The sequence below is a fragment of the Cygnus atratus genome, chromosome 4 (assembly GCF_013377495.2).
Source record: "Cygnus atratus isolate AKBS03 ecotype Queensland, Australia chromosome 4, CAtr_DNAZoo_HiC_assembly, whole genome shotgun sequence".
NCBI lineage: Eukaryota > Metazoa > Chordata > Aves > Anseriformes > Anatidae > Cygnus > Cygnus atratus.
The window spans coordinates 26,462,254-26,584,149 of NC_066365.1; the positions used below are offsets into that span (position 1 = coordinate 26,462,254).

At 38.9% G+C, this 121,896-nt stretch overlaps 3 protein-coding genes across 20 annotated transcripts; 2 read left to right on the plus strand and 1 right to left on the minus strand.

Annotated features, from left to right (window-relative positions):
* Nucleotides 1-4,423: 4,423 nt before the first annotated feature.
* LOC118249772 (histone PARylation factor 1) lies at nucleotides 4,424-10,057 on the plus strand. 2 transcript variants are annotated; one of them, XM_035550098.2, is made up of 8 exons: nucleotides 4,424-4,543; nucleotides 5,451-5,613; nucleotides 6,216-6,402; nucleotides 6,915-7,013; nucleotides 7,789-7,939; nucleotides 8,654-8,741; nucleotides 9,318-9,490; nucleotides 9,858-10,057. In XM_035550098.2, exons 1-8 carry the CDS (start codon nucleotides 4,475-4,477, stop codon nucleotides 9,987-9,989), a joined length of 1,062 nt encoding a protein of 353 aa, XP_035405991.1. In that variant the 5' UTR covers nucleotides 4,424-4,474; the 3' UTR covers nucleotides 9,990-10,057. The 2 variants fall into 2 exon arrangements, with proteins under 2 accessions (XP_035405991.1, XP_050566337.1); XM_050710380.1 differs by having other exon boundaries at nucleotides 4,440-4,543; nucleotides 5,454-5,613.
* Nucleotides 10,058-15,970: 5,913 nt separating this feature from the next.
* On the minus strand, nucleotides 15,971-78,263 carry CLCN3 (chloride voltage-gated channel 3). Of its 4 annotated transcripts, XM_035549541.2 has the most exons (14): nucleotides 78,142-78,263; nucleotides 63,927-64,102; nucleotides 39,332-39,489; nucleotides 37,677-37,776; nucleotides 35,286-35,473; nucleotides 34,575-34,697; nucleotides 33,084-33,290; nucleotides 31,645-31,725; nucleotides 29,858-30,403; nucleotides 25,561-25,747; nucleotides 23,984-24,382; nucleotides 23,036-23,252; nucleotides 20,735-20,810; nucleotides 15,971-19,036 (listed from the first exon to the last, which is right to left on the minus strand). In XM_035549541.2, the coding sequence occupies exons 2-14, from the start codon at nucleotides 64,084-64,086 to the stop codon at nucleotides 18,878-18,880; spliced, it is 2,601 nt and encodes an 866-aa protein (XP_035405434.1). In that variant the 5' UTR covers nucleotides 64,087-64,102; nucleotides 78,142-78,263; the 3' UTR covers nucleotides 15,971-18,877. The 4 variants fall into 4 exon arrangements, with proteins under 4 accessions (XP_035405434.1, XP_035405450.1, XP_035405443.1 ...); XM_035549557.2 differs by lacking the exon at nucleotides 20,735-20,810; XM_035549550.2 differs by lacking the exons at nucleotides 63,927-64,102; nucleotides 78,142-78,263 and adding an exon at nucleotides 50,682-50,825.
* A 192-nt stretch (nucleotides 78,264-78,455) lies between these two features.
* NEK1 (NIMA related kinase 1) lies at nucleotides 78,456-121,249 on the plus strand. 14 transcript variants are annotated; one of them, XM_050710308.1, is made up of 36 exons: nucleotides 78,456-78,578; nucleotides 79,249-79,320; nucleotides 81,042-81,190; nucleotides 81,266-81,362; nucleotides 83,125-83,222; nucleotides 84,726-84,809; nucleotides 85,276-85,343; nucleotides 85,459-85,545; nucleotides 86,612-86,666; nucleotides 87,893-88,093; nucleotides 89,074-89,134; nucleotides 90,310-90,467; nucleotides 92,413-92,472; nucleotides 92,705-92,764; nucleotides 92,914-92,961; nucleotides 93,056-93,130; nucleotides 96,246-96,418; nucleotides 96,501-96,632; nucleotides 99,931-100,033; nucleotides 101,612-101,695; nucleotides 102,204-102,287; nucleotides 103,522-103,599; nucleotides 104,682-104,777; nucleotides 105,302-105,475; nucleotides 106,290-106,355; nucleotides 106,446-106,680; nucleotides 107,770-107,922; nucleotides 109,031-109,222; nucleotides 109,771-109,885; nucleotides 110,098-110,180; nucleotides 111,129-111,346; nucleotides 113,857-114,011; nucleotides 115,188-115,399; nucleotides 117,842-117,975; nucleotides 118,256-118,388; nucleotides 119,922-121,249. In XM_050710308.1, exons 3-36 carry the CDS (start codon nucleotides 81,074-81,076, stop codon nucleotides 119,933-119,935), a joined length of 3,903 nt encoding a protein of 1,300 aa, XP_050566265.1. In that variant the 5' UTR covers nucleotides 78,456-78,578; nucleotides 79,249-79,320; nucleotides 81,042-81,073; the 3' UTR covers nucleotides 119,936-121,249. The 14 variants fall into 14 exon arrangements, with proteins under 14 accessions (XP_050566265.1, XP_035403929.1, XP_050566273.1 ...); XM_050710312.1 differs by lacking the exon at nucleotides 101,612-101,695 and having other exon boundaries at nucleotides 78,461-78,578; XM_035548057.2 differs by lacking the exon at nucleotides 79,249-79,320 and having other exon boundaries at nucleotides 78,486-78,578.
* Nucleotides 121,250-121,896: the final 647 nt, after the last annotated feature.

Genomic DNA, 121,896 nt, shown 5'->3' on the forward strand with positions numbered 1-121,896 from the left:
AAACTATTTACAAATAGCATAATGTCACTCTTTGTGCGATGCTGCATTCTATACAACCATACAAAACAGCTGACATAAAAATCCAACATACTTGGTATGTATGCTGGGACTGCTTACAGAAAACTTAAATTAGCTGGAGTTAAGAAGCAGGCTGTCTCCTAAAGGAGCTATACTGAATGGTACACAAGCACATCTGCCCGGCCGATCGTGTATTAAGATACTTTGTCTTGGCTCTTCAAAATTCTGTTTTTTTAATAACAAGAATTTAAATGGCTCCCTCTTGTGGCAAGAGAAATGCAGTATCATGTTCTGCAAAAGCTAGTAGTTGTTGAACAGAAATTAAATGTCTATGTATTTATATTTGTCCTGGTTTCAGTTAGGACAGAGTTAATTTTCCTCCTAGTAGCTGGCAGGGTGCTATGTTTTGGATTAGAATGAGAAGAGCGCTGATAACAGCCGGGCTAAACCACAATATTGCACAGTCTAGTCATCAGTACCTTGCAGTGAATGATGAGGAGACTGCACACACCTATTCCTTACTGCTTAGGTACTCCTGAAATTATCTAAAACCAGTAACTAAGCGTGGCTTGAATGGTTCCCCCTAAATTGTATAAACTTAAGAGTATGGAGAAACAGATGGTGAACTACATGCATCACACCCCATCTAACCTGGTAGAGCAGAGCAGACTTTGTGTCTTGCACAGAACTCTGCCCTTAAGTCTCTGGAACACCTGAGCACAGTCTCTGAACAGAATAGCTTTATTTCTGATATTTCTTTCACAGGAGGGCAAATCTGAACCTTGCAAGGGGTGGGAGGAAAGAAATTAACTCTTAAAGAAAGCTTTGAGCATAAATGAGTCAGTGAATGGCAGGGAAGAAGCATAAACCAGATTTCAACAACTCTGCTGATCTTTCCTTCTTTCTAGAATCTAGTCGCTGATAAAAGCTTTCGCTCAGCCTTTTAACTCTCGAAGGCTTTCTTCACAATAATTAATAGCTATGAAACACTGAAATGAAAAAAGATTTTGTCACAGAATGGGGCATGTTTTGGTAGCTTTGGATATTAAGCAATGACCTTGGGAACATACAGGAAAAATCTTTATAAGACATATGAAGGTCTTGGTGACCTCAAAGGGTAAATTAAATGTATACACAGGAAATATCTACCACACCTTTTAAGTAAGTAGGTCTGAAAAGTTTTTTTTTATCAAGACAACAGAGTGCAGTTTTGTACTCTCTCACAGAAGCTGTTACTGCATATTTATGAATGCTTTAAAAATAAAGAAAAAAGGCTAGGCTCTTTGCATATTAGGACTAATCATGCAGATGGCCTTAGAGCTTGATAAAGCTACTTTGCAGATTGATCTCTGAGATAATCTCTGATAATGCTGATTCAGAAGTCTGATAGCATAGGCACAGGAGACTGTTTACAGGTTTGAAGCAGGGAGCTCTAAAATACTTTATTGTATATTCTGCTTTAGTTGCTCATCCTCTGTAAAAATTCTTCCATGTCACAGCTTTAGAGGTTGTTAACAGAAGGGATGTCAACACAGGTAGCAATACCACATTATAGAAATGCTTTTCAAGTCTATGACTTCAGAGGTGAGAACAAATTGTTTGGAGGTAGATATGCACAGATGGAGCTACTGCTTATTTACAGAGAGAAAAAATACAATAGTGCACTGAATAATCATTTTGTATCTTGCAGTGTTGTTTTTTGTTTTGTTGTGTTTTCAGAGGGGGCCTGCATGGTAAAACTGTGTGGAATCTCACAATCTCTTATTTCTAAAATTCAGAGAGGAGCTGATGAGCATAAAGACTTAACTGAAGAGTAACTGATAGTTTATCAAACCTAAAGCGTGTACTTAAGTTCAGAACTGCTGTCCTGAAAACCACTTCTTAGCTGCCACCTGGGTCTAGATACATCTAACCTCAAAAATGCCCCTTTTATCTATCCAGTCATGCAAAGTTAGCTTTCTGAATGTACCACACCATGGTCTTAACTGAACCAAGCTAACTGCCTCGTAGCTTAAGCCTGATGGGATAGGATCAGGCAAGTAGGCACTTCATCTCTTATTTCTCACAGGATACTCATTCCAAAATTGTTTGTAAGATTTATATGAAAGGACAATGAGTTACACTACACATCTATACGTTCATAAATACATATACATGCATATATATGTATATATATGCAAAATGAGTGCTCATTTTACTTTAAATATGGTCAACCACTATTGCTCTTACCCAATAACCTAGTGGTTGGGGCACCTGCCTGGAAGCATGAGATGATTTACTATCTTTCCTCCTGGATTCTGTGCCTCCTTCTTTCCTGGGGTATCACCAAACCGGAGACTACTCTAGAGGAGAGATGCTTGCTTTCAAGCTTTTATAGCTTCTGTGGAGAAAAAAAAAAAAAAAAAAAAGAAAAACTGATCTTTAAAAACTGAGCTTTATAGCTCACAGGAGTTGTATCTTCAGTGAAGTGGTAATGGCCTTACAGCTTGGGCTTTTGAGGCCTGTCACTATTAACACTATGCCAATGCTGAAGTATTTCTCTAGTTAACTTGCATTTTTCCAGCATAGTTCTGCTTTGTGAGATTTTGGCATATCTACAATGGGTCCATCGTAAGGTCACTTCACACCTCTACTACTTCTCTCTCAATGCTGGAATTCCAAATGTTGTAAGAGGCAAATGTCAAAATGACAAAATGTCAAACTGACAAAGTTTTCAGAGCTTTCCACCTGTGAAAAGGTTCTATGTTCTTCTTGACTCAGTATATAAAAGCCTTCACGATGATTTCATTCACTTGTTACATAGCAGAAGACTAATGTGGCAGGAATACACACTTGAGACTATAGGCTAGGGCATGAGGCATGTTCGAACTATCCTTCTCATGTAGCTCTTGCATTCAGCTTAGTAAAATTCTACTTGTGGAACTGACAGTGATTACTTGAAGTGTTTATTTCAATAAAAACCGGGAAGAGGAGGGCTTGAAAAGTCTCTGCAAACTACGGGTTTGGAGGTGAGGTTAATTAAGGGATTAATTAACTTTCCTTAAGGCTACCTCCTAAAGGAGCTATACTGTACACAAGGTCATCAACCTGGCCGATCCTATATTAAGATACTTTGTCTCGGTTCTTCAAAATTCTTTGCCTTTTTCAATAACTAATTACTCACAGCTAATTCCTTAATTAACCTCACCTTGCAACGGGAAAAAAGCCAATCCTGAAATAGTAAAGGGTGGCAGAACTTAGTACTCATCATTAGATTTAATGCTGAAATGGGAAATATCAGTGCCTCAGGTGTCACTGAACCAATTTGTTGCATGAGGTATGAATTTCAGTAAGCTAAGCTACAGTATATAATGGATACCCTTTTTTTTTTTTTTGGGGGGGTGGGGGTGGGGGGCAGCCTTTATTCTCCTAAGAATTAAGAACCCAAAGTCACCTCCACCAGGCTACTGAGGAAAACGCCATTCCTTCAGGTGCCTTCTCATCACGCTTACACTACAGTTAAGGTCTGGTATGCTGGAAATTATGGAGCGACAGTGAGACTAATATTAGAAGACACATCCCAGAGAAACCTCAGGGCAGTACTCCTCACGCTTCCCACAAGAAAATTAGGTTTGTGGTTTGTTAGCGAGCTTTTGCATCTTGATTCTGCTTAACCTCAGGTTATGAAACATAATCCATCCCTTAAATGAAGTTCCAATTTGGAATTTAATATTCCTTCCGTGTGTGTGCAGGATTTTTGAAAATAATTCAGTACATATGTTGATTTAAACAACAGTTTCCCCAGCTGAAGGAGGAGACTTTGTCCCTGACTGTCCTGTACCTCTATGGTATCAACCCATGTTTTCTGTGAAGTACCTACCTATTTTTTACAGGTAGGAAACATCCTCAGTCAGGATCAAGTTTCCTGTAACATACTTTGCAACTTTTAATAGTGAGTGTTGTAGCCAGACTTAAAATTATCAGGCTTTTGTGTCAGTTGTATCACTAAAACCAATGCTGAACTGTCAATGTTATATAGGGCCAAATTACACTGCAACCTCCCCTGGCACAACTTGAGGCCTCTGGTCCTATCACTAGTTATCCGTGAGAAGACGCCGACCCCCAGCTCCCCACACCTTCCTTTCAGGCAGTTGCAGAGACCAATGAGGTCGCCGCTGAGCCTCCTCTTCCTCAGACTAAACAACCCCAGTTCCCTCAGCCGCTCCTCACAGGACTTCTGAGGCGTGCCACAGGTCTCCCAGCCCTGCCTTTCCGCGCAAAGCCCTTCAGCAGCCCACCACCGCCAACCCGCGTGATCCACCTCAAAGCCCCCCTCCCCTCCACCTCAGCCCCCTCCCGGCCGTTTAAACGGCGGGCGCCCCCTCCCCGGCGGGCGGGGCGTGCGCACGCGCGGGGCCGCGGCGCGCGACCTCGGAAGGGGCGGGGCGCGCTGCGCGGCGATGCGGCCGGCGGGAGCATGACAGGCGGCGGCAAGCGGCGGCCGCGCGCGGGAGCGGCGGCGGCGGCGGAGGCGGGGGGCGAGCAGGTGGCGGTTAGCGGGCGCGCGGCGCGGCCGTTGGCGGCGGTTGGCGGCCGTTGGGTGGCGTTTGGCGGGCGGCCCCCGGGCTGAGGGGGGGGCGCTGCGGGCCGCCGCTGGGAGCCCCTAGGCCCGCGTCGGGGCGGGCGGGGAGCCCTGGTGTGCCGTCCTCAGCAGAGGAATAAACCTGGCCTTTTTATTTATAACTTGTTCGTTAGCGTTTAGTTCCCTACCAATTTTTAGAGCATCACAGGGGAAAAGCACACCTAGGCTTACTGCTGTAGCGGTGTGTGTGCATGGATGGAGCATTTCCACACCCGTTTTGGTTCGCCTTACATCTTTTATTTTATTCTATTTTTTTTTTTACAGCAACTTAAACTTTTGGCTGCATCTAAAATGTTAGGCAGTAAACTGCACCAGCTCAGACTGGGAATAGCAGAGTGGCACAGGTAGTAAAGACTTGGAGGATTTATGTCCTTTAACCAAGCATGACAAAATTGTGTCCCTTCTTCAAAGTGTTTGTATAACGGGAGTTCCTTAGATGCAGGCTGCTGCGTGGTTAGAAACTGCCATTTTAACATAATGCCAAATTTAGATTAAGATTACTTAGTCCTTTACTTAATGAGCTCATAAAGGTGCTTCTTTAGGGGCACATTGACCCACTGATATCAAAGTAGTGCTTTGCTATTTTGTACATATTAAGAACTTGTTGGGGAAAACAAGTTCTAACACTTGTTATAACACTCCTAAGGGACTCTGTGCAAAGTAGATGTTCTAATCTGTATATACGCTGTTTTAAATAACAGGCACGGCTTTATGGTCTTGGTTGTTGCTTTTCCATTAATACAGAGGCTTTGTAAAGTTCTTAAGTGGAACTGACAGGAAGCAATGAGATTAACTTTTCTTTCCCTATCAGCAGTGTGAAAAAAATGGGGATGCCAAGAAGAGAAGGTCAAATCAGGCAGATATACCTGATGTTCTTCGTCAAGAAGCAGAAACGTGCTACCAGCTTAGGCTACCTGAAGACTTCTACCAATTTTGGAAATTTTGTGAAGAACTAGATCCTGAGAAACCAAGTGGTAGGTTTTTGGATTTTACTTATTTTTTGCCTTTTCTAACTTTCATTCTCAAAAAAAACAGTCGGAAGGTAGGCAAACTGGAGGCTGTCAGATGCATTCTCATGCTGCTTCAGTTTGCAGCTCAGATGTCAAGATATTTACATGAGTATAAACAAGAATACGGGAGATAATCACAAAGATGTCAGTCTACTTCAAGCTTTCTGAAATATAATTAAACCGTGGCATGTAAAGGATTAAATGTTACCTAAATCTGCCTTTCTTGTAGGTACATTTAAAATATTAAGTATTGAATTAAAGTTTCCTCGTATCAACTGAGACTTCAACTCCCTAAAATTTATTATATAACAGAATATGAGGTCTCAAGGTGCTCTAGAAATGCCACTTTATTTTCCAATGAAAAGTGTAATAACCTAATTCTCAATAACCTAACTCTTGAATGAAAGCTAATTAAACAAAAGAACATCTCAACTTTACTTGTCTGGTAAACAGTATGTGTGACTGTTTGGATTTATGGACATTTTTGATATGTGAGTGACACAGGAGTGTATTGATTTAGCTGTGCACCAGCCAGAAATTAAAACAGTTCGTGCTCTGCTTTTCAGATGCACTTGTGTCAAGTGTTGGACTTACACTGGTTGGACCATATGACATTCTTGCTGGAAAACACAAAAAAGCAAAATTAACAGATGTGAACTTCAATCTTCATTGGAGATTCTTCTATGATCCCCCGGAATTCCAGACTATACTTGTCGGGGATAGCAAAACACAGTATCATATGGGATATTTCAGGTATTTAATTTAATATATGCTCTTGTTATGATACAGTTGCATGTTACTTTTTCTCCTCCATGTTTTCCATGACACAGGATTTGAGAATGAAATGTAAAAATTAAAATAAACGTCAAATAAATGTCTTTTCTGTATCAGAATATTAACACTTGGGTTGGTATCTTTAATAAAATAAGATCAGAGACGTTGGAGTTGCAGACTAGATTTAAATGTTTATTAAACTCGCCCCTACATCCCTCCAGAGCACCTTCTGGTTAGTTTAATCTCTAGCCATAATACTTCAAAGAAAAAGTCAAGCATTATGAAATAAGGTGAGTATGCATTCTCTGTGTGATTATCGATATGAGCTCCTTTCAAAAGCATACTTTAAGGCTCTACAGTTTTAGACCTAATGTTGCTTTTGTAAGGTCTCTAAAGGAGATGTCAGCATGGCGAGGAGGCAAATTAATTTCACTTTGAAATAGGAGAGATGGACACAGCTTGAATATTTGTATGTACTTTTTCAAAAATAGGGATGTGCCAGATGAGCTTCCAGTGTGGGTTGGTGCAAATGAAGCTAAGAAGAACTGTCTGATTACTCCAGTTGGTGACAATGTATTTGCTGCAGTCAAGTAAGGTTCATATTTACTTTTATTTGTAAAAAGTAGTATAGAAAAGAAACAGTTAACCAGGAGATGTGAGAGGAGATAATGCAGCTACATCTTTCATGCATATGTAAAAATACATTATATATAAAGAGTAACTACAAGAAGCCCCATTTCTGAGCTGGGGCAGGGTAGCATTTATATGAATATATAATTCCGTACGACTCATGAAGCTTTATGTGGTCCTGCATCATGAACGTAAACAACAGAGGTGTGAATACTCCTGTTTCATGGCCTGTCAGTTAAAAATGGAAAGCTCTCTAAGGACAGATGCATGTCAGTAAGTGAGAGCAGACGGAAGAAAAGGTTCCGCAAACAACCTGTGTGAAGTGCAGAGTTAAACGATGACATTTGTTTTGAAAGTCCCACAATGAAACTCATCAATATGTATTTATGTGCGTGACTTGGATGACAAAGAGCGTGTAAGTCACTGAAGCAGTAAACTAAATTCTTCAGATAGACGGATGAACAGCGACTGAGTTCGTGAGAATCTTCAGCACCTGCAGATAGTGCAAACCGTATTGTAATGCAAACACAGATAGAAAAGGCCAGAGTACTCTCTGTGCCAAACTTTGCTTTTTGTGGTGCTTGTTGTTGAGAGGCTTGCATTCCTAAGTCTGTGTATAAATAAACCCTTGACTGCTAATCTTCATTATAAGATTTGGAGGTTTAGTGATTAGAAGGCTATTCATTTGTTTGTTTTCTGTTTAGCTCTTTTAAGACATGTTTCTTCTGTTTACAGATTATTTTTGTCAAAAAAACTTAAGGAAGTGACTGATAAAAAGAAGAGTGCTGTTTTGAAAGAGATAGATGAAAAACTAACAAGAACAGCAAAAGAATTGGGTTATTCTCTGGAACAAAAAACCATGAAGATGAAACAGAGAGATAAGAAAGTATGACTTTCCTGATCCGCTGGAGAGCACTAAGTTCTGTTAAACTGTTATTTACTTACCTGGTTTTTCTTTTTTTTTCTTCTTTTTTCTTCCTTTTTTTTTTTTTTGGAATCCTTCTATTCAGTAAAGAAGCCTCATTTAGGAATATCCAGATCTCTTTCTATAAAACTTCAGGAGAGGGAAGATCAGTACAAGTGTGTTCCAAATAATGGGATTAAATCAAAACACTTTACTCTTCTAAACCATAGCTTGCCAAGTAAGGCATTAAAATAAAGAAAAAAAAAAAAGCAGAAATAGTCTGAAACAAATGGGGAGCATGGAGAAGACTGCCTCATAGTGAAGGTCCATGTGAATGGTTGGGTTGGGTCTATAAGAGTAACATTAAGGATGATTTGTGTTAATAGATTATTTTTTCCATACCTATTAGAAGTAATTACGGCAGCAGGGACGGAGCAAATGTAGTAAAATGCACAAAATATACAAGTGACTACAAGCAGTCCTAGATTTCAGAACTTCGCTGGAGTTTCTGGTTATTTGAAACTTCAGTGCTTAAAAATAATTGCTGTATACTTTAAGTTGGCGTCCTTGAGCCTAGACACTGTATTTGGGTTGGCCACCAGTAGCCAGGTGCTGATGTTGTTTAGTGACGTGAGTGGTTTTATGTCACGGTATTGACTTACGGTACTACGTTTGATTTCCTGGCTCTTTGTTTAGGTGGTGACCAAAACATTTCACGGAGCTGGCCTGGTTGTTCCTGTAGACAAAAATGATGTTGGATACAGAGAACTTCCCGAAACAAATGGTAAAGATCTTGTTCACTATATTCTTCTGCTCTGTTTAAGTAGACAGTCTCCAGTCACATACCTGTTTTGCAAAAGCAAACTGCATTCATGTTTTCTACCTGAAGAATACGAGCAGCTGGGAGTAAAGGGCAGATGTTTTAACTGTCACACTTGAGCAACTAAGTTTGTTTTATTTAAGTAAACCAGATGAGAATCAAAGAAACATACTAATTACAAAATAATAATTCCTATAGTAGTAGTTTATACTACTGCACAGCCATGCAGGAAGTAGATTCAAAGAACTGATGTACATTCAGGGATTTGTGGGTTTATTTCTTGTTCCCCCTTCTCTTCCGGTGTTGTAGTAACCAGAATCAGTTCCTTGATGAAGGTTCAACACATGAATGCCCATCTCTTTGGGAAACTGGGATGGATGGGCATGGGGTAAGAATGAGCTGCAAAGGAAAAGGGGGGAGCTTTTTATCCAGCAGCTCGTACCAAAATGTGACCTGCAGGTATACTTTTGGCAGAAGCTACTTCCATGCAATATATTTCTCAATTTAAACATTGAAGTATTTCTGCTTTTATTTTCGCAGCTAATCTTAAAAAAATATGTAAGGCCATTGTTGAGGCTCCTACTGACGATGAGAGACTGAAAGCGTTTGCCCCCCTCCAAGAAATGCTCACCTTTGTTCAGTTTGCTAATGACGAGTGTGACTACGGGATGGGATACGAGCTGGGTATGGACCTGTTCTGCTATGGGTCGCATGTAAGTACTACAGCAACCGCACTTCACAAAGTTAGGCTTATATGCAATTACAACAGCACTGTTTGCTGTCCTGGCCGGTCTGCCTGGCTGTAGCCCTGGAGAGCCGCGTTCCCGTTCTGACCGGAGCCAAGCTCTTGGTGCTGCGGGGGCCAGCGTAGATGCCCGTGTTGTGCCCGGGCGCCTAGCCCCAGGCTCAGCACGCCTCAAGCTGCCTCCCCTGCAGCAGAGGCGCGGGGCCGCTGTGTGCGGTAGTGAGGGGCGTGCCCAGGGCCAGTCCCTCGGGGGGCGGCAGGCGCGGGGCGGGCGCTGGCGGTGGGGGTGCCCGCGGCGCGGCGCTGACGAAGGCCGTTGTCTCCCTGTCGCGCAGTACTTCCACAAGACGGTGGCGCAGCTGCTGCCGCTGGCCTACGGCCTGCTGCGGAGGGGCCTCTTCGCACGGATCATCGAGGCGCACCTGGCGCAGCGGCGGGACGAGCGCCTGGACCAGCTGGCGCCGTGACGGGCGGGGCGGGGCGGGGCGCGGCGCGGCGCTCTGTCGGGCCGAGTAAAGCTTGCTTGCACACCCAACGCCTCGCTCACACACTGCGCGTGCGCCGGGCCGGCCGCGGGCGCCTCCCACCTGACGCCGCTGCGGTACGGGGGGGTGGGGACCCCGCGTGTAGGGTCGCGGCGGGGGCGGGGGCGGGGACGTCGCCCCACAAGGACGGAGCCGCGCGGTGCGAGCCCGCCGCTGCCTTCGGGCCGCCCTGTTTCCACCTCGTCATTGTCGCTCCTGGCGGCTCGGATGCTGCCCGCCGCCTGCACCAAGCTGGGCCAGAGCAGGCTGCCACTTGGCAGTAAGGACACAGCACCGACTGACACTTCTGGGCCTGGCTGACTTAGCAAGAAATGGGATTTTAAAAAAGCAGCACATAGTATTACAAGAGAAAAAGCACACTGCCTTTCCTGCCTCACAGCTTTGATGCGATTTTCCCATATTTTCACTAATCTGGACTTCTTAATACAAAGTGACCTTTGCAGAAGATGCAAATTAATTATCATCATTGGGCAGGTGCTCTTCTTCCCCTTTATTGCACGGCTTTAGTCTCAGGCTATTGCTTAAAATAACAGTCCAGAAACCAACGGAAACTAACACTTTCTCTTAGTCAACCCGCAAGCCCAGCCATAGTGGAGTGACCGTTCACAGTCGTTTGTTTATCGTTACTGGTGCTGACAGCACTTCTGACAAAAAGCATAGCCCCCTAGCACCATACACTCAAATTTCAACATTGTCTCTTCTTCCAGCAAATGACTGTACTTCCAAAGCTCCCTTCCTGCATAAATGACTATATAATTCATTTTAGTTCAGCAAATAGCAAAAGCCTATCTCAAATTTTAAATCAGAAAGCTATTTTCAGTTCTCAGTCACGCATTACATCTACTTTTCTACTTGCCGAGGCGACCGGCTCCGGGGCAGACGCGTGCTGCAGCGGAGCGCGGGATCGGGACAGGCAGGGCTATTTTTCGGGCATCGAGCCTACGTGAGGGAGCCGCCAGGCACCGGCAGCCCTCGTGAGGGAGGCTGACGAGGCGTAGGCGGAGCCAGCAGCGTCAGCGACAGCTCCTCCCCCCGGCCATTCAAAGGCAGCCCTTAGGCAGCGCGAGCGACCAGGAGCGCGGCGAACAGGGCCGGCAAACAGGGAGTGACGCGGCAGTTAGCAAGGCAGTTAGCGCGGGCAGGAAGGGCGGAGCGCTCACACCCGCCCATAGGGACACCTCCTCTAACGGCACTCTCCCGTCAGCTGGGCTGCAATGGTCTCCACCAGGCACGGTGCTTTCTCTAGGAAGTCAGTGCACACCCAGACCGACTGCCCGTCCAAACATGCGGCGGTTCAGGTCTCCGGGTGCGGGGAGTGTCTGAGCCTCTTGCTGCCATCGGCGGGAGGCAGAGGGACTGCTTGCGTGAGGTGCGAGCAGGTGGACGACCTGGTCCGCATGGTGGCGGAACTCAAGGAGGAGGTGCAGAGGTTGAGGGATATCAGGGAGTGCGAGCGGGAGATAGACTGGTGGAGTGACTCCCTGCAGGACCGGAGGGAGAGGGACCGGGGTGAGACGCCCCAAGGGGGGTGGACCCCCTGCCCTGTTGCCATCGGGCAGAGGGAGGGGACCTGCGAGTTGAGGAGGAATGGAGACGGGTCCCTTCTCGACCTCGCAGGAGATGCCCTCCCCTTCCGGCGCTGCCTTCCCAGGTGCCCTTGAACAATAGGTTTGAGGCCCTGGAGCTTGAGAGACCGGTGGGTGAGGACGAGGTAGGAAGCCTACCCAGGAGGATGCCTGAGGTGAGGAAGTTGACTCCACGCCTCAGGACTGCCTCCACCAAGAAAGAAAGAAGGGTGATTGTTGTGGGCGACTCCCTCCTCAGGGGAACGGAGGGCCCTATTTGTCGGCCTGACCCCATGCATAGGGAAGTCTGCTGCCTCCCTGGGGCCAGGGTCAGAGACGTTACCAGGAAGCTTCCAAACCTGGTTCGCCCCTCTGACTATTACCCGCTTTTGATAGTCCAGGCTGGCAGTGATGATCTTGAAAAGAGAAGCCTGAAGGCTATCAAACAGGACTATAGGGGGCTGGGACGATTGGTGGAGGGAGCGGGAGTGCAGGTGGTGTTTTCGTCTATCCCTACGGGGGAAGGGAGAGGCACGGAGAGGACATGGAAAGCTCACGTGGTTAATAGGTGGCTCAGAGGCTGGTGCCAGCACAGAAATTTTGGGTTTTTTCACCATGGGGAGCTTTACTCGGCACCCGGCCTGATGGCCCCAGACGGGTCCCTATCTCTAAGGGGAAAACGGATCCTAGGCCAGGAGCTGGCGGGGCTCATAGAGAGAGCTTTAAACTAGGCAAGAAGGGGGACGGGGCTCAAACAAGGCTTGTTGGAGCCGTGCCGGGGGAAACAATGGCTAGGCTGGGGAAGAAGGCGATGGCCCAGCTGAAGTGCATCTACACTAATGCACGCAGCATGGGTAACAAACAGGAGGAGCTGGAAGCCATCGTGCAGCAGGAAGGCTATGACTTGGTTGCCATCACGGAGACGTGGTGGGACCGCTCCCACGACTGGAGTGCTGCAATGCCTGGCTATCGGCTCTTCAGGAGGGACAGGCAGCACAGAGGGGGTGGTGGCGTGGCTCTCTACATTAGAGAATCTTTTGATGTTGTGGAACTCCAGGCTGGGAATGATAAGGTTGAATCCCTGTGGGTTAGGATCCGTGGGAAGGCCGGCAAGGCTAGCGTCCTGGTCGGGGTCTGTTATAGACCGCCGAACCAGGATGAGGAGACGGATGAGGAGTTTTATAGGCAACTGACAGAAGTTGCAAAATCGTCGGCGCTTGTCCTCGTGGGGGACTTCAACTTCCCGGATATATCCTGGAAACACAACACGGCATGGAGAAAGCAGTCTAGGAGGTTTCTGGAGAGCGTGGGAGATAGCTTCCTGACGCAGCTGGTCAGTGAACCCACCAGGGGTGGTGCCCCGCTAGACCTTCTCTTCACAAACAGAGAAGGACTGGTGGGAGATGTGGTGGTCGGAAACTGTCTTGGACAGAGTGACCACGAAATGGTAGAGTTCTCTATTCTTGGCGAGGCCAGGAAGGGGACCAGTAAAACTGCTGTATTGGACTTCCGGAGGGCTGACTTTGAGCTGCTCAGGACGCTGGTTGGCCGAGTCCCTTGGGAGGCGGTTCTGAAGGGCAGAGGAGTCCAGGAAGGCTGGGCGCTCCTCAAGAAGGAAATCTTAACGGCACAGGAGCGGTCCGTCCCCACGTGCCCAAAGACGAGCCGGCGTGGAAGAAGACCGGCCTGGCTCAACAGAGAGTTGCGGCTTGTGCTTAGCAGAAAAAAGAGGGTTTATAATCTTTGGAAAAAAGGGCGGGCCGCTGAGGAGGACTACAAGGATGTAGCGAGGCTGTGCAGGGAGAAAATTAGAAAGGCCAAAGCTCATCTGGAGCTCAACCTGGCTACTGCCGTTAAAGACAACAAAAAATCCTTTTACAAATATATCAACGCGAAACGGAGGATTAAGGAGAATCTCCATCCTTTACTGGATGCGAGGGGAAACCTAGTTACTAAGGATGAGGAAAAGGCTGAGGTGCTTAATGCCGCCTTTGCCTCAGTCTTTAGCGGCAATACCGGTTGTTCTCTGGATACCCAGTGCCCTGAGCTGGTGGAAGGGGATGGGGAGCAGGATGTGGCCTTTGCTATTCATGAGGAAATGGTTGGCGACCTGCTAAGGAGCTTGGATGTGCGCAAGTCGATGGGGCCGGATGGGATGCACCCGAGGGTACTGAAAGAACTGGCGGAGGAGCTGGCCGAGCCGCTTTCCATCATTTATCGGCAGTCCTGGCTATCGGGGGAGGTCCCAGTTGACTGGCGGCTAGCCAATGTGACGCCCATCTATAAGAAGGGCCGGAGGGCAGACCCGGGGAACTATAGGCCTGTCAGTTTGACCTCAGTGCCAGGAAAGCTCATGGAGCAGATTATCTTGAGGGTCATCACGCGGCACTTGCAGGGCAAGCAGGCGATCAGGCCCAGTCAGCATGGGTTTATGAAAGGCAGGTCCTGCTTGACGAACCTGATCTCCTTCTATGACAAAGTGACGCGCTTGGTGGATGAGGGAAGGGCTGTGGATGTGATCTACCTTGACCTCAGTAAGGCTTTTGACACCGTTCCCCACAACATTCTCCTCAAGAAACTGGCTGCTCGTGGCTTGGACTGGCGTACGCTTCGCTGGGTTAGAAACTGGCTGGATAGCCGGGCCCAGAGAGTTGTGGTGAATGGAGTCAAATCTGGTTGGAGGCTGGTCACAAGTGGTGTCCCCCAGGGCTCGGTACTGGGGCCGGTCCTCTTTAATATCTTTATCGATGATCTGGATGAGGGCGTCCAGTGCACCCTCAGTAAGTTTGCAGATGACACCAAGCTAAGTGCGTGTGTCGATCTGCTCGAGGGCAGGAGGGCTCTGCAGGAGGATCTGGATAGGCTGGAGCGATGGGCTGACATCAACTGTATGAAGTTCAACAAGGCCAAGTGCCGGGTCCTGCACCTGGGGCGTAACAACCCCAAGCAGCGCTACAGGCTGGGAGATGAGTGGTTGGAAAGCTGCCTGGCCGAGAAGGACCTGGGAGTACTGGTTGATAGTCGGCTGAATATGAGCCAGCAGTGTGCTCAGGTGGCCAAGAAGGCCAACAGCATCCTGGCCTGTATAAGCAGCAGTGTGGCCAGCAGGTCTAGGGAAGTGATTGTCCCCCTGTACTCGGCTCTGGTGAGGCCGCACCTCGAGTACTGTGTTCAGTTTTGGGCCCCTCGCTAGAGGAAGAACATGGACGTGCTCGAGCAAGTCCAGAGAAGGGCGACCAAGCTGGTGAGGGGTCTGGAGAACAAGTCTTACGAGGAGCGGCTGAGGGAGCTGGGCTTGTTCAGCCTGGAGAAGAGGAGGCTCAGGGGCGACCTTATCGCTCTCTACAGTTACCTTAAAGGAGGCTGTAGTGAGGTGGGGGTTGGTCTGTTCTCCCACGTGCCTGGTGACAGGACGAGGGGGAATGGGCGAAAGTTGCGACAGGGGAGTTTTAGGTTGGATGTTAGGAAGTACTTCTTTACCGAAAGGGTTATTAAGCATTGGAACGGGCTGCCCAGGGAGGTGGTGGAGTCGCCATCCCTGGAGGTCTTTAAAAGACGTTTAGATGTAGAGCTTAGCGATATGGTTTAGTGGAGTACTTAGTGTTAGGTCGGAGGTTGGACTCGATGATCTTGAGGTCTCTTCCAACCTAGAAATCTGTGTCTACTTTTGTACACAATTTGATGACACCACCACCCCTCCCTTTCAATCAGCATATAAATGTTGTGTTTATTCCAACAAACATAAGCACACACATACATGAACTTTTTCATGGGCACTCAATTCACTTTTATACACAAAAAGCACCTTCTTAAAAATTCAATCTCTTCCCCTCTCCCTCCTCTTTTCAGGTTCCAAGCAGATTTTCGTATTAACACCCTGTAAATCACACAAGTATTCACCTTTCACATATTTAAGTATCAAGTCTGAAAACAGTGAGGACTTATGGATCTTCCATTTTTATCTGTTCTTCTCAATTAGAGCTTAATAACTAACACCAACCGAAGAAATATTGAAGTGCGGATACATCACGAATATGTCAGCAAGAGATGTCTAACTTAACCCTACTTTAAAAAAAAAAAAAAAAAAAGACTAAAAATGCACTTTGCAGCAACTACATAATTCTGTCTTTTATACAACAAAAGCACCACCCATTTTCAAATTGGGAAACCAGCTACTCTACAATTATATAATTGAGGCAAATCTGAAAAAGTCTGTTTCAGAAAGTTTTAGTTTGTACTAATTTTATATTAAAAATTCCTAACTGTTAATTTTGTTTCAGGGAAATTAAATGCAAAAATCAACATAAATACTGAGAAAACATGACAGTCAAAGTAATAAATGGTCATACAGAAGTTTTTAATGTTTGTTTAAATCATCACAGTAATCAGAATTTTTACTGTAATGATATGCAGCTCTACCACACTATTATAAATAAAAACATTAAGATCAATATTAAATACAGCTCTAGGCAACATCACAGATTAACAAAGTATGCATTCTTCATGAACCAGCAACTGATTGGTTTAAAAATAATAATAATGCTGACACTTTCACCCTCCCATCCACATTTTTTTTCAAATTAGGAACTTGAGTAAGGCGCTGGAAGTTTTACATTAGAAAAATTTTGTTGAACAGCAGAGGCACACATACTTCAGTATCAGAATTTCTAATGCATGTTTACCAGGGACATTTTAAAATGTCAACAGGGAAAGCTTAGCAGCTGAGAACAGTAAATGGATGCACAATTTATATGCAGCACTTGGAATCCATACTGAAATTATAAAACACAGCAGGGGTGTGAACTGTATTTTAATTCAGACAGTACAGTCTGTAGAATCAGGTGCAAATTAATACAGTACATACACAGCAGTGTTTTAGGATGAGGAAAACATCAGAAATGGCAGAGGTTCCAAACTGATTTAAAGCAACTTTTTATACATGTAGTGCATTTATATTCTTCCACTATAGAGAAAAAAAATAGGTAACAGATCAGCATCACTGACAACTTCCAGAGCTGCCTTCTGTATGGGAGCCAAACTCTGCTCTTCGTAAAGTTTCTGCAGGTTCACCCAACGTACCAGAACAAACGCTGAACCCCTGGCATTGGCTTTGCTTGGAAGAATACAGCCTGTTGCTGCAACGCAACAGCCTCAACGCAGCCGGATGCCATTTCAGCTCCACAGCTGCTCTTCGTACAGGGGCTGATCACACTGAGCCCACTGGCACATTACACTTTCTACTGGTTCCAGTTACTGCAGGAGATGAGATAGAGTAGATGGCAGTTTTATACTCCGAAAATAGGCTAAAATCCAGCAGAGCACTTTAAGCGCTGACATTATTTTGGAGCTTGCCAGCGGTACCAGAGTGTTGTTTCGGGATGTTACCATTCTTTAAGACAAAGTCAAGCTGAGTACTTTGCTGAAAAAAGACGTCTGAGGTAACTATGACAAACGCTTTAGAGATGCCCAAGATTTTGGACATTAACCGTCTAAACCTTTGGAGTCCTGTGGGCATAGCTGTTAATAAGGAAATTTTATCTAGCCACATATTGTGAAACATGATTCTGTAAGTTCTGTAAGCCGTATTTCTTAGGGTTTTTCCTCCCTGCTTCACTTATGGCACACTGCCTTTGTGTCCACACGTGTTTGTGACAGTTTGAAAAAATAACTGAAACAAATTAATTGGTGACTGAAAGAAAGAAGTTAGGATGTTAGGAATCGGTCAGTTCACCTGCTGCCGCCCTGTGTGCTGCTGCTCAACTTTGAAGTCCTGCCAAACTTTCAAGTACTGGATTTGATTCTGCCCTGCCGCTCATCTTCAGTGGCTACATACCATTTATAGCTCTATATACTTGGAAAAAGAAGTCAAAAGCAATCTAATACTTATAGTTGCTTTTTATTATTTTTTAAAACCCTGAAGTTTTATTTCTTTTAATAATATTTCTAGTATTACTGTTCCAGTTATCTGCTCAAAAAGTAACGGCAGTGAAAGTTACATTTGAAAATGATCTTATATGCATGTTGGATCATAAAGAAACCATTTTGTTTAAACCCTTCATCTAGTTGTAAACATTTGCTAATCCTCCATTACTCAGAGAGGATTGTGAATTATTCTATAAAATCACATTAAAAAGGTAATTAGTTATGTGAGATATTAACTGATTTGTATTTAATAGATTTTTTAATTCATAAAAATATAAATAAAGAATGGTAAAACTTCAAGAAAAATAATATACATTTAGTGCAAGTTATGAGTTACATTTCTTCCTACCATGTCAGCAGTGGAACATCTTTTGTGGAGAAGAAAAAATAAAAATGAGCAGTCTCAAATTTTACAGGGGGGGGAAAATATCTCCAGTGTTGTAGCATGCAATTTTTACCAGATACACGTATACAGAATTGTTCCAGCTCTTAACTAGTAGATAGCAGTACTTTTCCTTATACTGCACAACATTGGTATATATCCTAGTGTTTTCAATAATACAAAAATTGCATAAGACCAGGTCACATTATTGATATTTTCTGCAGCAAAAACAGTATTTTTCTCTGAAACTCTAGTTTCACGTTTCATTTTTCTCACATCACAGCGCGTGGGCTGAAAGATGTCTCGCATGGTTCTTGCAAGGTATTACCTGTTCCATCTGTTTTTGTCGCAGTGGATCTGTACTGCCCCAAGCATTTCATGATGTACAAACTTACATGTTTAATGGCACAAGAAAAACCTCCCTTCTTGTGATCCAACCTCAGTAACTCACAGTACATCTCAATATGAGAAACAACTGCTTCAAAAGGGCACACCAATTTTAAAGAGGCTTTGTTACGGCTCAGGAGAGAGAGAAATAAAGCTCTTCTGGAATGTAGAAAGGTGACGTGTAATAATTATACATTTCATGAGTTAACACAACAGTTTTCAGTGGTAAAAAGGGCAAGACCTTTCAGTCTCCATAAGATGGCTCAATTCGGAATGATCCCTCCAGAAACAGGGACTAAGAACACATCTCTTCAATGCTGAAGTACCAGGCTGGGGCTGGAGAATTGCGCCACCTCGCACGGCTCTCCCACTGCACTATCATGGCAGACCTGATGCCTCGGGACGCATCCAGTGCAGGACAGCAGCTCTCCCTTCCCACGCTCCCATCAGCCTTCCTCCTCTCCACAGCTTCCCCCAGACCAACTCCTGATTTCCAGCAGCACTGTTACGCAAAAACCCAGCTCTCGTTTCTGATTTTAGAAGTATCTCCCAGACTAAAGTGTTGTGCTATTCAACAAATGAACCTCCTCTTCAGTTTCCTCTCTCTCCTCAGCTATGGGTTTCAGTTGAACATTATTGAGGCGGGGTCTTGGTTTGCCGTCTGGGCCATATGACGGAGGATATCTTTTTTTGTTATAATGCCAAGGAGGCGCCTGAAAAGGACAAATGGAAGACCGCTGTTAATCCAAGCAGGAAAATAAGAAACCAGAACAACATCTGTAGCCAAGTCCTTTTTGTTGACAGGGATAGAGCAAAAGTAAACAGCCTGATTTTCTTATTTAGACAAAAACATTTTATTAATCAAAATACTGAGTAACCACCAGTTTGTTAAAACACAGCAATGCTGAGACACCACATTGGATGGTCTCTGACAGCTGCAGGCCATTTTGATGAAATACAAGTAATACAAGTAGAGACCATGACGATTTTTATTTAACTTTGTTTCCACAAAAAATGAATTTTTGATTAGCATATGCCAACAAAAAAAAAATAAAAAAAGAGGGACAAAGAAAAAAGAGGTATGAAAAAGAAGTGATACTGATCCCATTTCAAAAGGGATGTATGTGCCAGCCTAGCCATCAGAAGTGATGTATCACTTGATGGCCCAAAAATCCTAATAGCAAATTGAACTCCCCTTCCCTCCTTTTTTTAAAATCACAAGAATCTTTGTAGTCTGATGCACTGGCTCAGACTGAATATATGTTCATAGGAGCACACTGTATTTGCCACAAAACTTTTGCAAAATAATCAATGATTAACTAGGTTTTGGAGTTTACAGCTTTAGAAAATAAACAGAAAATAAGTAAGTTTTCATGTTCAAATTTAGATACTGTGCTCTTATGACAGGGTCTTAATTGCTTTTTATATTATAATTTTGTGAAATATCAAAAAGGATGAGACTGTCCGAAAGGGTAATATCACAGGAGAAGCAAAGAGCAGAATAAATGAGCCGCTGCCCTTGTTATTCTGGTTAGTACTTTTTTTTTCTTATTAAAGGACGCATGAAATACTTGTGAAATATTAGCATAAAATAAGAACATAATTAGCATGTTTTGCACATAAGCAGCTAAACTTGGTGGGTAGGTTTAGTAGAAACGCAGCTATTGCAGAGCAACCCATGTCCAAATTAAGAGAAGTCTATCTCATAACTAAGGTTAGATCACAACATTGCGGTTAAAACAGTTTCTAGATTCTGAAGTAAATAGTAAATGTATTAGGCATGCCATTTAGTGGCTTGATTTCACTGGACGTTATAAAAAGGAGTACATTAGTTGCTGTAGGTAACAGCAGCAGAATCACAGGACTTCACATAAAATCGCAGGACTTTACTTGAAAATAAGAGTACTTCTAAAAATCACGGTGATAAATGGGGATTACAGGGAACATCTAATGCTGCAATATATTAAAAACATGCTTGGCTTTGCTTCTCAAAAGATGTGATACTTCGCTATTTAACAGCTATTTAAAGCTGTCAGAATCAGAAAATAGCATATATAATTTTTTTATTTCACATTATGAGGGGAAAAAAGGTATTCCTAGCTGTATGCTTTCCCACCGAGGGAAATCAAAAGATCAGCTCGATGGATCTATATGATCTGAAGAACAAGATATCAAAGTCTATTTTTTACCTTCCTTTAATGTTGTGACTAACAGTACGTCCACAGTTAACAGCCTGATTTCTGCAAAAGAATTTTGCATATTGTTTTCTGTTATGGTTTGTTTAATACAAATTTTTAGTAAAGGAGGATTTCATTGTTCAGCCGATGTCATAAAAGTACTGAACAGTTCACAAGTTTCATGCTTCCTGACTTCTAATGTGTCTAATTATGAGATCTGATATATCTAATCACCAAGGGTTCGACGTGCTGCTTTAGTTGCTCGAGATGCTCTAATATGTTCTTCTTTGTGATGATCCCCAAGACAATCCTGAAACAGATCATGTTATGCTAATAACTGTGTGTGAAATCAAATAAAAAAAAAGTTCTAGTCATAATGAAAAAGGTCTAGAGTAGAGCAAAACTAAAAAAGAAAATGGGTTGCAAGAAAGCTAATGAGATAGTTAAATGAAAAATGATTTGAAAGTCAGCACCCTTTCCCAGACTTTTTTTTTTTTGTCTGTCTTCTAAAATGCTCAATCTTCAACAACCCCAGAGCAATGTTTTTCATATCAGGTACAGGTCAGGGAAGTATATTTCATCCCTTCTCCTCAAATTCACCTTTCTTCAGATTTCAGTGGCACTGAAACTAAAATCTACTTTATCTCCTTTGTTTGTTATTTTCTCCTCACAACTACAGAAAATTATTTATATTTTAACAAGCCACACTAAATAACCAAAGTAATAACTGTCAAGTCAAAGCAATCGAGGTTTGAAGCTGCACTACAGAGCAGCGTTATATGGCATCCCCAGGAACAGACAAATTTCTTATTCACCATGGTATAAATCAATCCACTCCCTGGAATGGATGTTCTGGTCACAGCTAGGAAGAATCAGCTTCGTCTTTACATAAATCTGTATCTGTCCTCAGCAATTTCTGCACAGTTCTTATTTGTAATTGGATCGGAACCAGTAAGTTGGTGTGTGTCTTCATGTCTATTCAATTTGCATGAAATTTGCCAAAATTTCATAGTCCTCCATGTCCACATGACTATGTATCACTCGGAGTACTTTGCTGACCTTGTTGTAATGGATGACACACTCATGGAAGACCACAAGTTTGTAAACTGAACTAGGACAACAAATACAAGTGTCACGAAACAGCAAATTTTTAAAGTCATCCATACTTGTCAATACTTTATCATAAAGTGATTAAGAACTCACAGTACAGCTTGACATAGCTTTACAAGACTCATCTTTCTTTAGAGTCAATTTTGCAATCGATGTCAACGTTTGAGCACTCAACCACAACAGAAGCTATGGAAAAAAACATCGTAATATGTATCACTGAAGTTTTATCAACTCAAATTTCCCTGCACAAAACAGGAATAATTGCATGTCTGCACTGACTTCTAAGTGTCAGATCACAATGCCATTTCTCTGGCATAGGAAGGTTTTTAAAGAGCTACTTATACTTCTGAAAACAGCTATTTGACATTTGATATATTTGATTTCTTATTTTTTAAGAAAAAAATTAAAATACATTTGTTTTAAAATACACCTGAATAAACAAACTTGGAAATCAGTGCAGTGGTTAAATATTTGCCACTTAGAGCAGCAGTCAACAGCAAAACAAGATAAATCCCACCCATATTTCAGGCTTCTTGATTTTGTCCCATGAACAGAGATCCTAAATAATGTGGATTAACAGACAGCGTTTCACTTCTCAGGTGACTTAAAAGACATGCTAGAGAGAAAGCAAGATATTATGGCAGAAGCTGCAATGCTGTGTGTCAAGTGGTTAACACAAGTGATACAGGAAAGCAGAATGTTGAAGTAGAACAGTACTCAGAAAAGGATCTTGTAATAAAAAAAAGAAATATATCAGATAAGAGAATTTTAATGAACATTTCTCTGTCTCCATGCCAAGGGCCAATTTATTTGGTGGTAATCACATGACAACTCCCTACAGTCATATTTACAAACATCCAAATCTTGTAATTACTTTCTTGAAGTATTTCAAAGTGCAGAAGTAAAGGTTGCAGACTGAAGTTTCAGAACGAGTAGCAGTTACTTAGTTTTTAGTATTCCAAATCTAATAGCTTGGTGGTAATTGTCATTACCAAACTCTAGAAGAGGAGGTATTGAACAGACCTTTCTCTCCCTTGCTTCTTATGAACCCAGGTAAGCTCAACAGCTGATGTACTTCATATTGACAGAACACACACAAGCAGGAAATACAGGCCTTAGACTGCATCACACGAGACTAAATTTCTGTAGGACAAATTCTGTCTCCTCCACAAGTCAGTTGCACACACAAAACTGTTGCTGAATGAGAGCTAGTTTTTTTTCAGAGCATCTTCAGACAACATAAACTACTGCCTGCTTACCTGGAATACAAGGGAAGAGTAAGAATTTAAGTGAAGTGCCACTACACAGCACCTTCTTGACATACAGCACCAACTATATGGATCCAAATACCATGAAAGCTTTGATCCTAGAAGTGAAAGTTACTGTGTCTAACAAAATGAACAGCATTGCTGCCACTTTACTCACCCGTTGTGTGTTACAAGGCACTGCCTCAAACCCAGCTTCCGGAAAATATCAACCACTATTTCCATGGGCGTGTGGTCTGTCACGGTGAAAGGGCTCATGTCAAGTATGCTCCTAAGCTTCAAAGGCCGAGGGCTTTCTGCTGGAAGCGATGGGGTATGCTGGGCAAAACAGACCCTGGAACTACCAACAATCCCTTCCTGCTTCTTTCTAGCACTTTCTTTAAGAAAGATGAGGGTTGGGGGGGAGACAGGAGAGGGAGAAAAATGTTACGTTCTTGGAGAAAGATGATTTAGTACAAACAGAAAATTCAATCAACACTACCAGGCTCTGACGTTGTTATTCCCTAGACGTTGATATCCTGATGTTGTGTTTCTATACCCACTGCTTTATCCCCAAGAAGCATTCGTGCAGAAATCACAGCAGCCATCTGCCATGCAGGTTTAGCCATTCTTCAGCTACTACCCTTCTCGCTCCCATAATTAACTTGTATTTACTGTGGAGAGGTGGAAATACTTAAAAACTATCATACAGTAAGCACACAGACAGCTGCTGAAGAACCTGTCACAAAGAAAGCCAGTCTCAATTGATGGCTCCCCCCTATAAAGATGACAAATGCTGTCATTATCATCATCATAGAACAGCTCGGGTTGGAAGGGACCTTAAAGCCCACCCAGTTCCAACCCCCTGCCATGGGCAGGGACACCTCCCACCAGAGGTTGCCCAAAGCCCCATCCAGCCTGGCCTTGAGCACCTCCAGGGATAGGGCATACACAGCTTCTCTGGGCAGCCTGTTCCACCCTCTCAGAGAAGAATTTCCTCCTAACATCTAATCTAAATCTCCCCTCTTTTAGTTTAAAACCAATCCCCCTTGTCCTATCATTCAAGTTTTAAAGCTTTAAAATCATTTCAATTAGAATATATAACAATAAAATATTGGAAGATAATTACCTATTGCGATAGTTAAATCTCTTCTTAAAGCAAAGCCCACCAGTCTCTGTGATTCTTTTGACATAATAACAGGAAAACCGTTATAGCTGGTTTCGTTGATCAAGTTTTCTATGTCTTCAACTGTCATGTTATCCTGTGTCAGAACTGCTAATGGCGGATCACTTCTTCGAGGTCTCATTACATCAGCGGCCAGTGTTGTGTGAGTAAATTCCTCCTTTGCATCCAAGAAGGGATATCCATTCAGTCGGATGTGCGCCTCATAGATGCCTTCCCTACCAAAGGCATCTCCTACCCACTTACTGGTCATGACTGCAGCCATTAGGGGCACAATATATTCCAGCCCTCCTGTTAGCTCAAAGACAATAACTACCAGGGACACAGTCATCCTTGTCACGCCACCTGCAAGAAAAATGGTAGCCATTAACATTCTAGAATCAAGTAATATTGAGTTTAGTTTTCCTGCCTTCCTGTTGAGAACTGCAAACATAACTTTGTGCTGTTGTTTCATGCAAACTATGAATAAAATTATGTCTTTTTTGAAGCCAATCTTAAGTTAAAAATACTGAGACATAAGGAAACCCAGTAAGACAATAATTTGGAAAAAGAACAGTACTAATGCAGGGAAGGAACAGCTAGCAATTCAACAGCTGTATTGTCCAAAGTATTAAGAATTTAATGCTGCTGTTGAATCATAAAACTTCAATAGAACTCCGAGCTGATTCAATCTTTCTTGACAATGGGACAAGACACGGATTATATTTCTCTTTTACTAGTAAGATGTTTGTTCCACAAAGGTTTCTGATACCATATCTTCTTCATTCAGTAAAAACACATGGTCCTTCTTTCAATGCATTCAAAAGCGATTCACATTGTACTATTAAAAAAAACACAACCTCTCCAAGAACTAGATTTGTTCCCCTGGTACATTTGATTGGTCAAATACTCTTCCCTAAGGAAAAAACACTACTTTTGCCAGAGCTACACCAATACCTTTTAAGTTTAACTTCTAAGGTAACTAAATCAGGACAAGACCTTCAGAGATCTTCTAGTTTAGGTGCCCAACTTCAGCCTCTTTGAGTGAAGCTGAATTTCAACACTTTGTAAATCAGACTTCTTAAAAGTATGTCTAACCAGACTCCCCAAATCATTAGACACTTCTGAAAGTTTTATTTACATTATGAATTTAAAGAACATTTGTTACAATTCATGCAGAAGTGGCAGCAGATCACATCAGCTCCTTATAACAATTTCAACAGTACTTGACTCTTTAAGTCCTCTATACATTTCAAGAGTGTTTTCTAGGTGAAGTCGTAGTAACAACTATTGATGCCAAAAAGAGACAAACACTCCTATTTAAATTTTTCTATTTCTCATCATATAATCAATTTAAATTTCATGTTGCTCTTCAGATCGTAAGCATCTGATGGTTTCCTGTAGATAAGCGTAGTCTTCTGAAGAGAGGGAAGTCCACATGAGAAAGTGTTCCAATACTGCCCATGTTTATACCTCCCTTCATTTTTCATTGTTATTTTGGTAACGGAAAAAATCTGCCATCTATTTTGTTGCAATTTAATTACCTAAGCATGCAGCAGCACCAACCATGGCATAAAGACCAGGTGTAATGCAGTCAGCTCCAACTTCACACCATTCTTTGAAAATGAACCAGTCGTGATGGTAGTAAGCCAGCTGCTCCACTGCAATTCCTACAATCCTTCCTGCTATGGCTCCAATTGCCATACTAGGTATGAACAACCCAGATGGAACCTACAACAGAAACAGAAGAACTGCTGTCATGCTTGTGGGAACATATTTGAGGCATATTTTTAGAATTGGTGTGTTGTTGTTTGCTTTCTTTTTCCCTCCAGAAGAAATGCAAATACTGAAACTGTCACGTTAAAAACACGTAAACTGACACTGCAAGGCTAGTAAAACTTAACACAATGCTACTCATACCCCTGACCAACTTAGTTAGCTGAATCCATTTTATGAGCACATTTATTTGTATTTTACTGTATTTAAGAGCGAATCTATTACCTATACAGGACCACAAACTATATTCTCAGTGCTAACAGCACAATTCTGTCCAATGTATGTTTGCCGAATCTGAGCTGTGCTACTAGTACTGAAAACTCTTTGATTTCTCATCTCCCTTATTATACCTCACGCTCCTCTAAACCAACATTCACTTACTAAATAAGCTTTGCACACAAAAGGATTGCCTTCACAAATTGCTTCCCAGCTCCTATAAATCACACGACCAACAAAACAGGTCATTTTAAAAAGAAGCTTCACCTACTGTAACACAATTCTCCAAATGAAGTAGTACATATAGAACACTAAGTACACTAAGAGGCAGGTAAACTGCTGTTAAAAAAAAAGCAGGTAACATTTCTGTTAAAACAAAAAAAAACCAAGCATTTTTCTGCTGTAATTTTAGTTATTTAATCTGTTTTTCTGTTATTAACTAAAACCTGGAAAGGCCACATAGCCTTGTCATAGCCTTGTCATAGCAGAATGGTTTAGTGAAATCTTACTGCAAGCTTATATCAGTAGCAGCAAGAGTGAGAAGTGAGGGTTCATCTGAGAAACCACTGTTGTGCATCTTTTCTCCTCCTTAGGAAGCTAATCTTTCAAAAAAAAAAAAACACACACACGAAAAAACATACTGTATCTAAATGTGTCATTAAACCAGAAAAGCCTGCTGCTTCTCCTCACAGCATCTGTTGGTATCAGAAATACATTCCACTATGGCTGAGGTACAAATCTTAACCACAGGTAGTAAAATTCTTACTTTGCATCTAAACAAACCTAAACTCATCTTGTCAAAATAACTTCATTACAAAATTGCACTACTGGTATAATGGGAAACACCAATTATTTATTTTTTCCACTGCAGAGCTGTGAAATGTAAGTATTATGCAATTCCAAACTACAGATTTTGCCCTGGAATCCAGTAGCTGATGCAAAACTGTATTTCAGAACCTATTCACATTATTATATTATCAATATTTATGGTTGCAAATAATTTCTAACATGCAAACCAAGGACAAATCAATACACCAAAGTCTGTCTGAAAGTCAGCTGCATGAGTTTTGTTGAAAGGTTTAATAATCCTTCATTCCCATTCCTGAATTACCTAATATTTTCAGTGTTGATGGCAGTAGCATTCAGTGCTGTCATTTCAGCATAATATCCCAATCATGCATTTATACCACTACTATTTCCCACAATTGTTTCTAAGCCCCTTTTTAACTGTTAAAATACATTTTTTTCCCCTGAGTAAAATTATTTCTTCGTGAGCACTACTATACCCTGAAAAATTAGCATTTCAGACCTAAAAGTATTTGAATGTATCTTTGAAACTGCCTAGATCCTAGTCTGTCAGGAGTATGCCACAGAAATTCAGGCTCCAAATGGAAATTACATCGAGATTGTTTCTTATTCTTTGTTAACATATATTTTTTGTGCATTTATCTCCTCTTCTTTTCATCACAAGTGGATAATGGTTACAGGTCTATCTGATTACAATTTCACAGTTGCATCCCTTTCCCCAAGCCTCTGAATCACACGTCACAAAGCGGAGAGGAAGTTTCACACAGAAAGAGCAAGGAAAACCAAGTAGGTTCCACCCTGTCTCAGCTATCTTTTCCAGTGCATGCCAGCCTAACTGAAGGTATACTTCAGAGAAAATGGCTTATACTCTGGCACGTGCATCATCTTTGAAACAAGCAAGGAATCAGGATATATGTGCAAATTTCCACTTCTTTAGTAGAGTAGTTGGATACCAGTCCGGGTCTGAGGCCAATCTGCAATCCCATCCCAAACTGTTCATCATCAGCTATTAAACGCAGAACAAGTCCACTGAAAATAAACAGTCCGTTATATACATATATTGTACATGTGTATACAATCTATTTACTCTTGCAGTGTTGTTCCATGTTAGACTGAAAAATAAGTGCTGCCAATCAGCTTTCTGGCGATCCCTATCCATGGCAGTAAAAGCAGTAGGAATCACCAGACCCCACAGGCAGCTGCATCGCTTTGCTCACCTCACAGACCATCAGCTCCCAAGGGGAAGGGGCAGAACTTGTGTGTTTGCACATGGCTACAGCTCCAGGAACAGACCTGGAGAATTCGGAGGATTTTAATCATGATTTAATGATTTCATGACCAACTCTTTTTTTTCCCTTTCACAGAAATAAAGCTCAAAGTATAAATAAATACAATATTCAAGTGACATTCCCTTCTCCAGATACTGCCTGACATTTTAACCTGACATATGCTTCATAGCTTCAGACAAATGTAGATAGCACAATCCCATCAGCAACTGCAGCACAAATCCTTGCTTATTTGTAAAGTGGTAAATATATTATTCTTACAACAGATTGCAAGTGCTAAAGGTATGAGAAAAGGAACCAAAACCAAGTAAAGAGGAAGCTCTACCTTTCTGTAACTGAGTGAATTCTAATACACTAAGTGTGATCCTGTGCTGACAACTCCATGAGAAAGCCAGATGCACATGAACAGAGGAATGCTAAGAGATAGAATCGAAGTTATAATACTTAAATGGTAATAAATGTTGTAATGCTTAAAAGGCACAGCCCTAGATAAGTGAAATTCTATACAACAGAACTGTAAAATGATAGGTGAAATTCTGACTTATGGAAGACTAACATTTCACATATACCCAACAGATTTATCTTACCCATCAAACAACCTATGGAATGTAACTTCAAATAACAGACTGCAACATATTCTCAAATACCAACAGGCGAGAAACACAAGACAATATTGTTTGATCAATCACAGAACGGTTGGGGGTGGAAAGGAGTTCTCCAGATTGTCTAGCCCAATGCCCACTCCCTTTTTAGTCCTGGTTCAAGCAGGGTCAGCTACAGCAGGTTGCCCAGGACTGCATCCAATTAGCTCTTGAGTATCTCCAAGGATGGAGACTCCATAACTTCTCTGCATGACCTGTTCCAGCGTTCAACCACCCCCATAATAAGGTGTTTTCTTATGCATGCAATTATCGAATAGCAATGTACACTGTCAAAAACTGGAGCTAGTTTAAACACAAATCCTGCTTAGCAGATATTCTGCAAGTCGTGTTTGTGTTAAGAAACATTTAACATTGATGTAGCTGAAAAAAGTACACAGGGAGCCTGAAAAGTCACAAAACAGTGAAGGCATGGCAGTTACAACATGCTGCTCAGAAAGCCGACACTGGTTGGAGAATAGCTTGAAGGACTGATAAATGAAGTGTCCAGGAAGGACAAAAAATTAATTGTTTTGTAATGGAAAAGAAATTTCCAGTACAGTCACATGAAAAGAGCCTGCTTTCTAGTCATGACATGCAATACTAGAAATTTCAGGAAAGAAATCATTATCGGCTCCCTTAGCCTGGGGTAATTATATTAATGTGGTAAGTAAGGAGAGGAGATACAAAAGATGCAGCAGTTCAAGAAATACAGCCTTTTTGTTTTTCATGCGACAGTACTGAGGAACCCAAGCGGTCGTGTTTGACCTCAGCTTTACTTGGCTTTTAGAAATTTTAAGATCACCCTCACTGCTGAACCAGGCCCATACAGCCCTCCATCCACACAATTACTGTTGTCTATAAAATTTAGCACCTACTTCTATTCAGCTGAACAAACAAAGGGCTAGTTTGAATTCAATGAACCTTAACATTATTTTCTACAAGACTTGCTTATTAATCAACAGTAAACGGTTTTGTTTTTTTCCCCTTAAGAGACCTAAAACTACACATTAAAAAAAAACAAAACTATAAAGATGCTAGCTTTGAGAGATGGAAAATGAGAAAGGCAGTAATGAAATAATCACAGTAGATGATGCAGCCATGGCATTCACACTTACCTTGATACCAAAGGTGAAGACCGTCATGATTATTTTAAATATGAGTGCTAAACACAACTGCCATATAGCTGAATAAACTCCGGTGCCTGCTGGGCGGTCAGGAATATCATCTACTATTTTGCTTGCGTTCATATCATTTCTGTAGTCACAGAGGGAGGAGGATTCTAACGGCCCACAGTCTGTGAACAGCTCTTTAATAAGCTCACTGGTGTTTAGCCTTGTATATGGATTAGGAAATGCGATGACAGCTGTTATTGCTGCAACAATAATAACCTCCAGGACAGGGTACTTCCCAAATTTCGTAGATTTGCGTCGACGACACCATGCAATGTTTGCTCGAATGAAAAATGCGCCCCAGAGCCCACCAAATACTCCCAGAAGAATAAAAGGAAGCAGTTCAAAAAGGTACCAAGGAGTGTGATATTCCACATAAAAAAGAACTAGGCGGCTATTACCAAAAGGATTGATGGACCTTAAAACAAATGCAGCTACTAAAGCAGCAAAAAATGATCTCCATAAAGTTTTCAGGGGGAAATAATAACTGACCTGCGAAAGGCAATACATGAGAATTGTTAGTGATCCAATTAAAGATACTGGAAAGACTGTTTCATGCATGTATTACAGTTCTGTTGATCACATGCTATATATACTGAGGAAAAAAGTCTTATATTATCAGTACTATTCCTATCGCTTGGAGCACTGGAGCTCCAGCACGTATTACATTTTTATAAAGCTCTAAAACTATACTTAGATCAGTTTCAAGAACTGTACTAAAGCAACACTGAAACCACTGCTGTTGTAAGACGTAAGAAAAAACAGAGAGTAATTTATGCTTAAAACCTTCTCTGTTTATAAGCATCTCTTCCTAGCATTCAACAAACACCAGATCGGGTATTAGCTGTTCTCTCAAATTTCCCGCTAATACTGTTTCATCTCCTTTCAGCCAACAGTGAAAGGTTTCTGGCAGATGTGTGTTTTTATGAAGTACTGTTAAAACAACAACAACAAAAATTAAATACAACATGCAAACTCACACTTAAGCCCCATACAACATGACTGAAATTTTGAGAGAGTCTTCTTCTCAGCCTGTTTGTTTTGCAACAAAATAATTCTTCAAAATCCCTTAATGATATACGGAAATTATACAAGAAAGTATACTTTCCTTCCTTCCCCCTCCCTCCCACTCCATTTGGAGACTTTTAGAAGACCATTAACATGTGGGATTTCTTAAAAAATGCTAATGATCTAAATAACATTGTTTTTGAAACAAAAAATGTCGAAAACTAATTTAATAAGAAACATTTCTTAGTGAAAATAGTTTGATGGCCTCGCTGGTTTTATTATAGTGTATTTGTTTTATTAATAATTAATATATTCACTTGTGTTCAGTGTCTGAAACTTTGAAGAAAATGTTTTAAGAACTGAACTGTCAAAGAGATTTCTAAAGCCTCTTACAAAATGAAAAAAAGTCCCACAATTTTCACTTTTTAGAATGCATTTATAGAGTGAAAGACTGGTGCCTCTCTCTATGTAAACTGTACTTAATGACTCAGCAATTCTCCAGAAAAATATACTTGAAAATAAAGCAAAGTTGACATTCATCCAAAGAAAAGAAAAGAAAAAAAATCTTAAAGAGTTTGCCTATAACAGGACTCATCATTTTGAAATGTGGGTCCTAAAATAACTTCTCTCTTAGGAAAAACTCCACAGCTTAAAGGAATCTGAGGTTTTTCATACCAAAACATATTTTAAAAACATTTTTCCTTTAATGCCATCTCTTGACATACCTCCTCCAGGCTGAAAAGGACTCCACCAATTGGGGCACCAAAGGCTACAGATACTCCTGCTGCTGAGGCAGCTGACAATACCTAGAAAAGACAGTAGTAAAGGGTTTTTCACTCTGTGATATGCTCTAAAAATGAAAAACACAATCTCATTACAGTTATCAGTTTCTTCTATGTTTCTATCTAGGACACAGACTTGATAACAGAAAAGCATCAGGTGAGTGTATCAAAATGCTTATAAGATGTGGCCACTGCCCACAGCAGCTGCTGACAAGGTACCAGCCACAATGAAGCCATGGATGCTCCTCCAAGCATCCTCCCAAAAGAAGCCTGTGGTTCAATATGAAACTACTGATAGCTCTTTTTCAAGAAATTGTAGCAAGCTTTCCCTGTACCAGAACACGTATGTAGTAAAGAAGTCCAGCTACTGCAAATATTACTCATTGCAAAGAAAAAAAAATCAGTGACAGACTATGCAGTTTTTAAATCAGTCCTGTAGATTTGCTCTCAATACTCTTCAAGCAAAAACTTTCAAAAAGGCATAAGGTGAACGAAGATTAAGAGAGAAATTATTAGGAAACAAAGAAGCAGATGGTCCTGCAGCATCATGGATGAATTAAATTCAATGCATGAGGCTGGTTCAAGTGCATGTTAATTGCAACAATATCAGACAGGTTCCTTGCAAGAACAGTGGCCCCTGAAGCACTTACATACCTGTGGAAGAACGCACAGAGAAACTCAAAGAATTATCACACTCGAGATGAACAACAAAACCATGGAAAATAAATGATTTACTTAAGAATACACCGCTTTGAAACTGGAAGTGAATCCAAGTTTCCTATACAGTCTGCAGTCTTCTTCGAGAAGCATGGAAGTTGAGAGTGAGAGTACTACAGCACAGCTGGGACAACACTCTTTCTTATTTTACAATATGGAAATTTTATTAAATTAAAAACAATGTTACATCTTGCTACTCACTATCATTATACTTGTTTTCAATAGTATGGCTCTTACTGCCAACAACAACAAAAAAACAGGTAAAGAGCCAAAAACACTGTTGTCGCCAACCCTTTCCCAGGAGCACTTTGTTCATCAGTTCAGAAATCCTCTGCTGTCCTCACACACAACTGGAGATGATTGGCAAAATATAGAGTCAAGAAGAAGAAAAAGAAAGAATTTAAGGAAAAATCAAATGGTAACTGAGATGGGAAAAATGCAGAAATGCTCTGACATGGAAACATGGAAACAGTTTGCCTTAGAGAATGCTATGGTCATAACACAATGAAGAGCCATAGATAATTCAAGCCTAAACACAATCTGGGAGAACAAATATCTTCTAAACAAATCAGTGTTTGGATTTTTTTCTCTCTTTATTTTTTTTTTTTTAAACCAAAACATATGGAAAATCAATACTTCCTAGAAATGATTTTACAAAAACTTACCTCTCGTTTTTTAGCTTCATTTGTGCTGTACTTTGGAAAGAGGTAGGAAAAAATATTCCCACAGCAGCAGGCAACATGTACCAAGGGACCTTCCTTTCCTAAACTCAAACCCGATGCTACAGCCAAGACTAAAGTGATGGTTTTTATCATCAAAGTCCACTTTCCCAAATAACCTCTGATGATGAAGCCGCTCAAAATAGTTTTTATCTGGAAGAAAAAAAAATGCTACTGTATTCTACTTTCTTCAGTAAATAATTACTTTTATCATTTTAGACATTTAACTTCAAAAACAGCCTTTTCAAAGGGCTAACTCTGTCAGACATTAAAGCATGTATCATTCTGATTACTACACAGAGCCCATTTGGTTGCCAGAGGCTTTTCATTTGCAACTTACTGTACAACAGAGAACAATAATGTACAACAACAACATCAATTACATTTGGTAGAAAACATATCTGCAGTGGTTTCTAGGACTGCATTCGCTGGTTTATTATGTAAATTGTCAAATGAAAGTCAGAAAACTCCCGAAGGAAAAAATAAACCTGCAAACACTATACTATTGCACTACACTAAGACATCTCACCCTTGCATCAATTTCACCCCTTTCTATTTTTCTGTATTTCCTGTTTTTTTCCCCTCTACAGAAAAACATAGCAAAAGATTTGTTGACATGAAGATGGAAAAGATAAGCCTCTTTCACTAGAAAGTGTCTTTCACTTTCCTAGGACTTTACTTTTCCTAACAATGTCACGTTACTGGCCTGCAAATATGCCTGTATATAGAAAATAATACAGTTATCGAATCAAAGAACAACACATCTATAAATACGACATGCAGAAAACACTGGCCAGCTGTGTCTAGAAAGTAAAGGTTATCTATATTTGGAGACCAATTTAGGATGAAATCTTTTCTGGAGTAACACCACAGACTTATACAAAGGCAGGATTTCTCCTTCAATTTCTGCAGTACAAATACATGGAAAATATTTACAGAATGACCGGAGAAGTGTGACTGACCGGAATTTTACTTTGTCGTCCCCCCCATCCCCCACCACACTCTGTGCATAGTTGCAGAGAGCAACTGTAAAAAGATGAGTTTCCAGGGATACTACACAATTTGTTTTGAGAGTTGATAGTCGACCCACATTCTGTCAATGATCCTCTGCTCTCTGATCACTGCAGGGCAAGGTTTGGAGGGGTGCTGGGAAATAACTCTTCAGAAGTTTACTCTCTTAGGCTAAGTTTTTCCACAAAACGTAGTCCGGCCACAAGCATGAAGTGAAAACCTATGCACTCAGTACCCGAAGCTTCACAGCACCTCCTTTTTTCAGCAACAGTTGGCATAATTACATTATTTAAATTTGAATATTCATACTAATGTATTTCAAAGTCACAAGGCCCTTCCTCTTGGTTTCCCCCCGAACCTGTAAAGCAGCAGGAATTTTCACGCCAATATGAAACATCTGTAATGTAATTATTATTTAGACCTCACCTCAGGTATCCCAGAGCCACAGGCATATGGAGCAAATACCTTCACCAGAGAAACTGCTAAGAACGCAAAGCTCAAAGCCCAGAAAATGTACATTATGTAGTTCATTATGTATGAGCCTGGACCCTAAAGAAAAAAAGAAAAACCCCAAAACGTCAGAACACAAATTTGATGTAGGAGCAGTCACTGCTGAAAATAACAGAGAAGTACTGAAAAGCATAGCCCTTTGCACATCAGCAAAGACTGGGTTATACAAGTTAGTGTTCTAAGACTTCACATTAACAAACAAACAAGATAAAAACAAGCATAGTACAGCACCTAATAGCTATAAAAATGCCTAAGATCGACTGAATACTAAGTCTTCTTTATTAAAAAGGTTTTATGGTAGAAAAACTAAAAACAATATTCTTAATTATCCAAGGACAATACAGACTTCTTATCTGTTTAGTTTTTTGTTTAGTATGATCAAGAATAAAAGTTCCCGTTATTAACAGTTCTATACTCTCCTTATAAATTCCTTACACCCGCAATACTCCAAGTCCTCTTGCAGTATATAAAATGCACATTTATTAGAGCGTAACTAATTAATCAATTAAAATGCCGAAAAACTGAGCAATAGTAGAACCCAAAGCCCAATTTAGTACCCTGGCCTTAAGACCATTCTTTTCTTTGCTCAGTAGAGCGAATGACTTCAAAGAAGGGGCATATACTTACCTCTGCTTGCCCAATTATTAGTTCTGCCCATGTTTTCCACTGTGGACATTTATCTCTCTCTTCAAACGTGGTCTCATTTGAACCCCAGCAACACTGTTCATGGTTAAACCACAAAGCACTAAGGCAAATGCCTTCCTTTAAGTCAGTCATCCAGTCAGCAGCAATATCGATTAATCCTGCCAGTGCCCCTGTTGTAGAAACAGTTCTGCGTTAACGTTCTAGGAAGTGGAAACAATAAAAGCAGCTAAAATGAAGTGGGATGGCATTAACTTATATAAACTGAAGTTACAGAAAGCCTAAAGAAAATGACATTTCAAACATTACTGATTTCGAGGAATATATTATATTTCCAGTATAGTAAGATATTTGCTGAAGAATCTGGTACCTTTTGTTATTTCCCAAGTTGGATCCCAGAATCACTCAAAATCCCAGCATGGCTGAGGTTGGCAGAGACCTCTGGAGGTCCTCTGGTCCAATCCCCTGCTCCCAGAGCAGGCTGCCCAGGACCATGTCCAGGAGGCTTCAGAAGATCTCCAAGGAGAGAGACCACAGCCTCTGTACAGCAACCTATTACCAGTGCTCCATCAGCTGCACAGCACAGAAGTGCCTCCTGATGTCTAGATGGAACCTCTTGTTCCATCAAGTTTCTGCCCACTCCCTCCTGTCCTGGCTCTGGGCACCACTGAAAAGAGCCTGCCTACATCTTCTTTGCACCCTCCTTTAGGTGTTTATAGACATTGATGTTATCTCCCCCCAGGCCTTCTGTTCCCCAGGCTGCACAGGCCCAGCTCTTTTGGCCACTACTCACAGGAGAGGTGCTGCAGACCCTCCGCTGGACTTTCTGCAGTATGTCTAACTGTCTCATACCGGAGGGCCCAGAAAGATGTATTTTTTTGTTTTAATCCCTACGCCATACTTCTCCAACAGTCCACTGATACTACAGAGTTAAGAGTCAAAAGATGACTGTAATATTTTTCTGACAAAAGAGACAACACACTTTCTGACACAATATCTTACCGTGCCTCAAAGAACTCATGAACTATTTTAGTATATTTTGTAAATGTATATTTTTTAAAAAAATAATTCTTACCTTGCCAACAAGGGTTTTAGAACATCATAAATAGAAGACCACACAAACCCTGATGACATTCTTGTAATAGATACACAAAATGGCCTAATATCATAACATGGTGAGCATGTAAACCTCCTACTACAGGTAACAAGCAGCACAGATGCTAAGCACTTCTCCAACTCAAAGCTTTTTTTGTTTTTTTAAATCATTTAAAAATATTTACAAAAAACAAATACATTTTTCATGGTACCAGTGTACTGCAAAACTGCATCTGAAGTCAGTATTTTTGAGAATGTATACAACTGTTAATTAGTTATAATTTCCTATTTTTAAGGTATTAATCACTACCAGAGAAATTTGTCTAGAGACAGCCCCTGGGCTTACTTGTATGAACTGGCAGTAGACAACTAACGCCGGTTCACATTTACTTATCTCCATACACCATCAGTTTAAGATTCTGGGCCAAACAAGGTCTAAGTCAGTATTTCAGTAGAACAGAATTTAAACTACATTAATTGAAATACATAAACTAAGACCTTTTCCTGACAGAAATCAAGGTTGTACCACTTGAGATTCACTGGACAGATACGACATAAAACAACTGAAACTGTAAAACCTGGGCAATGTTCATGGCCAGAATTTGCTAGCTTTGGTGCTCTGAAGCACAGTAAAGCTATTTTAATATACATTGCAGCTTTGGAGGGGGAGAAAAAAAACACACAAGAAAACAACACTGCACTTTCCCACTCAAATTAACGTAAGCAATTTCCAGCAATTATACACTCCCACTTTGTATATTCAGAGGTATATAAACATGCTACACATTTTGCATATATACTAATTTATATGTGATTTGTGAGTGATTATGTATATATTTAAGTAGTAATTATACACTTCCCATGCCTTTTAACAGACATTTCTATATTCTGCAACTAATCAAATCCTCCTAGGACTTAAATCTAATATTTCTGTTTAAAATATTTCTTTGGAAAAACTGAGAAAACATTTGCAACCTCTTGCTTCTGCATATTTTGGTCACTTGAAACTGTGCCAGTAGAAAGTAGCACTGCATCACAGTGCGGCCACAAACTATCAAACAATTTCAGCTATAAAAATTCATCCTAAAATAAACCAAGTGGTAAAGGGTTTTGTTTCCCTTAGTAAATCCTTTCCCCCAAAACACTAAGGTCTGTATATCAAGATAGTGACTCTTTTCCTCCCTTAATGAAATTACAACACTAGCCTGAACTAGCTCTTATCCAAGTTGGTGAATAACACACAAATGAAATGTAAAGAAATACTCTCTTTTTTTAAATTACCTGATGCCAAGCCAGTTAGTGTGACTACGAGCCATCCTGACCATGCATCATACAAGCTTTTTGTCATCTCCCATGCTGATTCTTTCTTCTTGCTGTTAATCTGCAAAGAGAAATCATTATGAATAGTTGCACGTGTTTTTTTAATAACAGGAGAAAAAAGCATGTATAAGTAACTGTGTGATGCATGACGTATAAGTAACTGTGTGATGCAAACTGCAGGCAAATATACCCACTCTTTAAGCTACAAGCATTCTCCCAGTATTACTGCATAAAATAAACTTAATTATTCAGATATCTAGTAACTGACAGAGGAAGGTAAATTTAATTTAAAGAACTAAAACCCCAAAATTGCACATTAGGAAAAATGAATACTTTCCGCAACGTCTAGAACATGTAATTGTAAAATTATTTCTCTCCTGTAAAATTATTTCTCTTCAATGATTTACACTGAACCGGAAATACTGTATTTCTTTTAGTATATTACTAATAAGCTATTCCATATAACTCAGATTAATTAGCTCAGATTAATTACTAAGCTTCTAGTCCAAATATAAACATTTTTCTTTTATGTTTAAACCAAATACCACACCAAAAAAGAACAGAAAAAAATGAAAAACCTAGACAACTACCTGACCCTTCTAAACAACTATAACCAATGACATCTAATGGTACTATACAGAAAAAAAAATCATTTTAGCTTTATTTACTTTACTTTGTGCATGTAGTCAAAATTTGTCCTCAACGTGTTTTATTATGTAACTGTCTTAATTTTTTTTCATACTATAAAAGGAGGGAGATAGCATCTAAAACAAACAAGGTGCATGGGCGGGGGGGGAATAAATCAAGAAAGCACAATACTAGGCAAGGAAATCTCTAAATCTGCTTTATTTTTAAAGTAAATTAATGTAAGGATTCCAAAAGTTTGGCAATAAGGCTCCAAATAGCGTACTTCCTCCTAAAAGGCTACTAAACAGATTTATTACAAGACTGATGATAACTTGTACAACAGTAATACAACCAGAGTCCAGTTCATGAAAGAACCTGTAGCAGAGCACGCTGATACAGGTGAACAGGCTGAACTTTGAAGATCTTCTCAAGAAATGAATAAAGAAGAGGAGAAAAGAAAGTTTTGTGATGGAAGAGTGGAGAGGACATTTCCTATGCTTACTGGGACTACTTTTTTTGTTAAATAGTTAGACGCTAATATTTTAGATATGAGAATTTCACTGTTCACAGTCAAAACAACCAGAGCACTGCATAGCAGTAGCAGACATACACTTATACCAGTACATGTACCACCACAAGCACTGCCATACTGCTGCAAATTCATCTACACTGGAATATAGCTTTAAATACACAACCATTGCAATAAACGCAGTACTATAAAAATGTCAAGGGGGCGTGACACACCTGTTCCCACTCTGTTAAGTTACTGCTTTCTTTTAAAGTTATAATACTGTTGCACAACTGCAGGTACCAATGACACTGTTTTTTTTTGTTTGGTTGGTTTTTAATAGCATTAGAGTAGTCCTACCTGATGTTAAATACTTACAAATTTAAAAGTCTGCACGTATTTATATGTATTACTAGACCAGATCTCAACACCAATACCCAAGCCAAAATAAATTCCAAGTACTGCTATTTATCTCATGTACCCGTCTATGCCTTTCTCTGTCTTTGCACTTCTCTCGAACCCAGTCAATGGTATGGAAGTCATCGTACGTTCCTACTCCAGGAATTGGTTCATCCAGAAGATCCAGTAAATGCGTTGAACTGTTGATGCTTCCTCCATTTGTCATTGTATAATGAGTTCCTGTGACAGAGAACAGACAGAAATTAATAAATTCTGTAATAAACTAAGTATTCTAATGATCATGACATTGCATATAAAGCTTCTGTGCAAGTAATTAAGACACTTCCCATAGTATGTGTATGTTACGTCATTTAGATCTCTCAACGTTGCATGTTAATTGTTTTTCTGTCGTTTATCTGTACGTTAAATTCGCACAACAGCAACTTCATATTTCATGTTGGTTAAATATAAATTAATGTACTAGTCAAATTACTGTTCCATTTTGTGTGCAGACTCCTGAGAAATTTCAACAGAACAAAGTGGGGGGAAAAAAATGAGTGTTTCCGACACATATTTAACTTGAAATTTGCTTTTGTTTATGAACTACTAGAGGAAAAATTGACTGTAAGAAAACAAAATCAGCTAATACACGAAGCTCACAGGACCCTCCATAAGTTGCCAGTTATTTCTAAATATTCCAGTCTTTGTTTACCGCTCTCTCCTGCATGTCTGAATCAAACCTAAAAAGTATTATCAACAGATAATAAATGCAGCTTAAAAAAAATGAAGCAAGTACTCACAAGACAGCCCTCAGTCACAAAGTTGGAAATACTGTAAAAAGAAAATGTCTTCTACTGATTTATCATCACTAGCTAACTCCTGCACAGCCAGCTTACACAGCAGCACCCCCCAGCAGTATTTCTTTCAGTAATCAGAATAAAAAGAATGAGATGAATATGGAATGCAGGAAAGCTTTGTCTTTTTAAGCTTCCATATGTCAGCAATTCAGCAATATATTGGGTTTTTTTGAGTTCCTGTGGTATGTTTACAGACCCTAGGCAAAATTTCCTTCTGAATGGCTGCCTAAATATAGCACGACCACCATTCCCCCACGCCCTCAGTGCTTCTACAGCAGTAATTGGTATAAAGGGAACATTTATATTGAGGTTAATATAGACAATAATGATTTAAAGAGTGGTTACTCTCACTTGTTTGACTAAAAATAAAGTAATTTGGCCAACGGCACATGGTATACCACAATAACCTCTATTCTTAAAGATGTAGGCCCAATTTGGCCAACACTACTATCAGTTCAGGCGGGCCTAAGATTTTTATTTTTATTTTTTGGAATTGTGGGTTCAGCTTCTTGGTGCTGTCAGCAGTTTACAATGTATAAAAAATAAACAAAAGATCTTTTATGTAACACAATGCTTATTTGGACATTTTCTTGGTGGTGAAGGACAAGACAAGAAAATTATAACAAAAAATGTATTAAGACCAAATGCAATCTGAAACTTTCAAGATACACAAAACTATTTGTTTTAGTACTCAGCACCCCTGCTTTGCTGTTTACATGCAGACAAGCTGAAAAGCGTACAAAAAGATTAGTTTGTTAATTTACTTATTTGTTTCACATTTAAAGTGAAAGGGAAGAATGCAAATGCAGAAAATGCCTCAACAGTGCCAACACCTTTCTCTCAAAGCTGCTGCTGGTCTCTCTTAGGACAGATGCTTCCATTGTTAGCCAAAAAGGCTAACAACAACAGAAGCTTGGGTCAGATTTGCAAGTGGAGGCAAATGTAAAAATCTTGATCTAGGATAAGGGATTCAACTCTCTTGCCATTTCCAATTCTGGTAACGAGAAAGGAAGTCTAACATACATGTCTGGCTAGCTGAAAGGACAAGTGCATCTAGTGGATGAGACAGTAACCAAAAGTGATACTGCTCTCAAAATTTAAAGGGGGAAAAAAAAAACAACAGAAGACGAAATGAAAATGCCTTTTTTTTATGCGACATTATCCTTCTTCACAAAGGGGACATAAATTACAGTTCAGCCTCAGCTTAATTATTCATCTCCTACAACGTTTCAGTTACATCAAGAAGTTTCCTGAACCTGAGTGACCACAATAGAACAAAAGCTTGCCTTTGCCCCAGAGCGTGGCTTTATGCCCTGCTATATACGAACCATTATATATGAACCAAAAACATTAAGCTATAAGGAGCACGCAGCTTTATGCCACATGAGGCAAAGGACAGTTGAGAGCTGGAAAAGCATCACAAACAGTAAGAGCTGATTTTAAGCATATATCACAAAGTGCTGAACTGGATTCTTTCCACAGAAACCATCAGGGACAGCACCACAAACTACACCAGGCCCTGAGCAGAGCTTGGAGTAGACTAATGAAGAACGGTCCTTGCCTGGGCACGGTAAAAATCCCACTGAGATCACGTCAAGCTCCTGCTTTACCAGCATCTGCTAAGTCACAGGATGGGAAACACGTGGCACACCAAACACTGAAATGATTATTGTATGGTGGGGAGAGATACAGAACGAGATGTGAAGCTGAAGAGGTGATTTCCTTGAATACAGAGCTGTCATGGATGCCTTATGCAGACGATCAGCTGTTACATTATACCAAGAGAAACCACGTATATATATATATATATGGTATACCATTACACCTGAGAAACAGGCTGGAGTGAGCGTGGTGTAAAGGCCACCCTGAAGAGGACCACGGAGAGAACAGCTGTGTAAGATGTGATGCTCAGCGTCTAAGATACAGTCTGACAGCAGTGACATCGGACATTCTCCAGCTAATATCATCATCTATAGTGCCTTTAACTATTCCAAAGCAGCATTTAGAGAAATATACCTTTACCAGTACTCGACACTTTTCTGAGCTTTCACTTCCCAGTCTTCCCTTCCTTCTCTAACACGCCACACCACAAGGCACTCCTTCCAGCCATGCCAATGATGATTCTCATCAGCATAAACACATGCGAAGTCTCATCATGTCATGCCAGTTTCATCAAAGCGTTTTAAATTTATTTTCAATTCAATGGATTGTGCTAAAATCTTTGCCATTCATATGTATTTTTCAACACAACACTCTAATCTCCAAGCAGGAAATTATTAATTATCACACAAAGTATATATACACAGCCTCTAGCTACGGAACACCTCCATTTTCTGCATGTACACACCTGAGCTATTCTGCAGCTGCAAAGAAAGTAAAGTCTTCTTTTTCTTATGTATGGCTTTGCTTAAGGCTTTATTAGACTGGGAAGCAGATGGTAAAAAAACGACAGGCAGAACTTTTATTATCATAATTATTCCAAACTAACCCATGTTACCACAGAGAGGTAAAATAACAACACACTGGTCCTCTCAGAGGCTCTATATAACTCCTCTCAGAGGCTCCATATAACATACAGGAAACCTTACGAAGCAAATTCAACACAATCCTTCTATACTTGGCAAAACTTTAGGACCTGAGGTAGCTGGCATCCCTTAATTAGCAAAATTGTCCAACAGCGTCTTCACCGATCTTGTGTTCTCTACACGTAGCTAGCGAGCTGCTGCAATCACAGACTGCTTGCAGACAGTAAACTTCCAGACAATAAAAGTAACATGTTTCTTCAGAGCAAGGAGGTTGTGTTTTCTCGGTGATCCAATTGCTGTTGGCCTTGCCTGAGCTATTTTCTAGGAAGGTAACTGACTTTCGTTATCCTTCCACGCATGTAATTCCAAGCCTTCAGCACAACCCTCTCTCAGCAATCAGATCTGAGTGCTGAAGTACTGTTTCAAGTGAAGTTGATTAAAACAGGGGAAAAAAACAGACGTAAAACATCGATTACTTAATTTAATCTTTACTTACAATGTTAAACACAGAAACCATCTTTTTAACTGCCTGTACACTCCCAACAACCTCTGCATATTAATGACATCATGATGCTGAGCAGTGCTGCATACAGACTACTGAAGGAATGTTTTGTAGCATCCTCACCTCACCAAAAACAAAACACACCAAAATAAATAAATAAATAAAAACACACAACAAGCCATGGATATGAAATGTTGGGACTCAGTTGGATTCCTAGTTCCCAATTCCAATAGTTTTAAGAAAGTAGCTTGCATTGTACTGAAAGAAAAAAAAAAATATTAAAAAAAAACTGTCGTAAGCATTAAGGTTCACAGTAGAACGCTGCACCCTGGGAGGCCTGATCAGAATGAGGTACAGCAAAACCAAGTAATAGTGCTGCATGGCCAAAACCGGAATAAGGGAAGCCGATTCCAATGGCATAAAAGAGCTCTCTTCTCTGAATAAGTTTTTTTTGGTTGGTTGGCTTTGGTGTTTTTTGTTTTTAATTTCTGTTTGTTTATTTTTAAATGAGACTGAAAAAATACAATCCAAAATAGCTTGAGTGGACACTATCCCTTGATGGAGAAAGCAGTCCTTGCAGGACCTGGTACATGCTTTTCTTAATTTCCTTCTGAGCATGAACCGATACTAAACAGCTGTTAGTTCCAAACACTGATCCAATTTCCAGCTTTATTTGGCTGGTCCCTCCTGATATAAGGCAGGAAACCAAGAAATTACTAAACTAATATTTTGCTAGAATCACTCAGGCTGTTTTATACATTACAGCTTCCTCCTTGCCTTCTGTCCCCTTGAGGCAAGGAATACCTCTTCTTTTGTACTCTCTACATATGCCTCACACAAGCAGTCTCCAATCTTGATTGACATTGACACTATGATAAACATGACAAAAAGCTGACTTTGTAGATTACAAAACATTTGTCATGTGCCATGCAGAGCATTTTCAAAGGCTGCCTCACCTCCTCCAGTAGTGATCTTTCATCCTTTTGTCACTCAGTAGATTCCTTTCAGGAGGTTTGAAAGCAACCCTGTGCAACACACAGCTGATGAAAAGTCATGGGGTATGATTGTTTGCTTGTTTGTAAGGATACCTGCTAAGTTTCTAGCTAATCCATTTAAAAAGATAACGTCAGCAAGGACTAACACCTTTAAAACATATGAGCAGATCATTACTGACTCACTCACTATGGTACAGTTTAAAAATGTTCCAGCTAAAGCATTTTAAAATACTAACAAATCTAAACTTGAGTTGCTGACAGTCATATGCAGCTGCATTTGTCCACTGAAGGAACTCAGGAGATTAAAAAGATCTTTAGGGTCCTCCTTTCCTGGTCCCTGGATATGGAGAACTGAAGAGCCTCCAGACCTGGCTTCTCACTTCTTGTTGGGGTTCTCTCCTCCACGGAGGAACGGGACTCGTTTCTACATGTTGCGATTTAAAAATCCCATTGAAAGTACATTTAACATCTTTGAGTTCAAGAATTGAGGGGTCACATGCTTCACAGTTATGTAAGTACAGTTTCACACAAGAAACATGTTTTACAACATATTTGATGCTCTCAATTCCCACGTAACTGTACAATGATCCTTCCTGAGTCCTTCCTTTTGTGTGGTATTCCTTCTTGTTGCATAAAAATGATAAGAAAATCAGTATTTAAAACAAATACCACATCCTTGGTAATCAAACAGTGCATGACAGATTTTCAGGAGGTTCTACAGAGCATGATTATCCGCACAATTACCCAATATTATGTAGAGAACAAATCCACACATGTATAGCTTACAGAGAACAAGCTACAGAACTAGGACATGAACAGGCTCAAGAGGGTGGCTGGTGGAATAAACAAGACCAGAACTTTATGATGAAGTCTAAGACCACTTCTATATGCCATACAGCATATGATACACGTCTTCTGAATGCACATGACAACATACCCCGTCTCAGCATGCACCAGCTTAGTCCGTTTCATGAATGAAACATCTCTTAGGACATAACTACACAGTAAGGCTGAGCTGTACTCAGCGCTCCCAAATATGAGACGTTGCTCTCCCCATTTCTCCGTCCCACTCTTGGTCTTACAACTCCCTTGGATCAGCTCTGTCACATCATCCATCTGCTCAGTAAACCAATCAAATATGCTAATCCAATTAAGCAGACAAAAGGAACAAAAAGAAAAAAAACTGACATTATACAGAACCATGGTTAAGGTACCGTGCTGACAGACAAGAAATAGTCAGTGCAAGAGGAGGAGAGGGAGGGCAAGCAAGCTCACCCCCTTCCACAGCAACGAACTGTCAGACTAGTTACATTGAAATATATAAATGGGCCCTTGGAGTCTTGTTAAATTTTAATTATGCCTTTCTGCTGGAAAGGATTCAGAACTTCTACATCAATATTAATATCCTGCCAGTATACAGTAATACCTATTTCACAGAGCTCAAAACCCCCAGACGCCTGTTTAAAAAAGATTTTAGAGTTGTGAATGCAATGGGTAAATGATATCAATGGCAGAGCAAGCACAGCACCCATTTCTCCAAGCATTACATAGATTGTCAAGAAACACCTGTTTCAGCAAGAATACTCTATCTTGCTGCTGCTCACACACCCCTTTTTCTAGATGATGCACAACTGAGCCGATTCTGCTCAGCTGCCATCCTTCCCGCTGACAGCGGCGCAGGACATTTCATTTGGCTTACTTTAAGCAGCGTGAAAGGAGGAAAAAACAAAACGCACCCCTGCGAGTGAAAATGGAGCTAATCAGTTTACAGCAAAGGCTGGAATAAGCCCTCCCCGACATGACCATCCAAACCTGCTGAGTGCTAAAATCAGCCGGGGCTGTATCTTTCCAGAGACCAGACACTAATCCAAGGCTTTGCTTCACCCATGTGTCCTTGGGTATTAGGTGCCAAGGGGAATGGAGGCGGGGAAGGGCCCAGCACAGTGCACACGGTAAGGATCATTTACACTCGTTACAAAGAAGATTTGTATACACGAGGTACGTCTTAGTGCCTAAGCTTCTTTCTATAGCCATCTTCAGACCTCAAAACACAAGGCTTTCCATAAAAGAAAGAAAGAAAAAGAAAAAAGACAAGAAACAGTTGGCAGTTTATTTAAATTTGTCTGTAACCACTCAGAAAAAGCCATTAAGCACTATTGTCTTTTCCTGGCTAGAAATAATTTTTAAATTCCAGAATCAGAAGCACAGCACGCCGCACCAGAATGCACCATTCACCACTGCTGGTGATCAATGATTTTTAAAGTCTTTGTAATCAAGTAATACTTCTCCCTTTGTGTGCAGCTATGAATTCACAGCCTCTTTAGTTGGCTTTCTTAAACTGCATCACATCATAAGGGTCACAAGCTACAAATTGCTCTCTGCATTACAACCAAATTCATACAAAATGACAAAACTATATATGCAGCAACTGCAAAAAAAAATCACCTGGCAAATATACTAGGAAACTGGAAGACTCAGAACAAGATTTGAAAAACAGGGAAAATTATCAAAATGCCTGACAGAAGCACTGAGTAGTAAATAATCCCTTCCCCTCCATTACTTCTGGCAAAAAAAAAAAAAAATCAATCTGGGTTAAAAAAAAAAAGCCTTTAAAAAAGCAAGAGTTAAGTGCAAGCTGAATAGTAGCACCTCTGAGTGAAAACAAAGACTTTTGAGAACCTGTATCCACTGCAAACACACAGGAATCTGAGAAAAGGGCAAAGAACAGGTGAAATATCGCTCAATGCATATAGCACATTAAAAAATGCATAATTATCTTTGTCTTTTGACTTTAGGTGGAAGAATCACTTCTCTTTCTGTTTTTGATGCAGGAGGAAGAAAAACGTGTTATTACAGACTCATTTTCTTGTCTTAAAGTACATGGAGAATGGTCTATACTATTTCTTTAGTTATGGCCCAAACAAATAGTGACTTCAGATATGCAAGTGAAGAGTTACGGGGGTCCTCAATCTATTAAATTTACAACTTAAAAATATGGACCGTGCAAGAAAGAGATGAGAAAAACAAAAAGGTATAAAGAGATGTAACGTTACGTAAAGCAAACCTTACAAAAGGAAGTAATCTAGCATCTAACAACAGCCAAGGCGATAGCCAGGACAAGAGAAACTTAGATAATCACATTTCTAAACACTGCTGCTGCATGTACTTAACAACTACTTAGATACTCTTTTGAAGGGCAAAGACAGGATGCAACAAGAAGAAAAATTCTGCCAATATGATTATCCCAAATCAGGCCATGTTCAGGCCCATGAAAGGCCTAATATTGATTTGCTCATTAGCTTTCTAATACCTCAGATACTAGCACATCTCAAAGACTTCCCCACTGCTCATAGCATGTTGTAAGCTGCAGGTTATTGTAACTACCTTCATGTAATGGTGGGTGGCCCGCCAGTGCACAGTAAGTTACATTTACTACAACTATGTAAACTGGTATGCCCTTAATGCACATATTTCTCACATCTCCTGGCTACCAACTCAATTGCAAATTATTAATGGAAGAGCATTTCATTAATTTTGATTAAGGACTTTCAAAATCTAAAATGCATTTATGTTTATACGGGTGGGTTAACAACCCCCATGCTTCTTGAGGCTCAAGTTTTGCAACTGACAGTTTGACTGCTACATATGTATTGCTATTGCTTATATTTCAAACTTTTAAAGAATGGCAAAATCCTTGCCTATTTGGGGGGGAGAGGGGGGTAAAAAGGCGGGAGTGGAAATCACGGAGTGTGAACATGTCCATGAACAGCTGGAAGACAAACGAGATGCTGATAATTAGGAACTATCATATGGGTCCAGCTAAAAAGAATGATGCAAAAATAAATCCAAGGGCAAACAAATGAGTAACACAAAGAACAACTTATTTATACAATATATATTACACTATGTGGCTTATTATATATAATAAATTCTTCTGAGAAAGTGTATATGTCAGTTACTTGTTATATATGCAGTCCTGAATCAGGACTTAAAAATGCTCTCTAAAGGAGAGAAGTAGTATTTTTAACTCATTTTATTACCACAGAGAAGACTAGAAGTGAACTCTGTTCCTGCAGTTATATTTCAGTATACCTGGGAGGGTAAGGAGGTCTGGAATGATGTGTTTAGTACCACATAAAGAGAAGTATTGGGACAGAGGAGGTTAAAGGAAGGCCAGATAACAAAAACAGATATTATTGGACACTACTTGTTCCCCCCCCAATAAAATGACAAGTAGTAAATATATATTAATTGTTTATCTTGTCATACGTTAAGAATATTTCCGTTTGATGTTTCACAGCATATTCCCACTAAGAAAACTAAAATATCTTCCTAATGCAAGCCAATGGGTCAAATGTAATAATAATAAGTACAATATTTTGCATTTCATCTCATCCAATGTTAGTAAAGCCTGTTAATTAAACCTCAAAGACCCCTAATGTGTTAAACAGTCATTTCATCATTGCTGAGGTTCAGTCACTTCAGGCGAGCCACTGCAGTCAATTAGTACAAGAAATGCTTTGCTGTTACAAAGCAGTTTTGCAAGACGTGAACATTACGCTGCAGGACCGAGCTGTCACTATGTGAATAAAGAAAGAAATTCCACAGGCCTTAACAACTATGTTTCTTTTCTCAAAGTATCTTTATCTATTTTCTCCTAACTTCTTATTATAATGCTCTGAAATCTACATGAGGGAGAAACATCTTGGTAGTATCTTTGTCCAGATTTGTAGCTAATGTAATAAGTATAAAGAATTCACTTTTAAGTTTAAGCCTTTGTTCCCATTTTTAAGACTTATTTTGATAGCTAATGACAGTAACAAGGATTACGGTGGTATTACAGATCAGCAGGAAAAATACACAAATTTTAATGAAATCTGTGGCACAAACTATGGTCTGGAGAAGCAATTTTCATATGAGTCATATGCACTTGACAAATTAAGATTTGCAGGAGATTATGGCAGCAATCAAAATCGTGGGGTTTTGCTTGGCTGTTTTAATCAGAGCTCACAGTAGCAAACTGAATAAGCACTGGGTTTGAATACTATTTCAGAACACTGGAAGCAACAGAATTCAATGAAACAACTGCAAAACTCAACCAGTCACAACAGGGAATTCTCCCGCTGGTGCCTTGTGATATCACCGAGATGCAAACACTCAGTCCAGCCCCGACTGTTTTCATTACAGTGTTTGTAGATCGTATGCTTAAAAGCTAAACTCTAACGTGCCAGACACCATTTTGCACTGCAATTCTCTACTTTTTGTATTGCAAAATCAACTAAAATCTGCTAGTTTCCAGGCATATAATAAAACTGATCAGGTTTCAATGTCCAACTATAATCTGCAGAGCTTGGAAGTGTAATTAACAGGGATGTTTTAGGAATCTACTTGTTGTTTCAATGTTTCAGGGATCTACAGTCTACCATTTCAGGTAATCAGCATGTACAGCCAACTCATTTTCACACCTATCTGAAAAAAGACAGCAATCTAAAGAGATCTACTTCACACCTCGCAGATGTATTAGAAAAGTACCATCCTCAATTTCTCATAAGGGATTCTAAAATTTGACATAGAAAACTATCCAGCTACCTGCTATACAATTATGATCTGCGCAGAGAATACTGTGGTCAAAAAGTAGCAGCAAAAGGTTAAAAATTTCCTTGTCTTAAAATACCCTAAGCCATGTTAGAACTTGTTGATATTCTTAACATATGCTGGTAAACACCTTAAGAATCAGAAAAAGACAACAATAACCTTTTGTGTAAAGCATTAAAACAGATGAAGACGCCAGATGAAAACAAAAGAAAGTATGACCTAATTTATTTAAACAAGTAAGAGATGATGAGGAAAGACACAACAGACTAAAATAGAGGGAAAAAAAAATCTTATGTAAATGATCCTTATTCTCAGCGTACCTCCTCTTTAATGCCACCGCCAGCAGCCATAAATGTTGATAAGCTTCTAATTTTAGATTAGCCGATTTAAACGAAACTGAAGTGAGCAATTATCGCGTTTACTGTTCTTAAACACCAAGGTTTAAGCAGCTAACCCAGTGAAATGGGAGACGTCCTCAGAATTTCGAGGCGTCACTCATTCATTCCTACTCGAACTTGTCTCACTTTTTTGAGATAGCGCATCTTTACAGCGGCCGTTCTGCTCTGAGTTGGGGGTAAGAAGCAAAGGGCAGGCTCAGAAGAGGCTTTTTCTGGCAACGCTGCCTTGTTTTCGACCTGCCCCCTCGCAAGCCGCGGCGCAGAGGGGAGCGCTCCCCGCCGCTCTCCTCAGCCGTAGCTCCGGGGGCGCGCCGCCCTCCCGCGGCTCCCGCTCCCCCTTCACGCAGCCGCCGGCGGGCCCGGCCCCGGGGCAGGCAGGGGAGGTTCCGGGCCCCCCGGGAGGGCGACGGCTGTGCCGGTGGGGCAGGGCGGGCGGCCCCGCGGAGCCTGCCCGCTCGGGCCTGCCCAGCCCCGGGCCGCCTCGCCTGGGTGCGCGGGAGGGGCGGCGGCCGGAGCCCGGCGGGGGCGCTGTGGCGGCGGGCGGGTGCCCGCGGCGGTACCTCGCTTGTGCAGCTCGCGGAGCGGAATGCCGTCTCCTCCCCCGTCGTAGGGCAGGTAGGGATCGGCAGGGGCGTCCATGGCCGCGGCGCCAGCAGCCGGGCCGCCGGCGCGGGGGGGCGGCGGCCGCTGTCAGCCCAGGGCCGGGGCCGGGGCCATGCCGCGCCGGGACCCCCAGCGGAGCCGGAGCGGGACCGACACCGGAGCCGGACGCGGAGCCGGAGGCGGCCGGGGCGCAGGAGCGGGCCCCGCCCCGTGCCGTCACGGGGAGGCGCCGCCAGGGCCCGCCGGCGGCTGCGTCACGGGGCCGGGCACGGGGCCGCCCGGGCGGGCGCTGACGCGAGCCGGGGCCGGGCCGACTGAGGCGGGCTCCCGGCCCCCTCAGGGGCTGCGCGGTCACCAGCCCCGCCGCCGCCCGGGGGACGTGGGAGAGCCCACGGCGCTGGTGGGGCCACGGCTTTCCCAGCGGGAGATGGCGAGCGCTGAGGAAGAGCTGCCCCACTGCGGGGGCTAACCTCCCCCCGCAGCAGCCAGCTGCAGGGGTAACGTCGAGCAGCAAGGGCGGCATGACAGCGCGTAGCTGGCTGCACTGTGCCCGTCTCTCCCCGTGCTTCGGGGTGATTATTCTGGTACTATAACAGCACAACATCCATATTCTATTAAAAAGCTCAGAGGGAAGAGAAATGAGAAAAAAAAACACAGTGTAGTAAACACAAGTCCCTACTCGGGCTTTCAGTGCACTACACAGTGGCCAAATGCTCCGAGTCCCATAAGAAGCACAGGCACTGACGTGGCAGCAACGCCGAGCGCTAACCCAGGCATCTGGGGAACACCCGATAAAACAGCTACTGACACAGCTTGGGCAAAACCCAAGCACTTCAGTAATGAATATCTGAAGACATAACGGCTAAACTCACTTCAAATGCACAAAAACAGCACTCAGTTTGCCCATGTATTTCCATGTATATAAATATACTGCTTCCTGCTACCTTGGTATTAAAAGCAAATATGTAAGCATTTGCTTTCAAAGGCATGTGACACAAGAACTAGAATTGCATTAGCGCTGATTGGTTGATAACAGAATGGTTTTCTTAAATAATTTATTTTCAGTCTGAATACTGCTAAGAAAAAAATAATGGAATGGTATTTTTGATGAAGCATGTGCACATGCCGATACACAGGCATGTGCAGCAGGAGTGCTTGCATTGAACCTGATGTTTCTATAAACTTATATACAGATACGATGTATGTTTGCTGTTCAACCTTGTACTGTTCCTATCTGGCAATTTGTGATACAAAACTTGTTTCACATGAGATCTTTTACACACAGACTGTGCAGAGAACAGTGCCCATCTGCAGCATCAAGGCCTTGCTTCAGTTTCATGCACACAGAACAGAAGGAAAGGGATTCATTTTACTATGCTTGCCTTTTCACCTCTGTACTATGACTGATAGCCAACTATGTTAGTTTTCAAATGCACTGGTTTCTTAAACAGTTTTCCAAATGGGTCCTTAAGGGAGTTGTTTGTTTTATAAGCCATTGCCAATGTTACAAGCCACATACTGTAAGCGATCTTGCTGAGCACAGAGTAGGATAAAGAAACACTGTACTTGCTTCACAGACCTGTAATATATCAAATCTTAAAAATATGGCTCCAGTACAAGTGTTGAGAAAACGCTGGTATCTAGAGATTTGAAAATAGAAAAGTGTGAGAATAAAAGAAAAAATGCGTGTGAGCCCTGTAGCAAACTAAAGTTAAAGAAAAAAAAAAAAAACCTATCTTGTCTCTAAGACAGAGGTAACCCTGGAGATAGCTCAGTTCTAAAATATTGGTGTCTTCTGAGTTGGAGACATCTCCATTTGCTGTCATCTATACAAAGAATTGCTTTCTGAAGGGTGGCCTCCTACAATCACCTTTTCAACAAGAACTACTCAATCCTCAAGTTTGTGAGCATCCATAAATGACTTTCAGACCCTATATGCATTAATTTATTTTTGTACCTGGAAAAAAAAATGTAAAACCTAGAGGATTTAATATCCACCCAAAAATTAACATGTAAAACCCTTAAATAAGATGCATCTTAAACAATGAAAAAGTCAGGAGAAAGACAGACGATGACTTTTGTGACTATGGATACACAGTCACAAAAGTGCTATCCTACTGTGGTATCACTGAAAAAAACACGCCCTGGCACCACAGAAGACGCCCAAAATTTTCAGCATAAAACCACCTCTGAACTCTAAATTATCCATAGGACTTTAACTTAAAAGGAAGTGCAGTAGAAACTCTTGCACATTCTCAATTCCATACCTAGAAAGAATCTTCTATTACATGTAAAGAAAAAGTCATTGTGGCAGAAAGATTACCAATTTTGGTAATCTGAAGAAAGAATTACTAGAGAATGAACTGTTAGTGCATTTATTATATGTTGATTACAGAAGACAACACTATAAACTCAACTCCACACTGGAGAAAAAAATATGGAATAGAGGTTATAAAGAACTTGTATAACACGGGCTGGAAGATCACAACTAGTTTCAGATATTGTTACTGAAGGCCTTTGAACTGACAATAAAAATTTGTTAGAGCAGAGAAACGGCTAACCTGGTAACCTAAACCTGTTCACTGGATTAAGGCCCATGCAAAGTTTCTACAGAAGTCTAAAATCCAGACCGGACTGGAAAGGATAAAGGATAACTAGCTAGAGGACTTACCTGATAAGACCTTTGCTATGACAGAAAATGAAGTCTGCAATGTAAAACAGATACAACTTTGTATTTGCTACATAAATCTTTAAGAGCCTATCTAATATTAAATTGCAATAGCTTTTCCAAGGTCACCACTCGTAGACAGGCTGCCAAACACAGTTCTTTGTATCATCCTAAAAAGCAGAACAGTCATCTTCCCTTCTCAGTTACCAGCAGCTTGTGTTCTCATTGTTCATAACCACTGCCACCGCATGTATTACCTTCCCTACACGCTGGTCTTGTTTATTTTAAGCAGCAAAAACAAAAAGAGAAAAAGACACTGCATGCTAACCTGACCAAAGTAAGACAGTCATTTTATCCATCTCTAAAAGTCTATACAATTTAATGTTTCCAAAGTATTCCTTTTCTAACTCATTTGAAGAAGTGTCTGCCTTTAACTGTCTGATAACTGTATATTCAAGAGCATGTCAGCTATTTCTATTGTGAAGTCCTGCAAAACCCAAAATTGTAGCTAGTGAAATGGTGTCTGTAGTTAAGGAGGTATTTTGGGTATTACGGAGCATATAACGTTATGAACACTGGTACAGCCTAAATTTAGTTTTACAATAGCTTTATTTTCAGTGACTGAGAACCCCTTAAAAACAGCCAATTTAGTGCATAAGAAAGCTCATATGTAAACAGCAGGTTTATAGAGTAGCTTGCTTTCAAAGAGATTTCATCACAATAATTATACTCTAAGGCCTCAATCCCAGAAATCCTCCATGCCCAAACAGCTTCATGCATCTGAGTGTTTCCATTGTTCTCAACAGGCACGTACTGTTCTTAAACATCATTTAGATGCATCTATCTTTGCAGAAAAGGGCTTTAAGTCCATTGTTCTGGAAATACCACAATGTATTTGGGTGACACACCTTTAAAACAGGCTGATAATGAAAAAAGTTACCTTAATCCTCCTCCATACCGTATCTTTTTTCTTTTAGGAGGAGGGAGAAGAAATATTATCTATAAATTATCTGAACATACCAGAATAAGTTAGAGGTTAGACAAATCAGGATAACCAAGGGAAAGGTGTTTTGAGGTGACACAACAAAGCCAATGAAATGTAGGGGAGCATCACTGAGGTATGCCAGCCTCCTTAGCCAGGGCTGAGGAGACGACCTTAATTCTGAAGCACTATTCTACCATATCAAATTAAGAAGTAAGCTGAGTTTAAATAATACAGCTGAACACCTTACTACATACAAGCCAAACATTTTCTCAATTCCCTCAATTATTTGGCTCATTCTGATCACAGACTATATAATTTCATTGCACCAGGTAATGAAAATAAAAATCAGGTCTTTTATGAAATTCCAAATGTAAGACTGACAATGCTGAATGATCTCAAATAACAAGAGATGACAAAAACATGTCAGATAATTACAAACGTTACTGTGACCAATACAAAAGATTTTAGTGACTCTTCACGGTCATTTCCTTTCCTATTATTCAAAATGAAAGCTTCTCCCTCAGCAGAGCTAAAAGATAGTGTTCCCTTGAAAACGCAACATAAGAGAGCTCTCTCTCAAAACAGCTACCATCTCCAACCATTTTGAAAGGACTTGAACCCATGTGTTCCCTCCATTGATGGCTACATATGGAAGCATCCACGTACAACAGGGTATGCAAAGAACACACAAAATCTCTCAAAATCTACCCTTTCCCATTCCTTTCATTTCCATTCCTTTTCCTTCCTGCTTTATTCTCCTGCCTTTTTCCTAATTTCCTTTCATTCATCCTTTTCTCAATCCACGTGGCTAAACTAAGCCCAGACCCAATCATTCCACCGTCTTGCCTTCTCCTTTTGCTTCCTTTGTCTCAGTTTACTAACCTTGCAGCCCCTTCAGTCTGACTTGGTTCTTCCTGTACAAAATCATGCAACTTTCTCATCTGGGTCACACAGCAGGGCCGGCAAAAGGAAAACTAAGGACAATGCAAGAAAGACAAACACACACCTCCCAGTTCCATCGCACCGTCCAGGATGAGATAACTTAAAGGTGCCATCACAGGAGAGAAAGAAAAAAAACAGTCATACAAGTCATACATACCTTTAGATTAGACACAGTAAAAATGATATATATATTTTTTTGATATCTTAACATTACAGAGACCTGAACTTCCTTCACTCATTAGCATTACATAAAATCATGTGCTTGATCACAACAGTGTTGGCAAAAGGCTTCCCAGCTCTGTATCAAGCCACAGACAGACTCCGTTAAACTGTTTCCATTGCTACCTCATCAAAAGCCTCAATGAGACAGACTATAACATGGAAAATTTAAGACAAAATATATCGCAAAAGCAAACAAATTTATAACATATGCTGCTGAGTACTTAAAGGCAGATGGGTCTTAAACAAAATGGGAAGAAAGCCCAGAGGAATGTGCTTAACAGTAATACACTCTGAGCTTTATTATATTTTCATTTTCTTATAAAGGAAAAAAAATAGTTTGTTTTCATAATTACAGGTGCTTTTTCTCCCCCACAATTGTTTGTTTCCCCCAAACCTGTTACTTAATTTTGCTCACAATCATTTCATCCAGCAGAGAACACTTTATTCTACGATCTAGCCTAATAAGCTTGCTTCTTCATTGGCCAACCACAGGTTCTTGAATTTTACAGTGTTGTATAACTTCCAGTGGTGCTAGTACTCACTGGCCAGGCAAGGAAGATAATTGAAGTCAAACCCAACTAGCAAACAATGCAGTAGAACAGGTCACAGAGCCACAAACACATTGTGTAATGAATTCTGAGACTGACTTCCCCCTTAGGATAGCTGAACCTTCACTGCACATCAGTGAAATATGAGTAAAGGCTCCCCATCACCAGGCAAAGGTTCAGGGCAGAAGAAGAAATAGAAAGAGAAAATAATGAAAACATGGTACAATGTTAATACATAAGACCAAAAATAAAATATAAAAAAAATAAGCCTTTGGCCCTAAAGACTACTTTGATCACTTAGCCTGAAAAAAAAATGAAGACAAGCCTATTTCCTTCAGGTTTCTTTTCACTTCTTTTTTTTTCTGGGGTTGTCCACCACACTGTTCTTGACATCCACCCCATCGGTGATGGAAGAAAACCCTTATGATAAATGGACTATGCAGAGTTATCAGCCAGGAGAAGTGCTTTCCCCGCCTCCCCTTTTTTTTTTTTTTTATTTGGTCAGCTTTACTTAAAATATCTGTTGTTACTGTACTAATCAGGCAGGGAAGATTGTGAAAGAAACGCAGCCTATTTTCTGCATGCATGAGATCACGTTGCTTTCTCTTATTCTCTAAGAGCCTCTTAGCTACTTCCTATCTTTTTTTTTTTTTTTTTTTTTTTAAAGAAACAGGTTTTAGCTGTTAGATTGCCCTTTTCCTGCTTTGGGGTTGTTTAGTTTTGGCCAGTATTTCCCACCTGCTGTTCAAGCTGTATGTGCAAGGGATAAAAATCATAACACCAACAGGTACACGTCTCACTAGACATGCCATCTATATTAAGCTTACTTCTTATCTTCAAGAATATTAAATCTTCTCCATACATAAACTGTATGAACACAGATGTCGTGTCATCAGCAATTTTGTTAATACTACACTATGCCAGGCATATTTGAATTCTGTGGAACTGTGAGCTCAATACTCAGTAGTGGTCAGAATAAAATTGAAGGTTGCTACTCTGTTTCCACGACATGCCTATCTTCCCAATACTGCATGAAGATCTCATCCCTCCCTTAAGTTACAGATACTAGAAAAAGTTCAGAAGGAGGCAGTAAAAATGATCCAAAGCATGGGACAGCTGCAAGGTCCAACTAAGTAAACCAGAAATCCTTAACCTGGAAAAGAAGCAACTGATAAGCGAAGGAAATAAGTAGCAATGGAAATCAGTATTTATTTTTCAACCATCTGTTCTAATAAAAGAGCTCTTAGAGTTACTATTTTAGACGATCAAGTGCACTACAAAGAAAAGGCAAGGACAAATTTTTGCTCAGTAGCATACATTGCATAGAGGTATAGCAAAACATAAGCTGCAAATGATTTGATATCTCATACTGGTGATTAATACACCACTCACTGATTTGCTGTAATCAAATCATTGCTCTGATGCAGTTCTTCTCCTGGGAGACTTGGGATTTTAATTGACAATTCTTTCCTCTCTACCCCCTTAAAAGGGGTCACTGCCACCTCTCACAGTGACAGCACTATGCCATCCATCTACATGCTAATCCCAGTCAGTTTCTACGTGCGTAGTCAATGCACGATATCAGAGTACCTGTATTTGGCAAGACAGTCAAGCCATCCCAGTTTCAGGTCACTCTGTCCTAGTTTCATATCAAACCTTTTTGTATCAACAGCAGTCTCACTTCAATAAGCTTGATAACACCCCCTACAAACCCGATGTCTCAGCAGAAAGACTTTCCACAGCTGCAACTATCAAGAAAAAGAAGAGCTTAAGCATTTAGGCTTTACAAGGGCGAGTGATGAAGTAGTCTCTGTGTCAGTCCATGCTAATGCATCGGCAAGTGTTAACCTAGTCAAGACTGTGGCAGTTATACATGCTCTCAGTAGTATTTATACCTGGATTTTGGTTCAAAATAAAAATTAAAAAAAAGGTAATGATTCTTCAAATAAAATGCAACTAAGCTGTTGCAGCTTGCCAAAGGATGGTGAGGGTGCTAAACAACTTCACAAAGGAAGTCTGTGGAAGAAAAGATCCACTGATATGAACTAAAAACCTGGAAGCCACCACTAGGTTTAGAAAGACTCTCAGCCATATACAAAACTGCTGGCGCAACATCTGAGTTAAAGAAAAGCACCATCATGGTGAACAGGTAAGATAAAAAAGACATTTCAAACACCTGCAACTCACTCATCTAACAACTAAGAAAAAGAAACATTATTTCCCTTAACCCAAGAGCCTTCCAGACAACTTTTCTGTTACTGTTTTCTGCCAAGGATTTTGAAATCCTGGAAAGAAGAACCTTATTAATTAGACAGTTATCTATGCAAATATAGTGCATAGCAACTATGTTCCAGATAGATGAGCAAAATTAACTTAATTCATTACTAATGGAAAAAAGATAAAAGAAAACATGGTTCTATATTGTCGGATACCTTGTTTTCAGGCACGTTAGTACTATGGAGCACAGGCAAAATGTCTGCAGCTCTAACAACAGTTAAATAGGAAAAAAAGAGGTCTGTAAGCAGTAACTGACAGTTTAACTATGTCACACAAACTAGCTGTGTTTTATGCTTGCCCTTGTGATCAGGACAAGTTATCTCATGCTTCCTTTTGTTCAGAATCATTCAAGACCAAATATATTCCCTACCTAAAAAGAACATCAAGCCCTTCAATGGAAATATTTCTAAGTTATATACAACCTATTTTCCAAGTTAGTACAGACATGTCAAACTGTTCAGTCCAGTCAGTTTTGTACCACGTATAGAAAACAAACCACACCGATAGTACGACATGACTTTCAAGACCCTTTCTCACGTCATCTATGGATAACAGGAAGATTCTGTTAATGAAACTTTCCCGCACAAATAATGAAACAGGAACTTAAGTTCTTCATGCAGGAAAAGTTCCTTTCCTTTATATCTTTGTATTCTTTATTTTCTTTATCACTGTGATAGCTAAGTAGAAAAAAGCACACGAGAGGATATTCATGTGTTGTTGGAAAAGGTAGTATCTAGATTCTTCTTGAACAATTAACCTCTTAGGTGATCGGAATTTATTTGTTATGAAGAACCACCTGCAATTGCTGATAATTACCTTCTGTTCCTCAAATAATGCTGTATTAGTTGACTATGCCATATTTTTTTAATGTTACCATTTAGTGCCCCTTCAGGGCACTAAAAATGGACTGCTTTGGTCTTTCACCGTACTTTAGACAAAGGTCTCCAACCCATAGGTAAGGCCAGTATAGGATAACCACAGTATTTTACACCATTACCTGCTGGCATATTCTTTTTTTCAGTGGCACTGCTATTGCTGCAAGTAGGTACTGGTGGCTATAGCAGCAGCTTTTGAATTTCCAGTTTACAGGTTGTCATATTAAGGTTAACTATTGCCAATTTGACGTTAACACCATATGCCAGACTGTAAACTGTCTCCACATGAAGTCACAACATAAGCAACTAAGCTCCTCCTTCAACTCAAGCAAGAAGCACTGTAGCTATTGAAAAGAATGCCAAGCTCTTACAGGACTCAGACTCCCACAGACAGATCAAAGTACCTAGAGATGTAAACACCAGTGAGATCATTTGTTTGCAAACCATTTTTAATTGCAAATAAGGTTTAATCATCTGATTTCAGTCAGAGCCTTGAAAAATTTGCAGTCTGACATTACGAAAAATCCACCTTGCTCCTGAACTTACCTTACAATTAATTAAATATAAATTGATGCAGTCCTCTCTTACATCATATAAACAAACATCAATTCTGAATAAAATCACAGGGACCTCTCAGTTTCACCTCACTAGTTGTTGAAACCAAAATCATAAAAGGAGAAAAGAAAAAAGAACTAACACACTTGTTAAGAAATTCAGGCCCAGCCACTAGCCAAGGATTGGGTGTCTCAGATTTCAGAGAAAGGCAAAGCAAGCCTATGCTAAGAGAAAAAGCATCGGTTAGACATTTAGTCTTCTCATTCATTTACTAGTTAAAATAGTAATCTGGTAGTACATCTCCATTCATTTCACTTCTGTTTAGAAGGATTCCCCCTGCCTCCCCATTAAAATAATGGAAGACAGCGTACTACTCCAGCCTAACTTTTTTTTTAAACTAAGTACTGTAGATCTCCTCCTATAATATTCAAAAGAGGAATTATTAGTTTATCTGGCTTAAGTATTAAAGAACTGATAGCTTTTTAATGGCAAGTATGAAGTGTTTAAATTGACCTAACAAGAAGCTACCAAAGAGTCTAAAAGTAAAACACACAGATCATCATGGCAATGATCCGCATTTTCTTTCATTAAAAAAATAAAAAGACTGCATACATGGAAATACACAGCACGTATAAGCATTGGTAAGACTTCCTCCCTATAAGAAGTCACGTATTTCTACTATCAGTATAACATCACCATGCTTCTCATTAGACAGCAGTTTAATGAGGTAAAACATTAACTTGACTACTACCAAGATATTCGTTTTGCTGAGCAATAAAAGCAAGTTCTGATCAAAGCTGACAGGCAGTATCCCTTCTAGCCAAGGCTATGGTGTAAGCCATCCAAGCCTCCATGTGCATATCAACTCAACACGTTAAAACGCACTACACTCAACACATTTCATGATGCCTACGTGTTTGCCATAATGCTGCCGCTAAGTCTGAAATTTCTGTAAAGGTAACAGCCACTGGAGAACATAGCAATCTTATGATTAATTATGCATGTAATTATGATAAATGATTACTATACATACTGACATGTACAGTAACACTATATATTGACAGCTTCTGTATTCTTCTCAGATGCACGCTTTCAGATGACATTAGGAGAAACAGGATTGTTGTAAAGCATTAATGGTCAATCTCCCACACGGAACCACAAAAAAAAACATTCAAATTGCAGATGAGAGGTGACACTAAATGAAAGGCACATCTCCATCAACTAAATAGTAAAGGTACCTACACATCTAGGTGTTAAGCCTTTCTGAAGGCTGATTCCAGTTAATGTTCTCTCATTTTGGCCCACGTAACAGAAGGGAATTTCCCACATGAAACAAGTAGGCTATGTCATTAGTGTTATTCCCCAATATCGACCCATTTCCATATGCTTTCAACAGAAGGCATATTCACCATTGAGTATAGCCTCAATGGCTTTGTAAGGCTCAGTTAAGTACTTGAGTATGACTGGTAATGTGAATGGCAGTACTGTGCAGGCTTGAGAGAACCACTGTCCTGACAGCTGAATGACCTACCAAGGCTACTGAAAGGAGCAGACTTACTCCATTAATTTACTGTCCTCTGAATGGGGGACAACGATGACGACAATTGTTTGAGAATTCCATGTTAGCTTTTCCTCTGCATAATATATGTGCAGTTTATGGTTCAATTATCATTAGATGAAAAAGAATTTCTTAATCCATTACTTCCCCTCATTGCACAGATTTGATTTTAAAAAATGTATCATTTTGTATTCTACTACATAAATGGTAAATTTATGATGAACACTATTGTCTACAGTAACTTATCTGGATCGGATAAATTCAGGTCTGTGCTTCAAGCTCATCTGTATTCTAGATTTACTTTCTGTAGCAACGCAGCTATCAATTTAATTACATTACTTCCACAATCATTTTAACTGCAGATACATTATATTGCCACTTTCTACACCTTGTGAAGAAACCAGGCTCACAAATTCTTCCAGACCTACAGACTTAATACACGAAATATACGTCTAAACATGGCTCTGGATTTTGGCAGGGCTCAACAAGCTAAAGCACAGCACTAGACCTAATGTCTGTGCATTCAGACAGCGTCCTGGAGGACTTGCAGAGCTGTGAAGCATGGCATCTTCCAGTTACCAGGACAGTCCGAGCCCTCCTAGGAAGCAGGACAAATCCTATATGGTGAATTCACTTGTACTTACGCTCAACAGAATGAATACATCAAAATGTTAATAAAGAGAAAATTAAAGGACAAGAGTATTTAAAAAATAATAATACAGTTGCTGCTAATTCAGTAACAGAACTATAAAAAAAACAAAAGGGCGCATGCAGGCCATCAAGAAAGTGCTTGTTTGGTCTTCTCCATGAGATTTGCTGAATTAAACACACACGAACCACCTTACACATATAAAAACCTAAGGAATGACTAACACAAATACTCACTTCCTGCCTTTATTTAAAACTTTTTTGGGAGGTATATTCTTACCACCTTGAAAAGAAAATTGACAACAGATTCTGGCTAGGACATGTACTATGATTTACTCTAAGAAAATATTTTCCATGCATAAATCATCATTCATTTCGATAAAGTTATAATGCTTATTACTACTGCAACCTCTTACTGAGGTTATTGGAGTTGTAGCAAGCAGACATGCCATTAGCAAAAATTTCTGTTTGGGGGGTGCGGGAACAACAACATCATTCATGTTTCAGTGCATGTTCTACCACCTCACCATCACAATGCAATAGGAACTGCTGGCATGTGCAACAATTAGCATTGCTTTTGGCGGTACAAACAAAACCACCTCACCTGCCTAGCCCAATTTATGGATATAATTTCACAGCAAGCAAGAGGCAGAATACTGGCTCAAACTATTTATTTTACTGCAAACTGCAATTCTCATTAAAGCTTGAAGTGATGGAGAGGATTTATATAAACAATAACCACAGTAGCTTCAGACTTTTAATATAGGTTACAAGTATTATGTTAGACAAGCAAGGCACTTTTTTTTTTTTTATTAAGCCAGATATTCAGAAGTATAGTGCCCATGAAAGACAATTGTTCATTTAATTTCCTAACTACCAAGTACTGGACTTCCTAATGCTGATGTTCTTCAAGTAATTCTGCAGAAACAATTTTTATGTACATTGAGGGTATCTGGACTTTTAAGTATCAGTATACAAGTTAAATAACTGCACATTCAAGACCTGTCTGATGATATGAAAGGAAGACACATGGGAAGGATGCTTGTAACAATACGACAACTATCAATTATAATGGCAACATCTGAGTGCTAAGTGTGGCAAACAGGAAAGTGCATGAAGGAAGTGCTTGGCAGGAAGACAACTGAATGTTAACGGGAGAGGAAAGGGTGATAAAAAACCAAGAGGCTGAGTTCAATTTTACACAAAACAAGAGGAAATGACAAGAGTATATATTTAACAAAGTTTACTATGTTAATTAGAAATTACTTCCTTTCCTTCCTTTCTGTTCTGCTCTTTGACCATTGTTAAGACAACATTAAAGCTTTCACTCCATTAACTACTTCATTTATGAAAAAAGAGAGGGAGAGCTTCCCAGTTCTTTTTTCTTTGTATTACTTGCATGTTTTTGCCAGTGCTCTTCTCTTTGCAACTTTTCACCTAGTCAAAAATTCAACTCTCGACATTTTGCACTGCTTGTCACCTCTGCTTGTCAGGTTTTTGCCTGTTTTACAGATTTGAAGCCAAATCTAGCAGAAAACAGATTTTTCTCTAGATGTAACAATTAGAGAAGACTGCTGATTTCTGCACAAAGGGAACATTAAAGACCATAAGACTTCAGAAATCCTATTACAACTAAGAAAAAACAGGTAGCTGTAGAATAATCATCTTTCCCCTACTTGACAGCAAGTTTGTCATTTGACAGAAGTTACTATCTGCCTCATATGAGAGGTTATCCCATACAACGCAACTGTGAGGCAAGCACACAGGAAAATTCTCAACCACTTTCAATTCCAAAGCATCCTTCTGGAGGACAGAACAGTTAAAGGGAAATTTTAAGTTGTTATGAAAAAGGACCGTTTTTATTTATTTAAAAAACTAAAACCACATGCAACCCATAGAAATTTTAAAGATAAAATTAACTTACCAATTGATGCATCACCATCCAAGAGATTGTCATCTTCAGACGTCTGAAAGTCCATAATTACACCTGCTCCATCTAAAAGCTCCTCATCGCTGCTTGCACTAGTTATACTGTTGTAACTGTTTCGATAGTAGCCTCTATGAAACAGCTGCTCAGACTCCATTTAGCTGCTTTATAACCTGCATAAAGAAAATGAGTTATTTTATATTTGAAAACACAGAAACAACTGGTAAGTTTACATGAAAAATAAAACAGTATTAAGATCACAGTACTAAAAGTTACAAAAATGTAGCAGTAATACAGAATATTATACACAACATTTTACACAAGTCCTTTGATATTTAATTGGATGATGCTTCGTCATCCCCTTTCTTGGGATCTCCTTATTTTAATGATATCATCATGAAAGTATTTTACTTTCAGTAAATGTGGTTGGAATGCACATACCCAATACATACAAATTTGCACTGCACCATGGAGCTGGTACAAAATCCAGTCAATTTTTAGATTAAGAAGTGAGAATCTTTAGTCTAGGTATTTTTGTAATACGTCTTCTTAGCCTACCACTTGTTTCACTCCGAAGTTCTAGTCCCTTGAACACAATTGTTCACATTCTTTTGCAGAGAAAAGCAAAAATATTCGAGTGGAAAACCTTTCAGAATCTTCTGTCTACGTAAAGCTTTCAAAACCCATACATATATACCTTTGTACATAATCAGGTAAAGGCAGCAGATGGCTTTGCACATTTGGTAGCAAGTTCTGCAGAAGACTGAACACACCAGGCTTTCACAGACCAAGACGTATTCCTCCTTTGCCTTGCAAAGCGAAAACCATAGAAATTACTTCACGATCAGGGTGGGAGGAAGGGGTATGTTGTGACCACACCTTGATTCCATGCTCTTATCTTTCCAAAGAAAGTCTTGTGCTTGTCATTTCTCAAGCATGGTCATACCTTTATTAGCATGCAACAGCCCAACCTCTGAAATGTCATGTAACTATGCAATTGCTTCCTTTACAGTCAGGGTCTTTGCTTCCAAAACAGGCTTCCTTTAAACAAATGCAGAGGACAACTCAACAAGGAACACCACCAAAAACATTCTGACAGTTGTCTTTAGACAACTCAGCTTGTAAGATAAAGCTTTCCCTTCTCCAAATTTCTACACTAAGTCGGATTTGCAACAGTAATGGGGAGGTATGAATGAGGTTCAATCTTCATCCCATACCTTCCTGAGCACAGTATTTTCACTCAGTTGGGTGCTTGAAAAGCATCTATTTCGTTCACCCCATGTAATTAAGAGCTATTAGGCTCCTGCCTTTCCAAAAATCTGCACATTTTCTAGTATTGCTTTCCTAAAAAAGATATAATTGGCAAGGGAGTTTATAATTAAGACCATTTTAGCAATGACTGTATCATTTTTACAAAATATTTTATATTCACATGCAGTACATGACACTAAAGCATCATGTCCCTTTTCAGCAATAAGAAAATTTCATTCCCTCCAAACAAAGGAGATGGCCCTCCATCTCCCTCCAGATCTTTTCCTTATGCACTGTTTCCTCTGCTCATCCTCACATTCTCTAACCATTCACTGTAACTGCTACAAGGCTATATGCACCATAAACATCCAGCCAGCTGGCAGCTCTAAAAATAGATTATAGGACTTCTAATTCCGATCTCTCTCCTCTACCCAGTTGTTGTTGAGCCTTGTGAAGTAGAGCTGAACTGGTTGGCCAATGTCAAAGAGTTATTAGCAGAGGTCAAACAGCTTTCTCCTATTGGCAAACAGCTTAGCCCTCTAAAGAGCAAACAAGTTACTGAAAAGAGGTGAAAAGTGAAGTGACAAAGTTTACAGGGTAGCTGGGGACGGAACTGTCAGCACTGAGCAGCTGGGTGATAACATAAGATAAAACTCTCTACTGATAACCACGAATTGAGTCGATGCAGGTAGGGAGGAGAGGGAGGCAACAGAACCAATCCTAATTTACCCTAGGGATTCTGATGGGACTACTACCATTCCCAAATGAAATGGTACAGTTACAAGAAAGAGCTCAACATGCACCAGCAGTCCCCAAATTAATCAGCTACAAAGTACTATCAGGTACAAGAGAACTTTGTACTGCCAAAAGTCCAAAAGGACTACAGAAGAGCTAAAACAGGTTACAAAAGATCACAATGATGACAGAGTACAAAACAGGTTTCCTTCTACAGGGCAACAAAATGGATCAGGGCTCTTCAGTCTGGAAAGATGTAACGTGGAAGACAACATCAGAGGAAAAGACGAGGAGGAAGAAAAAAAACATGAAAAGCTATCAAAGACAACAGCTCTGGTAGGAATACTGGAGGCCAAGAGACAACTGTGTATGCTTATTCTCAAACTCTTCCCTAGAGATCTACTATTGGTCAAAACAAATCTTTTTGGTTTGACCATTCTCACTCCCTTAAAAAACTGTTCATAATACTTAAAATTTAAAACATGCTTTCTCTTCAAACACATTTCTTTCATCCCTGTGTGAGGATTCTTCTTACCATTTTACAGGCACTGAGAAAAGCTCCTTAACGGACAGCCAAGAAAATTTCACACCATCATATGATGAAGCAGATCCTGATTGAAAATACATCTGCTTACACCTGGAAGCATCTCCATTTTCCCCAAAATATATCAGATTGTGATAATTTATTCAGAAGCTACACTTAGAATGATGCAATAGATACAAGTTGTCACACAGTAATTTTGGTCTTCCCGTACAGTACCTACAAAGAACATGCCAGAAGAGGTCAGATCATAAGCAGTCCAACTATTTTGCTATTATGCTTACAGAAACTTCTGTTAACATCACTCTGCCTGGATCAGCTGGGTACTATCATAAATGGAAGACATACAGCAGAGCTGAACTGAGAACTTTTGGACTTGCTAGATGCGTACGCACTTCCTGCATTGTCACCTATCTCCACAATGAAGGAAGAACATTGTCTCTCTTTCATATATATATTTAAAATAAATATAAAATAATAAAAATATAAAATATAAAAAAATTTCCTTTATATTGAGCTCCACAACTTCAGTTAATCTTACCACAAGCCTGCTATTCATAGTAAGGGACATAACTCTCCTTTTGGAGGTCTGTTTAATAACTTTGCAGAAACGTCAGAGCAGTGCATTACAGGTATTACATCTTCCAATAACCGAGAAAATGCTTTGAACCTGGTCTACAATAGACTAGAACATTCAATCAGTCAGAAACTGACAGACAAAACCAACAGACGTCCCAGAGCCAGACCAAAAATACCATGAGGAGTCCTGCATGCCAACTCCTCTGGCACATACGTGCCTCCAGTTACATGGCATGGCATGATATCACAGACCTTCTCTTGTTTTGAAATACCATGTCTCCTGCTGCAGACATACTGCTGCTGACAGACCTCTTCAACAAGCAGGCAGAAGCTGTGACACCCAAACCATTCCTGCCAAGCACCCTAACCAAGATTAAGAGTTGTACGTTCATTCTCTGCATTCCCTGAGTCAGGTCCTCAACTGCTTCGTATCTGACATGGTGTTACAGATCACTGCCTTCCAGCAGCACGCAGCAAAGGCGGGAAACGAAGGCCATCAGAAAGTCAGAGCTCAATAAGCTTCACACAGGACTGAAGTTTTACTTGTTGAGAGCACGTCAGTCACTGGCTTGCCCACCACCTCCACCTGCAATTAAGAGTGTGGGGATGACAGCTGAGGTCAACACACAACAGATTTTCTTGTGTGCCTTTAAGAGAAGGGCTTGTTCAACAAACCGGGACACGAAGTTAGGGATGCACCACCTCGAGCTGTGTTAAGTGTCAGAGTCAATTTAAAAGCGCGTGCTCATGTGACCTTAAAATACTGTTATAGCATGCAGAAGGTCTGCCCTGCCCAAGGAAGCAGAGGGTGTGGACAGAGCGAGCACGCTCCTCCTCCAAAGCAGACTGCTGAGAACAGCAATAAGAAAGGGAAGGAGGAGCCAGCGGGGAGTTTTTCTGTGGCTACAGCTGCCAGAGGAGAACCAGACTTGTGCCCAAGCCAGGCCAGTGGGGATTATCTTTTGTGGATGCTGGAAGGCGGCATTCACACACAGCAGCCTGCACAAATGCTTACAGAGTTGTAAAGAGGGAGAACAGAGCAGAGGCAATGAACCAGACAGCCTGCTGTTTTATACAGTCAGATTCAGCCCGCAGATTCTCTGCCCTATCCAAATGGGCACTAAAAGGCAAGTGGGGGAAAGATGGGGTTACTGAAGAGAAACTTCAAGCAGGGAAACAAGGTATCATCTGAATGCCAGTGAAGCCCAATACCCTGAAAAACTAAATAAAATAAACCATGCCTGATTTCCAGCAACTACTAGTTGCCGTAAGTATTTAATAAAACTTTTTTTTCCAGCCTAGATTACTGTAACAATGCAAGATAGAGGGTTTATGAGAACACTAAAGGTATTACACTCCACATTTTTATGAAGCATCATAGTTTTCATGCATAGGATGGTTCAGACAGAAAGCAGACTCAAAAATCTTTCAGACTCTTTGAAAAAAAATAAAAGAGAAATAATGCACTGTAAGAATAAAGAAAGAAAATCTAAGCAACAATCAGGGAGCTCTTGAAACAAAGAATTCAATCCCACACATATACCCAAGTCTTCTGCGAAAAGACTGTAACAGGAAAAAGGTGCAACTACTCAGCCATACTAACATACTTCCAGGATGTCCTGATCCATCAAAACTCTTCTACAAAGCAAGCTAACAGAGAAGCCTCTGACACTGAAACAATTAAAAAACAAATGAGAAAAAATAAATAAATCATTAACCAAAAAAATAGAACAGTGTATCTCACCTGCTACAACTAAGGAGAGGGAAGAGAGCAACGAGCATCCAGGTATGGCAAATTGTGCAAGATGTAATTAAGTACAGCACAGACAGGAACTACACTGGTAAAGGGGAACAGCACAGAAACAGCTACATGTATAGTCGACAAAGCATATAAAGCTATTAGTTTTCCATACAGTTCAGTACCTCAGGCATTTTTCTTGTCCTCAAACACCAGACATCCTGATTATCTTTCAAGCCCTACAAAGGAAAGGTCAAGCAGAGAAGCGAGTCAGCTGAGGGAATCACTTGCAGTGCACCAAAGTGTCTCTGGAGAAGATGGACTAGGACAGTAAGAAATTTGATTTACAGGACATTTGTTGTCAGGCAATTTGCATAATCTGTAAATCTCTGGTATGTGCTCCGTTGCCCCATCAATACATAAGAACACTTTTCTGTATCTCAAAGGGCAGGAAACAAAAGACATTTTAACTTTTTACTGTCCTGGGACGTGTAGAGGGGGGTGGGTGAGAACTCAAAGCTAGATTCCAAACCTGCTTTAAATATCTGAAAGAAAAAGCTGCTGCCTTTTTTTTTTTTTTTTTTATAAGAATCAACAATAAAACACCATACAGTGTTGAAAAATAATCTTAACAGAAGAGCTCTTTCCCAAACTCGGAAAAATCCTGATAACCCCCAACTCATTGTAATAATCATTTTTTCTGTTCAGTACAAACAGCTAAGAGCTGAACAGAAGTCAGTCACATGACCGAACTCATGCATAAATTCCTCCAAAACTGACATGAGGACAGTACCCAGTGAGAAGCGCTATGCAGACATAAAACAAAAGCAGATAAAATAAAAACTTAGAATGCAATCTCTCTTTGCATATAAGAACATGATCTAGAGTAGGTGAAATGCAGTGGTACCAATAGGAATCATTTGCTGAAAGTTTTTGGAAGAAAAATAGGATTTAATAGGTTTTACCTGGTAAAAGTGTTCAGAAGTGGTATTTAATATGAAGTAGTCAGGAATTTTATACACATCCTCTTAAATATACAAAGAAATTGAGATATAAAGAAATCCCATATACTTTAAGAGCAGGTAAAGAGTAATATGACAGGCGCCCACACTTAAAGCATGTGTGTGTGTGTATGCATATATATATATATATACACACATATATGTATATGTACATATCAAAACAACTGCCTAAAAGGTTGAAGCGGTCGAGAACATCTTGGAATATTGCATTCTAAACCTTTCATATTGCATTTATTAAAAATACTGTACTGTCTGCATTTTTGCTGTTGTTTTTTAAATAAGTGCACCCTTCAGAAAAAAATGAGTTCAGAAATAAACCTTTTACAACAGTTTTAAAACAAAGGCTAAGCTGGGCTCATACTTTTATCCTTAGCCTCATCAGCATCAAGATTACATTCCCATTTCCACTGCAGATCCAGCATACATAGCCTCCATTTACTTACGTTGCCTGTCGTGTAAAAAGAGGTGAACAAAGTAAGAGCATCATTCAGCTTCCAAACTTTAGTTTTGGAAAAGGGTGAATGAATTGTGAGGAATTTTGCACTGTATTTTATATATATATATATATATATATATATATATAACTATATATAGTTATATAGTTATATATATATATATATATAACTATATATATATATATATAACTATATATATATATAGTTATATATATATAACTATATATATATAACTAGCAAACTATTCCTTTATACACAAACAGGAAGGCTCAGAAGTCATACACTTCAAACCCAAAATGGAAGGGAGGACAAGAGAAACAGCAGTTTTCCTGAATTTCCTCAAGTTAGCAGAGAAAAAGGTCCTCACAGATACTCAAGAAGCCAAATTGTTAAAAATTAGGGAATGCACATGGTAACTTTACAAAAGCAAATACACAGATGATTGCTTTCCACAGTGGCATTCAGAAAAAAAAAAAGTGGAACTAATTTAAAAAGTCTCAGGATCGGGACAGCTCCTCTTGCAGCCATGCAGTGAGAAAGGATCTCTCAAATTTTTGGTCATACTTAAAAAAAAAAAAAAAGTCAAAGGAGTACAGTCAGTTAACTGAGGTTACTTGAGTTAAAAAAAATACAGAGTTATTAAAAAGCATCTAACTCAATTTATATAGCAGGTACTCTTGGAATAGAAGAGAAAAAGTAAATTTCCAAAAATATACATATAGAGAGCTTGTTGCAGTTTTATCCACAGCTATTTCTAGAATAAAAGTCATGTTGATGGCAGAAGACACAAACTCAAGTGTTCTTTAAACAAGAAAGCAAGGACAAGCACAGGAACATGGCGACAAAACAATATGAAAAAGATAGTACTTGTAAAGCAGGAATATAGTACCTTTTTTTTTTTTTAAACTGTAACTAGAAAACATTGAGACCCGATTTCTAGATTCTACTAAATCTTGGTACGCTTTACAAACACTTTAGTTATGAAAGCTTAATATAACAAGTCTAAAAAGTTTTTCCACTTTATTGATACATACCAACACAGAGTATCACCACTGGATCTGATCTTCCCAAAAGCATTATCAATAATAAATACTCATTTTATAGCACCTTTTATCTTCTCAGCTTAAAAACACTGAGAACTGCCAGCTTGTTTACTGGCTGCATACTGAAGTCATGCTTCCAGTCATATGATTCCAAACATTAAGTGTATTGACTTGGGTTTGCACAAAGAATTCAGAGCTACTTCATCGCCACTCTAAAATGTCAACCCCTAAGGCTGCAGCTACCCAGAGATGGGACAGCTGAGGAGTTTTACCACCCGGCACAAAGACTTCAAGCCTGCTTGATGGAAGGGACTGCTTCTTTCACAATCAAATTACTGATGTGTATACTCTTCAATTGCTTTCAAATAAAAATAGCTGAATTAACTGAAAACTCAGATTTACACTTACTCACCTCATCTCATTTACTGGTGCATTAGAAAAATCTCCACTAGCAGAACCAAAGAGTAATCTCCCACACACAGTAATAAGCAGCTAAATGAGGTCTTCTCTTTTTTTAAATAAAAACAAACATTAAAGAAAAAAGCAATCTAAACATGAAACTAAATATAAAAGCAAATATAACTCAAAAGTTTAAGCTTCACAGGCAAGTACTGATCCTTAGCCAAGTTGTGGAAAAAAAAAAAAAAAAACACAACCAAACCACTGTGTTCTTAGCTGCCACTTTGGTGCAAGCCTAAAATACGTGTAAGGTCATAGAAGAGCTTGGGTTGGAAGGGACCTTAAAGATCATCTAGCTCCAAACCCCTGCCATGGCATTACTTTTTAAACTAATGGTTCAGTACCTACGGCTGAAAATATTCTCCCTAGGAAAGAAAAGTTGGAGAGACCTCTTAGAAGAAAAAAATCATCACTCGTGTTCTTCTTGTGACCACATTCAGATGAGAGCAACACTAAAATTCATTAGGACGACTGAAGAGTAAAACCCGTACTTCATTTTTCAAGTGCAGGAACTCTGACTGTGGTTTCCGTTGCAGACAACATACCATTTGTCTGGTGAGTCCTTGGCCATGATATTTGTTATCTGTTTGATGAAAATGGACAGCAACAGTGTGCAATCTTCTCTGTACCTCTTTATAGGATTTTGTTCATTCTGAATGTGAACTTGGGTTGCAATTATCTGAGGGGTCCAGAGACAGAGCAGAGTTTTTACACAACACCAGTACTACCAGAAGCCCTGGTATTTATACCACTTTCATCTTTTAAGAGAAATGCACCAGACAGTCCTTAGCTGCGTGCAGAGATTCCTAAGTTCAGGGTCACACCTGAGTTAGGTGCTTTTCAGATAATTTTGCTTTTGTATCCGAATGATCTGAAAGTACTCAAGGAAGTAAAAGAAACTCTAACAGAAAGGAAATTAGATGCCATCACAGAAGAAAAAGGCTATGTGAGCCAAGACAAAGAGTGTATCAGAGCACTGACTCCAGGAGAATGAGAAGCGTATGAGAAGTATTCATTCTTGAGAGGCAAAATTACACTTCAGGATTGTCAAATTAGAATCTGAAAAAGCACCGCTATTCCCAGTTCAGCTGAGCACCTTGACAATAGCCGCTACCACAGATTTGTAGGTCTTTGTACGGAATTCCAACTTCTTCATAAACACACTTAACCACCTGAGATCAAGGCAAAACTGTACAGTCTTCCAAAATACAGCACAGGCATACAACCACTGCTTATGTGAAAGCATGTGGGGACCCCTGGTGGTTCCTGTGTACTTACTTCCTGTGGATCCCTGTCTTTCCCTAGTACTGATTTTCAAACTTGAAACAGGTGAAGAAACACCAGCTGCTGAGGTGTACAATGGTAAGAAATGATGTCTTCAGCCACCAAAAAAGAGAAGAAACATGGGAAGTAGGGTTACTTTCTTCTTGTAACATCCAGCAGACAGGTTCATACTTCAAGGCGAGGAGCCCTGACAATAAGCTTGCTCTTTCTTGCTCTGCATTCTCTTAAGCAGCGGTGTTAGGAAGGACTGAAGGGATCTGCAGCCACCACCTGCGTCTAGCTGACGGCTGCCCTTCCTGGCTCTAACTACACAAAAATCAGGTGACTTCTGTCAGTACAGTATTTCTGCCAGTTACTAATTACCATTCTGGTCTTCTTCAAAGGATGGGGTAAAAAATGGTCAAAAGACCCTTGAACCTCTGACATTAATAAGAATATTAACTGTTTGTTTCTGTTTTTTAATAATAATACACAGACTAGCCACAGGAGATTCATCCACCCTAAAAAAAAAAAAAAAAAAAAGCTGTGAAACCCCAGCAGCACAGACACCACCAGAAGTCAAGTATTCACTACACCAAATGTGTTAACAGCTCCGAACACACAGTAGGAAAACAAAGTAGGAACACAAAGTTCCTCTGTCCCGGTGTGAAGCTTAGCTGGCAGGTACAGCTAATTCTAAAATTATGCTGACTTCGGCAGGGTCTACAAATGGAAGACAGGTTTTTGGCAGGAGAGTCTAAATGGAAGTTCTTACTGTTAAACAGTGGTAGCAAGTTAAAAGCAAGAATCAAAGTGGCTATTTTAGGAGGGGAGAAAGAAATTGTCTTCTTCAGAGATTTTTAATTTTGCAAAGTTACAGGAAAATAAAAGATTCAGCAACACTTTACTGCAACACTTCTCGTTAATGGAGTACACCAGGTCAGTTATCTTCAACGTGCATTACACAACCACAAAGATGAGCTCAGTTCACCGGGTTCACAGATTAAGTTTATTAAAATATATATATATAGATTTAATTTGTTAGGGAGGAATAAACATTGAGATTTTTGTACCCGTGGTAATAACATGAATACTTAGTGTACCGGTCATTAGGTCTCTTTAAGTGTTCTGCAGATTTATGGACCTTGTTGGGTAATTTAAGAGAACACTCGTATCTTAGCATAAAACAGAAGGAAACTGCTAAGTCTGTAATACCGATAATAATTTTAATCATTTCCTTGTCCTTGTTATGTTCAATATGAGAAGTTTTACACAAAACTAGCAGCTAAAAGTCAACTAGTGATTGAAAAACACCTCTTTTTTTTTTCCTTCTCCTAATACTACCCCTTTCAAAATCTGTAGATTCACTTTTCAGAGTTAGCGTTTGGAAGTATACAGGGAACTGCGTTTTTTTCCCCAACGGGTACATAGGAAACACATTAATAACAGAAACCTCATGGGAAAAGCTGCAGTAGATCAAGTACTACAGATAAAACATCAAAACCCAACAAATCTGGCAGAGAGCACTAACTTGGAGATAAGAGGGGAAGGAACTCAAACAATATTATTGTTCAGGAAAAGGAGTACTTGAATTTTAACTGGCAGGATGTCAAAATATTAAGTCACCTCGATAACTGTATCTGTAACTTAAAGGTATCACTGAAGTGAAATTACATTTTTACTATTTGAATTAGGAAATGCTTCTTTGATAGATTATATTGTGGTACGAACACTCAGAATGTACACTTCAGTAGTCTCTTTTATTATCTTTTAAGAAGAAGTTATCAAAACCATAAAAAAATAAAGAAAAAAGTAACCATGAGGGTTGTCCTTACCAAAGGATCTGTGCTATAGGACAGAACATGATTCACATTTTCATTCACTGTTCCTCCTTACCCTCCCAAAGTAGAGCACAGAGTCTATTTCTGTAACTAGAAAGCCTAAGCAAAATGCAAAACGCAAAACAAATGAAAAAGATGAACATCTGGAAAGTTATCTCAAAGTTAGGTTGTTTTTTGTGTTTCTACCTTTTAAAAAGGGGGAAAATCTCCCAAACGGGTATTTTTACAATGCTCTATTAGACACTGTTTAAATGAATGTTGCTTTTTCTAATCATTCGCACAGATGATTTTTAAAAAGGCTTCCAATATTCAAAAACAAGTTTCAAGTTAAATAGCTATGAAGATTTGTAATTGTCAACTTTCTAATACTCTGAGCGTCTTCAGCAGAGGCTACTGAAGGACCATGAAAAAGCACAAGTGCTATGCAGCAAAGTCTGGAGCAGCATAACTCATAGAAGCACAGGTAAAAAGACGGCCTGACACCTGAAAAGCTTAAGGAAATTAGCCAACGCAAAATCTGCATTTTCAGGTATGATATAGAAGATGGATTGATGCAGAGAGCATAGATTTGAGCACTCGCTTTCACAGCACTATCATGATGCTGGCTGGGCCAGAGTTATTTTTCTTTGTAGAGGCTCACACAATGCCGTGTTTTGGACTTTTGATGAAAATAGCGGTGACAGCACGCGGATGTTCAGCTGTCACAGAGCAGCTTGCACAGAGGAGCCTGCCCCAGGAGCTGGAGGGGACCCAGCCAGGACAGCTGGCCCAGGCTGCCCAAAGGGATGTCCCACACCGCCCGGCCTCACGCTCCGCGATGACAGCCGGGGCCAAGGAGGAAGAAGGGGGCGACGCCGTTTGTCTCCCCAAGAAATCACCCTGTGTGAGGAGCCCTGCTGGCCTGGAGCAGCTGGCACCTGCCTGCCGGTGGGAAACAGCCAGTGGGGCCAGGTCGGGCTTTACCTCGTGAACTGTCCTTACCTCAACCCATGAGTTTTCACACTTAGCTTTCTGATTCTCTCTCCCCATCCCACCTGGGGAGAGTGAGCAAGCAGCTGGGTGCTGCTGAGCTGCCTGCCAGGGCTATGCCACAAGAAGCAGGCAGATGTAAAGTTGAGGTGTTTGGGGAAAATGAGCAGGGAGGGTGTACAGGCAGACTCACGTGCGAGACCACTGCCACTGCTGACCTCGTGCAGGTGGTTACAGCTGCTGCCAATGAGGTGACAGAGCAAGGAGTTGAGGAACAGGCAACCTGGAGTCTGAGAACTAGGAAATTCACTCTTTAAACAACCTGAGTTGGCATAAATTTCTTTAACAGGAGAACTTCCACTTTTTTTTTTTTTTTTTAATTATGACCAAGTTGTAAATATCCCTACTGCCAGACGATTGTGAGAACTGACCCTGAGAACTCGACTGCACAGTAACACCTATCCACGTGCACACGAAGTCACACAAGTAAGGGGAGGAAAAAATACAGAGTGTTCCTAGAATGCCCTTTGGCAATGTTTGTCAGCTTGGAATGGCTGTCCCAGCTTCAGTGCTCACATTCAACCAATGCAGCTCTGCTATTCAAATACTAAATTACAACACACACAACCCCAAAACCCCAAAGCAAAATGGGAAAAACAAAACAACGCATCACATCAGAAGTGCTTATTGAGTGAATCCGAGAAAATAAACCACTCAGCTGGACCCAGCTGTGCATAGAATAACCAGCTCAGTGAATTCTCACTTGCAGGTTCCTGAAACATCAGTTTGTGACAAACATTAAGCGGAAAAAGAGCACAAGATGAAGTACAAAACTGCCAGGAGAGAAAAATGCAGGCAAACTCATAAAATAAGCAACTCATAAAATAAGGCTCTGAGCAATGCGTTCATGAACAGTGAAGACCAACTGCTGCAAAGGCCTTTCCTGCCTGAGGATTTGGATAGGCTTGTTCTTATTAGAAGTCAAAAGTACAGATAGAGAGAAAGGATAAAAAATGACCCCATGATTATTTTAACTTGCAAGTACGCGCCCCAGACAGAATAGTAGTACTGTAAGCCACTCATAAACAGGATACCATAGAGATTGCAAAAAAAAGACAGACATGGAGCTCCATAGACCAGTGAAAATACGTTTCTAGAAGTATTGCAACACATTGTGCACAACATCTACTACTGCTAAGCAAAGAATTTAAAGGACAGACATACCAGCAATATGTCAGCATGTATGGAAGGAAACAAAAAACAAGCTCCATTTTCCAGGGCACAACATAGGGTGTATTTCCACAAGTGCTGCAGATACATGCAAAGTCATTTTGTTTCAGGCTGTGAGTCTGAAGCCAGCTGCAGTTTCCCCAGAGCAAAATGCTCCCCATTTCGACAGCCCAGAGTACTGAGCAGCAAGTTTACGTCTGCCTGCCAACCAGAGACGTCAAATTTAAAAATCTTAGACCATTTAACTGCTTTGCCTTAGAAAAAATGATAGTGCCAGCTGGTGAGTTCTCTGGGGATTCTTATTTTACTTCGCAGGTAAGCATACTACAGTGCACAGATGCATTGTTTAAACTTTGCATTACAGAACACTCAAGTTTGTTAAAATAGAGAAATCGCATTGACAACTAGGTGCTTTTGAATCTGTCACACCAGCATGCCTTTCCATTCCAGTAGCTGGTTTTGCCGAGAAGCATCCACGTTGCTAAGGGACCCAGGACAGAAAATCCACCGCAGGGCCACCAAAAGGGGAGAACTAAGGGCCAGGAAGTACCAGCGCACCTAACGCTTCAATAAGCACGAACTTCATTTCTCTCACGAACTCTGTGCTGTGAACTTTGAGGTCCTACAACCCTAAGAATGAGGTGCAAGTACCAAGAGGGATTAGAAATGCATTCCACTTTGGCACACCTTTCCTAAAATACTTTTAATACTGGTGCTTAACTTCGTATTTAAGCTGAGCACCAGGCACATTTTTAATTCGTTGTTCAGGCCTCGTTTGTGCCTAATTCGGCACCTCGAAGTGTGACACAGCACATTCATCACCCGACGGCGAGCACACCCCGGCGGCACCGAGCTCTCCCCGCTCGCAGCTGCCCACTTGAAGCGCGAACGGAGCGGCAGGCGGCAGCGCGACACCCAGCCCCGTCGCTCCGCACCGCACCGCGCCGCGCCGCGCCGGCCGGGACGCTGGCGGGCGGGAACACCGCCGGCCTGCGGGCCGCCGCCACCGGGCTCCCCCTCAGCCGCCGCAGGGCTCGGCAGAACGCAGCGGGCCGCCCCCGCTCCCGGCCCCGCTCCCGGCCCTACCTGCCCGGCAGGCGCTGCCGCATCCTCCCGCCGCGCGCGGCCCCCGGCCCAACGGCCCCCAACGGCCGCCAACGGTCGCCCCTCGCTCCTAGCCCCGCCCCCGGGGCCTGGGGCTCCAGGCGACTTCCGGTTGGCGCAGCCGTGAGGGGGCGGGGCCTGGCAGCGGCCGTTGGGCTCCCCGGTCACGGGCGCTGCGGGGGTAACGGCGGCGCCGCCCTGCGCGAGGCGCGGCTCGGGGCTGCCCCCGCCCGCAGCCCCCGGTGCGCTCCCCCCCCCGCGCGTCGCCCGGGTGAAGCGGCGCTGGGGGTAACGAGCGTGCTGCCCCCGCTCGGCCAATGGGAGCGGAGCCGCCGGGCCCGCCCGCCAATGAGCGCTGAGGGGGCGGGGCGCGGGGGGGGGAGCCACGGTGGGTTGAGCGGCTGCGGCAGCGGCGGGAGGTGAGCGGGGATGGGCTGGGATGGGATGGGTGTGGGGGACGCTGCGGGACCCAGCCGGTCCGGTCCGGTCCGGTCCGGTCCGGTCCGTGCTGCCTGGCGCTGCGGGATCCCGGCCGCGCCCCTCATCCTGGTGCCAATCTTGGGGGGGCGGCGGCCCGCTTGGGCCGGGCTGGGGGGCTCGGCTCCCTTCGGCATGACTCGGCAGCGCTCGGCTCCCTTCGGCGGGGCTCGGCTCGGCTCGGTTCGGCAGCTGCCGCCGTGCCGTCGGCGCCCCCCCCCTCAGTGAGGTGCCGCCGGGCCGCGGGGCGGTGCCGCCGCTGCTCGCCCCGCTCCCGCCGCGCAGCCCCTCTCCAGACCTAGCGAATTTAATAAAGCCGTCTGAAATTCAAACCGTGTCCGACCCAGTGTGCTTTGCCGCTGCCCAGGGGATAATAAGAACGTTAACACTTGAGTTTTCTTACAAGCCGGTTTTCCCACTGAAGCATCTTTCACATCCGGGGGAGGGAGCGTCGCAGGCCCGCCGTTTCCCCTTATTTTCCTTCCTGCTTACCCTTAATCCTGCTTTCTTCCCATTCCCAATCTTGCAGTAAAAATTAAGTTCTCCTGTGTCTCCTGTTTGTTGCTGATTAGTTCATTTGGCTTAATTTGGCTTTCTTTTTGCTCTACCGAGATTCTTCCTTTCAGTCTGCTTCCATGGCATGGAGCCCTCGTTTTCCTGAGACTCCAGCAGCCGCCGTGTCTGGTGTGTGGTAATTCTTTGATAGAAATAAACGTTCCCACCCCACGGGGAAAGCCTCATGTAAAATGTGCGTGGATTGCAGCTAGTAAGGCCTGCTGGAAGGAGGGTGGCTGCAGCACTGCACAAGTGCTGTCAGTGCTCTCAGGTGATGCCTGGATGCAAAAAGCCTTAAATGCCTTCTGTCTCTTTCCACTTACAGTCCTCAGGGCATGGGAGGTTCTGCTGCTGTGTGAAAGATGGCCTTTTAGTCAGCCAGGAATTTGTCTTGATACTTATCACTTTGGTCTTCGTTTGGGCCAATTCTCTTTGCTCTCCTCTCTCTTCCTGGTATTGGCTATACCTTTAACTTTGAGTCGTTTGCAAGTTTTGTGTGAAAACATCCCACATGCACCTTCACTGCCCCCTTCCAGAATTATTAGGGAAAGTAAGAGGATTCCTCAGGAGCTTCGCTTGGAAGAGGTACTGCTGTGCTACCTGTTGGTTTCGTGCTAGCTACTTTCTTCTTCTTCCCTGCCCCCATTACAGGTCTTGTCCCAGTTTCCATCTTTGTGATTATTTGTGGTTTGTTTGTTTGTTGTTGGTTTTTTTTTTTTTTTTTTGTCATTCACCTAATGAAATGCTTTGCAGAAGCTCCTATAGATTAGCTGTATAAGTTGTCAAGATCAAATCATATTTAAAAGAGAGATGTGAAGTTGGCTCGATAGAGTCTACTTCTATTAAATTCACTAAGGGCTTTATTGCACTGTTTCTCTGTTTGATTATTGCTTCTCTTAAATTTGTTCAGGTAAATATCATTTGGATCACTTCCATCTTAATGGAAGTGTATTAGAAAGCTTGTGGTTTTGACTCCATTTCATTCACTTTCATTTCCCCTGGTCACTATGTTGCTTAGCATCTTTCCTTTATATTTCTGGTGATTAGCTAGTAATGAGATGTGATAGTTGTTCCACTTGCAGCTTGCCAGTATCTTATTTTTACCAAAATATTCTTAATATAAAACTTGAAATGCCATCAGCATTCCACTACATAATGCAGTTTAATCTCAAAAGCTAGTCCAAGTAGTGAGAGAGTATATTAAAAATACTGACTTGCACCATTTTGTAATGAACACATTTTCTATGTAATATGGACAAATAATGTAAGTTTTCAGTCAGAATTAAGGTTATACATTTCTATATATATTCAATATTCTATTCAATAATGATTCTAAACTTGACTGGGAATATCTTGAATTTAGTATTTTTGGCTTTATTATAGTGAGTAATATCCAAAATGCTGCGTTTAGTGCTTCTTAAGAATTAACAAGGAGGGATTTTTCCCCTCCTAGCATACTTTCCCAAGTAAAATTGAACAAAAGATTGTTAACCAGATGCTATAGTGCTATATGATGTCCCCTCGCCAGCTAAATCAGTTATAGCCACTAACTGCTTGCTTCATTTAAAGATTAAATGCACCCTTTTTTTTCTTATGTACTGTCTGTTGAGGTGAAAGATTGTAGCAGTTCTAGCAATGCAGCCCTTTTTCTACACCAACTGAAAAAACTGTACAAAAATAGAATTGAGATAAGAGTAGGTAATTTACAGAAGAACTACAAAGCAACTGATGCAACCGAAGAGACAAATTAGCTGACATTTTAGTTTAAAAAGAAAAAAAGAAATGTAACTCCTTGTTAGGCTGGAAGACTAATTACAGCTAACTAAATCTGTTTTGCGTTTTTTGCCTAGCACTTGAATAAAGATGCCTTAAGAAGATAACTATGGATAAGTATATTAAAGTTCAAAAAATCGGAGAAGGATCCTTTGGGAAAGCAATTCTTGTCAAAGCTAAAGAAAATAGCCAACAATATGTTATTAAAGAAATTAACATCTCTAAGGTGAGTGATAGTATTAATTACTGATTTATTGTTTTTGTATTCCTGTCCTCAAAAATCATTATCTTCCTTTTGAAGATGTCAAATAAGGAGAGAGAAGAATCAAGGAGAGAAGTTGCTGTGTTGGCCAACATGAAACATCCAAATATTGTCCTGTATAGGGAGTCATTTGAAGGTAAGATTAGTTAGTGAAGTGGAACCTGAGATAATGGTAGTAAGTGACTTGAGCAGTACTTACAGCATGTAATTTAAAAATCAGTGTGTTTTCTCTCTTTACTCATTTTTCCATCCTTTTATTCCTTCAGTTCTTTCTGGTTGTAGTTTTTCACAATTTCCATGTACGTAAAAAAAAAAAAAAAGAAAGTGCAACAATTACATAGAAATATTCTTGCCCCTTTCTAATATGATTCAGTTTTGGTTGATGCTTAGATGAAAGGGTTGAGTTTTCCTTTTTCTCTGGAGTGTGAGTCTCCTTGAACAATTGTGTGTAGTCTAACGACTTGGATGCATATGTGTTTTAAAAATAAGTATGGTCTAAATTTGGATATTGACAAACTGGCAAGAACAATTTTATCTTGGTCTGCTGTCTTAGAATACAATCTTCAGTAATTATGATCATATCATTGCTTTCAGAAATGGAAAAATAGAAGGGACTGTTTCCTTCATCAAGCTTTGAAGGAAGGAGAAATTTAATTCCAAACTGTTTTCACAGTGAATGTCCTGGAGAATAAGCAGAACAGATAAAAGATTGTGTGCCATAAAGAGCAAGACTATAGAGCCTGCTCTGTAACACTGTGTTGTTGTTTGTTTTTTTGTGTTTTTTGTTTGTTTGTTTTTACTTTTTACAAGATAGATCCTGTAATCTGTAGTTCATGTTACTTCTTGCTGAAACACTTTGACTTTGAACATACTGATTTGGTTTATAAAACAGCTATTTCAGCATCAGGTCCACGAGAAATCCAGGCCGCTAGGATAATCATTTAAAATAATTCCAATTAGAAAGCTTAAGCAAGATACGAACATCTTTAAGCTTAAAAAAAAATAATCTTGTTTTGAAAGACGAATTTTGGGAGCATTCTGTGAAAGTGAGACTTGAGTGACTCAGATGCTTTGATTAGGTTTGACTCAGTTTAAATGTTATAATTATCTCTAATAAGAATTTTTGTTTTTAGCAGCATGTGATTGTATGTATTTATTCATCTCTTCTCAAAATCATGTCTAATCTATGAGTAGCGTAGGTCTTGTTTTACTGCCATATTTCAGTTGATACTCATGAAATGTTACTGTTTTCCTTGATACATGGGTAGTTTGCAATTTGTTTCTGCCTAATCTCTGTTCACTAGTAGTTGGAAAAGATTGTTTTGGGGAACAGAACTGTAACTTCTCATCAAATATATTATATATGCTCAAATTTCATAGTGAAAACTTGGGTAAGGTTTTTGTAAGTTTCTCCAAATTTCATTCAGAAATGAGACATTAATGATTTCCATCTGTCATTGCCTGCTGAAAGTTTTATTACTGGTCTTAGGTCTCAGAAATGACCTGTAAGTCTGCTATGAGAGCTGGTGATTACCACTTAATATAAGTAATATCTTGCCCAGGTAAAACTGCAAGACAGAATCAGAAAGATAGAGACAATTAACTGAATTAGGTCTGAAGATGTCTATTTTTAGGGTAGGGTTCTATGGGATATTTGAAACAGCAAATGGTTTTAAGAACGATTTTATATAATTTTTATTAAGTGACATGTTTAATTTCATGGTGAATCTTAGTATGTCAATGATATCTGAGGCTGCACATGAAAACGTGTAATTTTTGGTTGCTTTTTGTATGACCCTTATAAGATAAACCTTTCCAGTGAAGATATTTGTAATGTTATGTTAAAGGTGGGTAATTTTTTTTCTTCCTTTTGAAATATTTTTTGTTTTGTTTTGCAGAAAATGGCTGTCTCTACATAGTGATGGATTACTGTGAAGGAGGAGACCTGTTTAAAAAAATAAATGCCCAGAAAGGAATCTTATTCTCCGAGGATCAGGTAACAGCAAACTGATGCCATAGTGTTTTGCTGCATGATCCTTTTTTCATTAGTTTCAAGATATTTTGGTTAAATTATGTAGGTACGGTTTCTTAACCTCTATAGAAGGTTTCCCAGACAGTGGTGGTTGTTACCATCAGTCACAGTACTGCCTTTTTTGTAGCTGGAGACCTTGGTGTGTTATCTGGCATTCGGCCTTTGTGTGTAAGATGCTTTAAAAAAAGCATTTCTTGCAGAGTAAACCAAATCTGATATATGAAAAACACTAAAGGTCATCATGAATATTTTTAATCCTACCAGATATCATGGCAGAGGATTTTATTTTGTAATACTGACTTAAATTTTTCGGAAGTATAAAATAACTTGCTTTATATTGCTTCTTTATTATATTTTACAAAGTTTGCCTAATTATTATTTTTTTTTCAGTAGAAAAAATTAATATTCTATTGGAAGTATACTGTAAGATTTTATTTCTCAGTTGTACTTGTTATTAAAGTCACTTGTACTGTGTGAGAGTCTGGGATAACATAGAGGATTTTAATATACAGATCGGATGAAACTAAGTGAAAATAGATTATGTGGGATTCAGGTTTTTGGTCTTAAGTCATATGTTTCCTTGCTTACAAATCATTTCAATGCTTTTGCATCTGCATATGGCAGGAGTACCAGAATCTGAACTTTCCTGTGGTTGGAAAGGCTTATGAGTATTAGTTCTGTTGATGGAATTCAGAGTAGGGTAATGAAACATTTTGGACACAACTTGTAAAATGCCAAACTTTCTAATTTGGGCTCAAATACAAGACTTGAAAATGGAAAAGTGAAAAATACACCTTACATTGTACTGTAATGTTGAAATTTATGTACTTGTAAGTTGGGAATGTGAAGTCATTATTCACATGGAAAAGTTTTTGCTGCTTTTCCCTTTTTACATTGTGATTTTTACACATTTACAAAAAAAAAATAGTGTTTGTTGCCTTGTTTATAATCTTATTATACATTGTTGCCTTTCTCATTGAAATCTGCTTTGTAGTATTTTTCTTTTTAAGGTGAAATACGTAAAATTACTGGATGTTAAATAAGTGTTTCTGTAAACATGGGTGTAGCTTTTTAAGACTTGGCTAATTAGCTGTCTGCAAAAAGACCTGTTGCACCAATTTCAGCAAAAAGGTATTCTTCGTGTTGCAAGTTCTGTGCTTTAAATGTTTTAGCCAATCAAATTTATTATGCATACATTTTGTTAGTTTTTAATACTTAATGAAACTAGTAATTTCAGGCTTAACCATCTAACTTATGTATGTGCTTTTTTCATTTGAAAGTTTGTGTTATAGTGACAGTACTGTGACAGTCTTAATGATTCTATGGTATAAATGAAGACAGGTTTCTGGGAAGAGAGGGTAAAACCTTGAGCTATAAAACTGATTTGATAGTATCTTCAGTAATATAGCTAGAGAAGCTTTCAGATAAATAAAGATGCTGGTGTTGCATTTTCTCTTTTATGCATAGATTCTGGATTGGTTTGTACAGATCTGCTTAGCACTAAAACATATACATGACAGAAAAATCTTGCATCGCGACATAAAGTCACAGGTATGTAGGTAATTTTCTTTTCTTTTTTTAGCAAATCTACTTCCAAAGTGATTACATCTGTATTTTGTTAGTGGAAGTTGGCAAATTATTGAAAATAATCTTTTTATGTAATCACTTTTTTTTTTTTTTTTTTACTGGAAACACTTTTTTCTTCAGAATTATACAGAAAAGGTTTATACAGTATTTGTATAAACAGACAAGGACAAGTTATTTGAGTATTGCTCATGTGACAGTTTCTATCTCTGCAAATAATTATATTTTTAGAATGTGCAGTTGTGGTTTCTCTAATTTTGATAAAGCAGGGCAAGAGTAAGTCTGGTGTTTCACAGTCAGTAACACTAATTCTAGTGACTGCATAGTAATCGAAGAGTAGAAAACTTTATTCTTTTCAAAACGTATTGAGGAAAAAAAAGTGCAATTGTATGAATGTTTTAATTAACAGACTTCTTAAAATTTCTATACCAAGAATATCTTTTTAACCAAAGATGGAACAATACAGCTGGGAGATTTTGGAATTGCCAGAGTTCTGAACAGGTAACTCCTTTTTTAATACTGGTTTCTATGATTTAATCTGAATTGCTTTGATTTAGGAAAACAAAATTTGTGCTCCTCTTATGTGAGTTAACGTTCATTCTTACTTTTTTCTTAGTACTGTGGAGTTGGCTCGCACGTGCATAGGAACACCATACTATTTATCACCTGAAATATGTCAGAACAGACCTTACAACAATAAAAGGTACTAATAACCATATTATTAAACATTTTTGTTAAGGAGAAGATAGTGAGTTCTTTGGAATACTAAGGCTGTTCTATTCACGTGATGATGAACAGCCACGAGTTCATCCTTTACCCAAGAAGTCAGAGCCTCACTATTCGGGTAGGACCTTGCAGGTCTGTGTAATGTAAAGTAACACGATGAAGAGATGATTTCGCTTAGTGCTTCGAATTCTAGATCTAGCCTTGTTCTTAGTTATGGTTCCACTTTTGCCAATCTACACATTACTGCCGCAATTTATGAATGTGAAACTATATTAAGAAAGAAATCACAAACACAGTAATTGAATTCTCTAAGCACGTGCATGGGTAGTCATATGGAAGAACATCCTGCAGGTATTGTACTTTACATTTGCTGTCCTGGCAAGTACACTGTATCTGGTGATGGTATCCCTAATGTAATTAAAGTGGTTATTAGCTATTTAGTCTTATTCTTCGCTAAACGGCTGAAACATGCCCGTTGTTGTGAATACCTCATACTAATTTGTATTGTTTTCGTAAAATGATTATAGCTCCTTGTCCCTTGTTTTCTCCTACACGAGATTTCTTGTCCAATTGTATTCTAAACAGATTCTACAATCCTCTAGTGAGTGTGGGTAATGTAAGTAAATGTTAAACAGAGTAAATGGCCTGTTTAGCTGAATTTAAGATTTTTATTTGCTGTGTTGGATGGCGGGTAGCTTTTTTATACTTCAGAGATCTCAGGCAAATTTATACATCTAGAGAAAACAAGCCTTTATCCATAGTTCATCTAATTTCTCTAATTTGGTTAGTGCAAATGAAAAGGTCTAAAATCTGGAGCCAAAATAACCCCCTATGTTTTTCAGACTGACGTTGCTTTTGATTGTTGATTTTGTTTGTTTGCTGAGGTTTTGTGGTTTGGGGAGCTGGGGATGTACATACAAGGGAGACTGTTCTCTACTCAAAACACATCATTTTGCTTTTCAAAGGTAGCGTATTTAGTTAATAAGTTATATGTCAATCTTACACCCACAACTAACTACTGGGATGTGTTCTTCTTGATTTAGTGATATCTGGGCCCTTGGCTGTGTTCTCTATGAAATGTGCACACTCAAACATGCGGTGAGTAGGAACTTCTTGTTTGTTTGAAAGAATACTGAATTTAGAGATTATTTTTTTTTCTGCTGTTATTGCAAATGTATTTCAGTTGATTAAGGGTTTTCATGGTGACTGCTTAAAATTGCCTTCAGCAATTTAATCCCCTTTTCCAATACTGACCAACATTTTTGGTGTTTTGGTTTATGCCAATCTCCGCAGAAATATTAGTATTGTTTTTTCATTATTATTTTCAAGGTACGTGTGTTAGCTGAAAAGATGTTAGCTGCAGTAACAAATAGTGTTCTTTTCTTTCCAAACACTTCACATTTTCATTGTAACTGAGCCTAAATTCAGACTGTCAGCTTTTGTGCAGGTAGATTTATGAATTCCTTTTTAGAATACTAGTAGTTCTTAGAAAAAATTCCCAAAGTAAGAGTTGCCCTTTTTTTTTTTTTTTTTTTGAAGAATACATCTTTAATCCACTTTTCAGTTACGAAGGGAAAAAAAAACATTTTTGTCATCGTTTTATTTTAAAAATAGCTATTTTTATTAAAAGAAATAAGATTATAACAACATGTCAATCTGAAAAAAAAAAAAACTTCCAGAGCATAAAGATTTCATAACAGCTTTTGCAATTTCTTATGGCGTGGTCTTTTCTGGGACAAGAGTGTTGACAAAGTTGCCTCTCTCAGGTGATAGCAGTAGGTTGTTTTCTGTAAACTGGGTGATATGCACTGTTTTCTTTTTGTTGTACGAAGGAATTGGTGCGTGCCGCCTTCTGAGCGTAGGCTAAGTGTAAGAATTCCTTTGGATTTTGCAGAGAATTAATGTGCATGTTTACATTCTTTCATTTAGAAGGGTTTTTCTAAAAAGGGCAGAAGGCATGTGGTAGTGGAAAGTGTTTGGGAAAGTAAAGAGGATCAAGCAGATGTAGTTACATAATTATTTCATCCTTACCTGTCTCACTGTCCATCAAGATCTGGGGGAAACTGTATGTTTCTATGGTATGAAGTAGCTGTAGTGTGATGTATTTATATGTAAATACAATATTTGGCAGCAGATCATTTTAAACTATTGATGAAAACTGTTGATGGCCTTGAAAATTTGTTTTGATATGTTCAGGCAAATGAAAGGGGGGGATTCTTTGTGTTTGGTTGTTGGTTTGGTTTTTTTCCTCGCCTTTATGTACAGCTTCACATGTGGGCAAGCAGTAATATGCAGTAACTGTTTTGTTTTCTTGCATGATATAGTTTGAAGCTGGTAACATGAAGAACTTGGTACTGAAGATAATCTCTGGATCTTTTCCTCCTGTTTCTATGCATTATTCATATGACCTACGTAATCTACTGTCACAGTTATTTAAAAGGAATCCTAAGGATAGACCATCAGTAAACTCCATATTGGAGAAAAACTTCATAGCCAAACGGGTTGAAAAATTTCTCACGCCACAGGTATGGAGTTGGCTTTCATATAGTTTTGCTAAATACATCATAGGACTTTCTTTATTCCGATGTCAATATACAACATGGGAAATTGGAATATTAGCACTTCCTACAGCTTTTATGCAGACCTTTCCAGTTGAGTAAAAAAGATTGTTACTGTAAAGTGAAAAACAAAAATAAAACAGAATAAACAAAAACAAACAAACACAAAAACCTCAAATTACTTAAGTTTCACAAACAAATATAAATTGACATTTTGTTAAGTGTGCTATTTTATATGTCTTTATATTCAGTGAGGAATTTTGAGTCAGATTATGATTTATTTAGATAGGTTTTTTTCATGACATACAAGAATACAAGAATAGTACTGATATATGAGGTAAGTAAATACAGGCAGAGGAAGGACACGGAGGAAATGAATGCAAAAGGAGACCTCACTAAGTATAAAGAATCCTAATGGGCTGTAATTCCAACCTGAAGAAATTTCAGGAGAAGGCCATGTATAATTGGAATTTCGATTGTATATGAGATAGACTTTCAACTGATTATAGTTCATGTTACTGCTCCAATGAAAGCTCAGAATAAGAGGTCTTTACTGCAAAGCTTGTTCTGCCTTTTACAGAATGGATATGAAATTTTTATTTGGGGTTAGTCAGGCAAACGTTAACAAGTAGTAGACTACTACCAGATAAAGATACTATTTTCTCGTAGATTGTGTACACAATTTTGATGACTGGTTAACTCACATGCTCAAATTAGAGATGCTATCTAATCTTTTTTTTAAAAAAAAAAAAAAAAAAAAAAAAAACAGAAAACATCTTTTAATAAATGTTTTGGTCACTGGTGCATACATAGTTTAGTATTCATTTAAAGTTATGGCAAATAGTATTAGAAGCTTTCTGAAAGAGGCATACGCACTTTTCTGAAAAGGAGTTCTTTCTAGCTTTGGGTATAAACACTGTTGGCTAACAGTTCAACTTTTTGTTTAGCTTATTGCAGAAGAATTCAATCACAAAATCTTCCAGAAGTTTGGACCACATGCTGCACCAGGTAAGTAAATGTGTAAACTGCTTTTGCTTTCAGATCTGGCAAGATTGTATACCTACTTTTGTTCTTGTGTTGTTTTGGGAGTGTTCTTAGAACTGATTCTACAAGTTCTGAGGAGAAGAGAGAGAGAGAAGCATTTTTTTGTTTTCTTTTTTCACTGGGGAGCTGGATGTATGTAGAGTACAAATCATGTTAACGCAATCTATGAGCCTGTCACATTTCAAGTGTACTCTTTCTTCTTGCACTGTTACGTTTCCAAAATGTAAGGAGACAGTGAAAACTGCAAATGCTGAAAACTATTTTTTTGTTGTTAGTGTACATTTTTTTGCCTTATTAATGACAAATGGGTAATGAGAAATCCCACTCCTTGTGGGAAAAAAGAAGAGTGGGAGGTTTTGTTAGAGATTCCAGGATTAAACCTTGACTTAGCAGTAGAATTTCTGCTGTTGGTGGCAAATTAGATTGTAGTTCACTTTCTCAGGTTTTCCTACAATAGTCAGTTTACACTTATTTCTTAGATTTTCTTCCTTTTTTCCCCTCCTTGTAATTATTTGAAACTGTGGCAAGTGCTCTGGTGTTTTTTGGTAGTATTGTGCATGTGTTTCACTGCTGTCCTGCTATTCTGTAGTAAGAGAAACCTGCTTGCACAGATTCAAACTCACAAGACGATATTGGCATATTTTCAGGAACTTTTCATGGAAAACAATATCCCTGGAGGCTGTTGAAACTGCAGCTGGTTTAGAACTCATCTTCTGCTGACATGAGTGTTGCAGGTTGCAGTCCAGTGTCATTAGTGGAGGGAGGCCTGCCTCTCAATTGCATTGGGAAAACTTTCCCCTGTGTTCATGACAACTGGATAATAAAACATGGCAGCCGGAACAAGTTTATATTCTCCAGTGTAAAGTGAAGTTGTAAAAGTGAAAAGTTCAGGGATTGTGTCCTGCTATTTCGTATATTATAATATATAATATCAATATATATTCATATATAAAAATGATATTTAGAAGAGCTGTTTTGGACAACTGGATATGTTACATTTACATAGTCAGCTCACATGAATGAAATGTTAGCACTTCACCCATTCTCCTCCAGCTTTGCTGTACCAGTACCTTAGGAAATGGAAATACAGTATACTGACTGGCCTGGATATAGCTATAAAGCAGACTTTTCTTGTTTAGCTAAAAGACCAGCTCAAGGACAAATCCTGGCTTCAGTTGCACCAGCTCAGAAAATTACCAAACCCGCTGCAAAATATGGAGTGCCTTTAGTGATGAAGAAGTCTTCTGATGCACCCAAAAAGCTTCATGAGAAAAAGATGATGACTAAATTTAGACAGGTAATTAACAAAGATACTTAAATTGAACTGTTTTGCTAATGTTGTATTTAAACAGTATGATAATATTTTACATTCTTTTTCAAAATGTTGCTTATATGGATGTATGCATCTGCAGAGAAAGCAGTAGTACTGTAAATGCTTGTCTTGCTTCATTATGGATTCTTTCTTTTTAATATAAGAATTTTTGGAGACTGCCACCTTGGGCTTGATTTCTAATGTCACTGCTGAATTAGATGTGCTGTGCGTATGTTTTCAATTTCTGTGTTGGTGTTGACCACTCTTAGAAATATTGAAAGTCTGTCACATAAACCAAGATCATTGACAAAGAATAAATATCTTTGCATCTTTCTTCTTCTTGGTTCAAAAATAATCTGCAATTTTTAAACCTTAGAAAACTTTTAATAACTTTCTAAAGTGTTGTCAAGCAGAGAAATTGTGTAATCAGAAGAGGACTTTCCCAGACTTGATTCCATGAGCTAATGAGAAATGATTTTCTGGATACCTTCATACCATACTACCAATCTTTTTTTCCAGTCATCTTTCTTTATGTTCCCTATTACATGAAGCTGTTTATATATAATTCCTTTAATTACTGCATGGCCCGGAGATATTTCATGATACAGTTAGTTAGGCACATTCCAAGCATCTAGTAACTAAGAAGCTTCCACTTCAGCTTTATTTTCTGCCATCATCAAGAGAACGAATTCAAAATGCCTTCTGAAGAAGTGGTTTCTTTTCCCTCCTTCCCTCCTTCCCTCCTTCCCTCCTTCCCTCCTTCCCTCCTTCCCTCCTGTTGAACTGTTGAACCTCAGGGATAACTTCTGTCAGTTATCACACAAGCCTCATTTGCTCATCATGTGCAGTTTGAAAAAGAGAGCAAAAAGAAGGGAACACACAAACCTGTGTGTCCTAATGAGACCACAAGTCTATTTCTCCTTTAAAGCTTGGTTGTGAAATCGACTGTTGTTTTGCTGCTGTTTATAATCAGTTGCACCAACTAACACTAAACCCACTTGCACAGAGACCCAAAGCCCTCACTGTGGCAGGATATACAGACTGAGGAAGAATCCTCATGCTGTAAGAAGTCAAAAATGCTGCAATTTTAAGACATTATTTGTGTGGGTTGTATGTAGTGACAAGGGATAAGATGTAGGATAGAACTAATGGCTACGGTGTAATGTAAGTTTTCTTCTCTTTGCTGTTGTTTCAGGCTAGCCTCAGCTTGCAGTTCTCAACTGGATTTTTAATGGAACATGCAACAATCATCTCACTTAGTGTTATTACATGAATGCACTGTAGTTGAATTGCATTGACTGAAGTCTCTAAAGATTTCTGTTTTCTGAGATACTTGACTTTAAAGTACCAATCTGATGGGATTGTCAAAAGAAAATCCTATGAATCTATCTGTATTCTTGTACAGTCAGAGTGGGGAAAAAAAAGCTTTGAGTAACACTCACTTTTTGAGAAGATTAGAGTAAGAAACATAGCTTATTTTGTATAGCGGACTTTTTACCAGATATTCAATTGTGGCTTCATTCCCCTCTTCTATGGATAACAAGAACTTAGATAGAGTTACACAAGAGAAGTCACCTAAGGATAACCTAATAAATCTGTTCTCCAAGTAAAAAGAGAATCTTAAAATCGAGGACCCTCAAAGACTATGAAAAGATTATAATATGGAATGACATTGCCAGAGAAGAAAAATTGAGACAGATCTGAAATTACTACCTTCAGCTTTCAAGATGGAGCTCTTAGCAGAGGATGAGCAAGTACAATAGGCTTTACCTGAGATCTGAGCAGTGCTTTTCATTTACAACCTCCTCAGTAATGAATTATTTTAAACCCATTTTTGCACATACTGAATTGTGAATTTTTTTTCTTTGATTAGAATTTTTCTCTCAGACTGACATTTGCTATCTAATTTGAAGTTTCGCCTTTTATTTAGGACTTTCCAACTCCCATGAAGAAAATGAATCCAGGAGAAGAAAGGAGGAAAATGTTTGAGGTATCACAAAATCATCTGCTAATATTCAATCTAAGCAAAAGCTGGGTCCAGAGCAAGAATGACAAAATAAAACCTTCAAACCTTTCCTCCTTATCTTTTTTTTCCAAACATCTAGACATGATTTTTATCTTCGTGGACATAAGTCAGCAATTGGAAGACTAACCAATCTTGACAGACACTTCACAGAATAATGGCTCGGTAATAAATACCAAATTATATGCTTGTTTTTCAGGAACCTTCAAAAAAGAAAAGGTTAGAATTGCCTGAAAAAGAAAAACGCCAGAGAGATCAGGTAGACAAGATACTTGAGGCACCCTTTTTTTTTTTTTTAACATCCATAGTAGTTTTAGTGAAATGTGTTGTGTTTTGTTGCCTGTTGCCTAGGAATATGGAGTAGTTCAGTTTCCCAGTTACTAAATATGTTTAATCCTTACATTGCAGATCAGTTTACTGAAGGCAGAGGAAATAAGAAGATTGGAGAAAGAAAGGGTAAAATATGTTTAAAATGTGTTAAGAGTGAAGCTCAATTTTTACTTAAAGTGATTCCTTGAATTATGTTTTCCTTTATTGTTTTCTCCTTCAGATGGAACGAATAAACAGAGCCAGGGAACAAGGATGGAGGAATGTGCTTGGTTCAGGTGGAAGTGGTGATGTTAAGGTTGGCAGCAGATGCAGAAATGTGATGTAATGTGTTCCCCCCACCTTGGTTATCTGGCATGGTCTTATCTTTTCAGAAAGATCTGCTCTTGGAGATCAACTCTTGGAGCTGTCCAGTATTAATCTATTGATAATTTAAGGCAGAGTGTATAACAGACTTTATTCCCTGGCTTTTTGGAGATCATGTGCAGTTTTCATTTTTAATACTTATTAAATTTCTGAATCTCCCCTCTTTCTGCCAGTAATGGTTTTCATGCACCACTTTCTTTTTTCCACTCCTGCTTTTGCTACTTTTCCTGCGCTAAATCTATGCATGAACAGCTTCTTTCATATTCAAGTTTGTTCTTGAAATTTTTTGTTGAAATATTTTCCCAGGTTCTCATACTGCGATAATGGACATCTTTCCCAATATTAAAAATGTGCTTTTAAGCATTCATTTTTATTTACCAATGTAAATGACAATTACAATACCTATAAGTTGTCCATGATGGGAGAAGAAATTCCTGAGTAAATGTAATTTTTTTCCTGAAAGCAGTTAACCCCTTAGCCATTCACTTCTTATGGAATTAAATTACATAATTTAATCTTAATCCTATGGCAGTTTCTATTTGCATAACTGTTCTGGGAAGTAGTATCATGAAAATACTTGAATATAAAAATCTGGGTCCTCTATTTTCATCAGACAGAGCCAGTGCAGAAATTTCAGTATTGTCCTGGTGTAAATCTACTGAACAATATGAAGTGGGTTAAAAACCGGCCATTTGTTTTGGTGTTAGGGAGTCCTACAAAAATATTTAGCCTAAACAAATTCAGCACAGTTTTCATAAACAAGCTCTGGCTAAGCACTGGGGTCAAAATGAGAAGAGGTTTTATTTTCTGCTCCTTGTACAACAAAATATGAAGAAACCGAAAGTACGTGACCAGGTTTCATTAGCTGCTTTTGATAACTATTCTTCAAAATAGGTATAATTTTTGGCTGTGTGTCACATATCGCATAACTTAGCTTAAATATAAAAGCAAATGTAAAAATACCAGACTTTCAAAACTACCATGTGTGGCTTTAATGGGAAATCAAAAACCATCATCTGGTTCCCATGCCTTCATTCTCTCTCTCAGGATGATGCTGGCAAGCACCAATGCAGGCCTCCGTACAACATGATATATAAGCATCGGCATATTTGGATCAGAGCTCTATATGTTTCTGAAAACAATCATGCCTTTGATTGACTTCAAGAGTTTTATTGCAAGGGCCTTAGACATGGAAAGTACTCTCTGTTTTTTAGCTAAAACTGCATCACTAACTTTTCGTATTCGCAGTAATGTAAGGAAATTGAGCTTCAGTGGCCGTGCATATTTTCACTAAGTGTCACTGTGTAAAATATCAGAGCAAACATCCTTTAAAATTGTTTGAAATTTGTTCTCTGGATTAGGTAGTTTTGTGCAGATCGTACTGCAGGCCACTAAGGTATCATCACTCGAGGTTTCCATGTACTGTTACAGTATTCTTGATGTAATTATCCTCTTCCTTTCTCCCCCATGAAAACTGCAGCCAGTGACTCCCTGCTGATGCTGTTAGTTTAGAGTAGCAGTGTTCAAGCATTCCAGTAATGCAAGCCACATAGTCTCTAAATGCACAGCAGGGTCTTGCAGTGCAGTATTTTCTCCTCCTGTCTTTTTTGGATTGGTTGCTCATACCTGCTTCTGGGGTAAAATAGGGAAGGAGATGGCAAGGAGTAGACTTTGGGTTTGTGCTTCTAGCAGGGGCTGTAACCGTTCTGCAGATGGTTGATGAGCACCTGCTGCTAGCATTTGCTTAGAGATCGATCATACTATTTCTTTGGGTAGTCCTTTTGGAAACTGAGCTCTAGTAATTGTAGGTGAAACCTTTAAGAGTGTCTAAGGCAAGGCTTTGCATTCTGTTTGTAGAATCAATTGTCTTGTATAATAAATTATTTTTACCCAGAAGAACAGTGTACCAGCATACTTATTTTGATGCTTAGATAAATCTTCCGGTTAGTACTCTATCACATGGACTATTGATGTGCATTGAGCAATTGAACCTGAGAATGTGAGCCAAATTCCGATGTTAAATATAGGCTGTTCGAGAACTTCTGGGTGGACAACTGTAAATCCGTCACATCTGCACTGTCCCATTCGAATGTACAGGAAATACTTTGGACCACTCTGGAAAGAACATTCACCCTATTGTTAAAGCAGATTCCATAGGTTTGCTACCATGGGCTATTTGACCACTTTCCCCAGGTGTAAAGGGAACATTTTTATGCATGTGCTGACAACCTTAACCTTGTTTTGCCAATTTCACACTTTCTGCATCCATCCTTGGCTACTACTGTACACAGCTGCTTGCAACATTTTGTTTTTTATTATTATTTTCACACGAAGGCTCTCCAGGAATTCGAGTCTTCGAGAGTGACAGAGATCATTTTCACAAAGCTGTAACTTGTGGTACATGTTCCCCTGATCTGAACTTCAGTAGGGAAGCATCTCAGTTCTGGTGATGCAGCCAAGTTATAGATTGGTAAAAATGGGGATTCTCAGATAAATCTGGTGCTAATGTCACTCAGCAAATTTAGAAGTGTGCTTAACTGTTTCTAACTTCAATTTTAAAAGTGAATGTTTGGATAGAAATCACTCAGTAGTGCTTCAGTTAGTACTGTATCATTTACTGTATCATAGTACTGTATCATTCAGTTAGTACTGTATCATTTTTAGCTTTTTGTGCTAAAACTTTGATTTTTGCTGTGTAGAACATCTCCTATCTCCAGTTACACTTCAATGGATTCCTCACCAATAACTTCCAGAATGTGTGACAGATGTCTCATGTATAATTACACTATTATCAAAAGGAGGTAAAATACTGTGTTATTTTGGAGTGCTAGCTGAAAAACAAGTTTTTCATTTATCAATCTTGTAGTGGTAAAGTGATGAAAAGGGATCGTAATTCCTTGGTTAAAATAGGGGAACACCAAGAATAAAACTAGGACCAGTTCAGAATTGTTGCAGAACATACTTTCATTCTGCCAGAGAGGTGAAAATTGGAAGGGCTTGTTAAAACCAGTGTTTGAGATGTCCACCCTACCTTTTCTGATTTTCAGGCACCATATTATGGCGGTGGAGGTGGTCTTGGTCCTTTTCCAGTGTCTTCCAGAGGACAATATGAGCATTATCATGCTATTTTTGACCAGATGCAAAAGGAGAACTTTAGAGTAGCTGAAGAGAGGGAATCCAGATGGAGGGCAGAAGTACAAGGCCGAGAAGTTGTTGAGAGGTATGGCTACCTTCCACTAGAGGTTGCATGTGGTCTGCTTTAGATGAAAGTAATGAAAGTTACTGTACATATTTATCTGCAGAGGAATTCCACCTGGAATACGTCCAGGAGTTCCTAAGGGGCCTGCAGGTCATCACCATTTACCTGATGCTGATGCAATTAGGAAAAAAATGAAAAGATCGAAGGAGGTGTCTAAACAAGCCAATGCAAACAGGTTGGACTATGATAATCCGTAAATCTGTCCCTACATGTTAGATTTTTGTTCTGTCTTGTTCCATTTAGTAGCTGAACATGTCTCAAAATCCATTGGTACTGTGCTGTCTGTTTGTGTGTTGGTCCCTCACAGACCACAATTCTTTTAGAACCAATGGAAACCTTGGCTTTCCCAATAGGGGAAAAAAGGATTACTTAAGAACTGTAACTAAACTAGATTTAAGCCAAAACTCCTGGCTTAATGCAGTTACAGTCTAGCTAAAACAATAACCCTCCTTTGCTTTTTTCATAGTTCTGTTTTCTGTGTTACCTGCCAAGATGCTTCCTTGTTCTATCATCTCATTCTGACTGCCTTCTCTCCATCTCAGTGTTTAATTTTCCAACATAGAAGAGTGTCTAGAAAGCTTTCAGCGTTCTTAGCTTCTGTTTATTGACCAGTGGAAAACTCACAGTAGCTTTCTTCGTCAAGAGATGTGAATGCTAGGTGTTATAACAGTATGCAACTTACGGTTACTGCAAAGAATAAGCACCACAGATTTATAGAGTGAGTGTGTTTTGTATATAAAAAAGCATTGATTGTCTACCTATTTCAGGTAGATTGGCAACCTCTTTCAGTTAGTTTTTTCAAAACTGCATTGCCTTTCTTCAAATCTGTTAGTATTGTTTAAAGGACTGTTTCCACACTGAAGAGTGGTATATGGGGAAGTATATACTTAGAAGTTCAGTACTTCAGCATTACTCACTAATTTTCATAGTTTTTTTTTTTTTTTATATCATGGATTATTTAAACTTCTGCAGACCCGGAGATGTATCCCATGGGGGCAGAAATAAATGGTGTTAATGTGAAGAAAAGGAAGTGGCCAAAGAAAACGTTTGTTCTTCTAAATGAATTTTATTCAGTTTTATGTTTCATATAGTGTATGTTTTACCTTCTAGGTTTTTCTATTTTAAAATTTATGGCAATAGTATAGCACATTTAACACTGATGTTAAAATTTTGCAAGTTGCAAGGTACGTGCTATTTCCTTTATAGTAATTTGGGCCATTGTGAGCTAACTGAAATTCTTCCTGATACAACCCAGGACTGGAAGGTATATTTTCTCAACTGACGTAGATGCGTTTTTCCAGCCTCCTCTGTTTATTCCCAACCCTTTGCACACAGTGCCATCATTGACAAATCTTGCCTAGGTTAGGGGTGTTATTGTTTGCCTCACACATTCGACAATATTAGGTGGTACTTGGCTAGAGCCAGGTAAATTGTTTTAAATGTGTTTAAATTTGAGAGCAACTATATTAGAGGGCTGCAAATTACTAATAACGTGGAGATCCTGAAGAGAAATCGATTCAGTTTTTCTCAAATCCATGAACTCAGAAGCACTCGATGAACATAGTGTGCAGAAGTTTTAAAACAGATGGATATAATTTTCTGTCTATAAGCTGGATTACATTTAACCTTAAATTGAGCTGCTGTTCCTTAGCATTTAAAATGTGTTAAGTATTTTTACTTCATTAGCTAAAAGTAATTTTTTTTATCATAGTTAGCTTAGCAGTGTTTCTCTCTCACACTTTATTCTTTCAGGTAGAGATGAGATAGAAAGATAGGTGTTCATGATGCTTAACCAAAAGAAAAAGAATGTTAAGAATAACAACTTTCTTGAAGATAGGTAATTTAAAGTGTATGTTAAAAAAGTTGAGAAATCCTTGAGTTAAAGTCTTTTTGATTACACTAGCACAACTAAAGCGAAGTTAAGTACCCTCACCTTCAGCAGTCTTTACAAATTGTCTCTTAGACAGCAACGCTGTCCAGAAGAAATCTGGTTGAAGCATTGTAACAATATGAGTCACTCAGCATTAGAGCAGGGAGAAATGGTATCACGTAAAATTTAGTTGAAATAAGTTTTTGCTATGTACTTGGTTTGAGACAAATAGTTTCTTTTGCTCAGAGAGCACCTCTCCTACAGTACTGTAAGCTAAACTTTGTCGGTATGACCCATTTTTGGAGTTGAGTTTATATGCAATGAACAGTTATAGTCAAAATCATATAGTGAGCCAAATATGTATATACAAAGATTATGAAGTGTTTTTTTCTTTACCGGTAATACTTCTGTGGACTGTCTTGAATTTTCAGAGCAGCTACAGCATTTGTCCTGTTGTATCAAAGTCATTTTACATCTCTCTTACTTAATGAATTATAGCATATGGAAATAGCATTTTATTTCCTAATTGCTGGGTGGTGAGGTGAGGAAGACTAGGTGCAAGGGGTTTTAGTTAGTGTGCTAATTCATTTAGGAATTACTAGGAATAGTTCCTGTATGGCAAAATTATTTTTTCTTTAACTGTTTCAGCCTGATGGGTTATTGCTATCAGCTTATTCCAGTACCTTCCTGCCTGTTGCCGGACCCCCAATACTCTTCAATCGGATGAGGCTAGGGGAGCCTTGGAAAGGGGATTGCCTCATCGTTCCACAATCTGTTACAATATCTAACATCATTCATCACCTTTTTCTGTTGTTTTTTTTTTTCTTGTTTTGTTTTGTTTGGATAGGGAACTTTCCCCCCTTAGTCTACTTCTAACCAATTTTTCAGAAACTGTTTCCACTACAAAATGATCATATGTATGTATTAGGAAACTTTGATAGTTGCTCAGTTTCAATAAATTGATTGTAGCCTTGTTTACCCAAACAGGTCCCTGACCTGGGGTGAAAAATGTGAAAAAACATCTTGTTTTGGTTAATTCTGAGGTAGGAAATCTTCAGAGTCCCTTCAAAAACAGACAAAGCAAAATCCCCCCAAAACAGTTGCCAGAATGCTGTTGGAATACCAGCACTGTGTCTGTTATCTAAGTGGTAAGTGGTAGAAGCTCTTACTCCAAGCATAGGTCAGATTAAGGCTACTGGATGGCTCATGAAGAAAGTCTTCTTGCCCATCTCTAAAGGGAAGCCTTGAAAGAATCTGTCCTTTTTTTTAACGTTTTATTTTACAAATGATAATTAATGAAAACAAGCTGAGATTTTTTCAGAACTAACTGCACTAAAATTGTGATTTGACATTCATTTTGTTTTGATGAGCAGGATGTGGAAGAACAACACAGTGTTCTGGGAGGGCGTGTTTAATAGGACTTTTAATATAGTTGAACCTATTTTTTCTCCGTTTTGTGGAAGTCTGACGTATTTCAGCTGATTAAAGGCATTTTGTGAAGATAGATTTTTCATACTTTTTGTGTCCTTCTTTGAATATATGTATAGGTTTTGCAAGTGTTGTATTTCAGACTTTCAGTTTGCTATGTATTGTAATTATTCAGGCAAAAAGGGTGGTTACCTGCAGAAAGAGCAAGGCAAGTTGAAGAATTCTGGCAACGAAAGAGGGAAGCCATGCAAAACAAAGCTCGAGCCGAAGGACACATGGTATGGAAAATCTGGTCTTCCTACTTACATTACTGCTTCAGAATGCTTTACAAATCAACAAAGGAAAAAAAAATACATTTTTGTGCATGTCTAACTTGATATTGTGAACTTTAGAACATTACTTTTTTTTTCTGTTTATACCTGTAAAGTTTTGGTTAAAATTAAACTATGTATTTTTCAGTAGCTTGAACTTTAAATGAAGTTTGATTAAACTTTTAACTCAGCTACAGTAATGTGTTTTAGAAAAACGTTCTGTTTATTAAGAAGATATTATAAAGACATCCATCTTTAGTCCTTAGAGGTTAACTAATGGACAGTGTCACAAAATGTTCTTTGTCCTTTATACTTGCAGTTCTAAATTCAGTATTCCTCTAGGAAATGTGTTTTGCAGTAACAACGTCTTGGAAGTGATCCCTTTATATTAGGATGTTATTATTTCTGAAAAAGTGAATATGGTGAATAATATACCTTTCTATTTTTTATGGCTTAACATTCAAGCCAAAACTGGAATTCATGGAATCCTCATGAATGTATGCTATTTACCTATGAGAATGGTTCTTTTAATTTATTCTCTCATCCACCAGTGACTAAACCACGGAAGTTTAGAAATACCCTCTTTTCTTGAATTACTGATTTTTCAGCTCAATCTGAAAGAGTATTTAGCAAAAATTTTTGTATTCAGTGCTTCCTGTCAAGAATTTAACTGGAGTATTGATTTACAGGTGGTTCTCTGTACTCAAGCTTGAGAAAGCTAAAGCCACGGTGTTTTACAAGGCACAAATAAGGTCCACGTAATAACACATAATAAATGCAGTAAACATACATCTAATTAACAAATCAAGATATTTTTAATAAGTTCAGCAGGAGCTTACAGTATATCATGAAAAAAACAATAATTTAAATATGATTTTAAACCAAGCAGAAAACTTTAATTTAAATGATTCTTGTACTGTCCTGAATTGGACTCCTGTTTTCCATTCCTTTGAGGTTGAATCCTTTTGTTTACAGTTAGGACTCCGAATACATTACACTAATCTAGATTATAAACTGTATATCCATATGTATTAGCAATGTAAGACAGCTTGTTAAGTTTAGAAAGGAAAACGTAATAAGCTTATACAAATATGTTACAAGATTTATGAGTTTGCTACTTATAGTATGTTTAAAAAATTATGATGATAGATAAATGCTTACTCTACATATGATGATTCCACTTTTATCTTAGGCTTGACTTGACAATGGCAGAAATGCCAGCTGTGTGCCACAATTCGTATTTAATCCAGATGTACAAAAACTGCTGTCTGTCAGAATTTATGCTTCTAACATAGCAGGAGAAGACCAGAATTGTAGGGAGAAGACTGCTGTAATATTAAAGGTCTAGCCTCTTCCTGGCTACTCAGGATTTTCAGTTATTACTGTCATTTGTTTCTTATAAGTCAAAGGGGGTTATCAGTTAATTTCAGAACGACTGCAGATCACTGGTGGATTTGCTTTCTTATATATGAACATTTACTGGATAAAGCAGATAATTTTACTGCCCCAGCCATTTTAAATTTTATACCATTAAATGGCAAACAGGGTACACTGCAAAACGTGGCAGATATCTATGGAGGCAGGCCCATTTCTGCAAGAGGAAGGAAATCCAGAAACAAGGAAGAAGAGGTATGCTTGCCGCATGTTTGCCACTTCCATCACACAAACAGCACTATTTTGACCGTGACTGTGCCTCATTTCCCTGCATGGTTCATTTGTGTAACAAAATGAAGACTTTATAAGTTCCTAGGAAATACATTTTTTTTTCTGGAATCTGGGTGTGTAATTTTTTTTTAATAATCATGAAATAATTGTTGTCTACAGCAGTTTGCCTAGGAAAGGTTCTTGAACATGCACGCATACCTATAGGGTGTAACTGTGTCGTAACAGATGCAACCATTCCTGGTCCTTGATTGTATCAAGTGTAATGGTAGCTTAATACTGAGGAACGTAAGTTTCAGTTTTCTTTAATTTTATTGGATGAGAATTCTTCTGGAAATTATGAAGTGCTAATATAGTGATAGTGTTTTTTTCCCCTCATTTTGTTTGGCTTTTTGTGGAATCTTAGGTATTATAAACGAAGCATACTGCAGATAGTTTCATTATAATTGAAACTTATTTCCGTTCCTTACTTTAGGAATATTTGGCAAGATTAAGACAGATCCGGCTACAAAACTTCAATGAACGTCAACAGATTAAAGCAAAACTTCGTGGAGAGAAGGTCAGTTTGAAAAATAAATACTTCAGGAAGTTGGCTGTGGGATCATATTACTTTATCCCTGCAGAAATATTTTTATGATAAGCAATTTTACATGTAAATATATGTATATATACATATATTAACACATTTCATTCTGTTCGACAGTTAGTATACCTGTATCTGTTCTTACAGAATTTATGAAATTTGTTGGATATTTCAGTTAGAGGTGCAGCTTCAGTACATGTTACCTAATAACCTGTTAAAAAGTAGGACAACATAAAATTACATCTGAATTTGATCCACAAATCTCTCGTTAAGCACTAGCATGTTTATACTTTGTTGTGGTTTTGCCTCGGCAGGCAGCTAGGCAGCTAACCACCACACAGGTGCTCGCCCTCTCTCCCCAGGGGGTTGAGGAGAGAATCAGAGAGGTAAAAGTGCAAGAACTCACAGGTTGAGATAAGGACAATTTACTAGGTAAAGCAAAAGTCATGTGAGCAAGCAAAGCAAGGAATTTATTTGGTGCTTCCCACTGGCAGGCAGGGTGTTCAGCCACTCCCAGGAAAGCAGGGTTCATCACATGCAATGGTTTCTGGGGGAGACAAACAGCATCGCTCCCAATGTCCCCCTTCCTCCCCCTCGGCCCCGGCTGTCATGGCTGAGCGTGAGGCCGGGCGGTGTGGGACATCGCTTTGGGCAGCCTGGGCCAGCTGTCCTGGCTGGGTCCCCTCCAGCTCCTGGGGCACCCCCGGCCCCTCGCTGGCAGGGCAGCGTGAGGAGCTGGGAAGGCCTCGCCTCTGGGCCAGCGCTGCTCTGCAACAGAACACAGATATATTATCAATGCTATTTTCATCAAAAATCCAAAACACAGCATTGTGTGAGCCTCTACGAAGAAAATTAACTCTATCCCAGCCAAACCCATGACAACGTATTTGCTTTTAGCTATAGGAACTTCTCTAGAATTGACTTTTTGACAATGCTCACACAGAATATGTATGAATCAATGAAAAGTACCAGAATATTTTTCTGAAGTTTTTTTCTCTCCAGTGATATAATAAAAATAATAATAATAATAATCACTAGTCTCAAAAATGAAGTTTCATCCAAGTAGGTACTATATTCAAGTGAGGAGTTACATAGTAAAATTATGGCTTGTGTTAGACAGTCAGTCTAAATGATCCCAGTAGTCACTTCTATCACTCAGCTTTTAAGTACATGCATTGATGATAATTCTTTGAGGACTCGTGTTTTGCAGAATGAAGCTGGCAGTTCTGATGGACAAGAATCAAGCGAGGAAGCAGAACTGAAACGCAAAAAGATAGAAGCACAGAAGGTAATTGTGGGAAGGGAGGAAATGGAACTCCTTGTTTTAAAATTTGCTTCTTATCTCATGAAGTTTCTTGCATTTCATTTTGCTATTAATAATTTGTTTATGCATCCACTAATAGAGGTTTTTGTCTCTGATAAGTCATACATACTGTACTGAGGTAACAACTCTTTTCAACTGATTTATCTCAGCAATTTCAAAATATGTTGTAATGTAGCATAGCAGGCAAAGATTTTCCCATCCATGCCTTTGAGGTTTCTCTCTAGATTAGCTTTAGTCCTCAAGGCAATTTGGTGTAACTAAGATAGCATTTTGATACAGAAATGGAAAGGTAAATGTACCTTGAATAACAACAACTAGTTAGAAGAATAAAGGAAGCCAAAACTCCTCACTTGTGCTGACAGAGGCCACATGTAGACTGTAAGGTGGGCTATTATATAACCCTGTGATAAATTGCATTTAGTTCAGAGTTTTACATCAGTTGTAATTCATAGGAATCCAGTTTTTTATTTGAGCTTTATTCTTTGTATTCTTCTAATAACAATATCTAGTATTATTTATATCAAGTATACAGGTATACATACTCTATCTGTTCATTTTTTCCTTTCATCTTCAAAGAACAATGTAAAAACAAGCTGACCTTATGCCTAACCTTAAAACTAGGGGTGAAACAGCAACGGAAGCTTTTTGTGTTTGTTGAACAAATGTAGAAAGTTTAAGTTGAATATTTAATAGTTTATGATTAATGAATTTTGCTTCAAAACTTTTTTTTTTAGAAAATACTCTAATTTTAAATTACTTCTATCACAATTAATATGTACACTAAAAAACTAATCATGCCAATCATGAATTGTAAATATATTTTGAGGAGTTGTTACCATTTTAAATATTGAAGAACAGTTATTGTACTTGTGTGGTGATTTTGAGTATCAGTGGAGACCTCCCTTCGCAGTCCATAAAGCAGTAAGTGAGAGAAAGCGAGATGAAGTGATCTAACAGTGTTTCTTTTTAAGATGTTCCACAGAACGGTGTACTAATGTTTTTTATGGTTCAAGCTGGTCTTTTTTTTGCTTGTTTCTTTATTACAGGCCCAAGCAAATGCTCGAGCTGCAGTTCTAAAAGAACAGTTAGAGCAAAAAAGAAAGGAAGCATATGAAAGAGAGAAAAGAGCTTGGGAAGAACATGTAAGAAAACCTATTATACAGTCAACATATGTAGTACTGTGTATTTGTATGACTAAAATTTTACACTGTGATTCTCAATCTTAGATAATGTGTCTTCTGAAACTGGAGAGAGCATCTGCCGGTCAGAATTCCCTCATTAAAAGCCTAATCTTAAGTATACTTGAATAAAAATTTGGTTCAAGAACTTAAGGACAGCAAACCTAAGAATCATTAGGATTACCTTAAGTATTTTATTAATGGTCTGCAGCTTACCAAATTGTACATAATCTTCTTTTGCTTACGTGTGCTGTGGAGTGACAAGTCCCACTAGTGATATCTCTCTGCTAAAAAAAAAAAAGGTGGGATGTTGTGAAGCTGATAAATGGGAAATAGTTCATATATGTAGTTGGCAGTTTAGTATGAAGATGTGTGACATTATTATCCTTTTCTAAGATTTACCTGAGCATATTTGATCATACTGTGTTTTATGTGCAGTCTTTGATTTATTGTTTTATCTTTTTTTTTATTGAATCTGTATTATACAGCTGATAGCAAAAGGGGTAAAGAGTCCTAACGTGCCTTTTCATGTGGGAGCTACAGGACACAGTCCTGTGCATGGAATACAAGAGCCTGGAGCATCTCTTCCTAAGCAACAGCTTCCAATTAAGCCCAGTACACCAGTCATTTCCATGACTTCTGCTTTGAAGGAAGTGGGTGTGGTAGGTACTTCAGCTAAAAGTTACCTTTTTTACCTAAAATAAAAAAAAAATAGATATACTGATTTGGAAAAGAATTTTTAGAAGAATGTGTAGATAAGGTAAACTAAAATGCTTAAGGATACTAGTTGCTGGTAGGTCTTACACAATAGTTCAAATTGCTTTAGTCCTGTAATTGAGACAGATCAAGAACAATGCAGAATGTTTCTCTGAAAAATGCTCTGTGTAATGCAGTATTTGCCTTTCTTTTTTTTTTTTTTTAACTGTAGTTGTGCATCTGCCTATTGTCAGTCAACTTGATCTGGGAAGGTTTTCTTTGTGTTTCTGGATACTATGGAGATAATATTTTCTTATTCTTTACTGACCTGACATTATATACGCTGTAATTGTTGAAGTTTTCTTCTCACTTCTGCTTTTCTTTACAGGTCCTCTTAGACTCTGTCCTTGCCACTTTTCTGTTCTCTTACAGAATTAGTCATTTCTAGCATTGGAAGTGGTTGCCATTTTGCTGCACGTCACATCTAGCTTCATCTCTGCCTGTTTTGTGCTATGGATTTCCCTTGCCTGCTTAAACTGAGACTGGTTCATTTGCTCCCATTTCAGATAGCAAATAGGTCACACAGACACTGTCCTTGAAATTCAGTCTCTGTGAAACCCCACAAAAACCAAAGTATTGTCCATTCTGTCTTAATCTATCTACAGTTGTCAATGAAAGGGTGTTAGAGGTGACTTTTCGCTATTATTTCTATTAATATTCTTGAGATTATTTTTTCTGACATATTCTTTTACACTGTATTTCATGCTTCTTTCTTTAAAGGATGAAAATGTAACTACTATCCAGGAAGCTGAAGAGGAAACAAAAAAGCAAGATCTTGCAGTGCAAGTATGTCAAATTGTGTTTGGTTTAATTTAGTTTTCTTTTCCTTTTTAAGGAAGGTACTATTTAAGTGATGCATGTTGGTCCTTATTTCAGAATAAACGGCAAATACTGAAAAGATTGAATCAAAATCTTAAAGCTCAAGAAGATGACAAAGAAAGAAAAGAAAATAAAAATTTCTCTGAGTCAGATGGGTCTGAAGATGGTAAGGAACAGCAAGAAGATGCCCATCCACTTGTAGGAGATCGCAAAAAATGGGAATCGAAGGCATCTGAATTGGTAGTTCCTCTAGCACAGTTATCGTTGGAAGACTCACTCTCTGGAACAGACCGTAAGCACTCATTTGTCACGATGACATTAGTAAATCAGTAGTGTCTGCTTTTGTAAAGCAAGTACTCTTTTTTTTTTTTTGTTACTGCTTGTGTGTCATGTGTGTCATTTGCTTCTAAAACAGGTGGTTATGTATTGCCTTGCATAAGGAATAAGGCACAGGCTTAGTAGTTAAATGACCTGCCGCTGATATAAAAAACTATAATTTCAACAAATAGTTAATTAAATGCACGCTTTCTTTCTTCAAGTTGTCTTTGTAAATGTCTTTTAAATAGACGTTAATCTAACAGAAAGGATAAAAACATTTAAAATATATGCAAGTTTCTTATTCAGTGTACAAATCCTTTTATGTTTTCAGTAGAACAATAAAAACTGAGGGTTGTTCTTTTGATCAAGCCCGTCTTTCAGATTTTCTATCTGCTTTCTCTGATATTTCAGGTGGAAGACCTTTTTCTTAGTTTCAGTGTGTCTTAGTGAGGCTGTTACACAACGTAGAAATAAATGATCACTGAAAGACTTGCTTCATAGCACAGTAGTTTTACATGGTTAGGGTGTTTGAAGATCAGGAAACTTCATTCTTTTGTTCTACTTCTTTGTTGCCAGTTTTTATTCTCTGTTCTCCTCAGGGAGAAATAACAGAAACAAATGTCAAAATAGAGCAGGAGAAGACTTTCTAGTTTCTCTTCCATATGGGCAAGTTGGTAGAAGTACAGGCGAAGTTTTTATCATGCCAGTTTTTAAAAATTTCTCAGCCAGTTTTTCTTCTGGAGTACCTGAATTGTTGAAAAGACCTCCTGTTTTTCCTTTTAAGTTGAAGGTGTCAATTGTCATTTAATAACTTTTGTTACTAAAATGAATTATCAGAACAGGAACTCTAGACTTTTAACCACAGTCTTTAGGCCCTATGACTTGGGGAGAGGTAGCATAAGACTGGCTTTGTTGTTTTTAGCTTTGTGGAGGTTGTTTGTCTATAGAAAGTATAGACAATTATAGTATATTTATAGTATAACTACTATATAATATAAGTAAAGTATTTTGTCATATTGAAAGTGAACAAAAGTTTCTAACGTTTTTGTTTGTGTCCTGACAGGGCAAACTATGGGGGAAGTAATTAAGCTAGATTTTGGTGAACCCCACAGGAAAGTCTGGGGCAAAAGCCCTACTGATTCAGTCCTGAAAATTCTAGGAGAAGCAGAGTTGCAGCTGCAAACTGAATTACTGGAAGAACTAGATATAACAAATGGTAAGCATGGACGGTAACTATATGCGCTGCAAATGTAGGAAGTGCCAGCTTGCCAGTTTGTCTAGTGAGAATAATTTCGAAGTGATTGAAGCATATTCTGTCCTTACCCTTTCTTTCTTCTGTGTGTTGCCTCAGTTCTGAATGTTTCTAAATGTTCCAAATGTCAGCACAGGCTCAATACCAAAAGATACCAAAATATTTCAAACATACTCAAGTGATAAGAAATTAAGATGGATGTGCTGAAAGGGGGAAGGATCTTCATTTTGCTGAAATGTCTTGGACTTTGCTTGTTAATATTCACTGTCTTGTTAATATTCACAGTCTTTTTAAAAGGATGTTGTCAACTGGATATTGAATTGCATAGCTCCCATAGTGTTCTTGTTAGCATGTGACTTAGCAAGGAATTTCCTTCTGGACAAGTACTTTTTGTCCTTAATGCAAATTATGTTGCTTCTTTATCTTTATTGTATTTCTGGTGAACAACTTTCATACCTGTTCTTTTGCTATTGCCCTTTTTGTCTATTCTCCTTTCTCTTTTTGCTTTATAAGTGCTAGATGCAAGAAGCTTTTACAGCTTTAGTATATTTTTGTCTTTGTCAAGACAAAATACTAGTTTCTTTTATTAGAAATGGATGGTGGTACTTCCCTAAAGAAATTTAAGGCTCAGTTATATTTGTTACATACGTATTAATAATATTTACAGCTGTTAGCCAAACCCATAGGCTATTGTACCTTTTCATCTCATGATTTAAACCAGTAAAACCATTGATAAAGTAATGATAACCATTGTATACCTTGCCAACTTTCATTAAAATTTAGTTTAAACTTGAAAATACAAGAGAACAGTAATTTCATATTTATTCCAATAAATATAAAAGTAATAATTATAAAGTAGCAAGTACACCTACTGTTATGGGGGGGGAGAATTCTGTTTTTAATATTTCTGTCTTCCTTGTTCCTTCTTCATAATAAATGCATGCAAACTTTTCTGCTGTGTAGATGTTATCTTTTAAAACCCAAGATTCTCAACTTACCTTGTAGTCACATTTTAGTTTATTATTGAATTGTGTCAAAGCACTGTTTAAACAACAGACTAATTTTGTTTTAGATACTGCAGAAGTTGTTGAAGGAGATCATCACTCCTTAATTGTAAAACAGGATAAGGAAGAGAAAGCTTTTCCTACTGTTGGAGCTCAGTCTTCAGTGCCAGTTGGTATCTCACAGAACGAAGTGACTATACCAGAAGAATCTCAAAGAGCTGGAGCTACCCAGGTGCAGAGCAAACCTATTATGCTGGATGGTAAGTCATTTAATTAGCAATTCTAATGACAATCTGTTTTCCAATTCAATGAGGAAAGTATACTGTAGACTTGTATATCTTCCCATAGGCAAAGTTCAATTTGTTATAATACCTTTTCAGTAGGACCAGGCATTTTCTATGCCTGCGTAGTAATATGATTCACCGACATACTTTGTTAACGTCCAAAAACTTACATGCTTCTAGAGAACTGTCTGAAGAAGTGGAATTCTAAAGAGCTTCAATTCCTTTTTGTTTCTGCACACCAGTTGTGCTGGGATCTTTTCCCCTGTATGATACCAGCACGCTGATGACTTATGGGGGAAAGTTGCTGAGATTTTTAGAAGACAGTTCCTTGGAGCTTGAAGATAGTCTTCTTGTATCAGAGCCAAACTTTAGCTCTGGAGCTACAAAATTTCAGTTGTTTCTGCAAAATGCAGAAAGATTTAACATCAAGGATTTTAACGTAATCTTAAAACATATAGTCTCTCCTGTCTTTTTGTTTGTTTGGGGTTCATTTTTAATGAGGTGTATGACTTCATTAATTTTAGAGCCTGATGATCTGGAAGCAGAGATGTTGGAAGAAACAGAAGAAAATAAAAAGCAACAGAGCAAGGAATTTCCCATTACTGTTAATGAAGTGTGGGTAAAAGAAAAAGAGGATAAGTAAGTTATTCCTTTGATCCCCTCTCTTGAGTTCAAACAACTAATTTTAACTGAGGAGGATTTAGATACTTCAGTTATAATGTTAAGCTTAGCTAAAGCTTCATTGCTTGCCTACCATGTTAGTTTTACTGCTCTTGGTGGGTGAGGATCTTGTCAGTAGACTAATGACTACTTTAAATGGTGTTTTCCCTGGCTGTGGTATTTTATAATAGGGCACAACATGACAGAAGAAATGAGGCAGCTTCTGAGAAAGTAGCGCTTGACAAGATGCAACCACAAAAAGAAGCTCCAGAAGGTCAGTCGAAATCTCTTGTTTTGTAACTGGTGGTACAGAGACTGGAGCCATCCCTTCTCACTTCTTCACTAACCCTAAAAGAGCAGGTTTTCTATTTTCATTTTCTTTTTCAGTTCATACTTCTATAAGGCAGATTTCTGATGGATTAGGAAGATGAAGTATGTGTGTTATATTTGCCACTTTGGAAGAAAATATGTAGCAACAAAGCTACATTATGTATACACAGGGAAATAGCCCATGCTTTGATACTTACAAGTGAATATCAGGTTTCTGAATGTTATGACCTTTTATAATGACTATTTGAAGTGTTATGAAATCTGGTAAAGTGCTGCTTTGTTTATAGACATACCTAATGTTGAAATGCAGCTTGGATATTTAAAAGATATTTTAAACAAGTGTTAGTGATGATTTTTTATCTTTATTGCATAAAATTGCTTGCTCTTAGAGGTCCTTAAACTAATTCCAGGAGATCTACATATTTTTATGGTAGAATAGAAAATATATCTGCAATACTTTGAATTATCATTGGTTATACTATTCCATCTATTTACTGGTGCATTAAGCAAACTGTACATTTTTTTCCAGTGTCAGAGCACATTATATTGGGATAATTTTGAAGAAATCTAGTATAAGGGAAGAAGCAACAGATGATAATGGATGAAGCCATAATTTCAGGCACAGATTGGTTAATGATAAACAAGAAGGCATGAGAGTAGAATAGACAATAGCTGAGGGATGTATATTCTCAATGATAAATGGGAGAATGTCACATTATGATGCATTTACTAGAATAATCTAAACAGATTTTCATACTCTTAGAGTGTGATCTATTTTCTCCTTTAAATGTGCAACAGAAATTAGTTTTTCTCAGTTGAGTTACTTTTTGCTTAAGAGCTTGTGGTTTTAAATCAATTTAAATTTGTATTCGATTTTTGTGTACCACATCAGAAACTTGTTCCAGTGACTCACTGCAGCCTGAACCATTATTCCAGAGGGTAATGCAGTCCCCAGCTGTACCAACAGCCTCACCGGTTCTGTCAGCTCAGTCGTCACAGGAAGAGCCTTTTGTGCCTTGTTCACATTCCGTATCACCAGCAAAAAATAAAGGCAAAAGTTCATTGTTGATTGGACTTTCTACAGGGCTGTTTGATGCAAACAACCCAAAGGCAAGTTAAAAAAAAGCATACCTTTATTTCTATAGTAATGTTTGCTTTTCTGATTTTCTTATTGAGGCTTCACGAGGCTAGAGCAGATGGCATAACAGTTTAAGCAGATGTTTGTATTTGTCTAATCACATCTGCCATGCAATATGACTGCATTGTGCTCATTATATGAGCCAGACTCACATAGCATTGTGAGTCTCTGGTTTCACTCTTCAGAATTCTTTGTCCAAAGTGTTTATGGAGGAATGCCACCACTTTTCTAATACAACTGAGACAGTTCTTGAGGAAAATTGCTAACCTATACCTTCTTACTCCCTTTTGCACAATTTTGCAAACTTAGTACTACTTTGCCATCATATAAGTAAGTGCTGAACAGAGCAGCAAAAGTATTTGATCATTTCTGGCAACAGGGTTACGCAGATTGTAAAATGAGCATTGGATGGTGGAATGTGATTATGAAATGAATTTAAAATATTTTAATAATAGTTGTGGAACTACTAGATGAAACAGACTTCCAGGACTATGCGCAATACTTGCCAAGGTTCTGAAGCGCAAAGTGTGAAATAGAAGAGGTGCTTTTTGCAGAAACATGGGTGACAGTTCTCTGGAAATTTCCACACCTGCATTGTGTTCAGTCAATACGAAGTAAAGGATCTTCCTGTTGTTGGAATGCCGGATAAATAAGAGCGCTGCTTTTGACTCACATTATTGTGAGTGCATGAACAGAAGTTCCACTACTTGATTAATCGAATATTGAAAAACACCTATTTGTTGATGAATTGCTGGGAATCATATCAGAGACAGCGGTGTTTGCATCTTTAGAAAAATAAAGTTTCTTGACAAGTTACAAAGAGATGATTTTCACAGATTTATATATTCACATAAATGGGTTTATGACTCTTACTGTGATTCCTCAAGAGTTAGTCTGTCATTAAAATCCCTAGCTTGTGAAGCAGTGTATCTGGCAGTTAGATGATACAGAAAAGTTAACTTCTCATTAGGTGCAGAATGAACAGTCTTTGTACCCTTATCAAACTTAGAGAGTAGTGGATAAGCTTTATAATGAAGCTCTCCAGTGTATCATTATGACCCATCTCAGCGTGTCATGTTACTGCATATTTGGCATCTGTTTTGGCCATAAGTGTTTGTCAGAATTGTTAATGCAGTACCAGATGAGCTCTACATAATAGCAGAGAATTTGGAGAAAAGCAGCAGATGTTTTTCTATTATTGCTGCAGTAGACTTGCTGAAAACAAAATAGAGCAATAAATTCCTTTTTCTCATTTGACTGCAACAAGGGGAAGTTCAGAACTCCTTTGCGATGACTGTAAATGTAACTTTTAGGAATTCCCCAGCTATACCCCTGCTGCAGGTCATCCTCAGATGCTAATAAAACCTTTAGCAGGGTGCAGGGCAGATAGCATGCAGGCCTGTCTACAGCTGGGACACTAACTCTAACAGGGGTAGGTTAATAGGAAAAGAGGCATTTTCAGAACACCTGGAAGCTTTCAAACGATGGGGCAAATTCTGTCTTCTAATTGTTCCTTCCCTTTGGCAGCTGTGGTCAAAAAGAGTGGTAACTCTTGTGATGTCAATAATATTCTGGCATGTGCTGACAGAGGTTTGATATTAGAGCATCTGTATTACTACACTGAGTAGGTATAAATTGCAGCAGAGAACATTACTGAGGAAGTAATTTAGAGCTTTTTACTAGGAGCAAATACTGAACGTGGATGTATTCAGAGCTATGGTGAAGGAAGGTAACATTTATTGGCAAAACTTCTTAGTGCAGATTAGATCTAGGTTCTTTTTATTACAGTGGTGAATATTTAGTATTCTTTTGGGGTTCTTAGACTTCTTAAGAGAGATGGGTAGATCAATGAGCAAACAAGGTGCCTGTGTTTCAATGTTGCTTTGAACATATTTCCCCTGCAACAAATTAGTGTTTTAAACTTGCTTCTAATACTATGGAACTGCCTTGAAATATGCCACAAAGAAAAGTGTCTGTTTTCAGTGACCAACCTTGAGAAATATCAGCTGTAATTTTAAAAAATACTCCTTTTGTCAGCTACTCACAATGGTTCTAAGCAGTGGTTTAAGTGATTGCTTACAACGTGTGTATGTTAATTGCATATATATTATCTACTACAACGTTCCTTTTCTTTAAACAGTCTTCAAGATAATGAAAAAATCTGCAGAAAAACAGAATATATATGTCAGTTTATGTTCCTTAAACTTTTCAGTCACTGTAACCTGTAAAGGTAGAAGGAATAATTTCCATTTAGCTGACAAGCAAAATTCAAGATGTCAAGCTTTCAGTAGGTACGAGCATCTGTGCTGGACACATCTTTATTTTTAAATTGACTCTGATTTTTCATCCTTTTTCATTTCGGATTTTAAAGCAACCTGTAACCTCAGACTGTTGTGGTTTTTTTTTTATTTATTTTGTTCTGTTTTGTTTTGTTTGTTTGTTTTATTGTAACTAAACATGATGCTTTCTTTTACCTTTGCAGATGTTGAGAACGTGTTCGCTTCCAGATCTTTACAAACTGTACAGAACGTTAGTTGATGTTCCCAGTGTAGCAGATGTACAGCATCAACATAATCTCGAAATAGATGATACAGAAGACGAACAAGCCAAAGAAGGACCCTCTGATTCTGAGGATAAGTGAGTGTAATATGATTATCAAGTATTTCAAGAAGCACCTTATATCAAGAATATTTTTGGTTAGACATCATTATATACTGTACGCCAGAATGGAATTTTAAGCCAAATCTTAAAAATCCTGTATTGCAAGTTTGTTTTGAATCACCATTCACTCTCAGTTTTGTTCAGAGAACTGTGAAGCTAATGGTATGTCCTGTTTATCCTTGTTTTTCCTGCTTCTTCTTGCATTCCCCTGAAAATGATCAAAGCTGATGGCCACCACTCTTATAGAAATCATCATTTCTTTAATATATCCTTTATGTTCTGGGAATCTCTGCTTATCTTTTGTTCTTGCTGTTGTATTAGGATGTCCTTAAATTCCCCCAAATTCTTCCAGAGGCCTCAAAATCTGACCCTGGGGTCTTTACCATTACTTGATGCTTGGATAGTTTGCAGAGATTAAAATCATCTGGTCTATCTTTTCTGATGAGGTATAGATCTATTTTTGCTCCAGACATTTTAATCTCTGTTCTAGTTCTCATTTCTTTTCAGCATTTTCTTATGGTGTGTAAATGTTGGTTCACATCCAGGTACTCTAAAACCAAGCTGTTACTTGTCCTTTGTTTCCTCATCCTAAATTTTCTTCGTTTGTTCAATGCAACTTAGAAACAAGACAATATCATTATCTTTCCTGTTGCTACAATTTAAGCTTTTGTGTCCTTGTATCCAAACCATGCCTAGTTGCTTTTTCAGTTGTGTTATTAAGTGTAACACTTAGGAGAATATTTGGCTTCTTCTATTCAAGGGATTACCAGTTACAATCAGTTTAATGCTGTCTTAGAACTGGATACTTGAAACTTGTTAAGGCTAGGGGTTGTGATATGTAACTCGTACCTATGTATCAGCAGTGTTATTACAAAAATTACTTTTGTTTTGACCATATAATCCTCATTTATGTTCCTGTGCTACTCCTTTGCTACTCTGTTGGACTGAGGACATAAAGATCTACAGGAAGTGCTGATTTCCTTTATTAGGCTACTGGCCATAGGAAAAGAATTAGCCTTGTATACGCAAATGCTTGTCTCTTTTTTTCTACACTGGCTTTCCAGTTTGTTGGCTTAACATAAGCAGACAACTCTTTCTACAGAGTTTGTCTGGTAAAGTATTACTTATGTAATTTTTGTCACTTTCTTCTAGCATGTCTGGAGAGGCAGATACAGATCTGCAGGAACTCCGGGCCTCAATGGAGCAATTACTTAGGGAGCAGCCTAGTGAGGAATTAAGTGAAGAGGAAGAGTCTACTTTAAAGGCCAGTGTCATCCAATGCATAACAAATGGTACAGAGCTGGATGAAGGAGATGAAAATAACCCCAGCAGCGAAAGTGCACTTAATGAAGAATGGCAGTCAGGTATAATTTCTGTAATACCTGTTTTATAAGCTATTTATTGATATTAACAAGACAAACACAGAAGACGTTTTTTGGATTTTTATACTTATAATGAAATAAAGCTATAATTAATAGCTTTTATACAGAAGTTTAAAAAAACAGACAATATATAGATTTTTCTGAATGTTAAGGTCAACATCTAACCAACATTCATGCTGCAGATTAAATGGTGGGTCTTTGTTAGGCACTGATCATAAATCATTTTTTCACTACTTGCCTAAAACTTGTCTTCAACAAAGATCAAAGACTTTCTGCACATCCTATTTTTTGAATAATTCATGACTGCAATGTAAGAGTGAAAAAGAAAGAGCAACTGACATGACTGGATTATCTGGGATCCAGTTTACAATTAAGTAATTTAACAGGGAGTCAAAAGGAACATGAAATCATTAACCTTGTCCTCAGCCCAAAATAGCTATTAATGCAATTAAACTAAAAAAGAGAGAAAACCTTATCACCATTTGTAGTGGTCTGCATTAGCGATACACAATGGCGTACTGAAATTTCTGTTCTGTTTTTTAAATTCTGGTTGAAGTTTAAGTATTTTAGTACTGCTTTAAAATAAGGTGCATTTAGAAATAGAGGTATAAAAAGATGTATAAAGCCAATAATTAATCTAAGCCATAGCTTGTGTCATTTTGGTTTATTAACAACAACATTCAAACAGAAAATCTATGAATATTCCTCTAAGATATTATCTATATAATACATTTTAGGAAGTACTTTAAAATAAAATAAACTTAGTTAATGCCATTTTCCTTCATTTTTTGAGAATGTTGATATTATACAGTGGTAAAATACAATGCCATCTGTTTTGTGGTGGTGGTTGTTGTCGCAAGCGTTATGGTATTTGGTGTCAGTGTCCCAACTTCTAGATTCATGATATTTCACAAGAATTGCAGGCGGCTTTATTGAGGGGGAAAGAACTTCAGAACTTCAGGGGAACAGATAGAACTTGAAATCAAATCTGATCAAGATCCTTAAGTTAAATACAGTATTAGAAATCAGTTAATGGGTTTTGAACTCATACACAAATTTTCCTTTTGGTTTCAATAATAATCTGTTATTGATATGATTATTCATGCTTGAATTAGGGATACAATTTGGTCAGGAGTATAGTTTTCTTTAGTCACAATCAGGAATTTAAAGTGGTAGCTTTAAAACTGAGCCACAAAGTCTGTGACCTGTCAGGTAATACTGTGTTACCAGTTTGTTTGTTGGGTTTGTTATTTTTAGTAAAGATTTGATAATGTAAGCTCCAATATCTAAAAAGTTGCCTTTTTCCTCCTATGTAGATAAATCCTCTCATAATTTAAATGTTTATTGAGGACATATTTTTCTTGGGCAAAAGCAGTTTGCATTTTATAACATATTTGCTAATACGATTTTATATAGGAATTCTACCTTGTATCGTTAAGTAGATCTCATTTTCTTAAACTTACCTGATATTTGACTCCTATAAACCTATTTGTAAGTATTACTTTCTTTCTGTAGTGTGTACACAAAATCGTCTTGCTTTTTCTCTCACATCTTACCGCGCAAATTGGCACACTGAATTTGCTACGCAACGGAGATGCGCTCATTCATAGACAAATGAAGAAAGAACTTTGTAGCTAAACTAATACTGTGCTTTCTAGACTTGCTTCATGGAACAAGATGCATGTCAGTGCAGAAATTAAATAAACGATTCTAAATACGCACACCCTTATTTTCTGGTAGAAGACATCTGCTTTCTTAAGGAGCTCCTAGAGCAGGACAGGACAGCCACTGAACCATACCTACACCAGTTCCACCTCAAAAATGGTTATATGGAATGGTTATATTGAATTCCGACATTGTTTTGGTAGATAAAAACCTGCTTTGAGGCCACTACCTTGTTTCATTCAGTATGAATACCCTTATGACTAACCATCTGTTGTGGTTTAACCCCAGTAGGCAGCTCAGCACCACAGAGCTGCTTGCTTACTACCCCTCCAGTGCAGAGGATGGGGGTGACAATTGGAAAGGTAAAAGTGCAAGAACCTGTGGCTTGAGATAAAAGACATTTTACTAAGTAAAGCAAAAGCTCCACACACCATACCAGCTACAATGAATAAAATTAACTCTATCCCAGTCAAAACCAGGACACTCACTACCAGTGGAGTTTTAGAGGAGCTGGCTAGATGCTTCCCACTTGGGATTCAGTATTTAATGGCTGTCAAGACATGGACTGTCCCAATTTCATTGCAGGTTTTTCAGAACATCTGCCCTCCATCATTTCGTGCTCCTGAGCTTAGCGGCTTTTACTAGATTTAGTGGTTGTGTGGATGTCAAATTCAGACAACAACATGAAGACTGAAGGAAAATTGAATTTTCTGGTGTTGGTGGTCTTTTTAACTGTCTTTTTTTGTTTTTCCTTTACAGATAATAGTGATGGAGAAATTGCCAGTGAATGTGAAGAATGTGATAGCGTATTCAGCCATTTGGAAGAGCTGAGATATAACCTGGAGCAGGAAATAGGCTTTGAGAAATTCATTGAAGTTTATGATAAAATAAAGGTTTGTGGAATAAGCTGAAGTGGAAAATGTTTTAGGAAATAAGATAAATGTATCTAGAGCTGTGCCAGTAACTAATTGCACTGTGTGACTAAAATTAATGCTTATTTCTTTTAGTCTTTTATTCTGTTTCAATGTACTAAAATATTAACATAGAAAATCCCATGCTTGTGGATTAAAGGGGAAAGCTTTGGATTTAACAATAGACTGCATTTAATAAGTTTGAACTATTTAATTGTAAACCCATTTTAAGCTTGGCCCCATAGATTGTCCTTTCTCCCAGGCTATACATGAAGATGAAGATGAAAATATTGATACGTGTTCAACCATAGTTCAGACTATTTTGGGAAACGAACACAAGCACCTGTATGCCAAAATACTTCACCTAGTCATGGCAGATGGAGCCTACCAGGAAGGTAATCTCACCGTATCCTGGCCATTATGGGTTGTCTTATGTTTGTTCTTGGTTATACACAAAGGTTATAATATACTTTTAAAACGTGTATCTGCTTTGTTATACCGATCAGCTGAGTTGATTTAAAAAAAAAAAAATCCACAAAACACATTTTATTCCTGCAACAACATGCAATGCAAACTTTGATTAAGCATGCTGACTACTCTGATTTAACATTATGTTCATGTACAGTAAACTGCAATAATAGATGACTTGTGAAAGGTGGAGTATAATTATTTAATTCCTGTAGAACAGTTATGCAGGTTGAGAAGATGGAAGTCTAGAATAAAATTTTCAGAAATAAAAATGATTTTGTTTAGGAATTAATGAGTTCTTAGCTAAAATATTTTTCTTTCCAAAGCTACTTTTAATGAGTTACAGTGTTGAACCAGGATCAATAATTTTCAGAAAAGAAAACTTCACGTGATTCTTTATTCTATAATTGTAATTTCCCAGAAGAAATCAGTGTGGAGATATGATCCATCCTAGTTTTCAAGTGGCTTAGTAATGCATGAAGAGAATTTATCTTTGCTGGGAGCCTCCCTAGGTTAGAACAGATTGCATCTTTTAATTTCTTTTACAAGTATGTTGCAATAGCAAGTGAATAAAGGGTCAAATAATTATAGATTCCTTAGGTTTTTATATAGAAATGCTTGGGGAATAAAAGTCTTAAAAACTAATTTTAAAAACACAATCATTAAATATATATATATATTTCTAGAATAAATTACTGTTTATATATTCCCAGCTTTTCTTCGCCACTGATACAGAACTGTTCAGTCAGAATAACCAGTACCATGTTGTTTTAATCCTGCATTATAGAAGAATGACAGAAAATGGTCTGAAAAATATTTTTTTCAGACACAATTGCTTATTTCATAAAAATAAGAAAGATAGAAAAGAAAGATAGAAAATAAAAATAAAAAGAAAGATAGAAAATAGGAAAGATAGATTGTAGTAATTTGTTAATCAACCATCCAGAGGACTGGCAATAGAGAACAGGAAGAAAACAGTAACTAGAGTGTTACCAATTGCTTTTCCTTGGCATTTTGCCTTTTAAGGATATTTAAAAGGTAGTACTAAAAGGCTTAAGTGACAATTTCGCTGGCATACAAATTGTAAGCTGTGGTCTGAGTGAATCCTATTAAAATGAGCTGACTTTCATCTTGTGAAATGTTGATTAATAAGCGGCTATTTTTAAGAGCTTTGGTTCTAATTCTGTATTTTACAAATCTGTAATAGCATATGAAAATGTAAAGAAAAAGTAATTCTACATTTCAGTTATTTAAAGAAAATAACTATGCCAATAAAGGTGAATAGAGGACAAGTGACAGAAGAATGTTCAGGAGCTTCTATCTCAGAAGTTTTATACTCTTCAAGTACTTTTATTTTTTTCTAATTTGTTTTGTAACTCCAGGTTATGGTTTTTTTTTTTTTTTTTTTCTCTTCTGTGTCCTTTTTACCCTGTCTTTTCCCTGTCTTGTGATTTTTGCAGATAATGATGAATAAACCTGACTCAGGAATTCCCGTAGTGCTGTCTTACATATCAGTGTTTTGAAGTCTGCACAGCAGATTAACAAATCGTAGCAGAAAATGTAACATGGGGCAGGAGAAAGAAGAACTGAAAAAAGAACGGTGGCTGTATGAAACAGAGGAAAAACATGCCTTTTAAACTGAGATATTTATACACTTCTCTTGTGTGTACTTGCATATGTGTTCATTGCTCAAAATTTAAAAACTATACACTATAATCTCACAAATTCAAAAAGAAATAAGGAGATGAATAAACGTAGATGTTCTGATACAAAACTGAGACTTAGAATGTAAACCAGAGCTTTTGCCATATCAACAGTTGGCTGGTAGGGTTAAGCAATTGGAAGGATTACTGGGTTCTGGAAGTACCAGGTCTGTTAACTTCTATAGTTAAAGTAGCCCTTCTTTACACGTACGTAAAAAAAATCTCGTTTTTATTGACCCTTGTGGTTGTATTTTAGTAACATCTTAATCTACTGGTCCAATTTGAGTACTTTGCTTTTATCTTAATAAAATGTATTTTGAAGGCATCTGTCACTTTTTAACCAGTGTCATCTGAAATATCTTAATGGTGTTTCTAAATCAAGGCAGACTGGTATTTCAGTCACTGAAGTGCTTGGATTATTTTATTTTTTTGAGATTGTAAAATTAATTTGGAGCTGGAAGACTTTTCTGGTATTTTTCTTCTTTCTCAAAACCCCAAGTATTTAGTTCTTTAAATTTTGCAATCAGGTCAATGATAACATAGCACAGTGTTGAAAGGGGTGGTTTTTCTCCTGTTTGTTTTTAAATTCTTACTGTTACTCTCATGGCCCCCTCAGCCAGGGGTGGTAGTATGAAATATCACAGGCACAAATGCTATGTAATACTTGTCATCTTTTGGCTCACGTTTCATAGCTTGATGTCTACCACCCCTGAAATTAAGAAAATGAAAATAAAAATTCTGACCCACGTTTCCTTGTTTCTCCTGTCAACGCAGTACTATACAGGGCCAACACTAGGTGTGTTGTTATTTTCAAATTATCTGTGGAAAAGCTTGATTGGCTTATCCATAAACCAAGTCGCCTGTTACAAATCAGATGAACTGTCAAACTTCCAACTGCCCTATTGAAGAAAAAAATTCTATTTTTTTCAGCTGCTGTAAAATACACCAGTCACAATCTAAAACTGTCAACTTTTCCACAAAGAGCAATCAAGTATATACATTATTTAGAACTGTTAAAATATGTACATGTTTTTTGTATAATTGTTTTATGGTGTTATGATTATTAAAGTTTTGCCCACTGAAAAGTTTTGTGTTTTTTTTAAATGTGTCCAATTCTTAAATGTAGGTAAGATTATTCTATTTCAGCTGTATCATGGGAACCTACAATGAAAACTTCGAAAATACTTAATTACCTTTAATGTATGGATATATTTATATATATATATCCATATGTACTTGATAAGCAGCTGTTGCTTTGTCTGATGAGAAACATGATCATTGCTGGAAACAGTGCTGGTTCTGTCCTATGCTGCTTGTCTTCTTTTTCCTTCCCTTTTTTTCCCCCCCTTTTTTTCACTTGTCTTTGAATAGATTATCCAGAGTGAAATAATCCTGAGGAGCCACTGATTATAGTGACATTTAGCAAATACACTCTTTAGATTTTATAAAGAATGCATTATTTTCCTTTTTCTGTTTTGCTTCACCTTTTGGGGGGAGGGAAAACCAAACCCCTTAAATTTCAAAGAATACAGATTAGCCTTGCAGAAGTATGGTACATTTCATTATGCTTCTGCTTTACAGTAGTGAATTTTCTCAAAGAAATACAATCTTATTGAAGGTAAAGGTTGGAGTTTGTTTACTTCCCTTTAAATGGAAATGATATAATTGTTGACATTCATTTTTTATGCAGATTACTGGCTTGCTTTTGGTAAGAAATATGGATGTAATCTGC

What these genes read in the sequence shown, in the direction of transcription:
- LOC118249772 (XM_035550098.2), top strand. Translation starts at nt 4,475, where the DNA reads ATGACAGGCGGCGGCAAGCGGCGGCCGCGCGCGGGAGCGGCGGCGGCG. An exon ending in TGAAACAGAGAGATAAGAAA is followed by an intron (nt 7,940 to 8,653) that starts GTATGACTTTCC and finishes CTCTTTGTTTAG; the next exon opens with GTGGTGACCAAAACATTTCA. An exon ending in TGTTCTGCTATGGGTCGCAT is followed by an intron (nt 9,491 to 9,857) that starts GTAAGTACTACA and finishes CCTGTCGCGCAG; the next exon opens with TACTTCCACAAGACGGTGGC.
- CLCN3 (XM_035549541.2), bottom strand. Translation starts at nt 64,086, where the DNA reads ATGGAGTCTGAGCAGCTGTTTCATAGAGGCTACTATCGAAACAGTTAC. An exon ending in ATGAAGCTAAAAAACGAGAG is followed by an intron (nt 31,726 to 33,083) that starts GTAAGTTTTTGT and finishes TGTCTTTTCTAG; the next exon opens with GTATTGTCAGCTGCCTCAGC. An exon ending in AGATTTAACTATCGCAATAG is followed by an intron (nt 23,253 to 23,983) that starts GTAATTATCTTC and finishes TCTTTCTTAAAG; the next exon opens with AAAGTGCTAGAAAGAAGCAG.
- NEK1 (XM_050710308.1), top strand. Translation starts at nt 81,074, where the DNA reads ATGGATAAGTATATTAAAGTTCAAAAAATCGGAGAAGGATCCTTTGGG. An exon ending in ATCGCGACATAAAGTCACAG is followed by an intron (nt 84,810 to 85,275) that starts GTATGTAGGTAA and finishes TTCTATACCAAG; the next exon opens with AATATCTTTTTAACCAAAGA. An exon ending in ATTGCCAGAGTTCTGAACAG is followed by an intron (nt 85,344 to 85,458) that starts GTAACTCCTTTT and finishes CTTTTTTCTTAG; the next exon opens with TACTGTGGAGTTGGCTCGCA.